This window comes from Thermobia domestica, chromosome 1, assembly GCF_964235325.1.
Source record: "Thermobia domestica chromosome 1, izTheDome1.hap1.1, whole genome shotgun sequence".
Taxonomy (NCBI): Eukaryota; Metazoa; Arthropoda; class Insecta; order Zygentoma; family Lepismatidae; genus Thermobia; species Thermobia domestica.
In genome coordinates this window covers 252,800,539-252,944,717 of record NC_137454.1, presented here as the reverse complement: position 1 = coordinate 252,944,717, position 144,179 = coordinate 252,800,539, and the positions used below count along the sequence as shown (strand labels likewise).

Sequence of the window (144,179 nt, the reverse complement as noted above, 5' to 3'; positions counted from 1 at the left end):
TAATATATTTTCCCAATGAAGGCTTATTTTGAAGAAAATGCATAAAATAGGCAACATTAGGCACTAAAGCAATTATTTAGGCAGTAACGGTCGAAATAGGCAAAATAGGCAAAATAAAATTGGCTTAAATCGAAACTATAACCCCCTATATAAACTTTTAAACGTTATTTTTGATCGTATCTTTAATATTAAAGAATAGGCATTTTGCCTAACATCCGGTCTCTAGTAATAACCATATTTATATCAGCAGCTAACATGCATTTTGGGGGGGGGGGTAAATTTTTATCAGATCATTTATGTAAATTATGAACAGAGTAGGGCCTAAAATAGAGCCCTTAGGGACACTTTTGGTAATTTTTGTTGGTTTCGAGAAGAAAGTGCGGGATCGATTTGATTCAACTTTTGTAATTTGAACAGTTTGGCATCTATTTGTTAGTAGGATGAAACCAATGGTTTGCTACCACGTATGCCATATTGAGACAGTTTATTTAGCATAATATTATGATCAATTTTGTCAAATGCCTTTGACAGATCGATGAACAAACCTATAACATAATTCTTATTATCGAGTGATTTTAGGACATCTGTAAGAAAATCAAATAAAGCGGTATCAATACTTTTATTCTTCTGAAATCCGTGCTGAAAAGTCGAGATAATATTATGAGTTATTAAAAATATGCTAAGACCTTTTGCCATGACTGAATCAAATATCTTTATAAATATCGATAACACTGAAATAGGTCGATAATTTGTCATGACATTTTTATCACGCTTTTTAAAAGTTGGGAGAACCTTAGCATTTTTAAGCAGTGTGGGAAATATACCGTTTTCTAACGAGAAATTTATTAGGTAACAAAGTTGATGTGTGATATGTTTCGCTCATTTTGCTTATAACCTTTTCTGCCTTTACGAATACTAAATTTGGGTCTTGTTCAGTAAAAACCATATTTATATCATCAGCTAACATGTATTTTGTGGGGTGTACATTTTTATCAGATCATTTATGTAAATTATGAACAGAGTAGGGTCTAAAATAGAGCCCTGAGGAACACTTCTGGTAATTTTTGTTGGTTTCTAGAAGAAAGTGCGGGATCGATTTGATTCAACTTTTGTAATTTGAACAGTTTGGCATCTATTTGTTAGTAGGATGAAAACCACTGGTTTGCTACCACGTATGCCATATTGAGACAGTTTATTTAGCATAATATTGTGATCAATTTTGTTAAATGCTTTTGACAGATCGATGAACAACCCTATAACATAATTCTTATTATCGAGTGATTTTAGGACATCTGTAAGAAAATCAAATAAAGCGGTATCAATACTTTTATTCTTCTGAAATCCGTGCTGAAAAGTCGAGATAATATTATGAGTTATTATATGCTAAGACCTTTTGCCATGACTGAATCAAATATCTTTGAAAATATCGATAACACTGAAATAGGTCGATAATTTGTCATGACATTTTCATCACCCTTTTTAAAAGTTGGGAGAACCTTAGCATTTTTAAGCAGTGTGGGAAATATACCGTTTTCTAACGAGAAATTTATGAGGTAACAAAGTTGATGTGTGATATGTTTCGCACATTTTTAATTACAATGGAAGGGACTTCATCCATACCTGAAGAACTGCTACTTGATAAGGATTTAATTATCATAATTAACTTATCTACAGAAGCTGTATATAAGAAAATAGACTTTGTGTTTATTTCTCCTTGGTTTGGGAGCTTTTGCATTATTTTTGAGTGATCAGTATTAGTCGTTTGTTCAGCTGAATTTACAAAATGATCGTAAAATATATCTGCAATTTGCTGTGGATCGTTTATAACTTTACTATTTACTTTAAGATATTCTACACTCTTAGGCCTGCTTGTGCCAAGAGTTTTATTGATTACTTGCCACACTGCTTTAGTCTTATTTCGAGCATTTAAAATCAAGCTATTGTTATGCATTAATTTTGCTGCTCTTATGACCTTCTTATAGGTTTTCCTATACAGTTGTATGTATTTCTTTAAGTCATCAGATTGAATTTACCAAATTTAAGCATCTTATTAAATCTTATCAAATTGGTACTGGATTTTCTAATGCCATGTAACTTAGGGGAAAAGCAACATTAAAATAATATAAAAATGTGTCCATAAAAGCTTTAAACTTTTCATCCATAGAGCTATATTTATACATCTCCTTCCATGTTTCTTGACTTATTAAATAATACATATATTGAATATTCGACTCTGAAAAGGGTCTCTTTAAGGCTGTATAGTTTTTATTTTTAACTAATTTATCTATCAATTGTAGTTGTACGTATATAGCGTCATGATCTGAAAAAACAGGATTGAAAACACGTGATACATTTATTGGTTAAATTTTCATAATTATGAACTGATCTAGGGCTGTTTTTGCAAATCGCGTAGATTCATTTATAACGGCATGCATATTAAATGCGTTCAGCAAACTTTCTAACTGACACTTATACTTCGAGTCAATTAACCAATCAATATTTACATCACCACAAATAATTACATTTAAAGGAAGCACAAAACTTGAGTACATATGTTCATACGCACTGAATGTGGTGCATTGCGTGAAGAACACTAGTTGCCATAATATTTAAGAGGTTAGGTAAATTCAGTGCATTGACTTTATTATTGAGTAATATATGTTAGATATTTTATTTTTAAAATCTTGCTAATTAGTATACTATAACCTTACTTTAAGACATTTGAGAATATTCAAATAATTTATTATAAACAAAAGGTAAATAGTTTAGTTTTTAGAGAAACCTTAAGTTTTATTATTTTTTATCCTTCGTTTTGTTAAGACAGTGTTGAAAAACATGCATCGTAAGCTATTTCCTTTCTGAGTGGCGCATTTTCCCTTGAATCGGCGGATGACGTTTAAAACATGGCGGTCATTGCTTTAAGCGCACTTGTAACAGCCTGAAATTCAATCGCTAATTTAGACTAGCCCTAATTAGAATCATCGCATGAGTGAAAGAAACATTTTCTGCAATCAACTACCTCTAAAGTATTTTATAGTGCAAAAAAGGTACCACCCATTATTTAAAAAAAAACTTAGCGTTATTTAACGAAGTATTTAGAGATCTAAACTTACAAGATAATTGCTACCTATTAACAAAAGGTGAATATCCATATGAGTGGTTATATGACTACAAAAAATATTACTGTACGAATTTACCACCACAATAATGTTTTATTTCAAAATTAAGTAGGAAGGTAGTGATAAGACATAGAGTTTCTTAAAAGAATGTGGATTCTTGTTTATTTATTTTTTTATTAATATTAATTATCTATGTTAGGAACCCTCTCTTGCGAACTTCATAATAATGAAATCATCATTATTGAAGATTATACCTAGTCCTTTGATATCAAACTGACATTATATACACATCATTGTTGCTATCTTTCAATATATTATATCAATATAAGTTGTTGCTGAAGTTTAACATCGATCCATCTCATCTCCGAGAAGTGGACCTACAGTTGAAAATGAAATTCGAACCACCGTACTGCGTTCAAATTTCAATTCTTTCCCATCTGGAATCGAACTACAATACTGGTGCTCATGTTAGCTACTAGACTAGCAAGTGCAAAAAAGGTTCCTATTTCTGTCTATAGTACTGATAAATTGATCCGTAATTGTATGATATTTTTTTATTTTATTAATTATCAGTTTTGTATGAAAACGCTAGCCCTATTCGTAACACTTAACTAAATTTGTCATGTAGTCCCTACATAATTTTATCCATCAAATGTTACATTAACCTCCACAATTCAAAATATTTTTACTGCACAGCATTGAATATTGCCATTTATAATTTTAATTTTAACCTTTACTTTTTCCTACGTTAGCTTTAAATATAATCAATACTTTTTCTCAGAACTTTCATTTTTAACTTTTTATCGTTAAATTTTCCGTTATTTTTTCCAACTAATACGGTGTAACAAATCTAATACGGTGACCTACATGTGTTGGTCGTAAATTAGGAAAATATCCAAGTAGTATTTTCAGTCGCCATGACGACTGGCACCTGGGATTTTTCGAGCCCTGGTTATAACCTAATATTCCGACATGAACATTAGGAATATTTTGTTAATGTACAAACGACGACATTTGATTCTATTCCATATAAACATTTATATATATATATATATATATATATATATATATATATATATATATATATATATATATATATATATATATATATATGTATATATATATATATACTCGTGGTACAGTAGTATTGCAGAACTAAAGAAAAGACTACTTATATCAGGCAGTAAACTGCAGATTAAGTCTCATAAAAAAAGTTAATTTTGTGCAAGTTGTGCTCTATTTATGATAGGGTATAAGGCAATTGTTTTCTGATGGTAAATAAGGTCTGTAATGAAAAGACAAGTTTAAATTTTAAGTGTACTGTAGCAAGACTCCCCTGAGTTTACTATGATTTAACAAGGATAACAAATTACCAATTTAATAACTCGCAAATAAAAGATTCCTCATTCAGGTAACCTGAAACAAGACTTCAGGACGAGATAGCCAGCAGCAGCGGACATATAGTGTCAGTGCAAGTAGTTGGAGGCAGTTGAAAGCACAATTCATCACGGACCTTTGTGCCATCTACTCTAGTAACCCACAGAGCCTACAATCATGTTCCATGGTTCCCCACTCCGTGACTGAATTCCAACTCTGGCTCTTTTTTCAGTACCAGAAATAATGAATCTTGTGATGTCCTGGTGACGAGGCGCGTCAGCTGGTTGTTTGACGGACACTGACTAACCATTGACCGTGGTGGCTGGCTCCCGGGAAGAGAAGCTGAACTGATACAGGAATGTGTAATTGATGGCTGTAATGATCTCCAAATACTCTGTGAAAATGATCGTAGTCTAGGGGAAAAGTTAGACTACAGGACACACACGATGTGCCTCATGGCTTTTTCCTCAGCTTGAGGGAAGTGCGACCCTGTAGAGGGACAGAACCTGAAGGTATACAGTCTGTTGCTTAATGACAAGACTCGCTTGAATTATTAACGAACTTGCATGCATGGTGCTCTTCTACGAACAAGAACTTACCTGCCAACCCTGACCACTCATAGTAGTGAAACACTACATGACTATCAGCACGGGCTTTAACCCGCTCTCAGTGCCTGGTAAAAAACTATTCTTATTACTGTCCTGTAGAGAACCTAATTCCGACCAATCTGAATTACTAGCAGTAGGAAATCTGGTTTTCTGTACTTCGTTATTCGGCCTTCAGGTGGGAATCGAAGTTTTTCCAGATGCTAGAATCTAGACAGAGGATTATTTTCTCAGCTTCCTAATTCTATCTATCCCTTCTAAACTTACTAATGTTAATGTTCAGAACCGTGGTAGATAGCCTTTCGCGATTTCTAAGAGCCAGGAACTAAAATATCACGACCCTACACGTTCCTAGTAGACTAACTTCGTGCATGTGGGACATGGAGAATAGATAGAGGTACGTGTTCAGGACCCTGTAGCCTACTGCGAAATTTACGGGACAGTACCCAAAAATGCTTTTCTGTTTCTGCAGATGGTACCACTCGTACAGTGTACGTATACAACATGGAAATGTTATGTATAACAATCAGCTACTTTTTCTGTTCTTTGGATATTCGATGTGCTTCCAAATACAAAATAGCCTTTATGTGTTGTATCCAGTCTACAGAGCAATTCATGATTTAAAAATAGGCATAAAACTTTTCGAGAATCGAAATAAGACGAAAATTTTTTCCCGATATTTCTCGTCTACTCACGAAAACGACACCAGAATTGTAATTTGTCTCGTCTAGTCTGAAATTTAAGACGTAAAATCTCCTCTCATTTTCGAGACGAGACGAGAAATATCTTGTCTCTTCAGCAACACTATTGGTGCTACTTCAACTACATCGGATTTTGGAGTAAATTCTTAAAATAATAGTGGTTAAATGAACTACTTGACATGGTGACTTGGAGTATGGAATAATTTTAGTAACATATCTTTGTTTTTTTTTTTTTTTTTTTGTGTGTGTGTGTGTGTGTGTGTGTGTGTGTGTGTGTGTGTGTGTGTGTGTGTACAGTTGCAAAAAACGTTTTCTTCCTAATTAAACGGAAATATCGTTATGAAGGATAATAAAGCTGATATAGATTACTTATAAGTGGTTACGACAACGAAATATAGTTGAAGAGGAACATCATAGAGTTTGTTACGATTTGGCAATCACGCTTCCTAAATGAAAGAAGAGCACCGTGAAATGACCAGCAAAGTAAGCAAACGTTTTGTCAAATGTTCTTTATTTACCTCTATTTTGAAGTCTTTATGGGTTGAAATATAACGAGAACAAGTGTAAGAACAACGAAAACAAATTGCAGCATTTCTGTTCTTATAAATGTTGACAGAAAATTTACTAAACTCACAAGACTAATTTCACGAATGCGAATGATTATAGAAAATATAATATGTGCACCGTTATTCTCTATAAATGTCAGGTAAAGCTAATGATCTTATATCAAAATAAAAATTAATACAAGCTCTCATTACTAGTTACATATTTATGATGCTCTTGCAAGGCAATGGGAATGCTAAAAGTTACAGTACCATCTTCCTGTCTGACACAGAATTTTAAAGCAACAAATAAAAGAATTGGCTTAATCTTGACGAATAATACGGTTATGAATATTAGTAACGCTTGGGCTTGCGTTCACCCAGGGGCGTCATTTAGAGGGGGCAGGGAGAGGCGATTGCCCTCCGTGAGTTTGAGATTTATATAGCTTTTATCAATAAAATAGTAGTAAATCAGTGAAAAACGCGAAATTTGACTTATATCAAGAGCTCTTGCCCCCCCGCCAAGCAAAATCTGAAATGACGCTCCTACATTCACCATGCGAGCTGGGGTGTAATAAACAGCACAGCATGTACGGTATATTGAAATAACAGCATCGCGCTGTTCCTATCTCCACGCTTATTCATCTAGTTCAGCGTTTCCCAACCCTTTTCAACTTGTAGCACACTACAAGTGTAACTTGAATTATCGCGACACACTCATGTAGATATTATTATTATTATTATTATTATTATTATTATTATTATTATTATTATTATTATTATTATTATTATTATTATTATTTATAAATATAAAATACCGGGGTATTTTTTTCTGTGTTTACTGATATCCTTTTCAGAGAGAAGAAAGCTCGATTACTGGTTTTCCCCCATGGTAAATCATTATGCGTATTTTTCATTCTAATTTAAAAATAGAAAACAATTACAATGAAATATAGGACTCCGGTTTTTAAAAATACACTTTCTTTTTCTAAAACTGTATCCAGTCTTTCACTAAGAAGGAAGATCACTAAATAACCAACGAACAAACAAATCTCTTGTACTTTTAAAACACAAATGTAGGTAATTTGTATGCATGTTTGCTTTGTCGAAGGGATCGAATGACATTTTAAAATTTCAAGTTACAAAATAGTCTGAAACAATAAAGAAGCAATAATTGTGATAACAATGATAAGAAATGTTTTTTAAACATTAAAAATATACAGAATAGTAACAGAGTATGAAACTTAAAATTGTAGATTCACAGTAGAGGTTCATAATAATGTGAAATACAAATATACATTTTCCCCAATGTCTTGCAATTTGATTGCAATAGAATTAATAATTTTGTTTAAATTTCCTCGCGACACACCAGCGGCCCATTCGCGGCACACCAGTGTGCCGCGTCGCACCGGTTGGGAATCGCTGATCTAGTTCTTTAACACTGTCGTTGTGTTATTCATCTTCACATTGCCCAATTCATCTCATCCTCTAGTTTAACTCTGTTCAACACCCCGACTGTGTGTCAAACCGGTAACAACGGGCCTGTATTAACCACAACACCCGATCCTTGTTGTGAAGAAACACACTAAAGTGGTGGTCATGCTAGGACCACTGGTTTGTGTTAAAATTGATTTGTAATAACACCTTTTTTTGCTGCGTAGGGTTGGCAAGTAACGAATACTGCATGATGATGCATAAGAACAATTCAGTTCTTCAGATATTATGTGATATACTTCCTTGTGACACAATGTAAAGAGCATGCGCGCCGACTACATGGGTGCTCTGGGGCTCCCGCACCCACAAAAATCATCTTGTAGGTGCGCCGCACCCGCAAGATTATTAGTTTGAACCTGCATTTGAACCAGTTCCTCTTGCGTTTAAGTCAGCCGTGTTACCAACTGAGCTAGGGAAGACCCATCTCACCCTTACTGGCATAATTTACTTTAACATAGCACAGCCCCTTTATGACAGTGTTCAGAAAAAATTTTAACTAAAAATAAATCATTCAAATATCGAGACTTCCCTGAAAACATATAGGCTAACACGTCCTGCCATTGATATGCACCCACATAAATTTTGGAAAGTCGGCGCCATTGGTAAAGAGTGTATGGCATTTCCTTCATTTATGTGCAAGTGAATCTTATAAACAACTTTCGATTGAATACGAACTTTAAGGAATATTTATTCCTCAGTAAGAGACAAGCTCACTCGTAAGAATTTCAGGATTTTTACAACATTGACCCTCTTTCCGGGACACTTGATGGAACGCAAACGTGCATATTCACATTGCTTTGCAAGGACGCTGTAAATATCTAAGTAACTAGCATTGAGAATTTGTATTAATTTTTATTTTGAACTTGAACAAAGTTTTGCCTGACATATTTGACATTTATATAGAGTAAGATGACTGTATATTTCCTGTAATCTTCCATGAAATTAGCTTTGTGAGTGTATGAATTTTCTGTCAAATTTACAGTAGCAGAAATACTGCTATGTGTTTTCGATGTTCTTACACTTGTTCTCGATGTATTTCAACCCAAAAAAGACACTTCTAAATGCAGCTAAACCAAGAACGTCTGACGTAGCATTTCATTATTTTACTGGATATTTCACAATGAATTTGTATAATTCAGGAAATATGGTTGTCAAATTGCAAACAACAAAGTCCATTATGTTCTTCTTCCTTTCTTTCTTCGACTTTTTACACCATACCCAGTTATAAATAGCTTATATCATATATTTATTATCCCTCTTACTTAGGAAGAAAATGTGTTTGTAAACGTAGTTGTTTGGAAATTGTACACAAAACAACACCAATGTGTTACTAAAATCACTCCATACTTCAAATAACTGTCAGGTAGTAGATTTAACCACTTCCATTTTAACAATATAATCCAAAATCCAATGGAGCTAAAATAGTGCCAGGCACGTGTCAAAGTTTGATTAACCATTAATTTTTACTGTGTCGTATTTCATGATTATAGTTGTCGCACATACCACATGTCCAAGCAATTAGTTTGGCTACTGGGAACAGCCAGCAATCCCCTGTCTAAAGTATAAAAACTATACGCCAGATCCGGGGCAAATCCTCTTACCAGCCTCCAAACCAATCACAAGCATATAGTCGAGATCGGATTCAGCATTTCTTGTTTCGGCAGCAGAGAAGCCAACTCTTAAAAACAAATTCTTTTTTTCCGGTAGCAACTAAGCTTATTTTTAGCTTCAGGAAATATATGGAAAAACGATTTTCCAACAGTAACAAAATTTTTATTACAAACCCAAAAATAATTAACAAAAACAACAAATTTAAACGAACTAACAAACCAAATATTGATCAACTTTTCCAATATGCAAATTTATAACGAATACGTTAATAGGTTTCAAATTTTTAAGCTTCAGAATCTCTAAACAACAAATCTTGAACATTTATTTCCCGTATCAGGAGAATCCAGTTTTTCTCTTAATAACGTACGAAATGGCGCAAGTTGCAACGACTTTTAACAATTGTATCATATAGTTCAAAGTTAATTCCTTCCGAATGAAATAATGCGAGTTGGTACGTAAAATCTCTTCCCACAGAATATATTGACAACCCGCTCAATTCGTGCCTGAATTTGGGGATGCAAAAGTTGAATTGAGCAGATCACCCTCCACTCACCATCTAGAATGAGTGGGCAAGTATCTATTTCATAAACGAGAGGTTTCAAATTAAGCACATAACTACTGGGGATTAAGTCGTAATGATAACACATCAATTCGATTATTAAAAACAACAACTGTATTTCTTATTAAAAGAATGTAGCTAGTGTAAGTGTTGTGAATTATGACGGATATTTAGAAACTTTGCCAGACGAGTAGTGCGTATCGAGCATTGAGCATTTGTACCCTGAATTGGAGAAACACATACCTTTACTGATGTCTTCAGTTGACGTTCTCTGTTGACCTCCGGGGTTGCTCCGTTGATTTCGGTATCGCCAGGTTGATACCTTTACGGACAGGCGTCGCTGGTCAGTAGACAAATTGCATTGGATATTGACCTCTCCAACCAATGCTCCAGACCAACTAACGTTGGCTGTTAGTCGTTATAAGATCGGTCTTCCGATGTTACGATTGAATTCTTACATTGAATCACCTTCGATCTTTGTCGCGATGATCTCAAAGTACTTCCACGAAAACGTAGAACTTCACTCTCTAAAAGCTTCAACTTCTCTCGAAGCCGTAGGACCTCTCTATCTCAAAGCCGTAGAACTTCTATCCCAAAGCCGTAGAACTTCTATCCCAAAGACCTCCTGTCCCTTGGTTTTGTTCGGATCTTGATTTCCGGAATTCTGCGGCGTCGTCTGCTGTCAGGCACGTGTGACCTCTTTTCATTCGGAAAACAAATTCTTTCCTCGTGTCAAGAACAAAAACTGCAACACTCGACACGCTCTGATTTCCCAATTCTAGGCAATTTCCACATATCCGTGAATGTGTTTGATGTTCACAAACATGTTACAACTGCGATTCATGATTCTTACAGAATGTTATAAATGTTATAGCTAACGCATTTCATAAATTTCCTTTCTGCATTCGCAGACTATCAATTATGCTTTTGTTTACTTTATCTGCTGACAACAAAATAATGCAATTCTACCAACTTGCATTAACCTCAATTTTAACAGATGTTTTCCTTCACCACATAATTTTTAATATTTCACAAAACCCAATATCAAAAATAAATAAAGTTGATCGTTAAAATAAAATTCTGATACATAAAATACGGGCTCTGCCACAATATTTAATAGTGCCATTTCCTAGTAAATCGTTTTAAGTCAAATAACATGCGCTCCATATAACTAAATTCTGTTACTATAATTTACAAGTCTAAAGGCTCCTTCCATTGGGATCCGAACCAAGAAGGGATTCGAACCAAGAAAAAGGAAGTGATTCTATGCTCCACAGGAAATGATGAGGGGGCGAAATTAATTTCAAATCTCCTACCACTCTCCAAAACAGGTTAAATATTTCGATATCCCATAAGTGCCCAGACAACACAAGAATACTACCTTGTTTCAATCAGAGCCATTCCACTTATCACCAAACTTCACAAATTACGATTCACTAATTAAATTAAATTTTAACACAGCACTATAAGAATTCTCAATCATTCAAATGCCCTTTTTCTGGTCTTCTTCAGCCTTCTCAAATTTTAATTCAAAACGTATCGCCGAAACATTGTAATTTTCCTACGTTACATTAAACCAAATACCAATTTCACAATTTAGATCCGAACCCAGTACACACAGGACTAGCTCGGGAGAGTAATGCTCCCGGAAGTAGAAACGAGAAACACAGTTCTGATTGGTTGGCGTTATCCACTTCTTGCCACGTTGCATTCAAATAGCAGACAACAAACGCTGGCTGTTGTCGGCCTCAGTGGCCTAGTGGGGTAGCGCTATATGCTAATAATAAAATCCTCTTTTGGCGCGAGTTCAAACCCCACCCGAGGAAAGATTTTTTTTACATTTTTATAACACTTATTAAATTAAAATAATATGAAAATAATACTTAAAAATGTAATTTATTTATTTTTATGCAGATAAGTAGTTGTAGTACTTATGCCCTTGTACTCCATGATATAGGGTCGTTTTGTTCCCCTTGTACTTCATGATATAAATTTTGTGACCAACTTAGAACAACTGGCTAGGATAGCGCGTAAAACAGCTGTCTAGAGTAGCGCGCGGAAAAACGAACTTCCGGGAGTATTACTCTCCCGAGCGGGTCGTGTACACACCTGATGCTGAATGACGTGGTTCGCCACACAGACTACAATACACAGTGCTCGTCATGCCATCTATTGCATAACGAGAGAACTTCTCATGTTTTTGTACAAAAAGTTAAATAGAAAGTAAAAATAGTAGAAGCAAAAAGCAAATAAAATAAACAGTGTCGTTAAAAATGAAACAATCAAAGTTGTCATTGTCGACGCTGAGATACCTCTATTCCTCCCGACTTGTAAGCACACAAAATTAATATAACTTTGAATACGAACATTTTTGAGCTTTATTTTGGTGAGACACAGCATTTACGAGTTCGATGTTTGGCAGAAGAGTCCGGTAATGTTGGTGAATGATTATGTAGTGATCCACGCCCTAAATGTGAAATGTTGATAAGGTAAAAGTTAGTTGAATTGATTTTGAGTTCCGTTCAGCAGCTGGGATATATGAGACGTGGACCTATTGATTAACGTGGAATCCGAACCAATGAGCTCCCACCGGAAATCGAACCCGGGTTTTCCACGCCAAAGGCGCGTACGCTAACCGCTTAGCCACGAAGGAGCTCAAGGTAAAAGTTAGGTATAAATACATGCTTATATTAGACACATGAGTAGCTTAATTGGGGAAGGAGACAGCGATACTTGAATTCAAAAGTTGCGCGCGCCCAATGTCTTTAGTAGAACCAGAACTTTGAGGGTTACATGCACAGGACCGACACGGCGTAGGATCGACACGGCATAGGATCGACACGGCGTAGGATCGACACGGCATAGGATCGACACGGCGTAGGATCGACACGGCATAGGATCGACACGGCACAGAACCGAAACGGCACAGGATCGACACGGCATAGGATCGACAGCAGAACTTTCATACGATCGAAATAATAAAAAATACATTATTTTATAATTACGCAATATTAAGTAACAATTATTTTCTCAAGGATATATAGGAGAGAACCGTCATACGATCGAAACGGCATAGGAACGAAACGGCGTAGGATCGACACGGCATAGGACCGAAACGGCACAGGGCCGACACGGCATAGGACCGAAACGGCACAGGATCGACACGGCACAGGACCGAAACGGCATAGGATCGACACGGCACAGGATCGACATTCTGTAGGGTGGTCAACACTTTCTGAAAATATCAATATCGCATATCCCTCACCTTGAATTTGTGGATATAAAAAATTGTAAGGATAAATAATTCTAAATGGTCTATTTTTAAAAAAATTAATTATATATATATACATATATATATATATATATATATATATATATATATATATATATATATATATATATATATATATATATATATATATATATATATATATATATATATATATATATACATATACATATATATATATATATATATATATATATATATATATATATATATATATATACATATACATATATATATATATATATATATATATATATATATATATATATATATATATATATATATATACAAATTGTATAAAAATATTGTGAGTAATATATCCATGCCGTAATAAATACACCTTTAATTTTGTGATATTAAAAAAAAATACGCTAAATAACTCCAATAGTTGATTCGAGGTTTTCAATACCGAATAAATAATATTATTTGTCTGATATTTTTATAATGCTGTAATTTTTTATGTATACTAAGTTGAAGTATGTACATGTAACTGCAATTTTAAAACTGTAGGCTTAGAATTTGCGTTTGGATTTTTTTTTTTTTAAGCGAAGCAATGCACCTATGTTAAGTTGCCTCCTTTCAAATTTCGAATTGAAATCGGAAGCCAATCGTTTGTTTTTCGTTTGTTATTGACTTTTTTGAAGAAAAATAGTAAAAATCGTATCTTTCTTAAAACATAAAGAGATGTTTACAAAATAAAGTTGGTATATGGCCAAATTTACCCTTGTTCCTCCACTTAAAATTTTGATTGAAAATCAAAATCAATTGTTTGATATGCGTATGCTACTAATTATTTTGAAAAAGAATAGTCTGTTTCGAAAAACATAAAGAGTCTTTTCAAGAGAAATGGGTGATGGAATTTCATATTGGCTCCACTTTAAAGTCTCGAATCAAAACCGAAGCCAAGCGTTTCTTATTGGTTGTTTTTAAGAGCAAATCGCTTGTTTCGAAAAAATAGAGAAAGAGATTTACAAAATAAATTTAGAATGTGATCAAATTCAATCTGATTTCGATTCAAGACCAAAATCAATCGTTTGATATGGATTAGTTGTTGCTTGTTTGGAAGAAAAGTAATTTGATTCGAAAAACATAAGAATATAATTAAGAAATAATGTTGATGAAGGTGATTTGTTTCGGGGCGGTTTGCTTATTTTGAAGAAAAAATCACTTGTTTCAAAACAACCAGTAAAATATATCTATTTCCAGGATACATTTGGTGGTCAACTTCATACTGTTTTTTCTGCTTTTAAATATCGATTCAATACTCAAGCTAATAACATGTTTTCCTTTCTTATTGATTGGTTTGAAGAGGAAATAGTTTGTTTTGAAAATTATTAAGTCATTTACAAAATAAGGTTGGGTGGGCCAACTTTTTGGTGGTATTTAAAATTTCGATTTAAAATCAAACTCAATCATTTATTTTTCGTTCGTTATTGATTGTTTTGAAGAAAAACTAAGAACCATTAAAGAAATTTTTATAGTAAAGGTGGTCACCTTCACAGGGTTCCTGCACTTCAAATTTCGTTCAAAGCATAAAACGGTTAAAATAATAAGAGAAAGACAATCAGTACTCTACGCAAATGTTTAGGGGGTTCAGGGGCTTTAGGAACACAAGTTTATATAATATCAAGTGTTTATATATATAAACGTGCTAATATGATAAACGTGCTTAATTTTGCATAATACCTTGCTCAAGGGGGGTTTCAAAGTCCTTAATCCCTTTACTTCAGTACGCCACTAAACATCAATTATAAGTCATTCGTTATCCAAATTGTACTTCTTGTACTGATTCAATCCTTAATTTTAAAGTTCAAAATTATATGAGCACTTATTATGCTATTGGAAAAGAGCACATATTTTATGACAGTGCAAGGTAGTTTCTTGTTTTAACAATTGAAAGAAAGGAAAACACCAATAAAAGTAATAATAATACCTGACACGAATTCCGATAGTAAATCATATTTCATTATCTTATTTGAAACTTTGAGAAAATTGAAGCTCTACACCGAATACAAATTGGATAATAAGCAATGCTTTATAATTGCTTGATAAATTTCAAATTGAGAACAAAGAGAGTGATACTGTTTAAAAGAAAGATTGGATAAAAACAAGAATTTTAGGAATGATCTAAAAAATGGATCAAAATATTATGATCTTGGCTAATATTAATTTTTGGATCAGTTACCATAAAATATTCGAACGGTCTCTAAATCGAGTTTTCTCCATATATGTAGTTCTCCAGGTATAAGGAGTACAAGAAAAATTTCGATTAATTAAATATTTTGGATTTTTTTTTATAACGGGCCACAAAATTTTTGGACGGTCCCTAAATCGACTTTTCATATTTTTTACGCAATAAGCATATCACACTGAGTTAAGTGATATCTTGGGTTGGGTTACACTATATGTAGTTCTCCATATATAAGACATACAATAAAATTATTGATTGAATGAAATATATTGGACTTTTTGGATCAGGGGCTACAAACGTTTGGACGGTCCCTAAATCAAGGTTTCGTATTACTTTCGGAATAAGCACATCATGCTGAGTTAAGTGATAGTTTTGGTTTGGCTGCACTATATGTAGTTCTTCAGATATAAGACGTACAAGATTTTTTTTTTTTTTTATTGAATGAAATACATTCGATTTTTTGGATCAAGGCCAACAGAATTTTTGAATGGCCCCTAAATCGAGCTTTCGTTTTATCCAGGCACTAAGCATATCATACTGAGTTCAGTCATAGTTTAGGTTTGGGTACACTATATGTTGTTCTCCAGATATAAAGCCTACAAGAAATTTATTGTCTGAAATATATTGGATCTTTTGATCCAATAATAGTCCTTCATCCTCCATTTATACATTAAGCAAGTAACAGTATAACGTGTACATTACGTGATACAATTTGTATTTTATGGTGTGATGTTTAATAATAAATTATTAACAGAATACCCGTTCTTCGCACGGGGAGAATAGTTTCATTTTGAGCATAAAGGGCAATGGAATCTGAGTATGGATTTAAACTGCATCGGGAGTGTTACTGTTCGTCTGAGTGACTCCAAATACTATTTCATCGACACTAATATCGGTATTATTTTTTATCATTATATATATAGTGTGTAACTTCATTAATGTAATGAACGTCTGGAGGTGATTCCTGGACTCGGAAGAAGAATTTAAATGAAACGAAGTCTTTAGCTTATCATAATTATAACTTCTATGCCAATGGTAACGGATGATCAATCAACGGCTTCCTGTTCAACTTAAGAGTGTGTAAAAATGAGAAAAAAATAACTTTGATCCAGAGCAGGTTTATAACGACTGTGCATAAGACAGTCAGGGGCAAAAGATCATGTACGATGAACTAGAGTATAAGGGATTCTTCACATAACAACAGTGATTCCCACAAATTATGTGAATATAATTTGAGCCAAAGTAAGCTAGATTAAAAGATTTCCTCCCCGTAATGCGTAAATTCGTGGAAGATAATAACTACGAGTACAGAAGGAATGAAACTCGACGATACTCAAGGTTTTGCGCGTGTTGCACAAGGAAAGAAAGAAATACAATTTCAAATTATCGATTTATTCTGTTTCGGAGAAGGTAGGATAACTGTGAAATACTCAGAGGTACCTTGTACAGTATTTGTGCAATGCAGTATGTGTACACGAGACAGCTATGAAGAATAACAGTTCACAGTCTGATATTGTCGACCGTTGACCGCATTGCAAAGATGACATCGGCGAAGCAAATTTTTCCGCGTGTGATCAAGCACATCTGAAATTTCGTAGATGATTGCCGCAGCTATATTACATCGAGCTACAAGTTCTTCGACTGTCGTGGCCGGAGTTTCATACGTATCCCCGAAATAAAAAATCAAGCAGCGTGAGGTAGAATGAACGAGGTTGTCATAACACAGGTTTTTCTCTCCCAATCTGGGAATGTTTCATTTAGGTAAGTCTGCATATTCCTGTCAAAATGTGCAGGTGTACTATCATACTGAAATCACATCTGCTGTCTTATGTTCAAGGGCACATGTTCTATCAATTTTGGGAGAAAATTACGTAAAAATAAAAGATACGTACTCCCACACAGGCAGACCGATAATAAATAAGATCCTACCATAAAATTATCCACCACACCACACCAAATTTCTGCTGCTGATCGTTCACTAGAGTTGCATGTGGGTTTTTACGCCATACACATGATAGTTTCAAGACGGTTTTGATCATTCGAAGTACGCTGTCTTCAAGTTCAGCTGTCCATATGGGGCTATTTCCTCCGATTTCACGTACGAGAAACCGAAGGGACCCCTCTCTCGAAGTCGAATATGGAGGCGTGGAAAAATACAAGGAAAGTTACTCTCTTTTGAGGGCGACGGTCACGATATAAACGCCTCACTTCTGGGCTATTGCCCTTTGCTACTCCATAAATGAGTTGCATATCTGCCAGCTCGTGGACAGGGTAATCTTCCATCGCGCAGGCGTGTACAGGTTAACACAATCAATTTTACTTAAACACCAACGTCTACACTTTTACACGACCTTAAATACCTGGACACAACCCTCTACCGTTGAACACAACATTTCCCATCCTGTTATACAGCAATTACACGTGTAACAGTAGAGTATCTGACTATGTATATCACTCACAAGTTGCGTAGATGCTTATTACAACTCAGCCATGCTAACTGAAGCCATTCCACAATAAAACTTCAAGACAGCCTTCTGTAAGCCACTCGCAATTGGCACACAAGGGACGATAGTTCCGTAGGTATTCCTCCGTGTAGGTATTCCATACAGCTCTAAGGTATGTACATTAGAATGTCGAAAAAAGACTATCCTTTTTTTAAAATGTACTTTCAACGAGCTTCCTTTGAGAAAATTTCTCCGGCAATGATAAAATCAAAATGTAAGTGGTCTACACTAGGATAGTATTTTGGTATATTCACAATAGCAATGAAGTTTTTCATAGCTCAGGGAAAAGTTGAGGTTTGCCAACTCGAAGGAAGAGGAAAACGCCATCAAAAGTATTCCTGGGAGAAGATTCATCTAACGGATAAATCAAGTATACTATTCCAGCGCACTTCTTGGTATCGTTATGCAACGTGTACAACATCCCTTATTTCTCCACTTTTGTTGCTTCTGTGCACAGAAGTACCAATTTCCACGGAATTACATATAGTATTTTATTACTTTTAGTTAAAAGTTCAAATGCCGAGTTTCACGCATCTAGCTTTAACAAATCCTTCCTTAATTTATTTACATATTTTCTGAGTAAGTAATGGGGAAATCGAACATAAAAAAATGTGCTCCCTTTGCTCTTTCCCTTTTATGTGTTCAATTTTCAATTTTCAATTTTCAGTTTTTTTTTTAATAGGAAAGCTTATATGCCAAGTTTTATTTTACTAGCTTTAGAAACTTGCGAGATACACTACCCTTTAAAAAAATCTTACCCCACCCTTTTTACGATACTTATTTCCAAAAATTCTTTCTTATGTACTGCTTTCATAAGAAAATTATATTTTATAACTAAAATTTATCGACTCTACTTGTAGTAGTACGCCCAAAAATCACTCATCTTTACTCTTTTATATAAGAGTACAGAAGATAAATACAGTCAAACAAATGGACTTCCATGAACAGTTTCCGATTTCTTATAACTAACTTATTCGTACATTTCCCACAAGCTGTGGTTTTAAATTTACGCTCTGTCAAGGTCCAGGTTTCAAAAAGGAAGTAACTGGAAATACAATAATATTATGTATAAATTTATTGTCTTATTGAAGCTTTCGTAATCTGAAAATAAACTTTTGATTTGCTTTTAATATATAAAAATCAAGCTCCCCTAGAAAAAATTGCAGGCTACACCCCTAAATGACTATGTAGTAATTTCTGCAAAAATGGCACAGGACCTAAAATTTAGGTCTAGTGCCTATATTTTTAGGACTTGTGCCGTTTAGAACTTATGAATGTCACCCAATGTATTGCATAGTAAATGTTCTTTGTTCAATTTTAAATCTACTGCGTTCTTTATGTATACCGTTGGTATTTAATGTTCACTCGTGAAATGTCTAGTGAGCTTTTGTCTTAATTAAGTAAACTTTGGTGGATTTTTGTCTTACTCTTAATAAAATTCGCTCCACACAGTATATATTGAAATTCTGAATGTTTTCTTGCTTTCAGAAGTCTGGTAAAATATGCTTTTTAAACATTTTTTCAATTTTTTATTTATTTATTTTTGTTTTAGGAATTTGTCTTGGGATTCTCGTATCTCCATTCGAAAGAAACGAATTTCTTAACTAATTATGTAATTAATTCTTAGAATGAAATAAGTTGTATTATGTAATTCACGTATAAGTGCAGAACAGATAGTGATAATAATAATCTTAGTAGTACAAATATAGCTGTTACTGTTGGAATTAGCTACGTTCGTGACATTATTGCCAACTAGTTGCTGCATCGTCGCAATTTCGTGGGGTGGTGGCGAATTTCAGAACTAAAGCAAGTGAATGAAAAAGGCACAAGACCTAAACGGCACAAGTCCTAAAAGGCAGAAGTCCTAAACGCCAGAAGTCCTAAAAATCATATCGCGGCACAAGTCCTAAACGGCAGAAATCCTAAAAATCATACCGTGCCACAAGTCCTAAACTGCAGAAGTACTAAAATTCAGGTCTAGTGCCTATATTTTTAGGAGTTCTGCCGTTTAGGACTTCTGGATGACACCCGACACATCATGCTACCTCAGTGATGGTTTGGTGGGGCGGCGGTAATTTCGTCACCGGAAACTTCGTCACCGGAAAGTTCGTCACGGTAATTTCGTCACCGGTAATTTTGTCACAAAAATATTACCATATAGGTAATTTCGTCACCGAAAATTTTGTCATGATAATTTCATCACCAGTGTCTTTTAGAACATAATACAAATACAATGAATGAATCGAAAAAGTTTTTGAAATTGCTTTCTTTAATCTTCAACTGAAGCAAATTGAAATATATAATAATAATAATAATAATAATAATAATAATAATAATAATAATAATAATAATAATAATAATAATAATAATAATAATAATAATAATAATAATATAGTGCCAGCTTCAGCAAATGTTAAAAGCAAAGGCAACATGGGGAACTATTGGGTTTATATATATCACTATTTACAAATATTTAGCTTCGCCAATATCAAAATTTCAGAAAAATTGAAAACAAATATGGGAAGATATGCCGATCCGTTCATTTTCCCGCAAACTAGACGAAAATTTGCATCATTCTTCTACCGTTCTCCGAGCCCAAACTCTTGGACCTTCATCCACGTTAACTGAGTCATGTGAAAAGAGTGATCTCTTTTAGGAGCTATTGAAAGAGGAATGTTATATTTCAACTCTGATTAAACATTGGCAAATTGTTATTGGATATATATGTGAAGAAAACAAATTTATATAAAGGAAGAAAAACATATACTGTAAATATTTCTAACAATTTCCATTAAATATAGCCTTATGTAGCTATTGAGAAGTGAAACATGAATGGTGGACGGAAGCTTTTCAATGGCTCCTTAAAAAAAAAAAAAAAAAAAGTAGGCTCTATATGTTATTTGAGGTGAGATTTCCTTTACTAGGTGTATGCCCTAATTTATTTATTTATTTATTTATTTATTTCTAGACACAACAGGCTATATAACCCAATTACAGTGTCCGTTACATATATTAAGCGACTATAACATATTCATACATTCATCTTATAATACATAGTTATAATGTGATTGCAATATCATTGATGTTTTTTCATTTACAATTATTTCTTATTACATTACAAAGAACTTCCTTGAATTGACTTAGGCTGTTACTATTGATATCCAAATCCATTGTGCATTTTATTAACCTATTGTAGGTTGTACTCAATCTCCATACTGGTGACCTCTTGTTTGCATTTGTGTGTAATCTGTCGCAGTGAAAGAAATTGAAGTTTTCAAGGCGAGTTACATTTGTAGGAGTGCGTATTTTAAATTCTTGCAGTAAATTGGTGCAGTCGATTTTATTATTAAATAACTTATATAGGAACAACATATCTTGCATTATTCGTCGCTGTTCTAGACTTAATGTATTAAAGTTTAAATTTAAAGATTGACTATTATATGTTTTCGGATATACTTGTGTCTCCCTATATGTCAAGTACCTTAGATATTTATTCTGAACTTTTTCTATATTATTTAAATTTGTTTTTGTGTAAGGGTTCCATATAGTGGCTGCGTATTCGAGTTTTGTACGTACGTAGTGTTCATATAGCTTTCGGATGGCGGTAATACTAGTAAATTCTTTACTGATCTTGATGATAAATCCGAGGTTTCTGTACGCCTGGTCAATCATGTGATTTATGTGATTATTAAATGTTAAATTTCTGTCATATACCACCCCTAAGTCCCTAACAGTATCCGAGGTTGGTAAAGTGATGTCATTCATTTTATACGAAAATTGCTGAGGGGTTTTGCGGTTTGTAAAGGACATTACATTGCATTTGTTAGTGTTCACGTTTATGATGTTCTCTTTGGACCATTCCATCAGTTCATTCAAGTCATTTTGAAGCATTTTACAGTCATTTAATGTTTCTATTGCCATGTATATTTTAACATCATCTGCAAATATCAGCGTGTGAGAATTTTGTATACTTCGCGGTAGATCATTGATAAATAGTAGAAACAACAATGGCCCTAAATTTGACCCCTGTGGCACCCCTGATAGTTGTACATACTCCTGAGACTTACACCCTTTGTACACGACGAATTGTTTTCTGTTTTCCAAGTAAGATTTAAATAGATCAATAAGTTCGCTGCTGAAGCTAAATTGTTTAAGCTTGCTGAGCAATCTATTATGACTTACGCTGTCGAACGCTTTCGCGAAATCTATGTATATTACATCTACTTGTCCCCCCAAGTCTAGTGTTTTACTTATAAAGGTAGATATTAGACTAAGATTTGTGACCGTTGACCTGCCTGTAAGAAAGCCATGTTGTGATTCTGATATAGATGGTCGCACGTGTGCTATTATCCGCTGGTATAAGACTGTTTCATAAATTTTAGCAAAGGTGCTTAAGATTGAGATGGGCCTATAGTTTTTAATTTCTCTCTTATTATTATTCGATTTCGGGATAGGTGAAACTCTCGTTGTTTTCCACTCATTAGGAAATTTTCCGGATTTAATTGACAGGTTAAATATGATTTTCAATGGTGTTAGGAAGTGATCTATACACCCCTTTACAATATAGCTTGGGATTCCATCGGGTCCTACTGCTATTTTGGATTTCATTTTTTTTTTATTATATTAGCAATTTCCTGCATTTCTATCGATGATATACGCAGTATATTTAGACCGTTATCTACCCACACTAACTGTTCTGTTGTATTGTCTTTACTTTTACTGTATACAGACTGAAAGTAGTCCGCAAACTCCTTAGCGATTTCGTCGTCGTTGTTTATTTCTTTACTATTATTAGACATGAATTCGGCATTTAAATGCCGTGTCTTACTTTTTACAAAATTCCATAATTCGGATGGGTTTTGTTCTAAGGATGCCTCGGACATTAGTACAAAATTATTATATGCATTCCGTACCTCATTTTTAATTTCCCTCCGTAATCTATTGAATTCTTGTTGATGGAAACTTTTACTCCCCTCCCTCTTTTTTAATTTCCTATGATGATATGTTTTTGATTTAATTTTCTTAATTATATCCAGAGTAAACCACGTTGGATAATTTTGCGAGGATTTTGTTTTCTTTGGAACACAGCGGTCAAATATGCTATATATAGTGTCGTAAAAGCATTTAACAGCTTCGTCTACATCATTGTATCCTGTAAGATAGTCCCAGTTTACCCGCCCAAGTTCAGTGTAAAGTTTTTTGAAGTCTGCCTTTCTAAAATTATATCCCGTTACATTACACTTAGATTTTGCTTGTTTTAGACGACTCAATTGTATTTCAACGTTCAGAGTAGGGTGATGTTCATCTTCTTTGACAAAGGGATGAGGTTCTTTGCTAACTTTTACGTGGTCTAAATTACTTAGAACTAGATCAAGAGTTTTACCGAATTTATTATGTACATTATTAAATGACTGTAAATTGTTAAATGACATGAAATTTTTAATGCATTGTAGTTTGGCCGGAATTTTGAGATAACTATTGTAGTCATTGAAATTTCCGTCCGGTAAATTGAAGTCACCAAGTATGAGAAGGGTACAACCTGATGGACATTTTGAATCAATTATGTCGAACACTTCCTCATATTTTTCAGTAGGTGACTCCGGTATAAAATATACTAACAGAATATATATAGTTACTTTTTCGCATAACAATTTAACCAACAGACATTCTACATATTCATTTGATAAGCAATCAATCATTACTACTTTATACTTTTTTAAGACCGCTAACAGTACTCCCCCTCCCTTGGTTTTCCCTGTTCTTTTGTTATCTCTATCTGTCCTATATACATAATAGCGATCGTCAAGAATCATTGAATCATAGTGTTCTTTTTGAAGCCAAGTTTCACAGATTGCAATTAGGTCGAAGTTGGACGATAACACATTACAAAGGAACGATGACATCTTTGTCCTTAAGCCTCTGCAATTTTGCATATAAATGTTTATGAGGGTACACTTCTCCTTTTGTTTGTTATTTCTAAGAACGTTGTCTTTATTTAACACAACAGAAGTTTCAGAAATAGACAAACTGGTTGATCCCCGCCCACATTTAGAAATTGCAGTTCTGAGGCTCCCCCTTTCGTCTGTGGTGCATTCTTTGCAGTTCATTGATTTCAATATTTCACTTGTTGGTAGCTTACCTGAAAAGCCAGCTTGACATCAGATGGTTCTTCCTCTGCCCCGAGGGTGACTGGAGCCAGCACCCCTTTGTCCTCTTGTCCGCTGCCCTGGTTCACTTGCCGGAAACTGCTGCAGTGTTGCTATATCACTTTCTTCTTGGTTGTTTGGTGTCCAAAAGGTAACACTTGAAGACGTTTCAGTTTTCATTGCTTGTAGATCACCTAAGGTATATCCTTTGTTATCAATGTACAGTTTGTCAAATTGTAACTTTACTCGTTTGCCACGGGATCTTTCTTCTTTCATGTACACTACGAGTTCTTTACGTATCATTCTAACGGCCGGTGAAAAGTCTTCGTGTATTATAACAGGACAACCCCGACATCGATATGCATTCTTTAGTACTTCCGACTTTCTTTTGTATGACGCGAACTTTACTATTATCGGTGCACTTGCTCCTTTTGATAATCTATGAGCCCTCTCGATTTCATAAGAATTAAGTTCAAGTTTTAACTGTTCTTTGCAAAAGGATTTCACAAGATGTTCTGTATCTTCCCAAGTTTCATTGTCCTTGCCTTGAATGTTCCTGAATACCAAATTGTTCCTGCGAGAATGGTTTTCTAACTTATCTATCGTGATTCTGTTTAATTCTACTTGTTCCTTCAACAGTTTATTTTCTTGTTTTAGTTCTTGAACTTCCTTAGAGACGTTGGCCAACTCTTTTCTGAAAGAGTGCATGTCGTCACAGAGCCCAGATATTTTCTTGTCCATGTCTTCTAGTTTCTTATATAAATCATCTAGGGATTTTGGGCCAGGGTTTAGTTCGACATTTCCGATAATTAGAAGCACTACCACCACTGTTCCCGCTAACAACGCGCAACTTAGTGTTTTTGCTTCACTTGTTTGTTTTTCTTTTAGATTGCAACACTTCACCACACACCTTGCATTGTATGTTCCTATTCTTTGTCGCCAGCACTCCACACTGACACCCATCCTTTCACGCAAGAATGATCACGGGAGCTCACACAACACACATCCACTCTGGACAACGACTCTCTCTTATGTCACTAATGCAGAGCAAGACACAACATTCATATGAAGAACTGTTTCGTGCGGTGGTGCATCAGTGCAGTGAACTTAGTGAATACCCGGACCCTGTAACTGTGGTTATGGATTTCGAGATAGCGGAAATACAGACTGTAAAAGCAAATTTCGGAAACTCAACTCGTGTACAGCATTGCTTTCTTTCACCTGACTCACTCAACGTGAAGAAAGGTCGAAGAGATTGGATTCACAGAACGGTACAAGAGCAATGAAAATTTTCGTCTATTATGCGAGAAAATGAATGGGTTGGCATTTCTTCCCGTAGAAGATGTGCATCAGGAATTCCAGAGGCTTCGGAGGAAGAGCTGGACCTTCTAGATTATTTTGATAGTACTTAATTCAACAAGTTGACGCAACGGTTTCAACTGCGCTACATCAGGATGCTGCGGGCCAGCCACCAGAAAGGAAAACTAGAAGAGTGTTTCAGATTTTGCAGAAACGGCTCCAGTCTTTGTGCATAACGTATAACACTGGAACTAAATGTTTGAACAAAAAAATTGCTTGTTGTTTCCTATCATGTTATGAATAGTAGAAAATCAACATGTAAAACAGTTATTGCATTATAACAAGTTATGTTTTTTTCTATTTTCTGTTCTGAAATTTTGAAAACAATATTTGTAAATAGTGATATATAAATCCATTAGTGGCCCATTTTGCCTGTGCTTTTAACATTTGCTGAAGCTGACATTATGTTCTTTATTATTGTTTGCTCTTGCGTCGAGTATCCGAAACTTCGATTTTCCAGAGTCGAACACCAACTGAATTGTTTTCCAAGTTTGATTAAGATAAGATTAGCTGTTTTGGTCGTTTACTTTGTCCCTGCTTAGTTCAACAAAGGTGAAAAATGACCAAAACACAGGAGCGTCATTTTAGACTTCGCTTGGGGGGGGGGGAAGAGCACCCCGACATAAGACTTTCATGTTTTGTACTGGTATATTAGTATACAAATGGTTAAAGTATATGTGTTCCTCAAACTCTTGGGGGTGGCAATTGCCCCCTCCTGCCCCCCCCCCTAAATGACGCCCCTGCCATGCCAAAATTTCGTACATTCAAATATTTTGGTAACAAAATTACAGGTGACGAAATTACTATGTCAAAATTTCCGGTGACGAAATAACCTACATGCTAATATTTTGGTGACGAAAATTCCGGTGACGAAATTACCGTGACGAAAATTCCGGTGGCGAAATTTCCGGTGACGAAATTACCTAAGTTCGGTTTGGTGGGGAGTGAGCTACTCAAGCACAACCCAGCTGTATTTTTGCGAACAAGGTGTTAAAACATCTGCCAAGGTATACCAGAACACAGTGCTAACACCTATAGTGTAACCACTATCTGCTACCATGTTCCCTGGAGAAAGGTGGACCTTCCAACAGGATTCCGCTCCAGGCCACACAGCGAAACCAACTTAGGACTGGCTGGCGCGGAACGTCCCTCACTTCATTTCTACCACTGATTGGCCTTCTAGCAGCCCGGATCTTAACCCGTTGGACTACAAACTTTGGGCAGTACTTCAGGCAAAGGTCTGCCATAAACGGCATCCATCTGTCGACAGTCAGAAACAATCTTGGCCCGAGCAGTGAACAATTTTCCCATGGACAGTTTTGGGTAAGTTACATGTAAAAATGTAACGCGTTACAAGTTACTTTACTTTTTCCTAAAATGTAACGCGTTACTTGCCCCCAAAAAGTAACTGTTACTTTACTTCGAAAGTAACGCGTTACTTTTAGGTCTGAAACTTAGAATATGTGAACAAATGTTATCACTTCAATTTTCCGTACTACTATTACTATCGCTTTTATTATTATTATTATTATTATTATTATTATTATTATTATTATTATTATTATTATTATTATTATTATTATTATTATTATTATTATTATTGCCCTTTCTGAATTGCTTTATGTAAATGCAAGGACACATTTTTACTTGACAGCTATAAGTTATGAATATTTTCATATAAGGTAACATTGGCTAAAATGCCATACTGCGTTACTCGTACGGATGGGCTAGGGTAACCAGACGTACTGATTTTCGCAGTACAGTACTGTTTTTCAAAGAGCTGTCCTGCGTGTTGCGAAGATGTCTAGGAAATCGAGAAATATCCTTCTTCTTTAAAATGTCCTGCGAAATGTCCAGAGTTAATTTATTTGCAATATCTTAATGTTTCATTCTTTATTCACAATATTTTGAATCAAACACACTCTTTTCCTGAATGATGAACCGCTGTGTTTTTTAACACTCCTCAGAAGACTAGGGATGGAGAACAATCAACAAACCATTTTTTACAATACATCGCTTTTACTGAGAAGGCCTTGTTGAGATATCGGTAAAGTAGGAAAGGTTTCTTATTGAACTTATGACAGTGATGCTAACCAAGTTAAATAGAAGTTCCTTTGTGCCGGTCTAAATTTTCTTTCATTTCTTAAAATAATACCACGCTTCGAAATTTATTATTATTATTATTATTATTATTTAGCCCAACACGAACTTTGACTGTACGTTCATAAAATAAACCAATTTGTTATTCATCAAAGCATTTGGAGTTGTGTTTAATTCCTTTAATAATTTTGTTCAGTGCTTCTTCTTAACAAAAATGTTCATTAACTTAAGGTTAACATTAATTGAAATAATGATATGCGTATTGCCGACGCAGTAAGATATCATATACAGTACTATTATACTTGTGTCCTACTTTTCGATTGTTAGAATGTGGTCATCCTACGATGGGCACGAGTGAGTACGAGCGAGTATTCTTTGAAACTCGATTCGACTAAAAACAGACATCTTTGAACGCGATTCGAAAAATTTCCTCCAACTCGACTCGAATTCGGGTCGAGTCGAACCAAATCTGGTTTGTAGTTTCGAGTATTCTCTTCAAGTATCTTGCATAGACAATATAGGTTATCAATGATACTAGTACTACTACTAGTACAACTTTTATTATTATTATTAATAATAATAAATAATAATTATAATTATAATTATAACAACACTGTGTTTAAACATGAAAGAAACGCGGTCTGTGTTTGAATACTAAAAAAACTAGTTGATTGCTAACCTCGGTAGTCGTGAATTCTAGGAGTCAAGGATATTGTTCACGAGCTTGTGAATTTGGGTTGAGGGTTTAGGTTGAGTATTCGGGCTCGAGCCAAACATTGTTAAAAATTATAGGGCACTGGCCAAATATCTTCAAAACTGTTCGGCCCGGGTTTACAATTGTAAACAACTTGAGCAGCTGGGCTCACAGCTCACTCACTATGGACCCGAACCGAGAAGTGAGCCGAGCCAACAGCTCACCGAACCGTGTCAGCAAGAGCCTTCGGCCCAGATGAGCCGAACCCAGCAGATGGTTCATCCAACCAAGCCAGCTCGAGCCGATGGTTCACCCCAAGCGAGCCGGCTCGAGCCATCGGCTCAGTTATTACTTCCCAACTGAGCTTCTTATTAAAAAAGTCTCTTGTGGTCTCGATATCGAGACGAGAAGACATGCGAGCATGTTTCCTCTAGTGAGCAACATTAAAAGTATTCCATATTACTACTTAGCTTACATTTCTCATGGCTTTCGCTTTCTAGTGAAATTAGGCCATGATTTCAAAACGAGTTAAAACGTAATAATAATAATAATAATAATAATAATAATAATAATAATAATAATAATAATAATAATAATAATAATAATAATAATAATAATATATAAGTATTCCATACATATAGAAATGCTTTTGACCAAGCACACAAGAAATTATATTTTGTCCATTTAGCACTATCATTCTTTTGTCACTCACAATTATTAATATTCATATAGTAAATATCTTATAATTCTTATATTTTAAAATCAATTGACAGGTCTCTGATTGCTTTTATGAGAAATAAATATTTGGTTTTATAGATACTACGCAGTGGGGATGATCGTGCGTCGTTTCGGTCCTATGCCGTTTCGGTCCTATGCCGTTTCGGTCCTGCGCCGTGTCGATCCTGTGCCGTGTCGATCCTGTGCCGTTTCGTTCCTATGCCATGTCGATCCTGTGCCGTTTCGGTCCTATGCCGTGTCGATCCTGTGCCGTTTCGGTCCTATGCCGTGTCGGCTCTATGCCGTTTCGATCGTACGTATTCTATGCATATAACTTGCACAGGCATAGAATCGACAGGAGTTTATGATTTTTAAGAGCAAAGATTAAACAGATAATAAAAATATTATTTTTTTAGGCACATGATTAAAAGTTAAATTATTTCAGAGCAGCGGCGTGAGAGCAAAACGGCACAGGATCGACACGGCATAGGATCGACACGGCATAGGACCGAAACGGCACAGGATCGACACGGCACAGGACCGAAACAGGTTTCTGAGCTGAATTGTCGGTCGTATGCCGTGTCGATCCTGTGCCGTGTCGATCCTGTGCCGCATCCCCGTACTCTATCTTTGTGAACTTTATGTTTTGTTATTTGCATTAAGCGTATCTGAAAGTAAATAGAGTTTTCTTCAATGAGACAAGTGCTAGTTCCAGGACATCTTAGAAGAAGCGGAAGCGGGAAAAAAAAGTCCCGCAACACCTCGAAAGATTGAAAAAGAAAAAAGCTTAGAGGAGAACTGTCCAAAGACGAAAAACGATTTTATAAAGAACGATTCAAAGCAGAGTAGTTGAATAATGAAAGGTTCAATGGCAGCCTTCAAGGGTGGTCTGCCTTGTCATAAACAGTGTCCCCGCAAAGTGTTTCGGTTCAATGACCACAGTTAAAGGTTGAGAAAGGCCAGCGTAAATGAAATGCATATATCGAACTTCAAGCGACTAGGGTTTTGTTGTCTATTGGTCCGGGAAGTGGGTCGAATTCTAAGAAAAGGTGGGTGGTACAAATGAAATTTTTGATCATTTCTGAGGGAAATTTTAACCTCCTAATATCAGTGGCTCACAATCGTTCCCACTGCTTAATGTTACTAGTTACTAGTTAATACTAGTTACTGTTAACAAAGCATTTGCAAGTCGACAAACTTTTGAAACTGTAAGTTTATTTTACTTGATTGCAGTAATTTAATTGTTAAAATAAAATGGAATGGATACGGCCTCTTTGGTTATAGGTCTGAGTTAAATTTAATGTATTTCAAAATTTGTTTGAATACAATTAATTTTCAGGCAGTTATGCGTATTAACTCGAAAGGGTAACTGCATTGAAATAGAAACTGTAATCGAAAGGTCATTAGGTTTATAAGTAACACATTTTTGTTTTCAGAACTCTCATTGTCAATCACAGCAGCGTATGCATATCAGTAGCGTAGCGTGATATTCCGAAAGGGGGATGCCAAAGTTAGTCATTTGTGCGATACAGTACTACTGCAAGCAGCAATACATAGCTATTCCGAATGGAAATATAGGGTTATACAAAATTTAGGAGGAAGCCCCCCTAATTGGAGGTCTAGTGGGGCATAGAGAAGCGAATGCGTGGATTACGTTAGAATTTAATAACCAATTGTCTCAGCTCCTTCTTGCCACTACCGTTGTGACGAGAAAACTAGGCCCCACTTTTGTATGAACATTGTTTCCAGTATCGTTTTCTTCATTTCTTTCTCGTGGGCGGCTTTTTTATCCACATACCACACGTCAATCTCGTTCTTTCAATATATATATATATATATATATATATATATATATCGCCCCTAGAAATTTGTCATCTTGGGTCCGGAACTCAGACGCCCGTTCGTGAATATGGACCTGAGTGTATATATCATTTGAAGATGTAAATACAGAGCACTTAAACCAACTCTGGGGGCCTGTTTCTGTATCCAGATTACAGAAGTCAAGGGCGCAAATCTGTCTTCAACGTTCGTGGGATGGGTAAGACTGTTCCCACAATCCTTTCCTTTTTTTAATGATGTTCAAAATATTTATGAAGTTGAAAAAAATGCTGTGGAGGATTAGGGGAGCAGAGTTGTCTATAACATCGGCAGGAGGGCACATTTTAAGGCTTATTGTGGGGGGAGGGGAGAAGAGACTCATATTACAGTAGATGAATCAGATTTCTGAGGTAAACCTGTTGTACTCGTATATTATATACCAAATAATGTAGATGAAATAGTGGTACATATCATTATTACAACTCAGTACCGTGAGCACATTCTGAAGTTTGAATATATGCATAATAATAATTGACATGTTTCTACTTACGCATCCACAATGATCCACATCAAAATTTTAGGACATTTGTTTTATAACAATACAAATAATGACTTCCCCAAAACTATGAAAGAAAATCAATCAGGCCTATATTTGGCGCAACAATACTCTTATTTCAGCAAAATTATGATTACCACAATAGCATTATAGGAATTGTTACAGGAATTAAACAAATAGTTGAAAATAGACTACTAATAATAAATATGAAGCTACTGGGCCTGGGAGGCCCCGGTTGCCCGGATAAGGGTTAAAGAATACGACTTTTTTAAAAGTGAAACAAGTCAAAGGACATCAGTTTCCTTTGTAGTAGTAGGATAGAAATCACCATCATCACAATATCAAATCGGATTATTGGGGGGAGGGGACAAGATTGTAGGGAACATGTTCCCCTTATGTCCCCGAGATTTGTGCCAGTGACTGAAGGGCCCTGGCACAATCTTTGCGAGTGACGGGGAGTGGTGGCTCTCGTGTCCTACCAGATCGGTGACCGTAATTCTACAGAATGCTTTAAATTTATGCCTGTGTCTGTGAGCTCCTTTACGATGAAGATTACAATTACGATGCATTTAGTTACGATTAAGGCATAACTATTTTAATACTATTATTTACATAACCGGCGTGTTTCAAAAATGCGTTGAACTAACCATTTCCGTTTTGTTCTATTTCCTTTATATTAGGGCTCGTACGTTCTGTTCAGAAACTATAGCTTAGTTCAAAATATATACAGTTGGAAATACTTGAATATGCCAGCGTATATCTAAAGCAAATGTAGGGTTAAAGGGATGAGGAGGAGTGAGAAGGGAAGTATTGCGCATGCGCATTCAACAGAAAGCAGACGAAAACCCCGATGCTTTCAATAGGCCTGGAAGCCCGAGGAAAATAGCGTACGACAGGAGGAAAGACAGAAAATGTGCATCTGAGCGACGCGCATGCGTAGGTTCCTCTTGTCAAAGTAAGTCGAGAGAGCGCGCCAGAAGATTGCTGTGGAAATAATTGTGATAATTACAAGCAAACAATTTATATATAATGAAATACGTACTTTTTCTTATTAACAGGGGATGCCGGGCATACCGGCGTTCCCTTACGCTACGCCGCTGATGCATATTCTCGTTGTATTATAACAGTGTAACTATCATTATCAATCCATTCCCTTGTATTAAATTTAGATTTAAAGATATTTTTAAACATTTGGTAATAGTCCTAATACAAAGTAGAGTTTCGGTTATTAGCAGTCGTTCTTTCAGACAAAGTGTTCCGGGGAACACACGTAGTATTCCGGAGGGGCACTGCTGGTACTATTTTATTTATTATTATATTTTAGACGTATTATTTTGGTCTCGTCCGGGGGGGGCACTCTCAGAGCTCCGGGGGGCAGTCCCCCAAAAAACATGTCTGGAAGAAAGAATGGTTATTAATTACTTGTGTTCAGGAATGCACCGACTGAGGAATCCAAGAATCTGGATACACTAGAATTTTTAATTTTTAAGAAAATTATCACAATTTCAGGGGGCAAATACACAAAATAATTTGCATGTTGTAGGCTACTCCGAAAAATCTTCCCGCCACTGCCTGTATTTACATTCTGTTACTCATTGCCTGATTTTGAGCATCTATGTTGGAAAGAGACATGAAAATACTGAATTGCTTATAGGCCTAAACGACCCTGAAAAGAATTTTTGCGGGGACCTGATTTTGAAATTCCGCCACTGGATAGAAGACACATTAAATATCGATTAAGGCACACGCTTTTGTCATTTGTTGTGTATTAAACAAGTTCAGTTAAAATTAATTAAAAATTATTTGAGATCAACTATATCTCAAGAACGATTAAATGGTCTACTTGTGGTGGCCATTGACAATGACATACTCAATGCAATTGATTACGGATGCAATAGTAAGAGATTTTACCAAATTGAGAGCCAGAATAGTATAACATGAACTTTTCAGTATCAAAGAAAACGGGAAATAAAGCTAATTACCATAATTGTATCACTAGAAAATACTATGTAAATGTGCTTTTTATGAAGTAGAAAAGCATACCTCTGTCAAAATTAAACCTGCGTTAATGTTACACTTGAAGCTCATTAGTGTTACTCTATTTCGACATTTATGTTTCAATTGAACTTGTCAAAATACATTTTAGGTATATATCTTACAAGCAAAGGGTACGATATCAGGACTCGAGTTGCGCACAGTGTTGCCAATTTAGCGACTTTGTCGCTAGAACTAACGACTTTCGGAAGTGTCTAACGACAAAAATTTTTATTTAGCGTCCAGCGACAAATCTAGTGACATTTAGGAATTCAAATATTTTGTTCTATATTTATATTAAAGATTCCAAAATTTTGCAATTTGTGATACTAATTACTTTTACACACTCGGTTGCACTACTGCTGTGAGCGACTTACATCGTTGGATTCATTGCTGCTATGAGGATTATGTCCTTCTTCACTGCGGTTCGGAAATCCTGGAATATCCCGTATTTAACTAGTTGCATGATAGCTGGTAACCTCTTGCATTGCACAGTGCATACAGTGACAGTGACGGAGAACGTTGTGCTTTTCTGGTTCAGTGTAGTGCGTGTGATTTATATATTAATTTAACTGTGGTTGTTCTTAATATAAATTATACAGAAATTTCGTGGGGTGAGTTGGGTGAAGTGTTTCAATACGAAAGCAACATTAATTCCCCAACCCCCGCCCCAGAAAAAAAGATAATCGTACACATCCCCTCTATAAGAAGGAATGGGAAAAAGTGATCCAAAATTTTAAGTATTTGCAAACTCTAGCAGTATTTGCAAGCTATATTTATAAATTTTGTATTCTTCAAACGCATAGTGCAGTGGTTTTGTCAAGATGGTCATTTTTTTAAAAGAAAAAATACTCGAGTCTTCCATTGCACATGGAAAATATTTAAATTATTTTAATTCCTTTGTAAAATTATATAGCGACTTTTTTTAGCGACTTGACAGGAGGCGTTTAGCGACTTCTAGCGACTTTAGAGTACTAAACTAGCGACATTTCACACTCGCGAGTTGGCAACAGTGGTTGCGCAATGAGTTATATATCCTTAAAGAGCATCAAATAGTTAGTTAATTACCAAGTTCTTAGCTTCAGTCCGCCAATAGGGAAAAAGGGATGGGACTTCAAATTGGGGCCTACGGCAAATACTAAAAAGAAAGTGTTTATTCCCTCTCAGCTATGTATTTGGGAAGGTAGATAGCGATTTAAATGATATATTCAAGCCATACAGTTGATGTGGAAAGTAGAAAGGATCGAATGATCCAAACAAAAGCAGTTTGTGCAGTATGTGCACATCTTACAATGGCCATCGACTCGGAGTGATAACATAATTCAGTGGAAAGGGAGTCAAAGCAGAACTGAATGGGTATCTGGAAGGCTTCCGGTTTGATATCCAGGTTTCCTGCTTTGTAAAAAGCAAATCGAACCACGTTGCGGAACAGGGAAGTGCAGAACTGATACAGCATGAACGATTGGAGATTCAAGAACTTGTCACGGTGCCAGGTGTTCGTGTCCTGCGAGTGTGTCAGTGACGAATTTGACAAAGTTCTCGTGAGGACCGTAAAAGTACACATCCAGGGGTTGCACTAGTCCTGTGCATCCAGCCAGGATCAGTTTCTTCGTGAATATGACATTCGCAGGAGCAAATTTGTCAGTAAACTCGTTGTCTTCGTTCGTTGTTTGTGCACATTGTACAAACTGCTTTTGTTTGGATCATTCTATCTTTTCTACTCTCCACATCCACTGTGTGGCTTGAATATGCCATTTGAATCGCTATCTCACTTTCCCAAATCCATAGGAAAGACGGGAGAAACGCTTTCATTCTTTCTTGTGTTCGCCATAGGCCCCAATGTTACCTTTGAAGTCCCATCCCTTTTTCCCTATTGGTGGACTGCAGCTAATAACTTGGTAATTAGTAGCTAACTATGTGATGCTCTTTAAGAATATATATATATATATATATATATATATATATATATATATATATATATATATATATATATATATCTTATTGCGCATTTCGAGTCCTGATATCGTATCCTTTGCTTGTTACTTGTATCTTGTCCTTATATAATAAAAATATGCTATTAATTATTAAAATTGGAACTTTTTTCAGTATTCATCAACAATCAATTACTTATAATTTCGCCATTTGTCGCTAATATTCACAGTGAGACTACAGATATTAAAGAAATTTGCAATTGTTACAATTATTTTTGAAGATTTTTTTTTTTTTTTTGCCAATTACAACTCCCTACTTTCTTATTATCATTTAGGTGGTGGCGCCTAAATATTGCTTGCTTACACTTAAGAAATGTCTATTATAGAACCAGCCCTGAAAATAGAAATTCTGAAGGCTTTCATCATAATTTGTTACAGCCAACAATGAACTCAGTTCAAACTAGCCAAATTAATGCTCAGGTCAATGAACAAAAATAGCTTGTAGAATACCTATCTTCAGGTTATGATAGTGATTGTGTACGAGGTGTGGCAATTAAATAACGAGACTGCCGACCTCTTGTCGCGCAGGATCGTTGGGGGGGGGGTAGCTAATGATGTGTTGTTGATCTTGAACCTTCATGAGCATCCACTATTTGTTTCATGATTCTGAAAGCTTTTCTTTTCTTTGCAGGCTTGCATAAAGAGGACAGTGTTCTGTAGTAGTGTCGGAATCATGGTGAACAGTAAAGTTGAGCAGCGCATTAACATTAAATTTCTGGTGAAATTAAACAAAACATCGAAGGAATGTTGTGCAATGTTAAAACAGGTCTATGGTTATAATGCTATGTTACGTGCGCGAGTTTACGAATGGCACAAACGATTTTCAGAAGGTAGGGAGGAGGTTGAAGATAATGAACGACCCGGACGCCCTTTGAGTTCAAGAACGGACGAAAATATTTTAAAAATTAGTGAACTTGTGCGGAAAGACATTCGGATGATCGCAGACATGACGACAGTAAGACAGAGACTGTAAGACAAATTTTGCATGACAATTTAAACATGACAAAAGTTTGTGCAATAATTGTTCCGAAAATCCTCTCTCAGGAACAAAAAGACATTCGAAAGACCATTTGCTGTGACATGATGGAACGACTCAAAGCAGAACCAGACTTGCTAACACGTGTCATTACATGTGATGAAACATGGATTTTAAAGTATGACCCCGAGACTAAGCGTCAATCCATGCACTGGAAGACTCCCACATCGCCAAGAATGAAAAAAGCACGAATGACCACGTCGAAAGTGAAGGCAATGCTCATCGTTTTTTTTTTTTTTTTTTTTCGATATCAGGGATACCATCATGATTGAATGGGTGCCTCAGGGTCAAACGGTGAATCAGACCTACTACAAAGAAGTCCTAATCAAGCTGAGGGAAAGAATAAGGAAGAAGAGACCGGATTTGTGGAAGAACGATGCATGGATCCTCCACCAAGACAATGCGCCTGCTCATAATGCCCTTTCTGTGAAGCAGTTTTTAGCAGCCAAGCGCATTCCTGTGCTTGATCATCCTCAGTATTTCCCAGATCTGGTTCCCTGTGACTTTTATCTATTCCCAAAAGTGAAAAGTGTATTGAAGGGAACACATTTTCAGTCTGTGGAAGAGGTGAAACTAAAAACGGCAGAATTGTTGAACAGGGTGACGTCTGATGATCTACAGCATTGATTTGAACAATGGAAGGAACGTATGCAGCTTTGTATAGATAGGGGAGAGGAGTATATTGAAGGGGATAACAGTCAATTGTAACTTTCTTTGCAATACATCACATTTATGGCACCAGTCTCGTTATTTAATTGCCACGCCTCGTATTCTTTAGGGCTACTTGAATTTTCTATTATGACATATTGAAGATAATGTATGCAGCATCGGCTGTATCGTATAAGGGACACGTGCATTTACTTGAGCGGTAGAAGTTGACGTAACTACTTAAAAAAATGAAGTATATGGAAAATATATTATTTAGGTTAAAATAAATATCTTTTGTTTGAATCAGATTCGTGTGAAAGTTAAATGTACTAATCTGACCAGTCTATTTGAATTTTATGTTTATTAATTACATTTACGTTGCATATTTTACGGCTTCAAGCAGTATTAAAAGCACACAGAGTTACGCGACGAGGAGAACACAGTGGTGCCAACCTGACACAATATGAAATCTCATGTCGAGAGGCAAAAAATCCCATTTTAGGTGTGAATTTCCCACGTTATACTCATTAAACGTATGCTATAATATTAAAAAAAAAATCTCTGTGTTAGTCACTTTTTACAATATTTAAATGAATAAGCCGTAAATTTCGATCTTCTCGAAAAATCCCATATATGCTGCTTATTATCTCTTTCTGAGAAAATAAGGTCAAAAAACTCCCACGATATGGGATTTTCCCCACAGGTTGGCATCACTGGGAAAACAAAATTATTAGACTCACTGTCAGCGATGCCAACCTGAAATATTGTAAAATTCCATCTCGAGAGGCAGAAATTCCCATGTTGTACTTGAATTTCCCACGCTATACTAACAACAAAATTTTCTAAACTTAGAAAACATGAATAGTGAAATCAGTGTATATATCAGTGGCGGCTGGTACTATATGTTGCATGGTTGTGCAACCGGATATTTTTTTAATACTAAAGATATTAGGTATTAAAAAATGTATTAAGTATTAGATATTATAGTTTTAGGTATTAAAGTAGTGTATCAGTAAAAAATAAACCTTTGCTCTTGGGCGCAAGACAGTATTGATGCATTTCTAAAAAAAAAAAAAAAAAAAAAAAAAAAAAATTAAAAAAACTGAAAGAAAGAGAGAGATTTACATTTCCAGTTGCAGCGAGAGTTGCCACTGGAAGCAGTAACGTTGAGCATATAGCGGCGAGCGCCTATCTTTTAACATGAGGTGCCTGTTTCCAGTTGCAGCTCGTTGCGCAACTGGTGTATCGTCAGCTTCTGTAATAGTTACGAATTCCTCCGCTTGGCAGCGCTTGGCTCAATTGATAGGGTAACATATAGACGCTTGGAAGAAATAAGTTATTCACGAAACAAACTCGCAGAGAACAAATACGCGTCTAGTGGTAGTATTGTTTCTTTCTTAATATCGGGGGAGTTTTGCCCTCTCGAAGTTGGGTGGTTGTGGTCCTAAGTATTCATTACGATTAAAACAGAGGAATTATCAAAATATAAAATAATTCTGTATTTTAATTTTGTGCTTGTATCGGTGCAGTTTTTAAGAATGTTTACTGCCTCAAGGACTGTCCCTATCTGTTCTCTTTCAAGCAAGATGTTTTCCTTTTTCTGAGGGGGGGGGGGATATTGTCATATTACCAGCCATGAAATCAAGAGATTCCAACATGAAACACCAGGAAGTATGTATAAATGTAGTCAACGGGACTTAATATTGTATTTATGATATTTCTTCCCACTCCACCCAGTTAAGTAATTTGTAATTAATTTCTCATCAATACTTTTTATGGCCATATACTAAAGAAGATGATGGGAATGAATGAAATGTTGGAATGAAGAAAGTGGGAGGAAACACACGTATACGGTGTTCGTCCAACACGAACCCCACTAGACGCGACCTGGGATCGAACCAGGGGCCGCAAGTAATTTACAATATAGGTAATAATTTGTGACACTGAAAGAATAATAATCTTACTATGCACAGAAGTATACATATTATTTTTGTGTTTAAGAGGTTGCTTGATTTTGTTTTCACAAAATTTCTCCAATTTAAAACATCGTTACAGTTAAGAACTGAAATAAAGAAGACACAATATTCAAATATACATATAATATGATGTACAGAATGAATGGTAAACCAAATAGAATCAAATGAACATTGATAATAGCAGAAATATCTAGTCATTGCAATCGCAGTTCGTTCTTTTTTTCTACTTTTAGATATATACCTACCATTCCCAATAGAGAAATTCCTATATTCAAGATATTTTCAGCATCAAGTTCAGTGATTTCGAATTCACGGTTAATTCCCATCGATTGAAAACTAACAAATCATTCCAAATATTAATATTTAGTAAATCATGTCTCGAAGGAGAAAAAGTTCTGCCACTGGTCTAATTCCTAGCTCTGTGTCTTTCATGCACATGATCCCGTGTTCGATTTCCGGCGAAAAGCATAAAAAATTAATCTCAAATCATTCACTTTCAATAATCATCTGTCTTCTTTAGCCTAATTTGTTGGAATGTTAAACTATTTTTTTTAATAATTATTTTCGAAGGAAAACATCTTAGATTTCATGCTTCTATATAGTAGAACAGCAGACAAAAGTACGTGGTTACTGAAAATGGACATTTTGTCCCTTATATTCATACAAAGAAATGTTAACAAAATGCGTATTGTCGGAGAGACGTATTTCTGTACCCTAAAGAAAATAAAGCGGAAAATATTTGCGGTAGCGATGCTTTTTATTCAGAAAAACTTGGCGAGCAGCATTTCAAATTTCAATGAAGTCATATAAAAATTTGAAGTTCGAAAAGAACGAAGAAAGACCTTTTATTTTAAAATAATGCATAGTTTATTTAATTAAATAATTTTTGTTTAACTACTTGCTTGAATATATGCAATTTCCTTGTTTTTTTTTTTTTTTCTTCTTTTGGGTTAGCGCCATCATTCATGGCTTACAGCACATACTATTTATTCGATTTATCTCTTGTTCAATAACACGAGTGTAGAAGTTTTGTACCTGGGTATATAAATAGTTTATGGACGTACATTTATAGTGGTTGTTTCGAATAAAGAAAATAGCTTATATATTAAATCGATATTAGAGAATACACTTCAATCAATAAATATACAAATATAGCTTAAAAAGACTTTCCTCTTCATATTTCCTGAATATTTTTTGGATAAGACACAAGAACGTTGGGGGAAGGAAACACTTGCGCGCATCTACATACCTTTGATATTGCAACCGGAGCTTCTACAGACTACGAACCGCTACTGGTATATATCAATCATTTTGGTCAATATATGAGTGAATTATTCAAAAAATCCCGATTGTCAATGCTAATCAAACAGTTTATGAACAAGTATTTTCCTTAATTGAGAGACAATTGAAAATGTCAATGAACATAAGTATAGCTCACAGATGACGAGAACCCTAGCAGAAGTAGTGTGACGTAGGTATGGGCTGGCCCACTTTTCGCACGGGGATTTCAAATGACACTACGGAATAGCAACATATAACTTTACCCGGAGTGGCAGACGACATCTGGGTACAAACCATACCTCAAAAACCGAAAATGGACTTGACCGTGTCGTTGACCTTTCCCCGCTAACCCTGTTTTAGGGTTCTTCTCGTCATCTGTGAGCTGTACATTTTGTTATGAGTTTATTATTTCCACCACGCTTTGTACTGAACGTAATAAAACTAGATAAACTTCATTGTTCAGTCATTTCGTATGGAACAATTTGGAAGTTGGACTTTTCTCGTTTTATTCTCTTCTGTTAATTCCGTTCTTTCTTTCATTTCTCTCTTTTTTAACACCAGAGTTAATGTTCCTTGGCTTTTTTTTTTTTAGATTCACAAGTCACTACATAAACGACTTTAACACTAACATACATTTTATAGTAACAACATTTGACAATTAGCATTAATTTCAAGTTTAATGAAGGCTCATTTGTCTACTTCTCGCTCATAGACAGTTTTGTCGGCGTCAATGGAATAGATGTGAAAAATCCCATAAATGCTGCCAAGTTATACAAAAATTCCCTTTATCCTATTTCGAGAAATCATTGTCAAAAAACCCCGCAATATGTTTTTTTCCACGGGTTGGCATCACTGATTAGACAGAGCCTTCACCACAGAAAAATTAAACTACCGCAAATTTTAGAGTTTCTCTGCATTATCTTTAAAACTAATAGAAATAATCGAAAAGCAAACGCACAGTCCACTAGGCAATATGATTTTGCATATTATACCTGTACCACAACTCATATCTGGTTTTGGTTATCCGCTATTTACGGAACCCGCAAAACTGCTAAACCTATCAACAGTTGCAAATAGAAAGCAGATAGATGAGTTGTGATAACGGTATCACGTACAAAATCATATTGTCTAGTGCACTACGTCTTTGCTTTTCGAATATTTTTATTTGTTTTAAAGATATTACAGAAAAACTCTAAAATCAGCGGTAGTTTAATTTCGCTGTGGTGAATACCGTTAAGTAAGTACGGTACATTTCCAATCCATTGTTGATTTAGTTTTCACTCAAGTTTAAAGAGCCAGTGATATTGGCGATAATTATGAAATTAGCGATTAAAGTAATATACTCTCAGTATTTATTAAATTAAAGTATTTAACCTTTAATTAAAAAATAGTTTGATTAATTTTAATTTTCATACAGTGTCATGATAATGTTGTCTTTACGAACTGCCGTCTGCTACGGAGCATCTTAGTTTTTGGTTGTTTGATGTTGAGAATCCGATCAAGTTCTAGCGGTAGGGCATTTAGTGTGTAGTTATCTGTTTAAGTATTTTATAGTTCTGTCTTTCCATGTTATATCTATTACAATGATGAAGTAGTCACTAATTAATATTTTTTGTGTGTGACAAACATAACTAATAGGCTGAAATATCCTCGTTTTCGCGCTACTGCGTGAATGTCTGAGTTTGAACTTATTTTATCTTTGAGATTTTTTTTAGATGTATATAACCAACTGTATGCCTTTATAAACGCCAAATAAAACAGTAAACAAGGGTCGTAGTCAGGTCCGCATCCACGGGAGGCTAGGGTGGGCCGACCCCCTAAAATTTTTACAGTAGGCTTGCAAATGAACAATAATATGATTGGGTCGGTCCCCCTACATTTTCGGTCGGCCACCGTTGAATGGCTCTGGTGCATGGGGTCCTTGGTTCGATCGCAGCTCGCGCTAAGAAGTGAGCTTTGTGGTGGACAAACACCGTGTGCGTGGGTTTTCTCGGGGTTCTCCCGTTTCCTCCCACTTTCTTCATTCTATTATTTCATTCATTTCTCATCATCACCTCCTCCTTTAGCCTAGCCGGCATATACGTAAGACGTAAAACTTAAAAAGATTGAAAACAATACATTTTTTTGTTTCCTGATGAATAGTTTATATATAGTTTCTTGCAACTTCTAACTTCACACACTGTCCTAACCCGTTTCAACAAATAGCATACTGAAAAAGCAAGTTGTTAATGCTTTCATATTCTGAAACTGAAAGAAGACTTTGTTTGCTTTTAGAACACGATAAGCCCGGTTCCCTGATAAAGTCATACCCCTTCTTTTAAAAGAATTTGTATGCTACACCGCTGGATGCTAGAAATTCCTATTATGAACAAAAGTATACGGTAATTTTACATAATTTTGTGCGATAATACATGTCAGAGGTTAGCAACATTGTTGTGCTTTCACTTTCAGTTTCAGTTAAGTGTAAACGGAAGCAAACATCAGATTTTTTATGTGTATTGTGTAAATGAAATCGTGTTTGAATAATGAAATAATGGTATTACTAATTTCTGAATGAGACGAATTTCCGTAAGATGATGAACTAAATGAATTGTTATGATAAGTGTAAATAAGTTTTCACAATGGGCGAAATATTTTCGAAAGCAGTCGAGACGACTGGAATCAGAGAACATGTGATAGCATGGACGCGGAAGAGAAGACGAAGTGATGATGAAGATTCGGATTCAGAAACAATGTCAGAGCTTGAAAAAGAACTTCACACTCCCAAAAAGTAAGAGAATTTTTGAAATCTTGTCATCTTTAAAATTTTTATTTTAAATCTTATTCTTCATGCATTGTTCTTCAGCATATTGCAAGACTCATTTTTAATTACGTATTTTCATAATTTTAATTTAGGTATTACTGCATAACAAACAGTTTTTGTACATTGCTAATGTGAGGGCCATAGACTTAAAATTGTGCGGTCAAAATTAAAATACTATTGAAAGAAATAAACATGTTAATTTTGTTTGTTTACAAAAAGTACCGGAACTAATTGCATAGATAATTTACAATAACAAGCGTTTCCACTAATTCTCTTCATTCCTTTAGAAAAGAAGAAGATTACGGTTTATGGCAAATGCGGTTCGATGTGCCGATTCATTGCCTTGTTTACAAGTGATTTGAATATGTGGACTGTCACGTAAACAAATCACAGTAATCAGAAGAGAACCGGAACAACGTGTATCAATAATGGTGTCTTAAGTAATGTACGTGTTGCCCCCAAATGAAAATCCTACCTAACCTAATATAACATTATTCTACTTGTATGTTCATTGCTCATTTGAACTATTAGAAATGAATGTACGAGTTTTCTGGAGGATTTACCTATCGTTAATATTTCATTTTCTGTTGTTTTAGGTTTTCCGATTACTGGGATTTGTTTACGTGGTTCTCGTACTCTAAATCACAATTGTAATCAGAATATTGAATCGTGAGCCATGAATTATAATTGGGCAAAAGTGCACTTGAAGCAGAACATTCATAGGAACCGATACTTAAGATAAACCAGCCTAATCTATTAAATAGTGATTCGTTCTTTCAATGGCACATCCTGTGACAAAAATAATTTGTTCTGCTCGAAGTATACTCACCCTATAATTGTTCGTAACCAAAGAAAATAATTGCTGAAACTTAAGAACACATTTTTAGACTTCAAGTTATCCTACCATAGTCATAAGTGTTAGAAATCTTGTGGGACCACTTGTTTGTTTTTCCATCTCTCGACAGGTATCAGCGAAAGCGGTGAGAGATATTGAGAAGCATATTTTTGGAAGCGATTCAGTGTCCCAAGAATAGGCTCCATCGTTTCTAGTTTCAAATTTAGTCCTCATAGAAAGAAAAGTGATAGGTAGCGACAAGGAGTTTTTTTTTTTTTTAATCGATCCAGCATCTCAAGAAAAGATACCAGGTAATAGTTAAGAACAGCTACTTCTCATCTCCCGTGCACGAGGATACATCTTACTGTTGCACTACCTAAACACCCTAAGTACAAGGGCAAGAACTCAGTCTATTACCTACTTTTTAACATCCTAGATAGTCAATGAATAATTCCTGAAAGTATGGCGTTTCTCGTCCTTCCCTAAATGGGAAGTACGGCTCCTTAACTATAACCGATCACCATAGAACGAAAACTAAAATATAGTGAATAATGGCGTTTTATATTGATTCATACCACATTAATAAGTTTTATCTCTCTATTAGAACTAGGGATGCACCAATATATCGTTATCAGTGATATCGGCCAGTTTTGGGAATATCGGTATCGGCAAATGAACACCGATATTTACCGATGTATTTTCCAAACTATTTTCAATTTGTTTAATATTAACAGTGATACTTATATTTCATCAATTTATTTTAGACTTAAAGTTTATCTAAATTATTATCACGATTTCTTTATGCATGTATACCTCTTCGATTTGCACTAATCGTACTTAGCTGATATTTTAGTTCCTCGATGCCAAAATAATGGTGAGGAAAGGCCAAAGGTCCTCAGTCAGGATCATAGGCGCCCGAAGAAACTTTTCTAGTGGGGTCCCACGCTGCCCTTCCCCTTCGGGCGCCCATGGTCAGAATACTGACCCGTAATTTGTATCCCAAACAAGTGGTCCATGAGCCAGACCCTAAAATCTGGTCAACGGTACCATTCGTGGGGACAAAATCCCCCAATACTTTTTGAACAGATACGTGGTCCAGTATGTCAAAACTGCTTGGTGAACTTTCGTCCCGCACAGCTTTATGTCAAATATGACGTCATCAATATGGCTGCCTACTGATATCACCATAGTAACTTTAAACGATTATAATTACACTATCGTTCAAGATAGAAAATTTATTCTTTTTTTTATTGTCGAGAACATACTCCAGGCCTACATTTTAACAGCAAAACTTTCCTAATCGTTGCAGCCGTTTTGAAATATAGTGCCTGAAAGTGGAGAAATGTCATGGTCACACTTCAATCGCAACCTTTAATGGCGAATAACTACGAAACAGCTATATTTATACAAAAACACTACGAAATAAACAAAATTACGCATTTCAAGAGCTTTCGAATGACACCTGAATCTTAACTGTATCTTTACAAATAATGGAAACAGTTCATTTTATGCACTGCTAGATGTATGTTTCTAAGAATTTAAATATCTGAAATAGTACATTGTCAATACATGGCTCTGACTTATTATACGATATGAATGAAACCTTGTGATATTTATTTCGACAGAAATGTGTAGTTATCATTTATTGCATTTCTAGATTTACAATTGCAATCTGCCGTAAAACATTAAAGGCAATTAAGCAAACGCGCATATACAGTAAAACTTACTAAAGCTAGTATGAATAGATTATGTAACCGTAAATTACGTAATTACTTATATACTGAAGGTAGAAAATATTATTTATGAGGCAGTATTGAACAGTATTTATACGAATAAACTCTGTATACTCTGTCACATCCACACAAACTCATACGTACAGCTTATATATAGGTCTGTTTACACTGACAAACTACATAAATGTTTCAAGTCATATGTTGTATTGTAAAGTATATATACTATTTTTTAAAGTATTTTTCTAAGCTTATGTATCTATTACTCTTACACACAGAATACTTTGTTTGATTATATACGCACATACCCAAAATACTTTTATAATGTGAAACAAATAACAGTATTGAAATCATCTCAAAGTATACGGGAAAACTTTCTGTACCTAATTTACTATGTCTCGTAAGTATTATATGAACTATACTGGTTTTACACCCTATTTTACACGTTCTTCTGTCGATACGTGTGCTACTATATGCAATTTTATCTACACTTTTTTTTAATTAATTAATTAATTTATTTATTTATTTAGTATAAAATCTAAGTGAACCCGTGTATACACTTTGACGAACCACTCTATCATGTTACATGTCTTCATCCCTGTCCTCATCTTTGTTCTCCTGAATGTAAGCTCTTGTGGTTCAGATTCCACGTTAATCAGTACAGGGTTGCCACAGACCTGGAAAGTCATGGAATTTGAAAGTGGTCAGGGAAAGTCATGGAAAATTGTATGAAGATGTATGTTTTAAATTATTTTGCTGTTTTAATACTTTTTCACAGACTAAGTGGGTATCTTAGTAATGGTAGTAGTACATAGATTTTGTTTGTGACAATAATAAGTCTTCTTGAAATTACAACATACGAACAACCCAGTGATGACAGAAGAAGTAATATGACTTGCTGTTTTGCTAAGGGTTAATGTTGTAATGCATATAAGGGTTAGGGGGTGTTCACGAAGAAGAGATAAAACTCTGACGAAGAGATCACTATGATATGGAAACCTTATTGCTATAATAAATATTTATTTTTATTTAATTTTAACTTTGACAGTTCTGAAAAAAAATATCTTTTTAATTATTTTGCTATTTTTTTTACAGAATATCTTTTTTCAGAATGATTTACTTAATGCTTTATTTGTTGTATTTTTGAGTAACATCACAATGGAATTAAAAAAAAAAAAAAAAAAATACATTCAGCAACCAGTGGCTGGAACCGTCATTTGTTGGATGGCTGAAGAGATCAGAGGACATACATCATGCCTATTGTAGCCTGTGCAAAAAGGACGTGTTCTTATCTAACATGGGAATAGCAGCAATCACATCCCATGCAAAGGGACCGGGTCACCAAAAGTGTTTCTTCTAAAGTCATCACAGCCGACCATAGGAACTTTTTCCAAATCCAAGACTGACTGCAACAGTGGTGAAAACAGTGCTGAACAAAGTGCAGTTCAAGATCCTTCGACATCTACCAGTGGCACAAACTCGCACAACGTTTTGTTAAGTGTTGCGCGTGCTGATATAACTTTTGCGGAAATCCGATGGACTTTGAAAGTAGTGGAAGATAAATTATCTCGTAACTCCTGTGAAAAGATTAGTGACGATTTCAGGTCCATGTTTCACGATAGTGCAATTGCCAGCAAGTTTATAAATCATGGCCTAGCTCCATACTTTGATACTGAACTGAAAGACAGATTGAGGTGCTATGAGGGCTTTGTGATTTGTTTCGACTAAGCCTTGAATAATGCTGTCCAAAAGACTCAGGTATTTCTAGTATTTCTAGGTATTTCGACACTAACAGGAACCTTGTGTATACACAGTACTTGAACAGCATATTTTTGAGTGGAATCACAGCAGGTAACATTCTGGAAGCCTATGCCCGTGGTATAGCAGATCTACCAAGAAGAAGTGTGCTGCAAGTATCCATGAACGGACCTAATGTGAACTTGAGTTTTTTGAAGAAACTGAAAGAGAACATGTTGGCAGAAGATCCACATGGAAAGCAGCTATTTGATATTGGCGTTTGTGGTTTACATGTCGTTCAAGGGTGTATTGGTACTGGAATGCGAGGAGTTGGTTGAGAGGTGAACTTATTTCGGGGAGATTTGTACTATTTTTTAATAACTCATCAGCAAGACGTGGGGAATATACAGCAGTTACAGGTAATTCAATGTTCCCTATGAAGTATTGCGCAACAAGATGGCTGGAAAATGAAAAATGCACTGAAAGGGCATTGCAAATATTTGAGGATGTAAAAAAGTGCATTCGTGAAACAAAACCATTAAGTTCTGAGCCATACGAAAGGATTACTCAGCACATGCGAGACCCCTTTCTGAAATGTAAATTGAGTTTCTTTAAGACCATCCCATGTGATTGCCAAGGCTTTTTGAGAAGATTCCAGACTTCGGATTCACTGTCTCCATATTTGTATGGAGAGCTTTTGCATCTGTTGAGGGCCCTCATGGCTCGAATTGTCAAACCAAGAGTAATGGAAGAAGCTACTACTGTCAAGCAGCTGTATGCTGTACACATGGATAAAGAGTCAGATGCCTTGCTTTTTGCCTCCAAAGTAGACATTGGATTCGAGTGTGAAAAGTTCTTAAGGTGGATCACTACCCGGAAGTCAGTATAAGCATTAGTTTATTGCCTTAACCAACGCGTAAAGAAATGGCACATATTATAAGTATTACACTATAAAATAGAGTTATGCGTCAGTTACAACATGAGATACTATTTTCTCTGCTTATGTATTCTGTTAGCTAAAAAAGTAAAATATAAGAGGAAAACTTGATCAGTTTTAACATGAGTACGCAAGATGGCGCTTGCTGTTAGATTTTAATGCTCCTGTACTCAGTTTTACGAAATTTTTACTTACAAGCATAAATTATTTTACAAGTAGTTGTCTCATTACGGAACATGAATATTATACTACCGTTTTTCGTGTTATGTTTTACATTTTATCCAAATATTATTTTGTGTTTACGGAAATAGTTTTAGCGGCTGAATATCATGCTTACGCAGGACGCCATAATGCTTCGTTGCCAAACTTACATGTATACTGTTGCAGTCACAGTAGTAGGGCAATTCCTTGTTAGCGTTTGAAGTCTAGAGGCGGAACCTGTGAACTGTGACAAAACTATGACAAACAATAAAAGTGGAAAATGGGGAAACGGAAGGAATCATACACAAAAAAGAAGAATCCAACTCAAAGTAAAAGATCGAAGAGCCAAGGGAAGCGAAGAGAAAGGGAGAATAATTCGAAGAAACAGCAAAGCGCTTTTCAATTTTTAACTGTTTGTTTCCACGTAAATATTATACACACGTGCAATACGAAGATAGTTTATTTTGACGATCATTTTGAACGTTAAATATGTAATATGTGTTCTTTCTTTTTCTTCTTTTCTTTTCTTTCTTTATTTTCTCTGAAACTCATATTGCTTAGGTAAAATATTATATCTTCTTGAAAATTATTTATATATGTTTTTGAGCTTTCATACATACTCGTTAGTCTCTGAACCCGTTCGTGGAAAATAGTAATTAATTCCACTTACTAGGGAAGGTCGTGGGGTGTTACTCTGACTTCATTTTGATACTATGCTCAGTCGACTCCTTTTTACATATGAAACAATAAGGCAACCGGAGAAATCTTCGATCGCAAGCTTGTTCGAATTATGGACGTTAAAATTCCAAAATTGAACAGATTTTGAAAAAAGTTTGAAGAAACCAATTTTTAAGATACACGCTTCATTTTTGGTACTGGGGTGTTTTCTTGGGTACTCGACGGAATGGTGAGGTCAAAACGTACGCATTGCAAGATAAGGGAACTTATTGGGGAAGGGATGAAGGGTAATGGCGTCTTACAACTTGCAAATTGCATCCTATTTGGCACACCGGATAAAGAGGCTAATAAAATTTATTTGAAACCAATTGTATTGTCATTCAAATGTCACTTTCTGTGTGGCATCTAAACATTAAACAATGACATGTGTCTCCGAAACGCTTTGCCGCGGGACTAACTTCAACGCGACACTCAACCCAGCCGGCCTCTTTGCATTGTGGAAAAAATGAAATATTTCAGTTTAACATCATATGATTATACCCTTTAGGCTAAGGAAGACGATGATTAAGGTAAGTGAATGATGATGGAAGAATTAATGGAATGAGAAGAAGAGAGGAAACAGGAGTAACCCGAGAAAACCCATGGACATGATGGTATGCATTGTGGAAGACGGTGTTTCAATATTTCATCGCTAGCCATTTTTTTAAAATTTTCAACGGATTTCAATGGCGATTGTTTGAAAATAGTGGCCAAACTTCAGACAATATTTAACGGTATCTCGCGAGAAATGTGACCAAAAAACAAACAATCGGCTGGAGGCGGTGTATTGAAACAGCGGTTTTCTCGAGAATAAAAGTCACCTAGTTCACAACTTTGAGCGCACATTTAAGCTAACCACTTTTTTCTTCTTCTTCAAATTTTTTGGTCTATTTTCTCGTTGAATATCTTAAAATATTTCCTGGAGTTTGACAAATATTTCCCCATAATCGACATTCCAATTGCTGAAAACTAAGCACATGACTAGCGATGATGTATTAGAACACCTTATTCTGCGATGCATAAGCATAGGCCGACAGGATTCGGAGTACCGCGACAGGGCAAGCCTGTCTGGCGCTGCTCGAGCTGTTTGGACTTAGCTACAGAAGGGGAAGAACCAGACCAAAAATGCGGGGGAGCGGTAGAAGTTAGGGGGCCGATCCAACCATATTATAGTTCATCACCATATTATTGTTCATTTGCAAGCTTATCGTGAAAATTTTAGGGGAGCAGTAAAAATTTAGGGGGAGCCCGGTCCCCTAGACCCCCAGGGATACGGGCCTGGAAAGAACAACAATATAGATCATCAAGTTTAATTATGAATATTACGTCGTTCTTCATTGAATTTTGCACGCCTGGCAAACCGTTCCCAAGACAAATGTGATTGTTCAATTTGAAGGTGGCCACACACGAAAGTGATATTTGAATAACAATATAGTCGAATAGGAGTATGAAATACATTTTATTAGCCTATTGGCCCCAGGGGTAAAAGTGAAGCGCGGACGCCGTACCCCTACCTCGAAAAAAAGTTAAGGCGTCCCCCAGTTCCGAAAAAAAAAAACTATAATGGGTATAGTTAGGCAGGGGAACGGCGTGGCGTCATGCCGCTATCTACCGTCCTCCCATCCTTTCAGATCCACTTTTACCACTGGTTGGCCCAGTATGTCAAATGGGAGGCAATTTGTATGGTGTAAGACGCCATTACCCTTCACATCATTCAAAATAATTGCCCTTACCTTGCAAAATACATACGTTTTGAACTTACTACTATGTTGGGTATCCAGGAGAACTCCCTGATATCAAAACTGAAGAGTCTATCTCAAGAAATGGTTCTTCAAACTTTCTGCAAAATCTGTTCAATTTTGAACTTTTAACGCTCATAATTCGAACACGCTTGCGATCGAGGATTTCTCCGGTTGCCTAACTGTTTCGTATGTAAAAAGGCGTCGACTGAGCATAATATCGAAACGAAGTCAGAGTAATATTCCGCTACCTTCTCTAGTTCGTACTTAAAAATTCATAAAACCGTAAAGCTTGAATTTTTTTTTCTATAATGAAAAGAAAGTATGTATATCTTCACTTGAGAAACGCAACCACTCATGTAGAAATCCTTTTTCTACTCCTGTGCTGCAGTGACTCTGTGGTAGAGCATTGACATCTTGTATACGGGGTCACTGGTTCGATTCCAGCTTAGCCAGGTGAGCTTTTTGGAGAACACACACCATGCGTGTGCATGGATTTTCTCAGAGTTTCTCTTTGTGCTCCTACGTTCTCATTCTACCATTTAATTCATTCTTATCATCACTGTCTCGTTTAACCTAAATGGCATAACCGAGAGACATGAATGTTTTTTTTTTTCTGTGACGTCCTATCATTGTGCTTCGAAGGAAAGATAGAAGGTGATGATGACAACGAATGAAATGGTTGAATGAAAGAAAGGGAGGGACCCGGAAGAAACTCCACTCATGGTTTGTTCACCACAAAGCTCACTTGGCGCGAGCTGGGATCCATCCAAAAACCTGACCCACCAGAAGTGAGTGATTTATGTCTAGCACGTATTGATCCAATCTTCTGACAAATGTTATCCGTGAATTCCGATTTGTAAGTGATACGTTTACCGCTTGCGGTTTCAACATAAGAATAAGGAGCGGAGATGGAACCCATACTTGGGACGCTGAATCTATATCAACAAATAATTTCTTGTTATCGCTTACCGTTTTGCTCTAATATAAATTGGAAGTGTGATAAGGAGCAATGCAGAATGACTGGATGAAGTAGCTACAATCATTGGCATAAGTCACTTTTCAATCTGTAATATTATCCACACTGTACTCAGATTTCGGAATGTGTGTGCTAGGATGATATCACGCCAGTTGATAGACGAACTGAAGCAGCGATGTGTTGATGTGTCACGAGATTTTACTGCCGTAAACGACAAGGTAGTGACTTTCAGAAGAGATTCGTTACTGGGTATGAAACATGGGTGCACTACTACATTCCGGAAGTAAGAAAGCGAGCATGCAATGGCAGTATCCATTATCGGACACAACCATCTACAGGAAAGTTAGTACTTTCTTCTGGGACCAAAAGGGTGACATTTTGGAGCGTTACAACATAGGGAACGCATAGTCAATAATATCTCGTATTCCGATCTCTAAATAGGTCCTAAACTTACTATACGAAGTAACACGGACTTCTGAAAACAAATTTCCTCTATAACATAACAATACTCGGCCCCATACTACTGCCTGTGCGTGCAATGGCTGCAATCATTGAAAATCTTCATTTCATCCTCCTTTCGTACCGAATCTCACCTCAGTGGTGAAAGGCACTAAAGATAAAGAAGTTGCAATCTGATGAAGAGGTGCAACGAATGGTGTATGACTGATTGCGTATCCAATCCACAAAAAAAAAAAAAAAAAAAAAAAAATAACTTTAGAGGCATTGGGACTCTTTGGAAGTAATGGGAAACTTATATTGAGCATAGAGTGGATTATGTAGAAAAATGAAATTCATTTGTTCCATGCTCTCTCAATATTTTCCTTTTTTTTTAAGTTTTAAAGGTTTTTTGACACCTCGTAACACTAGAAAATTGTTCTTTCCGTAAGTACCAGATATGGAAGTAGAGATACGATTTTAACAACCGGTTCCAAGAACCTGAGAAATTTTAATAACCGGTTCGGGCGAACTAGGTGAATGACACCATTGAGTAAAACAATAGACCCGTATGCTCTGTCAATGATCAGACTATGAGCGTACGTAGTGGAGGCAAGGGGACAATCGCTTTACCCTGCATTTTCGAAAGGTGTTTGGTTGTTTCAAAACGCTTTTACCCAGAAACACACATCAAGGAACATTATATTTGGTTACACCTACTAGAATATTTGATATAGACCTATTTAATATAGTCCACAAAGATATGCAATATGACTGAATAATATGATTACTGTTTTGCATCATGCGTTATGCGCATCAATGTATGTCGGGCTTTTGCCCCTTCCCCGGCCTTGGGAAAATCCTGCGGGTGTTTCTGGATAAAAGTGTTCTTATTCGGAACTGTTATTATCTTCAGGTGTGCATAGTATCAAGTATGAACCAGTACTAAAAGATAGCGTGAAATTGTTTTGAATATATGCCACTATAAACAAGAATCACAGAATTCACACTTGAGCTTATTATTGTTGAAGATCATGTGATATATATGAAGTACAGCAATCAATGTTCAAAAGCAAATACTTGCAAAACACATGGAGAAATAAAGTAGGTTAAATATACTAGTAGATTTTAATAAAATTAGCTATAAATAACTTGGTAGATAGATCACCTCTGGCGCACGAGATCGCTGGTTCGATCCCACTTTTCGCCAGGAAGACTTTCTGTAGGACCCATAGTGTGCGTGGATTTTCTCGGTATTTTCCCACTTCTTTCAGTCCACCATTTCGATAATCATCATCACTGCTCTTTTTAGATTCAGACTATAATAGTGGAATATTAAACTAGAAAATTTCAAATAGCGCCTTCGGCACCCTAACACCCGTGCTAATCACGTAGTTTTACTCGCTGCGAGAACTTATGCAGAGTCATTCTGACGCGTGATTACTAAAGAGTTCGACTAACATATGTTTTCTGCAGTAGTCAGGCCTTTAGTATGATGCTAATCATACGTCAAAACGACTCTGCATAAAGCCCTATCTCAGCTTCCTCATACCACCTGGATTGTGGAACAAATCTGTATGTAAGTAAGCAACCTAGTAAAAGTTGGTGATAGTTTTCATTTAACGTAGCCATGTTTGGTCCAGAAAACTCTGGAATTTTAGTCATAATGATTATCATCACGGTAGCCACTCCAAAATTGTAGGGGGACTCGGCTGAAGTTAGAGGGGGCTCGATCCAACAATATTATAGTGCATTTGCAAGCCCACGGTGAAAATTTTAGGGGGGCCCTGCCCGCCTAGATCCCCCTGGATAGGGCCTGATGATTATGCCATCTAAAGTAAAATTACACTAAGGCATTCAAGTTACAAAATATATGCACTAGGGAACACATCTTACAAAATACATCCACGGGAATACAACTGACAAAATACCACGCTTGAAGGAACTAAGTCTGTTTTGTTGAAAAGATCGGATTTGTTTAATGGTTTTGTATTTGGGTACTTATTATTGTATTTAGACATCTAGTTATAGATAAACTTATATCTTTGTAATTTGCAAAGAAAATTTTACCATGCAAGTAGTTTTCGTTACCCCTAAATGCAGTTTGAGTCGAATTTTGCCCAAACAACGCTGGAATGTTAGCCATGATATTTAAGCCCCTAAAGTAAAGCTGCTCCAAGAATTGCAACTTCACTTATAAAATAACATTTTTGAACCTACTAAGAATATGTTTTGTCCTATCTACCTAGGTAATGATTTTGTATTTGTACATGTATCCTTAATCTGCACCGTAGAGGCATCTAATTATAAATAAATGTGTAACGTTTAACTGCCGTTTTCTAAGAAACTATTACCATAGATATGATATGATTTCCCCCTAAATGCAAATTGAGTTGCTCTTTGACCAAACAACAAGGGGATTTTAGCCATGATATATTAAATCTCTAAAGTAAAGTTTTACACCAAGGATTACAACTAGGCTTATAAAACACCAATTTTGAGCGTACTGAGAGTCTGTTTTGTCCAAAAGATGAAATTTATGTAATGATTTTGTGTTAGTATAGGCATTCTTTATCTGCACCGTAAAGACATCTAGTTTGAGAGATAGACATAACGTTTCATAAGTTAAAAATCACTTTTGATCAAAGAATATAATTAATTCATACAGTATTGAGTAAAATGGAAATAAAAGCTCTCATTTCTCTTTGTTGTAACTCATGTATAAAATGCGGCCGTGTCTAAATACTTTTCTATCCGTAACTCATGTGGCAACATCGCATGTATCGCAAGGAGCTCTGCCATCTAGCGAGAAAGTTTTACCCTAAAGGTGACTAGCGATCCAGCTTAAAAGAAGTCAAAGGTGAAAAAGTTGTCAGTGTTTTTAAAGTTTCGGAATGAGTGTACGACATTTCTCATGAAAATGGTGGACAAGTTGAAAGAGAGATGCCCCCTTCAGTATCCTGAAGTGAGAGGAATGTCTTGTTTTGATCCAGCAATTATAATGAACGAACCTGAAGTAGGGAAATCTGGAGCAAATGTTCTCCTCAAGAGACTCTTCAGTTTAAACAGAATAAGTGGAAGTGTTGCAGAGAAGGCAAAGCATCAGTATTTTCAACTATGTTTTGAGGCAAACGGTTCTTTGAAGAACATGCTAATAAACCACAGCGATTAGATGATTTCTATGTACGTATGCTTCAGGATAAAAAGTATGCTGAACTGTGGCAAGTTGTAAAGCTAGTGTTAATTGTTTCGCATGGTAATGCATCTATGGAGTCTGGATTTTCGATCAACAAAGACTTCATGGTTGAGAATCAGAGTGAGTTCAGCATCATAGCACAGAGAACTGTTTATGAGGCCATTCAATTTCACGGTGGCAGAAAACATGTAACTATTACAAGTAAAATGTTGGGATCTGTTCGAGCAGCAAGACAGAGGTATGAAAGTTTTTTGGGAGAGGCACGAAAGCAGAAGACAGAGGAGAAGAAAGAGAAATGACAAACTTAGAAGTGCAAACAAACTACAGAAACTGCAAGAACAAAGAAAGGTCATTAGGATGAAAGCCCAGATAGAAGAGGAAGCTGTTGCAGAGAAAATCCGACGGTTGGAGAATGAAGGAAAAAAGTGAACCACTGTTATACATAACAAATCACTTGTTAACACAAATCATTTAGACTTCATAGTGAGCATTTAAAACATGAATTTTTCTTGCTCTCACACAAAACTTATTGTATCCAGAAAAGTGAATCATTATTATTCTTAAAACGCATGTTAAAATATATACTTAACGAATCATTTAGACTGCATAGTGATCGTTTTCTTTCTCTCACACAAAACATATTATATCCAAATGTTATATGCATATAAATATATATTTTAAAGTGTACAAAAGAAAGAAAATAAATAAGGTGTGCGTTGGGCGGCTATGAGGATGGTGGAAGACTTAAAAAAAAATGTATTATTTTAATTTTTCGTCTAACGGTCATGGAAAATAAGTACAAAACAGCTGGAAAGTCATGGAAAATGATTTTAAAAATTTTGTGGCAACCCTGCAGTAGGTCCCGTCTCATATAGTCTCATTGCTGAAAGGGGCGTTAAACTCAAAATCAAATCAAATCCTGAATGTAAAGATTATCTAACATGTTACTCTCTATTATCTAACATGTTACATGTTAGATAATCTACATGTAAAGATTATCTAACATGTTACTACATATCTGAAATTTACAGCAAGTGGGCATTTCAGGTTGTTGCTAATACACTGACAACTAGAAGACCTACACTCTTTGGTACATTTGCACGCCAGGAACTCCAAAATTGCATCTAGAGCTGGAGGACCTTTCATCCATTCAATTTGTAGCTGGTCATCTTCGAATAGCCATCCATGGCCATTTGGGCTGGGAATGTTGGGGTGGTTTTCGAGGCTTCTCTTCCAGAAAGCTGCCTCATAATTAGATCTTTTAGCTTGAAGGTACAGTGTAAACGCACATGGTGGCAACTGCCCAGATTCGATGTCATCTTTCTTTAACCTGAACAATTACTACCGGAGCTCGTTGACGTTGGTGATTGGTGAATTCGGTGCATAGATCCTACATGTAAATTCCTATAACTTCTGAAAGGGTTTTTTTTTTTTCTCTTCCAAGAGCTACCATTGCTTTTTGAAGTTCATCATCACTATTTATAAATTTAAGACCTCCAATCTTCCCACGGCCACTACAGCAAATGTACTAACTGAATCACAACCAGTGAATGAATGGAAACCAACAAAACTTCTGCATGCATCTTTTCCAGTGAGGAGGCGACCTGTTTCACATCAATGTACTTTTCTCTGTTTTTAGTGCCACACTTTATGAATACATTACCGATATGAAGAAAAGGCTGAGATCAAGAACACTGGGTCATCAGACACGATGATCACAGATGGATTATCGACACTTGCAGGTTTTGCATGCAGAAGCATTCAGGTGCCAGCTTCTTTCCGAAACGTCTGAAGATCTTCACAAGTCATACTTTCTTTACAAGTTAATCTTATGTATTCGTCTTTCAATGTAACAAAAAACTTTATCATCAAGTTTCTGGAAATATGTGGGAGATTTCAAGTTTTTAACAAGAAACTCAATGAGTGCTGTTTTACTTACAGAACAAGCAAGTAACTTTATTTATTTATTTATTTATTTTTTATTGGACATTATGTTTTTGTACAACAAACCAGAGATGGACCTTCTATTAATCCTCTCTGCATTATTTATGGATTTATCGTCGTATACATCGAATACAACGTCAACCCTGTCGCTGAATGATCCAACTAGCAAGGCTGCTGCAAATATGCTCTTTGATACCTATTTAAAAGTATTTTGCTGTCCGTTAATCCTGTGAACGATTCAGATCCACCAATTATACAGACTGACGGTTTCTGTATGTTTTCTGTAGCAGACACTTTTTTCCCAAGATATCTGCGAAGAGTGCCCTTGTTTGTTTTCTTCATGGTTCCATCCAGGGGTAAAAGTGAAGGGAAACGCGGGGGATGCCGTTACCCAATTCTAAAATTATCTATGGCGTCCCCCACTTACTAAAAAAATACAATGGGCAAAGATAGCCACGGGGGACGGCATGGCATCGTCAGGGTGTCTATCGGTCACTAATGTCACGAAATCAGAAAACGGTCACGAAAGTCACGAAATTTAGCCTTTGGGTCACGATTTTTTTTAACTGTACAAATGTAAGTACAGATTGGAAAATTTTGTTTTATATAACGTCAAAATTCACCACCAAAATGTCTATGGTCGGCTTTGGACGCTACCAAGTCGCTAGCAAAGTACGTTTCTATCGCATGGATGAAAATTCGGCCTAATTTGCACCCAAATTCGCTCTTGAGAATGTTAGGAAATTGTGTGATTTGGTAAAGAAAAGGTCACGAAAAAGTCACGAAATTTCATTTTGGAATTTTAGTAGACACCCTGCATCGTGCGTCCCCCTACTTTTACCCCCGGTTCCATCATAATTATCCAAAACCCATGGAAGTGGTCCTAATGGATGTTGTAGAATTAATCTCACGTCAAGTTTTCTCTTTCCAGCTGCTAAGATCGCATGGCGAAATTGCTAGATATCAGCTCTGAGAACAACTTTTTGGTAAAGAAAAGGTCACGAAAAAGTCACGAAATTTCAGTTTGGAATTTTAGTAGACACCCTGCATCGTGCGTCCCCCTACTTTTACCCCCGGTTCCATCATAATTATCCAAAACCCATGGAAGTGGTCCTAATGGATGTTGTAGAATTAATCTCACGCCAAGTTTTCTCTTTCCAGTTGCTAAGATCGCATGGCGAAATTGCTAGATATCAGCTCTGAGAACAGCTTTCTTATTCGAAATTCTAAACTTCTTGGATGTTTGCATATCACTGAAAGTCTTAATCCTTAATTGCTGGAGGTGGTCATGGAATTTGGTGGATACCTCATTGAGTTTCATACTGCCTTGTTTAAAATTGTTAAAAGATCCTCTTGTCTTTAGCATTTAGGAGATCTTTTCCAATTTCGGTAGTAGCAACTATGCCAGTCGATAATGACGAGTCTTCTGGACCATCAAAAGGTTCTCCAACTGTTCTCCATTGTATAAAGAAGTGATTGTACATTCTTTTCATCCCTCTATATCCTAGAAGATTCGAGAACAGCATGTGACAAACTGCCTCTTTTTATATCAGTCATCATTCCTAGATTCCTAAGGCATGCACACCTGTACTCTGCAGTTATGTAATACCAGGCCACTGTTCCTGTACGAGGACTATATCCTTTAGCTCCACTGGCGGTTTGAGTGCTTTTTTAACTTTTTCCTCTGTTGCCTGGTCAACTGGAATTCTCGCAAAAGGATTGCTTCTTCCAAACCCTTCAGAGAATCCTCCTCTGGTGAGGTAATCATACAACTGCGGGTAGTCAATTTGCAGCCTAGTCATTTCAAGGTAGTAAACCGATGGAAATCTAGAGTAATTTTGCCTATCATATATAAAACATCATGGAATCAACTCTTTGATCGTAGCGAGATAAAGAAACCAGTTTTCTTCTCTGGAAGCTCTAACTAGGCCAAGAGCAATCTACCTTATCAATATAGCTAATCTAAAATGAAAATAAATTACCATTTTCGTTCCGAAGGAATTACTGGTAGTCCTTGAAGAGATTCAGAATGCAAATACTGGATACATTCTCTAATACACGTTGTAACTTCTCGTGGCACACATCGTCATGAAGTAATTCAATCTGTGTGATAGCGTTGTTAAGGCCTTGGATGGCATTTTGGTTATTTATTTCCATCCATTTAAGAAAGCCTTTCCATGTCCATCTCATCAAAGCTTCGTAGAGCAACTTATGCAGTCTAACTCCCCTGTTATAATTTCTACCCTCCAGTATTGCATGTACCATATTAAAAGACTACTAGTACCGTGAGCTATACAACTTCTTGGTATCCTTTCAGTGAGGGTGAACCAAGTGATGTTTATTGTACTTGGATCCCCAATCTAGGGACGTATATTGTAAGAATGGTGTATTTTTTTTATTACTATGTGCTGTACGCCAGTATGAATATTGTAATGCAAATCTAGAACTGCAGTAAATGATCATATTGAAGGTCGTGTGTCTCTGCGGAAATCAATATCCCCATGTCGCATTCACATTGTATAATAAAAGTCAGATCCACATGTTGACAACGTAAAATTTCGGAGGACTCCCGCTTGGAGTAGTGGCTAAAACGTTTGCCCTAGGTACGCGTGGTCCTGGGCTCGATTCCCGGTGGGGGTTCATCTCAATGAAAAGAGTAGTTAGAATTCCATTGTAATCAGTAGGTCTATATAAATTTTCTAGCCACCATGACATAATCGTGGGAAGCTAAACTCAAGCCAAACAAAATCAAAGTAAAATTTCTAATATTTGAATTCTTAGAAATTTACACCTACTAGCGCATAAAATGAATAATTTCCGTTATTTGTAAAGATACAGTTATGATTCAGGTATCGTTCGAAAGCTCTTGAAATGTGCAATTTTGTTCATTTCATGATGTTTTTATGTAAATATAGCTGTTTCATAGTTATTCGCCATTAAAGGTTGCGATTGAAGTGTGACCATGACATTTCTCCACTTTCAGGCACTATATTTAAAAATGGCGGCAAAGATTAGGAAAGTTTTGCTGTTAAAATATAGGCCTGGAGTATATTATCGACAATAAAGGAAGAATTAAGTTTCTATCTTGAACGATAGTGTAATTATAATCGTTTAAACTTAATTAATAAATTGTAGTAAATAAATAAGTAATTAATTTGCTCAAATTTGGTACTTTAATAGTTTCATTGTGATGATGACAGATTATTAGTACAAACATCATTCTTTCTTGGTTTAGGAAGATTGAAATAACCAAATAACATCATTTATATCCGGGGGGGGGGGGGCTCAGTGGTAGAGCGTTCACCTCCGGTGCTTGGGGTCCCTGGTTTGATTTTAGCTCGCGCCGTTTGGACTTCGTGGTGGACAAACACCGTGCTCGTGGGTTTTCTCGGGGTTCTCCCGTTTCCTTCCGCTTTCTTCATTCCACCATTTCACTCATCTCTCATCATTAACATCTCCTTTACCGTAACCGGCATAACCGTGGGACGTAAAACAAAGATTTCATTTCATTTTTTCATTTCATCATTTATATTCACATATACATGACAATTCCCCTAAAATCTAAGTTAAGGCAGCGACTAGAGGAACGAACATCACTGCATTTGATTACGTATACTGTTGTTTTGGTTTGCTGTGAACTATTTTTTAAATAATTTGGAATTAGTTTGTAATAAAGAAAATAGTTTTAACATACTGTTAATAAAATTAAATAATAACGTTCCCAGCAAACCAAAACATGATATGTAATCAAATACAATTGAGTTCGTTCCTCTAGTCGCTGTCTTAACTTAGATTTTAGGGGAATTGTTATTCTGGCAACACTGTAATTTCTTCAGAGTCATATTTTCTGTTGTAGAATAACATTATCTACAATTGTGGTAAGTTGCATTTTATTATCTCCTTTCACTTATGAATAATCAGAAAGAAGAAAAATGGTAAATTTTGTATTATTTTTAGTAAGGCAGGCTCTTAATCCGATGATCTGTTGAAATAATCTTCAGATCATTGTTGGCGCAATACATTATCCTCACTTCGGTGATTAATTCTAGTTTCGTCCCTATCCACGAATTAATTCTCGATTGATGCATCTGAGCATAAAAGTGTTAATCAAAGTTATGTAAGTATAAGCTTACTGCGATATATTTTGGACGAATTCATTTTTCCATCAATAAACTCTTTACCAATATTCAAGTTCTTGTCACTCCGACGTGATATTATTATATATTTCCATAAACATAACATCGAAACAGAAGTTTGGTTGTAAATTTCTTGTTGTTTGTGTTAAGCGAAACACACAGCTCATGAGTCGGTAAATTAATCTCACAAGTTTATTCTTACGTATATTGTTTGTTTCCATTGCATCTTCAATGATTTTGTGATAATTTCGATTGTTAATGATTTTGTAACACATTATGTTTCAAAAACTTTCGAGGTTTCGATACACAAACAAGAATAAAACTTGAAGATCTCATGAATAAACATAGCCAATGTATCAAATAACTATGTATATATTTCACAGATTAATATAGAAATATCAATAAAAATCGCTTATATATATTGCTGTGTTTTCATCTAGACCAGTGGTTCAGCAGCATGTATACCGACTACGAAGAAAAACTGATAAGAAGTAATAACGTACTAACAGGAACCAATTATATTTATGCTCATATGCTTATTTCAATGTTCAAATGTTCAAACGAGGAAAGAATAGGTGCAGGTAGTAACGCACGGTGGGAACATATTAAACGTTGCTTACAGCAGGCTGCAAAAGAAGCAGTAGGTTACCGCGAACACAAAACTGCTAAGAAACCATGGGTTACAGAGCAGATGTTGCAGAAAATGAGGGAGAGGAAGATGTGGAAACAGGTTGATACAGAAAAGGGCAGAAAGATGTACAGAAAGTTAAATAATGAATTACGAAGAGAAACAGACAGAGAGAGGGAAGACTTTTACAAAAGAAAATGCTAGGACATAGAAGAATTAGAAAGAGTTGGGAAATATGAGAAAATGTACAAGGAGGTGAAATCTATGGAATTTCGGAGGAAACAAGGGGGTATTATGATGGCAGTAGAAAATAAGGATGGGAAGGTAGTCAGCGAGAGAAATGAGGTCATAGGAAGGTGGAAAGAATACGTTGAAGACTTATATGAGAGTAGGGATAGACCATGTAGCCTAAATGTTGAAGTAGAAAATGAAATAGGCGAGGATGATAAAAGGATTTAGTATTCTTAGGGATGAGTTTGAAAAGGCTATATCCGAGATTAGGAATGGAAAGGCAACCGGAATAGATAACATACCAATCGAATTCATTAAAAATATAGGAGACAAGGGAAAGAAAGAATTGTTCCGACTATGCAATGAAATATATGAAACAGGAGAATGGCCAAAAGACTTTCTGAAAACGATCATGATACCGATGGCTAAGAAATCGAACCCAAAGAGATGTGAGGATTATAGAACTATTAGTCTCATATCTCATGCAGCTAAAATTCTGCTCCGAATACTGAACAGAAAGTTATATGAAAGAACAAATAAAGAAGTTGAGGAGGAGCAGTTCGGGTTCAGAAGAGGCAAAGGCACAAGAGATGCAATTGGATTATTAAGGGTGATCGGTGAAAGATTTATAGAAAAAGGGAAAGAAAAGAAAATCAATAAAATGTTAGAAAAAATGAGAAAGGGCTTTAAAGAATATGGGATGAAAATAAATGTTAGAAAGACAAAAGCCATGGTGATTGGAACGAAGGGGTCTGTGTCAAATATAAAAGTAGGAGGGGAGAAAATAGAACAAGTGAATAGTTTTCGATATCTGGGTAGTATTCTTAGTAATAACATGAAGTGCGAACGTGAAATAAAAGCAAGGATAGGAATGGCGAAAGAAACCTTTAGTAGGAAGAAAAGTCTGTTTTGTGGGACCTTGAATAAAGAGTTGAGAAAATGACTCATAAAATGGTTCGTGTGGAGTGTTGTACTGTATGGGGCGGAAACGTGGACATTACGTAAAGGTGACGAAAATCGACTGGAAGCCTTCAAAATGTGGATGTGGAGAAGAATGGAAAGAATTAGTTGGGTCGAGCGGAAAACGAATGAGAGAGTGTTAAAAATGGTGGGTGAGAAAAGAACACTTTTTGATATTATTAGGAAGAGAAAGAGAAACTGGTTGGGACATTGCTTAAGAAGAAATTGTATCATGAGGGACGTCCTAGAGGGCATGGTGGCGGGAAAGAGAGGGAGGGGGCGAAGGAAACTAAAATTAATGGATGATATAAAAACAAAAATCATACGCGAAGACGAAGAAGTTAGCGGAGGACCGTGGAGCATGGAAGCTTCTCAGCTGCGGCAAGTGACCTGCCAATGAAGGCAGAATACCTATGATGATGATGATATGCTTATTAAAAACAAAAGCATTAACAAATTTTAAGGGATGCATATGATAACTGGAACGTAGATAGTTCTGTAACCCAGCTCTGTCAGAGGCAAAATAGTGTGATGGGAAACAGCTTGAGATATCTGATCTTCCATAATGGTTTATACGCCTACGTACTGCATCCGATTCAAGGCTCGGTCGTGATTCAGAGCCCACAGTAATAGTAATTTCAATCAAAACTTCAGTGTTGAATAAGGACACGAAACAGAAACTCAAAACTCAACTGGAAACTGATTAAAATCTGAGAAAATTACCACATATATTTTTGACAATGTACAATTAAAGTCAAATTTTGTGAGTTCGTATGTGCTTTGGAATTTTATACAGAGCTCAGAATTGAGAGCCTTGTTCTTCCGCCTCTTTTAAACTATTTACTCGTTGATGTACTATAACTTATTTATTTATTTATTAGAGTGTAAAATCAAGAAACATTTGAAATAATAGCTTGAGAGGGTAAATCTTATACTTTCAAATCATTTTAGGAGGAAAACTAACAGTACCTCACGCTACATATATAGGACGTTATTCCAAGAAGGAAAGAATTCGGATATCACTGTCGTAGCACTTGGTAAAGAATGGCGTCTACACAAGGTTTACCTTTGTCAGGTATGTAATAAATTACATTTCACTCTTTTGCAATTTAGGCATAGTCCAGATCAATCCAAGCAGGCAAAGAAATAATCCTGCTTTGATAGTCTGAAATGTTACTGAATTTAACAGATTCTTAAAATTGAGAAAAAAGTAAGAAACCATTTTTTTTGTTTTCTCTTTTTCTCCGTTCGAATTTCAACAAAATTTAAAATGCTCTTAACTCTGAACGGCAAGATATTTTGTTGCTTTTTGTATTATTTGAAAGATAATTAATTGTTCATTCAAATGATACCCGCTGTTACATTTTGGAATTATGTGGATGGTTCTAGGATATTGTAACAGGTTCTGTTCGTTTTGGAATAATGTGCCTGGTTCCACATTGTTCTAAAAGCTCTTTCATGATTTGAAAGGTTTCTAGTGAAAAAAATCCAGAAGAATAATAACATTTCACCAGTTCCAGCACCGTTTAATTTATAAATTGATTCCATCACATTAAGAGCATTGGTCCGAGAGTTATTTTTTACAAAACCATTACGAAAAATTCCAGAATTAAAGTGGCAAGTTCTCCTTTCCAGGATATGTAATACCCTTAAGGATATAACTCCTGCGAAATTCTCAGAATTTTTAGGTGTTTCTGAGAGAGAGAGAGAGAGAGAGAGAAACTGCAATCAAGGCATTAGCCACGCAAGTCAAAACATGAAAATTCTTTATAAAACCTGTTAAACTCAAAAGTGGAAGTTGTCCTTTGCAAGGAATATAGTATTTTATGGTACTGATCAACAGTATTTAAGAAAGTACTTTTGAAAAATATTTCTGTATATATATATATATATATATATATATATATATATATATATATATATATATATATATATATATAAAAGATTGCAGCAGGAAAACTTGGACACATATTTCCAAACGGAGGGATATCATTTGAATAAGTAAATTATTATTTCTCAAATAAAACAAAAAGCATCAAAATATCTTAACCGTTCCAGAAATTAAGTATATTTTGCTGAAAATCGGAAATGAGAAATAGTGTGCTGTATCTCGGGCAATCTTTAAAAAAAAAAAAAAAAAAAAATCAAGTTTCCTTTCTTTGCTCTGAATTTTAACATATGTTAAATTCACTAACATCTGAGACTATCAGGGCAATCATCTTGGCTGAATTCATATCGACTATGCTTTTAGCTTTTTATGGATATATAATATCAGTTAGATTTCTTGTAGGAGTTTATGTTACTATATGTGTTGTCTTCACTTACTGTAGTGAAAGAAAATGTATTTGATTTTTGCGTGACGAATAGTACAGTATATGCTATATAATGAAGGCAGGCTGCTTTCATAGGTACTAGTAAACTGTTTCTATTTCATACAAGTTCATTTTATATTGAGCCTATAAATAATTGTTTACTTGAAGACAGAAATTTAAGCTTTTTAAATCAAGTTATTTAGAGGATAAATGAAAACATTAACTCAGTTGGTAGTGTCTGTTCTAGTTTCTGAACGGTTTCGGTTACTTAACGTATGACCTTGTTCACCAGATAAAGTCACTCACAGAAAGATCGAATCACTTTATAAATACATTTTGCAGAGGGTTCAGAATTGGAGTGAGATCTGTTGATTGTTAATACGACGCAAATGAATGAACACAACGAAGCTAAAATACATAGTTCAGTGGCAAATACAACATGCTAAAGTTAATAGTCAAACAATTTATTTTAGTATATTCTAACGGTTACATTCTAAACAGTTTCTTGCATCACTAATTATAATTTTTTGCATAGAAGTTTAAAATGAAGTGTACATGTCATATGAAGGAAAGAATAAGCAAGGCCTAAGAGAAACTTATCATATTGTTAGTGTCTAGAAGAGTCTCACAGTGTTAGTTTATACAGAAGAGTTGTTAACTCGTCAATTCTTTCATAAAGAAATCACCGTAACTTTTTCTACGCAATCATTTTGAACCCTTGCACCAAAAGTGCAAAATGTGTTTATAGTGATTCGACCTTTATATGAGTGACTTAACCTGGAAAACAGAGTCATAGTTTAAGTGATCAAAACCATTTAGGAAGAATCTTACAAACGCAATCCTGGAATTTTTGTTTAGCTTTTCTAATAAGTACTATAATACCTATTTTGTGTGGATGTGGAAATCTTTGTACCAGAACATCCTAATTTACATGAAAGATTGTACTATAACAAAACGTTAGTAAGTAATTAATGAAAATGCTCCACTTCTTGTAGTAAGTAAGCTTTCGAGTAGAATTAAATTATTCAAAAAGTAGTAGGATTACAGAATTATCATCTCGATTCGTGTTTTAAAAATGGAGACGTATTGTTACGTGATACTGTGACATTATTACTAAAGTTTAGCTGAGAAGAAGCTTCCCCAACCAGTACGAGAGAGTCAGCGCCGGTACTCCATCGTTTGTTGGATGGATTGGTGCTGAAACGGGAAACTTTCGACGATGATGCTCTGACGCAAGCTCGAAACAGCCAACTACCGTTAACCCTGTTGCCAATATGACCTTTTCGAAGAAAGAAGACGAAAAACAAATGAGTACGTATATGTATTCAACTACCATGAACATACATAAACAAACCGGGTCAGAAAATAAGAAACGTAGAATCATATGTTACAACAGAAGCTCTGCTAATGCCGAGGTAATCATAAAACTAAACCGGCAACGGTGTTGAACAGAGAGGTGATTCGTTCTTCAGAAGAAGAGAATGAAGTCATTAGATTTGTTAAGGTGTGTTAGCAAATAAATCTCTGAAATCTATTGATTAGTAAAAAAAATCCAGGCAGAGATCAAACTTAACACAAACGGGTTCTGATATTGAGTATGGATCGATATGCACTAATTTTAATGCATATCGATCCGAAGTCTAGTAACATTACTACTGCATATCAACGCGTCCATAACTTTTAAGTAGGAAATAAATAAGTAAGAAGTATCATTTTACACTTAATTTGTTAATTGTTAAGTTTTTCCTCCTCATTTAAAATTTCTTGCTAGAAGGGAAAGTCCTGTGTAACATGAGGCCAATAGACAGTATCTAATTCGTCAACTTTTCCTTGTATATTAATGCCAGTTTTCCTGTCATGTTATGTTTTTGCTCATCTTTAAGAATTATTTTCACAAGTATTTGTATCTTTTTTTTTTTTTTTAAAGGAAATGTATATTCACATTATTCTGTTAGTGTGTTTTATATTATTATTTATAGAGCCCATATTTTGCAAGTATGTTCTCCGGAGCATGGAAGGAAGCACTTCAAGATACTGTACATATTGAAATTGCCGATCCAAATATCAATCTCGAAGGTAGGAATTATTTTATAATTATAAGTTTTTGCAGTGTAAATAATAATGATTCTTGAATGTCATTCTTGTCGAATATGCAATGAAAAAAATTAAATAAATATAAGAAAATCGACGCTAATCTTATGTCAGATTTCCTGCTTTATGAGTTGGCAATTTTTAAGTATAGGTATAGTGGGGATTATATAGTTGTGATTTCTGTTCTATTACTATACTTCATAGGAGCCGCGGTGGCTCAGTGGTAGAGCGTTCACCTCCGATGCTTGAGGTCCCTGGTTTGATCCCAGCTTGCGCCGTGTGGACTTTGTGGTGGACAAACACTGTGCTCGTGGGTTTTCTCGGGGCTCTCCCGTTTCCTCCCACTTTCTTCATTCCACCATTTCATTCATTTCTCATCATCACCGTCTACTTTAGCCTAACCGGCATAACCGTGGGATTTAAAACTCAAAGATTTCATTTCATTTATGCAAAGTATGTCGAAAAAGAAATCGAACTTTCAATTAAAAAAAAAAAGAAAAAAATGTTTCTTGATTTTCTGCTTGCCAGTACCGCGTAGTAGGATTTTTCCCAAGCATTTTAACGGTAGTTGCGTTATCATGCCATGTGTTATTGTGAAACTAGGAGCGTTACAGTGATGGTATGTTTCTTATTTGGCAATTTTGTGGTGGTACGAAAATAAAGATTTTGGAAAAGCATTGTGTATATGCATAAACTTTTGTTTCAAATTGTGCAAGACATTTACAGAGACTGAAAATGTTGCAGTAAGTGCACGGGGAAGAATTTATGATCGAATTTAGTGTTGCGAGTTGTTTCAGCGTTTCAAAGCAAGAACTACTGCCGAAGACGAGGCGAAATATGGACGCCCACCATCAAGTGATGACGTTCACATTGAGAAAGTCGTAATGTTCTACGAAAAAATCGTCGGTTGACTATCCTTGAAATAGCTGAGGAAATAGAAATCACTATATCATCCTGTCATGTGATTTTAGTTGAAAAACTGTAAAATGCATTGTGTTTCTACAAAATTCATCCCACTGTTGCTAACAAATGAACGAAGACAAAAGTTTTTGAAAAACTTAACAACAGCAGGTGACGAGACTTGACTGTGACGTTGAAACGAAGGTATACTCATCCCAAAGGGTGAGGAAACCTTCACCGAGACAAAAGAAGGAAAAAGTCAAAGTCGCTCAAACATTGAAGTGTTGCTTGTGGTGGTCATTATGAATACGTTCCAAGTGGTCAAACCTTCAATAAAGAATATTAGAAGTGATGAGGCGTTTGAAGGAGACTGTTGAAGAAGGGACCGAAAGCTTTCAAAATGTAACATGACAATGCTGCTAGCCATTCGTCACTTCTCAGTTTGGGAGTTTTTAGTAAAGAACAATGCGAGTGTTGTAACCCTAGCCACCTATTTTGAAGGAAGTAAATCTGAATAAATTCGAAAACAGTAAGTACCAATATGTTTAGAAAGTTCTGTTTCTTTCTGGAGAGACCTTGGACGGGGGCCGTTTTATAAGACCGTACCCCCTCACGAGATGACACTCCGATCGCAAGTTTCATTTTGTAGTTGAAGTTGACAAAACATAAATTAACTATGAGAATTCCGATTGCCTTTCGTTTGTTATATTGTTGTTGATAACATTCTAAACCTGATAAGCTTCGTTGTTGTAAACCGAAGTTGACGATATTCGATAAATTTCGATTGTCTTTCGTTGTTTATACTATTGTTGATGACATTCTAAAACGAATCAAATGACTCCTCCATTAACATTTTGTATCCATATAGATTAGAAATCAGCGGTAGTCACATTGTAGGAATTCCAATTTCTGGTATTCATTTACGTACGTTTTTACCTGTCTCCGAAAAAAGTTTGGCTGCGAATTCAGTGTCAACATTTCTATGGCAATGCGATTTTTTAATTTCGTCATATCAACACTCAGTAACTCTAGATCTTTATGTCAAATCATGAGATCTCGCAATAATTTTCTTATTAACATCGAACAACTATGAAGCCATTTGTCTAGGCGTGATGGATGAAATATCTGTAAAAAGGACTCGGTTAAGTAGCTACTACTTCACAGGTAGACAGTTTGCACTTCTTGAATGGTTAATTTAATCATTTTGTGTTTCGATTGTTTTCATTGTTGGAAGCTCTGTGCGTTATAAAAGCTTTATCCTGCTCACCTACCTCTACTAGCCATATTTCTACTCCTTTTCTTTTTAGGTTGTAAAAACAATATATGTAATGGATTACTAGAAAAGAATGAAAATTATTTAAAAACGTACAGCGCGAAAGCCAAGTATTGCGTACAGGAATACCTAGTTCTAATTAAATCAATGTAATTTGATTGATTTGTAATATCTACAAATTGCAACTAAAGAATTGTTTAAAAAAGGAAATTAGTTGTCAAATTCAAAATAATAAATTCTGCTTCATCGTATAGATGTTATTTTTATTCTGGCACTCACAATCCAATATCTCAGTGAGATCTGATAGTATACACTTAAATTTCAATGTTCTTTTAAAAATGTAAAATTAAATGCTATAGATATTTGAAATAAGTACATTAGTTATACAAGTAGATCGTGGGAGAAAAAAAGGAAAAGTAAAATACAATTGGTATACGCAAGTTCATAAATTTACAAAATAACTTATGAAATTAACGTTACGTAGTACGCTTGTTCGATTTCACATCCGTACAAATATCTTTAATGATTTCGTTCATTGCTGGGTTTAGTAAAGGAAGTATTATTTTTTCTCAGTTAACAAAAATAAAATTATGTTTATAAAAGATAATTTAAACATATATATATATATATATTTTTTTTTTTTTTTTGATATATATATATTTAAATATATTATTTTGTAGTAACACAGTATTTGACATTCCAAACTTTGAAGTGATAGGAATGTTTGTCGGAGTAGTTGAAACGGTCTGTGGAATTTACAATAATAAATGCACATAATGCTGCTATTTAGGTAACATTAGCTTGTGTCAAAAATATAATTTGTATACTTTGCAAACTCTTGCATAATGAGAACAAATAACATGTGTAATTTGCATTTTTAAGTGTAGCAAGCTGACAATAATTTTTTATGTTTTTAAGAATAAAAGAATAGTATTGTCCTTGTCATTTAACTACTAAATAGCGTGCAGTTTTACGAGCAGTGGTCTACTTCATAAAATTATTTTACATGACTTTTCTTGCATCAAATAGCACCATAATACGTTCTAAAGTGTTACTTTATTGGCACATATAGATTGATAATATGCATAGAAACTGATATGCTATAAGAAAAGGATTATTCATGAGAAAAGTACGCACCAATCTGTGTTAGATAGTCGCTACAAGCAAGAATTTATCTATTCTCATTCAGGCTAGGGCTAAGCTGGTGGGAGCGCGTACGTAAGAAGCAGGTTACACTGCATTCTAAGTAGAATTGCAGCCTGTTACCTGAGAAATATAAGCTGATTCAAAGAAAACTCAAGACAACTGTAACAGTTTCTTTTTAAAATGAATTTACAAGTTCTGTCAATAGAAGCCTCTAAATTTTATTACTAGTAGTTAACCTAAGGCAATTATTTTTAAGAACAGACCTCTTACATTTACATGCTGCTTAGTACAAATGTAGTTTTCATCCTCAAGATTGGAGTCACATGTGAAATCTATATTGCAAGAAATTCATTTTCAATTATAAATTGTCACAAGAAATTTATCAGACTGCATTTTAATAATACAGCAAAGGAACTTTTCTAAATATTACTTCTTTTACTCACATTACAGTATATTCTTTTGTACCTTTTGTTGGTGATCGTAATTCTGGTATCGATTCCCAGTAGGAGGCACAAAATTTTCGGCGTTGACCCAACATAATGAGACATCAGAGATTTACTGGAATTAGACCTAAGATTTATTGAGCTTCCCTCATGAAATTTAGAAATAACGGTGACGAGAATCGTATGCAGATTATATATTACACACCTCAAAATTGTCAAGCGGGATACTTGCTATAATATGTACTTTATGTGTCTGCGGCTCTGATTTTATCTGCACTTAGCGTTATAAGAATGGATATTTTTCACATGAGTTTTTTAGATGTACTGTGTTTAACACAGATGATTATAGAAATTATTTAATGGATGTAAAAACTCGACCTATTTCCGTAACATGAATAGTGCCTTAACAGACGTGTGGAAATAAGTGTAATGAATGTAATGTGTAATCATTCAGTTCTTTTATAAATGTTACAGTAATTTCTAACCCTCATTTTATCGCACCACTTCTACTTCCTAAGTTCCATTTTTCATATACCGTTAGAATCATCACCTTATGTCTGATATAATCTCTTAATGATCTTGTTAGCTACACTACATAAATGAGCTAGAATCTGGCAGAATATTACTATAAGACAAAACATCTCCAACGAAACACGAGTTGAAACAGTTGCAGCTACCAGTAAAAAGGGTCAATATAAAATTTAGAGGACACGTGAGTTTCGGATCATTATTTGGCATAATTCAGTGTATAAAATACTTGGAGGACCAGATCCACATGATTTTCCCTGACTGCGGGCGTACATAGAAATATCACAACCAAAATAGATGAATCATTATTGAAAATATTTTCTTCTTGATACTAGAATGTCGTAAACTCCCTAATTTTGTATACACAGATATTGTTACTCTCCAACCAGGGATGCCCACATGCGGGTTTTCGGACCTAAGATTGCGCCCAAGTTTTCGAGGGGTTAGTCCTGTGTTTGACTGAATAGGCGCCGTAAACACGGCGTTGATCCTTCGGAGGGCGAGGAAGTTTTTTCTTGGTTCACCGTATTTGAATTAAAACAATGTTACTGAACAAAATATTTCTGAGGATTGACATTTTTAGGTCTTCATTCACAAAATACTACCCTTATAATACTTAGCTTAATTTTGTTTATATATATACTTCAACTTCATCTAAAATATAATTCAAACTTATAATAATTATAGCACTAGTACAAGTATTTACAAACGCAGTTTACTATTACTACCGGTTTTATGCTCGATAATATCTTCAGGACGTGGAAAAACTTGAAATTCGGAAATTTTAAATGTGTTTTAGATGATGTAAAACAATTTAGTAACATGATACTCTCGATTTTGTATCAGTTTGCTATGTAACACTTAAAAAACAAAGAAACTTGTACCGATGCCAATAGATGGGATTAGCATAAACGTCTACTAGAGTAAATGGAAGCTGTACGAGTAGTAACAATCCATTCTACAATCGATTGGCCAACAAAGAACGTTGAAACAGTCGATTAATCAATCAAGTTATCGGAAACAGACCTAGATACCACCAAAATGATTAATTGCCATTACTCATTTAATTTCCATTTACTTTACGATACCTGTTTTGCTTGACGAATTCGTAGAGCAATGATAATGATTCAAATTTAAGAAAGAATTCATCTTACAAATGAAAGGGTTTGTAAGAAATGGAAAGATCACGGATACAGTCGAGTGCTCATTTGGTGTCCAACATGTAGAGGAAAATTTAACAGTAGCAGTATAACGTTACTTCGATGCGGCCAAGTTCCAAGATAAGTAGGTGGCCAACTTCCCGAGTAATAAGTAATATACATCTTATGGGAAAATTCACGTTTTACTAAAATGAGGCCAAGTTAGGTAGGCGGTTAACCTGCTTTTATTGCATCTGGTAACTGTAATACTTTTATTTTACAACTTGACTTAATTGGTCCTGTGACTACTGTCTCCTTTCCTTAAAATGTTTACCACTAAATAACGATGGCATAATATACAACAAAAGGCAAATTCTGACCAAAGCATATATTATGTAATAAATAATGGTTACAATTTCGGCAAAGTATCTTTGCCTTCATCACACACATTATAGAAGGCAAAGATACTTTGCCGAAACTGTAACGCTATTATTTATTAGATAATATAAGCTTTGGTCAGAATTTGCCTTTTATTGTATACAAGAAGTTCCAAAGTTAGGATGAGTGGTATTCTGACATAATATGTTTTAATTTCAGCGTTAACAATAGTGCTCGGAGCGTTATATCAGGATGAATTAGAAGTAGAGCCATCAAGTGTTGTCTCAGTTCTCGCCGCAGCTACGCTTTTTCAGATGGAATCACTAATTGAACAGAGCATTAGCATCATGTTGGAGACTGTTAATATTGAGGTAGGTATATAGTATAAAAGTCGTACATTCAGTATATTTGTCGTTCGGAATGTGCAAAGTGTATATAATTTTTTGCTGTGTTAAAATTAATAGTAGCACAGAAATTAGAATTCTGAAATGAACCGGTTAAATGTTGTCAAAATTATCATTATCTGCTTCCCACAGCTGTTACCTTATTGTGGTATCTATCTTTTCTGTTTATATCAAAGCGTTTCTCCTGTAGTTTTCTAGCCAACAGCCTAAAAGTCATGTTTTTTTTCCCCTTGTCATCTTCGACATTCTAATAAAATTATAGGACTATATTCGAAGCGAGCTGCATTTTGAGTTTCGCTGTGTGTAATTTTATCCATCCTCTCGTTTACTCATATTTTTTTCCTTTTTTTTTTTTTTCTTTCTTCTTACGACACTATTTTCGAAAATCTTTAGTTCTATTACCCCTGCAAGCTAATACCCAAGTTTCGCATTCATACAATATTGTTTGTTGCAATTATTTATGACACAACGTCTTTCACTTGCTGTCAGAAGCACGGTGAGTTGTTATGATCTAGTACAGAGGATTGAACTTAGGACTGCGATATGAAAGATAATCCGAATAACATAAAAGGCTTTCGGTTGAAGAACAATGTGTGAAAAGGGAATTTCGAGTACTATTCAAAAAAGTAAATCAAATATGCACAGAATATCATTACAGATTCATGCATTTCCGCTTAAAGATAGTACTTACTTGCTGTTGTTCCTGAAGTCTGCTGCTCCCATGGGCTGAAGAATATGTAGTTGACACCCTCACTTTAGTTTTGTATCGGACAAAATCAAGATTGCACTCACAGTTAAATTCTAATCTCTAACATGTTTATTGAAAGATCCTGCCGTCCAGCTTTGTTTCTCCATCTGATACTCATGGTCGGTTTTACGGTAGACTTATGTAAAGGATTATGAGAAGAGTCATGGTGGTCGTAAGGATTCCAATTCTGTTTCTAGTACTGAACTTATACAGAATGTGCGTAGCAATAACAGTGAGAAACACAGTACGAAGTGCCCTTTCTTAATCTTGTTTCGACAATTTATCCGTGTGGAACTTTGATGCCGTATCTCCCTTTCCTTAATTATACTTGTAAGTTAGCACTGCATCCAACTTGTTATTCAAAGTTTAAGAAATTTCCAATTTAGTTGTTTCCATAGTTAATGTACGTTTAGGTAATATATGTGCAGATCATTTCGCGTTCGCAAGATTGTTGTTCCCTTTTTTTGGGTTAACCGAACCGAAAATAGTCTCATTGTAGTAAGCTGTCACCCTTCATTTTCGAAATAAATTCGATTTGCGTTCTAGCTAGTTTCAATTTGTCAGAGAACTACTGTACCATATTTAAATATTTTTTTTTTAAATCAAAACTTAATACAACACACACACACACACACACTTATATACTAATAAAGGAAACTCCTAAATAATTCCAGGGCTCATAGCGAGTCACTTTTTTTTTTTTTAACTAAAAGTTACTTTTTTTTTAAGTTGGTCACCAGAAGTTACATTTTTGGGATTTGAAGTGACTTTTTCGTGTGATTTATGTTTAGCATTGACAGTTTTCTAAGAAAAATATAAAAATAAATGAAAAAAGGCAGAAACTTGTTACTCATTATTCTTCTGAAAGCTTCAGTACTTGCTGCCACATGTGAAACAGTCAGCTTTATTCTCACTTCAGCTTTTATTCTTTCTAAAGTGGCCAGTTGGTGGATGCTTAAGCTCTGAAGGTGGGGTTGAGAACCCTTCGGTGTCTATTCTTTCTTCTATCAGAATAGTCTTTTAGTTTTATCTCGTAATAGTTAACGCTCCTCTCAACATTGTGTGTGTGTGTGTGTATAATATATATATATATAGATATATATATATATATATATATATATATAATCATGTCCGTCTTGTGTTATGCTTCTTGTATGTTCTTCTTAAGAGTAGGTGATGAATTTGAATATTTCATGGCTTTGAGAACGCTCAATGCTAAGTTAAATATAATGTCTGGGATGAAGAAATTCGGAAATACGCCAGAACTGGTTTCACTTACTCAGAAGCTTCTTACATCTGCTAAGTCTGCTTATCGTAACTATAAAGCATACTTAGAAAACCTAACAAAGGAGAAAGGTCAAAAAGAAGAAGTAAAGAAGAAAAGATAAAATGAAACAACAAAGAGAGAGGTGATGGAGAAATTGACAAAGTAAAAAAGGGGCATGATGAGATTTTGATCACTTTTTCGTGTGCTTTTGGTCACTTTTCAACTATTTACAAGAGACCATACCACTATGAGCCCTGTAATTCAGTTGCGCTTCGAAAGAATTAAGACAGATCATGATATACAGGGTGGCTCAAAAGTAGGTATACACCCATGCATTGATCAAGTATAACATTCTAGTTTATGGATTTATTTGCTTCGACTGTTCCGGGCTTAAGTTATGAGTAAAAAGACGTTAAGAATAAATAATAAAGAAACTAGATCTATCTGATAATAAGAAATTATGTAAAATATAGTGAGCTGATCAGTATGGGACTGTATACCTACTTTTGGGCCACCCTATATAGCAAAGAGTGGATACCGAAAAATGAGATTTTAAAAATTTGACGTCTAACAAGAAAAATCATTTGCTTTTATCATTGTAATTTGGCGATAAATCATTATTTAGAAAACATTCAAACGTCTCAAATATTTCTATTTGAACATAAGCAGATCTATTAGTAGACGTCTAGAAACTTATTGAAGTTACGAAGGAATGTATGAAAGAAGTCGGGCATAGCTTCTATATTTGAAGGCACCACCTTTCCATTTGAATGGCAGGACTAAAGATAAACTCCAGAAAAATCTCGTGTCAGTTGGTCATTCGCAGAATATAAAGCCTGGACCTCCCGATTGTAAAACGAGAATGGCTGCCACCCCTGTACTTTAGTTTATGATTTCTTATTCCAAATACAGAAATTATTTTGCGAATTACATGTGGCTAGTCAATATAAAAGAATATATAAACATTTTATTCCTAAAACCTAATAGTTAATATCTAGTTCCGTAATTTGCTTATAATTGAAATACATTCTACTATGTATAAAGTGGGATTATTTCAACTTGTATTGGTCATGTTGTTTCTATACTATGTACCAAACAGTAATTGGACACCAATCTGATGAACAGTTAGTTCTGAGTGATGGTCTGTGAGTTAGTGTATTGTATTGTGACTACCTTTGTTGCTAATAATTTCTGTTCTAGTGGCGTAAAGGTAAGTTTTTAGAGAGAGCAAACCTATGAAAATTATATTGTGTTTTGTGAATTGTCTTCATTCAGGAAGATAAATAATTAAAAATAAATAAACTTTTTTTTTTTTTTTTTTTTTTTTTTTTTTTTTTTTTTTTCAAATTTACCAACCTGAAATGTTTGCTCATTATGCCAAACCCTAGAAAAGAGGATTGTGATATTCGATATACGTCTTTACAGTTTTCGTTCTTCTGAGTATGGTAACAAGTTTTTTCTCAACCTCTCAAAGCTTGTAACCTAAAGGAGAGAGAAAGAGATGAAAGAAAGTAGAAAAATTTAGAAAATTAATAAAATTTTGTCTGAAGGAGAGAGGAAGAGAAGAAAGAAAGTAGAAAAATTTAGAAAATTAATAAAATTTTGTAGTATTCTTGTTTTGATTAGATTCTTAAGGTCACGCCTATTTATTGATTGTGTATTATAAATTTTAACTTTCTCACATTGTTAACAAGTGCTTTAGGTCTTCTCTCAATTGGAGTGAGAAATCGTGTTATTGAGATATTTTACTTTTCATGTGAAGTTCTAAGTTCCGATTCTCGAATCTTAAAAAAAAAAAATCCTAAGTTTTTTCTAGTTAGTAAGCAGTATACCGATGTAATATAGATTTGTGGGGTAATTTTATTTTGCAAAAACACTTCTTGAATTTTAAATGCACTTGAATTATCTTTCAAACTCGAGAAATACTCTTTATTACTTTTTTGCATTACTTCTTAAATTTTGGAAACTGTATATATATTATTTTTTTTTTTTTTTTTTTTCCTTTTCAGACGGTGGTAAAATATTATGAAACAGCGTGTGAATATGGTGTTCCTTCTGTGAAGGAGGCCTCTTTAAAATGGCTACGTGTTAATCTTCTTAATGCGATGATAGAATCACCTGCAAAACTCAGAGAGATTAAGTAAGTTCATTTTGTACTAGAAGTTGTACAGTTTGTTAATTTAATGGAATATGTGATAGTTCGTATAAGTTAAACACGCTTATGATAAAGCAATACAGACAAATGTGGCCGCTCGGTTGAAAAGAAACTCGAAACCGTATCTTCAACTTAGTAGGTTTAGTAACCGTTCTTCGTTTTCAAGTCCCAATTACTATAGTGGCCAAATTTTTCATTGTTAGTCTATCTTTTTCTGTTCTTAGTGGTTCAGTAATTACTTGCTTGTAATAATACTCTTTTAAGATCTTGGGTTTTTGGGGTATTTTTTAGAATTTCAGTCAAGCAGCTACTGCATCGTCACTATTTATCCTAGGATCATGGTTCATGCTTCATTTTCTTCAGAATAGAGCAGGCTTTCAAGTGATACCACTTACATACCCATACCATATACCAGAAGAGGGAAAAATTGAGGCGAAAGGGGAAATTACCGGGATTTTTTGTCACACTTTTGGCCCCGTCTGGAACGGCCCTGTGTGAACATAGAGATCTGAAAAAATCTGATAAATACTACTCGGTGGACTGAATGTGTGTACTAAATTTCAAGCTTCTATCTTGAATAGTAAGGGTGGGAAAATATTTATCAATTAATTCCCACAATGCCCCAAAAATTACCGCAAAAGACCCTGATCTCAGGTGAAACAAATCGTGAGACACCCACATTCATCCTATGATAATGGTTCGCCCATCATTCTCTTCAGAGAACCGCCTTTCAAACGGTACCATTCACATGTCTCCCATCATGTATCTGAGGCGGGAAAGTTGCGAAGAAAGGGATTTCTGTTAAAATGTCTCTTTTTAAACTTTTTGCCCCTCTGAACTCCCCTGTTTTAACGCAGAGATCTGAAAAAATCTGATAAATACTACTCGCTGGAATGAATATTTGTGCAAAATTTCAATCTTCTAGGTGCCAAAGTAAGTCCGCCAAAAATATATATACCCACAATACCTCAGATTCCCCTATAAAAAGGGATCTTGGGTAAATATTTCCTGAAACATTCCTAATTACCCTAGGATCATGGCTCGTCCACCATTCTCTTCAGAATAGAACTGCCTTTCAGACGGTACCATGCACATGTCCATCATGTATCGGAGGCGTAAAAATAGTGAAAAAAAAAGTTTTTGTTAAAAAATATCCTTTTTACCTTTTTGCGCCTGTGCTAACTCAGAGATCTAAAAACAATCTGATAAATACTACTCGGCGGACTGAATGTTTGTACAAAATTTCAATCTTCTAGGTGCGAAAGTAAGCTCGCCAAAAAAAAAAAAAAATAATGAATATAGGCCTAATAAAAGAAAATATATTTTTTAAAGTCATGACGTCATCACCTCCTACGTCTCGACGCAGGAAGGCGTGAAACCGTACGTAACGTGTTCTACAATGCCTCTAGTCTTTAAAAAGAAAGAAAAAAATGGCCGAAAAAGCTCAAATAGAAGAGTTAGGACGCAAAGATCCATAATACACCGGTATGATACAAATTAAACCATAAGACCGTTAAAGGGTTAAAGATATTTAACTTTTTAATTAGCTTTTTTATTTTAGTCTATTTTAATGAAAATTCTTCTCTGTTGTCTGATCTAGGAACAAATATTGATATTTTTATGGTAGTGAACGGTATCGTTAAGCAGTCACATGGCGCAAGGATCTTTTTAGTCTTCGTTCTCATTGATTCGGTTTCTTATTCTTTCACCTTCTTGGTCTACCAGTGGACGTGTTACCGCACATACAATTTACATGCGAGCTTGTCCTCTTCTAAGCATCCCAATTTAAATTTTTAGTAACATTATGAGTAGCAGATATTTTAATGTGCTATTACATTTAATCATTATTTAACTATTTGTTGGTGTGTTTCTGTTTCAAATATTTTTTTTACCGTACCGTACCAAAATTATTTTCTTCTCTCTAGCAATGTGTTAGAAATGCAGTGTCTGTCTTTCATACCAGAACATCCACATAGTATCTGCCTTTTATGCTAGAACATCCTCCTCCTGTCATGGTTACTTAAACATCTCGCCATATTTGCTGATACAATCAATGCACTAACATGATACATCCAGACTTCTGTACGAGGTGGTATCAAAAAGTTTCGAAACTAGTTCTGCAACACGCCAACAGAGGACAGCGCAAAACTACACGCACAGGCAGCACCGATCTTCATAAGTCAGTGTGCCAAGAAACATCATCCTGTGTACTGCGGGAGCTGTGCAGCTGGTGCTATTCTAACCAGGAATATTATCACCATGCCTTACTCTGTTCTCAATTCTTACTGTCTTTATTTAGTCAAACAGTTTCATATTGGCACAAATGTTTCAGTGACTTTTATGTAGACTTGGGCCCCAGTAGGTGTAAAAATAATAATAACCGTTGAAGTTTCTATCGAACTGAACGCTTTTGTAGTTGATAAATACAGTATGCTGAGGATATCGGGTAAGTCATACTCGCTTTATCTTTCTATATGTTCTCTCATTACCTGAATTCTGCTTCATGCCTTCCTAAATCCATGCCGTTCTCCTAATCATTAATACTTCTCTTTTTATGTATTATAGTAACAATAACAAATGACCACGTGTTATTGTGGGCAATATTTTGTTCATCCTTCTGCACTTTTCAAATAGAATTTGTCGGAACTCGAAGTCTCCATCAAAATTCTAACATCTCGTATGAGCATTATAGTAAACTACCCACTCCCTTTGTCTTTCCTTCTAGGTAAAGTACCAAACAACGCTGAAACGATAAGTCCAAATACCAGATTTCTTATGTCTAACCTTGAGAGATTCCAAGATATGGACATACGCAGTTCCATGTCGACAATTGTGAAACTACCTGAGGGAAAGAGTAGGGAATCCTGGACAAGAAAACTAGGCTGTGGGACTCGCGATGAGGCAACATCATATCCCCTGATTTCACGTTGTCGGTTGAATGGCTTGAGCCTCTCCGAGCTGTGTGCCAGGAAGTTTAGTACTTCTTTTTCCTCCGATTATTATTATTATTATTATTATTATTATTATTACCACGACCACCACCATCAGGATCACCCGTAGATTTGACGGACCCCCAAACAAATTCAGCTTAATTTCATATTTAAGAAGTCACAAATTAAGAAAACTTTATCGGTGTTATCACTCTCATGAACAACCCTTCTATACTATTACTATTTGTATTGTACTATTATTATTATTATTTCTTTTTCAAGGTGTGATTTGATGGAAGGGTTAGTAAGAGATCCTGATCTCTTTGTTACACAGACTGAGTTTTCATTGTACGAAATGCTAAAGTTGTGGACATTTCTAACTCTTCATCCGACGTGGGATGGATCAAGTCAGGACGCCATGCATTCCTCTCATCGCTACTTCCAAGAAAGGAAAGGTAAGTAGAAATATTTGTAACAGTACTCAAGAAACAAGACATCATAAAATATTAGCTACGAGTGTAATGCCCTAACTAAGCACAAATGTAATATTAACTGAGAGTGCAGTGTTTTGATATCTTCTATATTTAGGTTTCCCAATGCATGTTACAAAATAAACTGGTGGCAACGCGTTTAAGAATACCCCTATACATTATCCTGTTTAAAAGAAATTCGCATCACAATGTATGTGTCCGTAGAAGACATATTTTTCTAGTAGGTTGAAGGTCATCGGATAACATGACGAGTGTAGTTGTGGTGGATCGAACTTCGTGTTTACAATACCTGAACTACGCTTATTGTTCAATTAAATGACTTCAAGCGTGGCCGTAATGTGGAGCTGCGAGAGGCCGGTGGTTATTTGACAAGATTGTTGCCTGAGGCATAATGCATCTGAAACATCGGTATACATGAAAGGCAGAAGGGTTGTAAAACAGATCACCCCATAGTGTCCACATGATGCATTGGGAAACGCTTAAACATAAAGATCGTCCGGATTGCCCAAATTGGCAAGACGCCATTCACCAGTGCAGATACTGACACTATGTGAACTCACGAATACAAAACGAGACGGAAGTAGACCTTTTCCACAATTAGCCCTGACATCTGCTTGTCGTCAATTAATGTCTTCAGTGGTGTCGGGAGAGATGTATGTAGGATTATTGTATTCAGCGGTGAGAGTCGTTTCTATCCGGATGCACTAACGGATGTGTGCATGTCCTTAGACGTACAGGTGAGCAGAAAATCCAGCGTATGTACACACTCACCATACAGTATCACGACATTCTATTATATGGGAAAATAAATACATATTCTGCTCACTTCTAGTCCTCATTTAGAGGAATATAACCGGTACGTCACTCATTTATGGCGTCGTCAATCCTGTCCTCCGACCTTATCTGGATAGTATGCAAAATCCTCGTCTTCCAACAGGATAACGCGCGTCCCCGTATCGTCAAGACAACCCAGTGTGCTCTGCTTCGTATACGCCTTTTACTCCGGCTTGCTTTGTGTTCGGGATTAATTCCTATGGAGCACGTGTGGGACATGGTGCCCGCCAGGTGGTCTTCGTCAACGACAATCATCTTCAAGATTTTTACGACTGGCTGACTGTTCAGAGTGATTACACCTGCGTTTAAGTGAGTCCTATATTTTTTAACAATCTATAGAACATTCCGGGCGCTATCACATACCTTCTTGTGTACAAATTTTGCACTGGATCTGTGATTTTACTGGGTATTCGTAAATGCTTTTCCACAAATATATCAAGGGCGAAAAACAGATATGCATCATTCATTCAGATACGATGCAAGATTGGTTGATTGATGGATTATTAAAGTTTAATGTCCCTTTTCAGAACAGAGGCTATGTGAATCGGGACCTACTGCTTCAGATGGGATCCGAAACACTACTCTGATTGTCATCCACGGTAAGTATTCCTATCGGAAATAGAATTCGGACCACGCTTATGTGTTAGCCATTTGTCCGCGAAGGAGCGGCACGAAGCACGGGTGCATATAATTCAATATAAATGTAGAATATACTTAGTGTGGTTTGTTCAGAATGATGGGAAGCATCGGTTTACACATAGAGTAGTTGGCTGTTGTGTTTCATCTTAATATGTTCTTTGCTGTTACTTATGTAAGATTTAATCTGAGTTATCATTCTTTCCATTGGAATGATATGTTCACTAGATTGTTGGCCATTGGCCTAAGTTATACGAGTCTCGAAATCCAGAATGTACTAATTCATCATAATCTCTCAGCCTCCGTCGAACGTGACAAGATGAAATACAGATTTTTCTTTTTATTTGGAATTCTACAAGGGTATATTCTTGTTTTGAAATCACAATTTATTCCTATTACGTGGGCAGCTGTAGTTAGCTGTGAATTGCGAACAATAATATATAATACTGATATTTTTTTCCGTATAAATTCTTAAGGTTTGCTCTAATTCTTGCATAGGGTTCTCACCGAGCTGGAAATCCAAGAAATCTAGAAAAATCAGGGAATTCAGCTAACTCGTAAAAAGTTACGGAAAAGTCAGGGACTTACAAGTGCGGATTTTTACGTCTCAGAGCCCATATCTCTTTTTGCCTTACCTGGCTATTTTTAGAGGATAATGTATAAAGTAAATTAGTTTGTTTCACAAAACTTCTCTACCTACACATATAGTACATACATGCATAGGAAATTAGGAACTCCCTGGCAGGAAAAACTATAGTTGTTTTTTACATCGTGGAAATTCGTAAATCATGACCTGTAAAACCTTGGAAATGTCAGGGAATTTGTGCTCGCCAAATAAGTGGAAAACCTGTTGCAGGTCATCTCTTGAAATGCATGAATAGAGATTATCATCGTATTTGGAAACAGTGTTGAGGATGTAAAATTGGCGTGTTGGATTTTTTTTTCTTTCTTCAAGTGCTGTACTTCAAAGGATTTCAAGTTGAAAAGACCATTTTAGCCATTTGCTATTATAACGATATATTTTATAGGTCTGTTGTGAAGATACCTGGAGAATAAAAGATTCGCTGAGTAGGTGTGGCGTAAACTTGTGCTGAGGGAAACGAATAGCAGAAATTCGATTTCGAGAGAGTATCAAAATTATTTAGCATACAGATGACACATTGGGTAACAGCAGGTCTCCGATTGCTCAAATACCTGACATAAATCTGATCATACTAAAAGTATAAATCGTTGGAAAATCTTAGGTAATTGTAGATTTGACTTGTTCATTACCTTGTTCCTGATCTTTGTTCCAATGTGAATTGTCGTATTTGAGCAGTCGAAAAAGCCCCGCTATAAAGAGGTAATGTGGACTATATTGTGGAAGCGAAATAAAGACTTCAAGACTTGATGAATCTCCCTCATATTGATTAACTTTGGCAAATCTTAAATTGTTTGAACTAGAAATCGTATCAACCCTGGGCTACGCCCCAAAAGTTTGAAGTGACGGTCAAACTTGCCTGTGCGACACGATCCAATGCTGCGTATAAATAGAATATCTATATTCTTCTATTGTTTTTCGTGTAATTAAGATGACGTCAGCACAGTTAAGGACATTTTAACATATTTGGTCTAGGAATTAATTCGTGCGGGTGGACAAGAGATGGCGCTACGAACGGAGCGTCCCACAGTTCCGTGTATCCACACATGTGTTGCAAACCCCTGTCATCGCGTATCGTTCGTAGTATAGGGCAGTGGATTAAAGCGTCAACAACACCAGTTTGTAGTTAAGTGAACATGGCGCAATTTGTGCCTGATAAAGTGTTTTTGCGGGGTGTCCTGCTGCATTACTTTAACATGCAGAAAAGTGCGACTGAAAGTCATCGTATTTTGGTGGAAGTGTATGGTGACCATGCTCTAGCTGAGCGAACGTGTCAGAAGTGGTTTGCACGGTTTAGAAGTGGTGATTTCGGCTTGGCAGACCAAGAGCGAGCTGGACAGCCAAAAAAATTTCAAGACGAAGAATTGACAGCATTGCTCGAGCAGGATTCGTGTCAAACGCAGGAACAACTTGCAGCAGCATTAGGCGTTGATCAAACAACAGTCTCCAAACGCTTGAAAGCCATGGGAATGATTCAAAAGATGTCACATTGGGTTCCACATGAATTGAAAGACAGAGACGTTGAAAGACGAAAAACCATTTGCGAATTGCTGCTTCAACGACAGAGCAGAAAGGGGTTTCTGCATCGAATTATTACGGGTGATGAGAAGTGGATCCATTACGAGAACCCTAAACGAAAAAAGGCCTGGGTGAAACCAGGTGAACCAGGTCCATACGAGATATTCACTGTGCAAAGGTTATGCTGTGCATATGGTGGGATATGAAAGGTGTGGTGTACTATGAGCTGCTGCAACCGGGTGAAACTATGAATGGAGAACGTTATCGACGACAATTAATGCGTTTGAAGCAAGCTCTGGCCAGAACACGACCAGAATGGGAGAACAGACATGATAAACTTATTGTTCAACATGATAACGCTCGCCCACATGTCGCAAAACCGGTCAAAACCTATTTAGAAAATGTCGGATGGGAAGTTTTACCCCACCCGCCGTATTCACCAGACGTTGCTCCTTCGGACTACTACTTGTTCGATTGCATGAACAACGATTTGATTGGACAGCGGTTTACTTCTTCAGAAGATATCGAAACATGGGTCTCTGACTGGATCGCTTCCAAGGATGAGGACTTCTTTCGCCACGGAATCCGTACATTGCCTGACAGATGGGCGAAAGTGGTGGCTAGCGATGGACAATATTTTTCTTAAGGTATTTATGTATTTTGTGTTTGTACTACAGCTTCAATGTGTGCGTACCAACCGCATGAATTAATTCCTAGACCAAATATATCCTGACCAAAGCCTTAGTTTAGACGTGTAACTAAAGTAGAGTTTCCATTAAATTAATATCTCTTCCATACCTAAGTACGTGTTTTTCAAATAAAAATTATGCATATAGTCTTGAGTTTTCATCGAGTAAAATTTGTCTGTAGGCATTTACCATGTGTAACTTTCCGAACTTAAAATTTCCTTCCAAAGAATTCAGGATTTCTGAAACCTGTAGTTTAGGTTTAAAATGGTTTGGCTGTCGGCAATTGAACATAATTGATATGCTGTTACTTTTTGGAATAATAAAAGCTATATGTATAATATTACGTTGTGCACTGAGGTGGATGAATAATATCGAACATCTATATTTGCTTCCTTCAGCTCTGTATTGGAATTGAATCAGATAAGGCCCGGTTACAATCGGCTAGTCAACATTAACATTAGTTGAGTATATAACATTTATGTGGCGTCTGAACGTACTGGGAAACGCTTTCTAATAGTAAGTAAATATCTTTAAGCTTACACACAAATTGTTGAATAATTTTAACCAGAGAAATTGCAAACTTATCTACATGTGATAAGTAAAATATCAGAATTATTAAAATTTTTAAGTTATTCACATTTATCCCTAACAATTCTTGGATTACATCCTTTAATTTCGGATAGAAAATAAGTTTTCTTTGGATACTAAGCGTTTTATTTGTATAACTTAATATATATAATTGTGACAGAAAATTCTAAACTTAGTAGCATATTTTCTTTGAAGTTGATAACAGTTTAAAATTGTCAATTTTCTCAAGGTGTTTCCTGGTGCTTGCCCTTTGTTCAACTTACCGTATAATGAAATTATAAACTAATCCAGTTTTTCTTACCAGCAACGATAATGCTAAAATTAATATTAGTGATCATGCGCGGATTGTCAGCGAGTCCAGTGTTACCATTGTTACAAAGAATTAGCTCTCGCTATTGTCTGTAGGAAGCACAATGGAGACAAATTTGCTCATCCTAAGAATCGTGACTGTCAAGCAAAAAGGTGGTTTTATTTGTATACAAACTATAAAAAAAATGCCTACACTTTATGTTTCACGGTAGTAATGAAAATATATTTGTGCAAGGTATAAAATAATGTGATAAATTGACTGGTAGTTGAGTTTCTTCTTTGATGGCAAACCATAATAAGGATTCATAACAGTAAGTCTTCGTTCTGTTCAAAGGCTATTTTTTTCTTAACATGAGACTCAATAGCAAGGACATCAGGATGACGTAAGCGAGGATTGGACTTGATGATAAATAAATAAAATGAAATTTAAAAAGATAAATAAAAGTTACAAAAGACATGAAATTTAAGAAAATAAATAAAAGTTACAAAAGACCTACAGATTTTTTCCTGCAATTGTTGCATAAGAGAAAGTTTCGAATGTATCTTAAAATGCACAAACAGGAAAAGGAAATGTTAGATAAGATTTTGTGATAACTGAGGTTAGAATTTTTAAGTCGCACCTTTCTCTTTTAGAGCAAGAAAGGCTTCTCATCTAATAGCTATTGTAATCTCCGGATGAGATTAGGGATAATTTTCCAGCACCTTTTCTCTCCTTTTTACTGCTGTATGTTAAAATCTTCAAGGAAGGTTCTCCAACTCTATTATGAATTGTCTTTAAGCAATCAGTTTTTTTGAAGACAAAATTTGCAAAAATGTAATACTGAATGTAAATTATGTAAATCGTGTTCACTCAATAAGACAAACCACCCAACTTTCAATAATTTCTCGAAAAATTCACACGAATGTTGCTACTGAGAAGAGTACTTCAAGAAAATACTGTGTTGGGTCACGAAACCGTACATGCAGAAAGTATCGGAGTGTGATTTGGGAGATATACTAAATGAAACCACATACACAGTTAGACAGATACGTTTGAGTACCTCGATATTTCTCCCCATAGGTGAGGGAATAAAGTCCATGCAAGATGTATGGATTGCAGGACTCATAGCGAGTTACTTTTTAAACTAAAAGTTACTTTTTTGGGAGGTAAAATGACTTTTTCGTGTGATTTATGTTTTGCATTGGCAGTTTTCTAAGAAAAATATAAAAATAAATGGAAAAAGCCAGAAACTTGTTACTCATTACTCTTCTAAAAGCTTTAGTACTTACAGCTTTATTCTCAGTCAGCTTTATTCTCAGAAACAGTCAGCTTTATTCTCACTTCAGCTTTTATTCTTTCTAAAGCACAGTGGATGGTTGGTGGATGCTTAAGCTCTGAAGGTGGGGTTGAGAACCCTTCTGTGTCTATTGTTTCTTCTATCTCATAATAGTTAAGTCTTTTAGTTTTCTCTCGTAATAGTTAACGCTCCGCTCAGGGTTGTGTGTGTGTGTGTTTCTGTGGTTCATCATGGTCGTGTTGTGTTATGCTTCTTGTATGTTCTTCTTAAGAGTAGGTGGTGAATTCGAATATTTCATGGCTTTGGGAACTCGCAATGCAAAGTTAAATATGATGTCTGGGATGAAGAAATTCGGTAATAGGCCAGAACTGGTTCCACTTACTCAGAAGCTTCCTACATGTACTAAGTGTGCTTACCGTAACTACAAAGCATACTTAGAAAACCTAAGAAAGGAAGAAGCTCAAAAAGAAATAAAGAAGAAAAGATGCAACAAAACAACAAAGAGAGGTGATGGAGAAATTGACAAAGGAAAAAAAGGAGCATGATGACATTTTGGTCACTTTTTCGTGTGCTTTTGGTCACTTTTCAACTATTTACAAGAGACCAGACCACTATGAGCCCTGGGATTGAAGTATAATGCAACGCAAAGGGAAAGGGTCGATGGTTATGAACAGGCACTCCGTATATAGTTTCTGTAGTTGAGCAACTAAATCCCATGCTCTTATAGTTGAGACAGTTAACATGTTTTATACATTCCTATTACAGAGTTTGAGAATCCATTAGTAAAGAATACGATATTGCGAATCATTTCACCTTTACTCCTTAAAAAAATTCTGTCCTCTTTATCGCTTTATTTTTATCACTGTTTCCTTCCATGCTTTGCTATGAAAACTGCCCTTAAAATCCTAACCTAGTGAAAGCGCTAAACTGTAATGAGAGTTCATAGTGTATGAAACTAAACGATTTAAAATTTCTTTTTTTATTGTTTTTTTAATTTTTTCTTCTGTCAAAGTCATTCATTTAGTTGATTACTACAGAATATTTCGTAATAACATTTAGTCCATGAAAATAGTAACAGTCCTGCTCTCTTACAGCTGAAGATCCACCATTCTTAGAGACGTCAGAAGGCGAGAAATTTGTTAAAACGTTTCGAGGTGTTCGTTTCCAGCATCTTCTTAATCACTATTTAGATGTGGAAATTGTTTATAGAGACAGAGTGCTTCCTCCAGAGTGGTTAGACCCTTATATAAAAATGCAATGGTATCAGATGCTAAGGGTTGATCAGTGTATTGACAAAGGGTAAGTTCTTCCATTTGTCGTTTTGATACAACTAGAATTAATATTTTACGTCTTTAACTGTCATAGTTGAATTCGTTGGGTATTGTAAACAGCAATAACTTAAAAATATATATCTGTTTGGCGAGTAAAAGGTGTTAAGTCCAAAGTATTCTAAACGTTTGAACTTAAAAACCTTTTTATAATACTTTCTGGGGAACAATTTATGAAGAGATCAAATGTCATTGTGGTAAAGAATTTAGTAGGTAAAATATATACAGGGTGGACTGTTTATCTTGATACGTCCTTGTAACTTTTAATAGACAAAAAAACGCTGAAATTTTGTACCATGCAAATATCAACAGGATAACATTGCTTAGCTTTGTCTATGATAACACAAGGTAAATAATGTTGCCAACCCAACATTAATTTGTGTTTTTACGTCAGGTCATTAACAGGTTGACTGCTATGAGCATCATATATGTTGCTCTCCTTATTTCTCTGTTGGGCCATGAGCATCATATATGGTGCTCGGCTCCCATTGATACATTTTTGGGAGAAAAAATATCGCAACAAAAATGTGATATAACTATCCATAATCGAGCCAAAGGTAATAAAAAAATTATGGCCTCCTGGGACCAGTACCCTCAAATCACCTTGGCAGTCAATTTGTTAAATATTTCAAATATCCATGTTAAACGAAAACCTACAATATCACATTTGTTATTCAGTGTTGTAAACTGAGGACGCAAATGAGACGGACGGGACAATGCGCATTCAGAGTACTTGAGTGTCTAATGTGATCCGTTTTAAAGGACTTCGTATGAACAAGAAAAGATACAAGGGATTGAAAATTTGACTTTTTTCAAAGTCTTTATTTCAAAAAACTGCTCACATAAGTATTTTATCCAATTGCTTATATGGTTTTCAGTAGATGTGATCATAGTGCCATCTACAGAATTTGATATCGTAAACCGTTCTGGAGATACGGTAAAAAACTGTTAAAGTTTACAACAATGCTTAAAATTATGTAATTCCAATAACACTGTAATTACACGTATCAAAAAGTATTATTGTAATGTTATAGGAGCAAAGTAAATCAAAAATGGTTTTAAATACTTTCCACAAATACACTATTTTAAGTAATATTTCCAATTTATATATATATATATATATATTTCCCGAATGGTTTGAGATGTCAAATAGGTGTAAACGAAATTATGATTTTTATGTCCATTGAAAACCATCTACGTAATTCGATGTGATACTTAACTAAACATATTCAAAATAAAGTCCTTTAAAAAGTCATATTTTCAATTCCTTGTAACTGTGTGTTTCTAATTATTCGCAGTATGTCATTCGACGGTAAGGTAAAACGTCGTAAGCCTCATTTCCAACTTTTTTCAGGAGAGCAAAAAAACAACCTCTAACTTCCGTTTACATCCTTGCAAAAAACAAGTATAAAAAGTTGTTTATTTGCCTTAATAATACACACAAGCTTACAGTATTTTTCTTATCTATAGCCTGACCTATAGTGAGCTGAATAAGATAAAAATCCACATTTTCAACTTTTTGAGGGTTACGACCTTTTATCTTAACACCGTCGATATGATGATCGTAGTATTCTACACTAAGATACTTTGAACGTATATTACCCCCTCCGTGGCATCTACGTTATTATTGTTGTGGAAGCCTCCAAAATCGGACTGTTATTCGAAGTTTGATACTGTAGCGTCGTTAGTCTGCAATATTGCATAACAAATGTGGTATTGTACGTGTTTCTTTTAGATTTGAAATATGTGTCATTTCAAAAACTACAACTTAAAGCCATGTTGACAACACTGTTAACCTTGCGGTATCACAAGCGGTTCTTCCCTGTCAATATTTGCATTGCACAAAATTTCAGCACTTTTGTCTATTAGTATAAAAGTTGTAAGAGCGTATCAAGATATATGATCCACTTTATATATATATATTATAGGGTGGAGTATTAAACTAATAGATAAAATTCGATGAAAATTTGTATCATGCAAATATCGACTAGGGAACTATTTGACATATTCCGTAGTACCACCCGATTAACTAACTAACTATGTGGCCTATGGAACCCGGAGGTTCAATGCCGCGTTCACAAAAACTCTCAGTTGACTTCTGTACCTCAGCCAACTAAATCCAGTTTGTACTTTGTTTTCCTATTTCTGCAAGATCCATCTTAATATTTTACTCCCATGTGCGCCTAGGTCTTTCTAATGGACGTTTTCTAATTGGATTTCCAGTTAAAACTTTGAATGTGTCTCTACTTTCTTTCATTCTGGCTACATGACCAGCTCACCTTGGCCTCCTAGATTTGATCACGCTAACAATGTTTGGTAAATAATATAAATTATGCACTTTCTTGTTATGAAGTTTCCGCCATTCTCCTTTCTCTTGGGTCTGAATGTTCATCATAGGATTTTATTCTCAAATACTGCGTTATTCCCTCAGAGTAAGCGACCATGTTTCGTAGCCATACAGCATAACAGGCACGATTATCGCTTTATATATTTTAAGCTTCAAATTCCTCGTCAGAATCCGCGACGACAAAAGATTTTTAATTGAATAATAACATGAATTCCCTCCTTTCAGTCGACATTTAGCTTCTTCGTTGATATGATTTTGGTCTGTTAATGTTGTCCTAGATATTTGAAAGTATATCCACTCTGTCGAAAATATCATTTGATATTTTAACGCATCCATAATTTGCATATTACGATTCCGGCGAATTTCCATGTGTTTTTCTTTGCATTTACTTCTAAACCCATGTCTCTGCGAGCGTTTAATAAGACCTCTGCATTTTTTCTATTGTTCTGTCATCCTCTATCAGATTTACATCATCAGCATACGCCATAAGCTGGTAAATACTAATCAGCTCTAGGCCCTGGTTGCTATTTTTGATTTTCCTTATAGCGTGCCCAAGAACAAAATTGAATAATAATGGCGACAACACAGATCTTGTTTCAGGTCATTCTTGACGTGGAAGTTCGTGCACAAGAATTTTCTACTCGGACTTTACTTTGGGATTCATTTAAACATACGTTAATTAATCTAAGTAGTTCTTTCGGTATCTCAAATTCTGTAAGAATGTTGTACAATGTTTCCCTCCTAACCGAGTCGTAGGTCTTCCTAAAATCAATAAATAATTGATGTGCCAGGGTATTGTATTCCCATTTCTTAACAAGCATTTGTCGAATGGTAAGTATCTGGTCAATAGTTGACCGATTTCACCTAAATTCGCACTGATAATTTCCAGTAATTTCATCTGGGTGTGGGATCAACCGTGCTAATACAATATTTGAGAGGATTTTATAGGATGCTGACAACAGAAATGCCTGGATAATTATTACAATTAGTTTTGTCGCTTTTTTGTGAATTGCAACAGTGATTGATTCTTTACACTCTTGTGGTATTCCTTCTTGTTTCAGATAAGAATGAGTTTGTGTATATTTTCCCACAATTATTCCCCTCCAGCTAAAATTAACCCAGCCGGAATTTCGTGTACAGCCGGAGATTTGTGTTTTGTAAATTTCTTTATAGCGATTTCTACTTCTATTCGGTTAGGTTCTGGAATATAAGGTTCTCCTGTATGCATTTCTCTTTCTCCACCAACATTAGTTTTTCGCCGCGTGTTAAGCAATTTTATATATCTATATATATATATATATATATATATAATATAAATCATTCCATTTATTCAAGATGCTGTCTGTATCATTGAGAATTGTTTCATCGGCTTCCTTTTGCATAAGTGCGGGATTGATGCCATTAATGCCCTTATACATGTCCAGAATGTTTTTATTTTTACTATTATCTTCAAGTTTATTAATTTTAACGTTCAAAAAAATTGCGTTTCTTCTAAAAGTTTTGGAAGTTTCCTACCTGGTGTCAACGAAATTTTTGTGTAATAATTTCGTTCAGGTTTTGTAGCCAACGCAGTTGTACCTGTTTTCTATTATCTGCTACTTTAGTGCATTCCTGGTCGAAACATGGTTTGTTTCTTTGTATTTTCGCGTGAACTAATTTTTCTTCTGCTGAAATTTTTAATGCTGTCCCTAATTTCAACCCAAGTATCCCCAACATTAGTACACTCCGAACCTAAACCCAGAATCTATTCGACACTTCAGTTTGGTATTCCCCTCTTACTTCTGGGGGGCGCGGTGGCTCAGTGGTAGAGCGTTCACCTCTGGTGCTTGGGGTCCCGGGTTCGATCCTAGACCCCGCCAAGTAAACTTTGTGGTGGACAAACACCATGTGCGTGGGTTTTCTCGGGGTTCTCCCGTTTCCTCCCACTTTCTTCATTCCACCATTTCATTCATTTCTCATAATCACCGTCTCCTTTAGCCTAACCGGCATAGCTGTGGGACGTAAAACTCAAAGATTTCATTTCATTTTTTTCTTTAATTAAACCTCTCCGTTTTCAGATGTTGAATATATCTTTTATTCAACAATAATTTAGCTTGTTATCACTATCAGCTATTGGTGAGTGGCACAATCAGCTTCTCTGAGCGAACTAACATCAATTATGCTAGACGGTCTTCTATCTGCTAAAACGTGATCAATGTGTTTTACCATCTAGTAAGGTGGGAATTTTGTACTCTTTGCGATAAGATTTTTCATGTTGCAAAGTTCACGGGTTTAACATCGTTGTCGTTACTTTTCTTGCGCAGACTTTCATTCGCTAATAATCGGTTAGAAATATCTTCTCATCCTACCTTCACATTGAAATTCTGTAATAGAATTTTTAATTTGTATCGCGTGAATTGGTCAAATATCCATTCTATTTCTTCGTAAAAACTCGCCAAGTGAGTTTTGTGGTGGACAAATATCGTGTGCATATGTGTTTCTCGGGGTTCTGTTTCCTCCCACTTTCTTCATTCCACCATTTCATCCATTTCTTATCATCACTGTCTCCTTTAGCCTAGCCGGCATAAACGTGGGACGAAAACTTAAAGATTTAATTTTTCTTCGTAAAAACTGTATTTTATATCGTCATCTTTATCTTCTGTTGGGGCATATACCGTCTGTCAGGAAAATAAATGTACATCTCTTTTTTGAGTCTGGCATTCCTGCGCTCTAACCATGGAGAATATGAGAATTAAATCAATCAAAAGTGTAGTGAAGGTTAAGGAGAAAATCTTAATCTGAATAAGACATTGAAGAGGGGCACAAGCTGTGAATACGAGTAGTGGAAGGTGTAAATAAAGGACGACACCGAAAGAGAAAGCCAGAAACAGATGGTAAACGGAGAAAATACAGTAGAAATTGTCGAAATGGGAACATAAAATACAAATGCGAACAAATATACCAATAATTAAGCGCTTACCATTCATCGATTTTGGTGTAGTGGTTAAGGCGCTAAATTACAAATCCAAAGGACATCAGTTCGAATCTACTTCAAAAAGTATACTTCTTTTTTTTATTTTTTTTAAAATAATGCATACAGCACATGAGATGTAAAAAAAGAGAAAAAAAAAAGAAAGAAAGAAAGAGCGTATTACCCGTTTAATATGTTATGTGAAAACGAGTTAAACGTTCCGGTGAAATTTACTAGAGAAGTGAAACAATGAAAACGAGGAAGCAGGTATATTTAATCAGGGGTATGAATCAGAGGGCGGTGATCAGAAAAACTGGAAATTGTCCCGAATTTCGCACATGTCTCTACGTTAGGCAAATTTCTTCAGAAATGCGCCTATTGCTGAGACCATCATGTCAGAAATACCGTAAAATTTCTATGCACTTTTGTCGATGATCATCACGCTCTGAACCACCCTCAGTTCGAAAGTTTCCCTCCCTTCCTCTCTCTCCCTATATATATATATATATATATATATATATATGCATAGAGAGAGAGATGCTTCCGGACTGACAGTGAATTGCTTCCCTTCAAATCAACGAGATGACAAATAGACGTTTACATAATAAGAATTCCTAATACAAACAGCTATAACACATCAAAGTGATAATTGCAAGCATTATCATCTAAGGTTCCGAAACCATGACGGTCAATGAAAAAACATGATCCGACGTCGGACTTCGAGAAATAATTTGGTAATGAGATGAAAACAGAACTTTATAAAAGAAATTCTTATGATGCACTAGACACAGCATGATTACCTGTTATGTCTCGTCTTGTGAGATTGTCTCATTTTAGCGAGGCGAGACAAAGCCTGCGTCTAATCTCGTGGCTATCCGTGTGTCATCTAGTGTTTCCGAAACGAGAAAGATTTTTATCTCGTTTCCTTTCGTCTAATTTTCTTTCATAGACCTCATAATAGAAGTAAAATTGGAGGCTATGCAGCTTCGAAATGTAACGAAGTACAAGTTAAAATTGAAAATAGGACAAAAGAGGGTTATGGAATGCTTTCGAGACATTTAAAATGAGACGAGTCGAGACAAGGACCTTTCTCGTCTCGGCCCGTATTCCGAGACAGACTCTTTGTCTCTTCTCGTCTCGGATTTGACAAAGCCTATCTTGTCTCGGCCGTCCTGAATTAAAAGCCTCTCCCAGAAATGAAGTGGGTCGTCGGCCAGGTGGGTCATGTGGGTCGATTTGTAAGTGGATCAGTGGGTCGTGGGTCAACAGACGTAATCCACTGTGACCCACCATGACCTACACACCCACTACGACCCACCGACACACTCTACTCAGTGCATTGTATATAGCATCCTCTGAACATGGTGAATTTGTCTACATTTTACTTTTAGAGTCTCCATTTTCCTTTTTCTCTCTTTCTACCTTTTTCCCATTTTTTTCTATTTACTTAACTGAGATATGTATATCTAACAAGGAAAAAGCAGGCTTTTGTAAATGAACTTCGGGGCCATCTTTCGCGAGGTAGTAGTGCACATTTTAAGTGTTAATATTACAAACTGGAAGAGAGCAATAGCTAGAAATAGCCTAGAAAATTTCGACTCGCCGTATATACTATGATACGACGCCTAGATTATCAAGTGACACTGTGGCCGATTGGGGAGCATCTATGACTCACATGCGGAGGGTCTCAGGTTCGATTCCCGCTCGAGTTACTTTTTTTCTTTTTTTTCTCTTTTACCAATAAAGTAGCCATTTGTAACTACAAGTAAAATATTAATTCACCATATGTTTATAATGCATAAAACAAGAAATTTTCAAATCAGTTGTAAAACTTTTCTATATTTCATGTTAACAAAATGTATCCCATTTCGTAAATATATTGATATCACTAGCTATATTACGGTTACCACAATCGTTACGTAAAAATGTTGTTGACGCTTCGTATCTATATCTGTGGACAGTGTGCGAATTGCAATAGGGATAATCCGGAAATCAACTTTGGCTATAGTATACATCCAGTATCCCCATAGGGAATTTCCCCTTCATTCTCCTTGGAGGTTATGATGGGTCACGGTGAGTGGTGGGTTGCAGTGGGTCATGTCCTATTGACCCACGACCCACTTCATTTCTGGTTAGAGGCTTCCAATTCAGGATGTCCGAGACAAGATAGTGCAAAAGTCACTTTATACCTCTTGCTTGTATATATTAAAAAACTTAATATTGTAGGTATATATATCTATATCTATCTATCTATCTATCTATCTATATCTATCTATCTATCTATCTATCTATCTATCTATCTATATATATATATATATATATATATATATATATATATATATATATATATATATAGATAGATAGATAGATAGATATTATTAGTATTATTATTATATGTTTAATTATGTTAAAATAAGATGGGATCCTAGGCCTGGATATCATTTAATTCATATATTCTGATTAGCATATAAGAATTTATTATTATTATTATTATTATTATTATTATTATTATTATTATTATTATTATTATTATTATTGTATATATTTGTATATTCCATGTATTTTTTTCTTTTCTTAGAGATTCTTAAAAATTATTAACAAAAATCTTTCTTTCCCTGTTGCTAGTTTTAGAAACCAGTTTATTTATGGATTTAGCCAGTCACCTTTGGAGAGGGGGGAAGACCGTTTTCTCTTGGAGTATCAGTGGATTGTTTGTAAGGGAGGTCAAAGCGTCCCTCTGGGTAGTTCCCTATAAATGCGAGGAGGAGCTGTCCTCCTCATCTTCATTTTTGGCTAGACTTTACGCTCGATGCCTAAAGATCATTTTTGTCACAGCTTATGCTGGCTTTTTTTCCCCCCTTAGTGATGGCATTATAGGCTATGTTAGGTTTCCTTAGTGTTTAGTACTTTTCGAGACACAGATGAGTGATTCTAAGACAGGAAGTTTCTCAGCTCTTTAAATGAGAGGCTGTATTCCTGTGTAGGATAGGTTTGGTAGAGTAGTCCCTGGTTAGAATTTTTTTCTTTCTTTTCTGAATTATAAGGAACTTTTGTTAGAAGTTATTATGTTATTATGTGTGGTTTTTAATCCTTTTCCTATTTTGGAAATTGGATTTTTCTTAAAGTTTCTCTGAGGCTTTGTAAGCTCTCAGTTAAGTCTGGTTTCTGCTTGAGGGCCAGTAGCAGGCTAATTTGGTATTTACGGATCCTATGGTTTTGGGTTCGACTCCTCTTTTGAAGGCAGGTGTCGTGATCGGCCTACGGATAGAGTTTATAAGTCTCACTCTTGAGCGAAAGAGATTATGGGCCTATATCGTTTTGTTAAACATCCTACAATTTAACCAGTTCCGTAGTGAGGGACATATTTATTTCCTATTTGAGGAAATATTGCCTTACCTCTAACCCTACCCAATCCGTGTAAATTGATTAGATAGAATCCTTATTTAGTAGTACTGCCTCTGACAGGCTGTACTACGAGTAGGCGTTAGGCCAGGTTTCTGAACGAGTACTGAAGGAACCTTTGAAAATTAAGGGCTCACTGAAAAGCGTGTAAGTGAATGCAAAGAAGATGAGTCCGCAGGCCCCAAGATTTAGAGTGACTGTAGTTAAATTAATTTTTCATTTAATGTTCTTTAAAGAGAGATCAGAGTAGGAGCTACATCTCGAATACGGACTATAGTTTGGAATATAGTTTTCTGAGAGCCAACTTGTAGACTCGATAACTCTTTTCGGATTAGAATGATTCAAAGTTAAGCTCAAACATTTTCTTTCATAAATAAAGCATAGAGAGGAAAGAATTTTACACTTTTATTGACAGGATATGTTCCCGGATGAAATTTCGTTGGATTAAATGTATATCCCTAGACACAGCCGGAAACTGATATCCTCTGGGTTAACAGGATATTAGAATGTGTATAATATCTTTATTATATACCTTTTAAAATATGCAAGAGATTAGGAGCATTTATTCTTAAGATTTCGAGTTAATTAATTGAGGTTGTTTGTAAGGCAGGTTGCCTAACATTACCATCTCCCGAGCAAGGTACGGTCAGTATTCATTATTACAAATTTATAAATTTAAGATTTAATTTTTTTCTTGCAATAGGCTTTGTTGAATCCGAGACGAGACAGGACCTTGTCTCGACTCGTCGCATTTTAAATGTCTCCAAAGCATTCCATAGCCCTCTATTGTCCGATTATCAATTCTAACTTGTAAATTTCGTTACATTTCGAAGCTGCATGGCCTCCAATTTTACTTCTATTATTATGAGGTTAACGAAAGAAAATTAGACGAGAGCAGACGAGATAACAAGAGGAGACGAGATTGTCTCGTTTCGGAAACACGAGATGATACAGAGATAGCCACGAGACGAGACACAGGCTTTGTCTCGCCTCACTAAGAGAGACATTTTCACATGACGAGACGAAACAGGTAGTCATGTTGGGCCTTATGCAGAGTCTTTTTGACGCGTGATTAGTGCCATACGAAAGAGTTCGACTATCATGTTTCCTGCAGCAGGCATGCCTGTAGTATGATGGTACTCATACTTCAAAACGACTCTGCATAAGGTGGGTTGTGTCTAGCACATCATAATCATTTCTTTTACAAAGTTCTGTTTTCATTTCATTGCCAAATTATTTCTCGAAGTCCGACGTCGGATCACTTTTTTTTTTTTTTTTTCATTGACCCCATTGTTTCATTCACTAACTTGTGTTCATAATTGTAATTTATTAAAAAGAAAATTCTGTCAGCTGCCAGTCTGTTTTTCATTCTACCACTTGTGAAGTGAAATTCACATATGATAGGTTATAATGTTGTTGTTAATGTTTGTTATATGTCTAGTTGTTTGAAACTAGTGTATATTTACACAATCGATTTTATGTGGGGTTAATTGCATTCATCAATTTTATTACTACTTAACTGTCTATGTATGGTATATTTATAAGTGTAGTGTTCTACGTTTACCTTCGTAGAACAAAGTTATCTGAAAGCTCTGGATTAAGTGTAATAGTGGATTGTATATAAGGTGGCCAGAAGGCAATGATTAAAAAGCCGGACTTTATAAATTTGTAAACCTTTTCCCCACATATGACAACTCAATTCATTGTTTTTAGGCATCTTTGGTTCAAGCAAGCTGGGAAAACTACATTTAGAAATAGCTGCATTCACATGTTAAAATTCAATGCTAATATAATGGTTTTCCTACCAAGTTTTGAAACTAAACTTTTCTTACTTTACAACTTAAAAAAGTGTAATTATTGAAATAATTTGCAAATTCTGAAATGTCTGAGACTGGAGCCATCAGAATAATGGAAAGTTAAACATTTATAACGAGAGCTGAAAAGCAGGACAAATGGGCATACGGCTCGAATACTAAGACGGACACGGGACAGGACCTCCAAAAGCCGGACTGCCCGGTCAAAAGCAGGGCATTTGGCCACCCTAATTGTATAATAGTCTAGGCGCGTAACTTTGATGGGGAAGTGGAAGTTAGAATTACAGCATGAAGTGTGTGAAAGAGGGATCTTTTCCTCTTTTTTATTTATTTATTTATTTATTTCCTTCTTTTGAAATGTCTGTAATGCGTTGCTTGTTCCGTCCACTGTATCGCTATCTGTGCCCGCTGTTTCCTTCAGGCGTGACTCAGCATGCCTCGGTGGCTAGTCTGTGCATAGCACAAGTCACGAGTATAATATGCATGATTCACGTGTAACGCAGTGTTGTAATAACTTTGTTTTGTCGTTAACGAATATAGTGCTTTTGCTGTCTTGAATATGAATAAAACTGATTGTGGAAAAAAATAACTGAATACGAATCTGCTAATAGTCTATTTATATAGTTTAATATTGTGGTCTCAATATGGTTACTCTTTCACAGAACACTTTTGGGGAGAGGGGGGTTGTGTAAATTACAATGTTTGGGCATTGGAGATAATAATGGTATGTTGTTCGGACCTCGGAACCGTAGGTGATAATGCTTGCAATTATCACTTTGATGTTTTATAGCTGTTTGTATTAGGCGTTCTTATTATGTAAGCATCTATTTATTATCTCGTTGATTTGAAGGGAAGCATCCCATTCTCAGTTTCGAGAGCATCTCTCTAGTCCCCCCCCCCCCTCTCTCTCTCTATATATATATATATATACATACATACATATATATATATATATATATATATATATATATATATATATATATACATACAGAGAAACTTTCGAACTGAGGGTGGTTCAGAGCGTGATGATTGACAAAAGTGCATAGAAATTTTACGGCATTTCTGACATGATGGTCTGTGCAATAGGCACATTTCTGAAGAAATTTGCTTATCGTAGAGACGTGCAAATTCGGGGAAAATTTCCAGTTTTTCCGATCACCGCCCTCTGATACAAACCCCTGATTAAATATACCTGCTTCCTCGTTTTCATTGTATCGGTTCTCTAATAAATTTCACCGGAATTTTTAACTCGTTTTCACTTAACATATTAAAGGGTAATACGCTCTTTTTTTTACCACCTCTCATGTGCTGTATGTATTATTTAAAAAAATAAAAAAATAAATATTCATTCGAAAATTTTGAACTGACGTCCCCTGAATTTGTAATCTAGCGCCTTAACCACTGCACCAAGATCGTTGCTTGGTAAGCGCTTAGTTATTGGTATATTTGTTCGCATTTGTATTTTACGTTCCTACTTCGACAATTTCTACTCTTTTTTTTTCTCCATTTAGCAGCCGTTCTGGCTTTCTCTTTCGGTGTCGTTCTTTATTTACACTATGCACTATTTGTATTCATAGCTCGTATTCATAGCTCTTCAGTTTATTCAGATTAGGCTTTTCTTCTTGCCCCTCAGTACAAATTTGATTGATTTAATTCTCATATTCTCCATGGGTGAAGCGCAGGAATGCCAGACTCATAAAACAGATGTTCATTTACTTTCGTGACAAACAGTACATTTGAAACAATAATATCACACCACCAACCCTTAAGAGTATTGAAAGAAAATCTATCATTAACAAATTCACCTGTTTAATTGTTGATGTTACTGGTTTGAGAACGAAAAACCTTGTTTCTAGTTGGTGATTTTTATTTCCTTTCTCGTTAAAGAACAAAATTTCCGGACTTCACTCCTCCCTTTCGTTTCCATGTAACTTCCTGAACTCTTGCGAGGCCCATTCTGTATTTCTCTAATTCAATCGTTACGGATTTTAACGCGCGTGCCCTATAATGACTTCTTATATTCCATGTTCCAAACCTCATGTCAATGTTACTTTGCTGAGGTTGTGCTCAGTTATCAGTCCTGGTCCGAGGCTTCTGTGAATGTTTCTGAACAAGCACCTTTTTCACAAGATGAGGTTGTTAGCCTCACGTCAAACCCCAAAGCTTTAGGACCACCCTTTGTCGTCTGACCGTGACTGCTTATTCAATGTATTCGCAGCTACCTTCTATATCTAAAGGCCTTCTCCTGAGGATGCGCCATGCGGTAGGGACAAGAACCTAACCCGCTTAATACGTGTTGCCAACCTAATATAAAGTTATATTTTTTGAATGGTACTACGTACACTCCTGCTTATGCTTACATCTCTTCTGAACGCGATAGCTATCAAAGTGTGGAAGAACATGAAGGCATTCTGAACGTTGTTGAATAGTCGCACGAGTAGCACACAGACTTCGTTGTTTCACGAACACGGATTTGGCGAACATTACACCTGGATGGAACAAAATTATATCCATTTCATACAAATCTTAAATGAAGCTTTAAATCAGTAAATTTTCAATTAAATAATATTTTCAAAGTGTGTTTAACCCTGGAATATTAGCCATGAGTAAATTTTATTCATTGACTCGTCTTTTTATTTCTCCTTATATTACGTTTTTTATAGCCATACTTTCCACAATGCTTTGCTTGCTTATTATAAAGTAATTTACTGTCAAAGAAGGTTTATTGCCAGTTCTTTTCGTTGAAAAATACAACGTTGCGAACGTAAGAAAATAAGATTTTACTCATGATTAGTATTCATAGAAAATGTTGGTAAAATATACCCATGGTAGTATTTGAAGGTTATTAGTATGTGGAAGTTTTATACATATTTAGTGTTACTCATGGTAGTTCTACTACGTAAAACTGGTGCATAGTTAACTTTCAATACATCAGGCTCGGATTAACCTAAGCTGAGTAGGCTGGAGCATTAAGCTGCATGCAGTTAAGGGTTCCCTCTCCCCCTCCTTATACAGTATGTTACAGTATATCAAAGAATCAAACAGAAAGTTACGTACAGGGTGAGGAATGGAGAGGATTTTTAGAAAGGATTTATTTCTTTGAATTGTATATTAGATTTGCTTACTTAGATACTAGTACTATAGTATTTAATATATTTTTACTGTAGTAGTTAATTAAGTTTTAATATGAGTAAACAATGTTTTACATATAGTATAACGTACATGTGTGTATCAAGCTGCGTGTGTGTGTTTTTGTTCGCTGCTGCGCTTGTGTTTCGGTCTCTTTTTCCTCATTGGGAGAATCCTGCTGGCACGTCTGTTGCCATAGATAATTGATTTATTATTGTTTCCCATGCCGAAGACCTAATGAATGAATATACATAATATGACAGTTAAGGACAGTATTTATGTCACGATATATGCATGTATTTGATGTGTGAATCAGTTTTATTCATGTTAGTATTCGTACTATATTCTCGCCAATACCGTAGTTAGCATGCAGACAAAATTAAATGTGGAGGGACTTAGATTCTTTTGTTGGTTATTATCTTGTTTTGTTCTTACTCACAGGCCAAAAGACATCAACACTGAAGAGTTCCTACAAACATGTCTTCGATGTGGGAGAAATATTTTGACTCCTGGTGAACACATGTGGCGGTGGACAGGTTTTAACTTTGGACTTGACCTTATCATGAGTCTCTCAGGGAGAGTGTTGAAAGTTAGGAGGAATCTTCGAAACGAACACGAGGTCTTAATCAGTCATCTCGTTAGGAGGTATATGATGTATAGGTGAGTCATAACGTAATTTCTGTCATTTAAAATAGTCAGTGAGGAACTTCTCCGACAAGTACTTCTCATTATTTGTGTGTGGAGCGTGTTCTACACTATTTTCAAAAGTCTTTGTAACGAAATTCCGCACACTGCAGTGAGACAAATTTATATAGGATTTTGGTGAGAAAATTTCAAGTTTAAATTTGTGTCAGCAAGAACTATTTACAGCATCAGTTAAAAACCTTACGACTCATTTTATTGACAAAGTGGTAAGAAGAAAATTTATCATATCATATCTTGGGACTCGCTATGTTTACATTTTTACATTTTTTTCTGTGCGTATAAACAGTTTTATACAAGGCTCATGTATTAAAAAAAAAAAAAGACAAAAATAGAAGAAGAAAATTTTTATTGTTGATTCTATACAAGTGCATACCGTGGCTATTTTCCTGTGTAGTCACTATGAAGTTTTAAGCATTTTTGGTAGAATGCCAAAGCTTTCGTAGACCGTTTGTGTTGAAATCTGCCGCCTGAGACTTCATTCAGCTAGTCGAGAACTGGTGTCTTGAGAACTTCACCGTCATTGAAAGTTGCGAACGAAGCTATCTTTTCAGGTGAAGAAAGAAAGGGGAAAAATTAATAAGTATAAAGTTAGGACGGTAGGAGAAGTGATTAAAAAGTTCCCATCGGGAATTTGAATTGTCAGCACTTGACATGTATCAGAATAATTCCAGACCGTAACACTCTCCTTTGCCGGTTTTCGATGGTCGACATATGCTGTGATTTCAGAGCATTATGTCCCCTTGCGTTGAGAAATCAAATCACAGACCTCACCTCTCACGTGGCTGGATTTTGTATGACGTAGTCATTTCAACTTACTGCTATTCGCAAGTACGCAACTCTACACTGATAATTATACCTCTGTTGCAGGCACAGAATACTAGAGCATGCTTCTCCGCTAGTGGACAACATCGTGTCCATGGCTTTTCTCATGGTACTCTCGTTTCTCCCCACATTCTCATTCCATCAATTCTTCCACCATCTTTCACTTGCTTTTATCATCCCTCTCCCTTAGACTAACGGGCATAATCATGGGATGTTAAACTGAAAGATTTCATTTCAATCCGTCTTGTAATTTCCATCGCTTTCTATCTGGCAGCTTATCACGTGACTTCATTTCGCATGCTTTTTACCGACTAAGCTTTGCAGTGGTTTTCTTTCCTGTTCGTTGAAACATTCCTACATAAGATACATCAGGTAGACTAAAAACATTCAACCTTTTTTGCTCGAGATGGCGTTAATGGGTATGAGTCGCAGCAGGTAAGGCCTAACGTCATTTGTCAGCTGATAGTTAAAGTTAGTAGGTGTGCGAAAAGTGTTGGAATTCTTAGAATCAGAGGTAAGGTATTGCACCGTGAAAATGAATGGACTATCCGCAAAACTGCCCCTCATTTTACAATTTTATTTCGAATAAGGCACAAATGTAGCGCAGGCCAGTTAAGAAGTATGTACTATTTATGGCCAAGATATGTTATTAAAAGCTACAGATGATTTAGTCGCTTTCGCTCTGGAAATTTCGATGTCCAAGATGCTCCTCACAGTGGGCGACCAGTCTCAGCTAAAGTGGAAGATATTCTGGCAAAAGTCCAGCAAGACCAATGTAAGATGTCTTAACATCGCCGATGACCTAAACATCACTAAATAGTGTTAAGCCATTTGGAAAAGACTGGAAAAAAAATATCTTTTTCAAAAACCTTTACTCAGTCTAATTTCTATTTGTGAATCTGTACTGAAATGTACCAAACTCGAGCCATTTCTGAAGCGGTCGATCACGAGTGATGAAAAGTGGACAATATACAAGAATAGTGTGCGAAAAAAATAATCGTGGTCGAAGCGAAGAGAAGCTCTTCAGTCTGTGGCAACCCCACACTCACGTCCAGGAAGGTTGTAATATGCGTTTGTTGAGATTGGAAGAGCATTGTGTATCACGAACTGCTCCCGTCTCGCCGGTCAGAACGATAACTCAAACCTGTACTGTCGACACTTAGCGCAAGTGCACGAAGCAATTCAAAAGAAGCGGTCGGAACTGGTCAATACAAAGGCTGTTCTATATCAGCTGACAATGTCAGACCGCATATATCTTTATCAACCAGTCAGAAATTGGGGGAACTTATCTGGGAGTTTTTAAATGATCTGCCGTATGACCCGGATGGAGTATTCTCTGACTATCATTTGGTCTCTGTCGAACACCCTGAATGGTGTTAAGTTAGTTTCAAAAGAGACCTGGGAAAACGACTTTTTTTTTTTAAATCAGAAACTACAGAAGTTCTATGACGACGGAATTATGGTGTTGTCGAAAAATATGGAAAAGTTTATCGAACAGAATGATGTATGGTGGTTTCATAATATTATTTTCATATCACAATAGATGTATTTTCAGTTTTTACCTCCATAAGCTCAATGATTTTTAGACAAGCTGATATGTTACATTTTATGTGCGTACTTTTGGATTTGTTTGTTTCGATTATAATCTGGAACAAAGAAATCCCGAAGTGGGAATGGAAAACAAATTGCCTCCCAGAAAATATTAAAAGTATTATCAGTCACACAACACTAATGAAACAAAAGTGATGTTGGGAATTAACATTTGTTACAAGCAAGCTTCCGCAAAACTATCTGATTCACTTTTATTGCTCAAGTCATTTATACACCTGATACTGCTCACAGCAGTATTTCGCTATCGGATTGGTCGTATTTAGTAGAAATAGTTCTTTTTTTTTTTTATAGGTCTTTCACTTTTTATTTAAAAATCTGAAAAAAATTTTTGTGGTAACTTTGTAGTTAATAATGTACTTTTAATCTTCCATATTCGGATTCCTTTGTTTTGACCATGAACTTAATATTACTCATTCAATGAACTTAATATTATTCATTCAAGTTAGTTCTGTAGAGTGTTAAATAAAATAGCAAAAAAGAAATGAGCGCAACTCGAGGAGAATAAGATCTCGTATTGACATGTATTATAAATTGAAATATTCACATGTCCGTAATATTTAACTGTCTATATTAAAGCATTCTCTGTTGAAAATCGCTAATTTTTAAGGTTGCAACAGAACAAAAAATATCAATTATGTTTTTTGTTTTTGTCTTAGGGTCACAGTTGCTTCTCTTGATTCACATCGTCAAGTTAAACATATGCAAAAATCAGAAATTCAAACAACTCCATTGCCGAAAAATCAAGAGGTAAGTGTGAAGCGTCTTGTCGTTTTCTTTGATATTTAGTATGCTCTTGGTATATTGTAATGCCTGTATTATTCAAGTGGTCGACTTTCCATACAGTTTTCGTATCATATTCCTAAACTTGAATACAACATGATAATTCGTTCTCCACAATACTGTCATATAAATTTTTAATATTCATTGCACAGTTATTTTCTATATGGGCCCCCAATGGAAATCGAAGCGGGAATGACGCGTGCTATTTCATCCGGGATCCCCCTGCCCGGTAAGTGTGAGTACGTTTCAGAATTTCCGTCCAGAATATCAAATAGTTGTTTTAATGGTCAATACTAACAATCTTCGAAATACCGTAGTTAATAAATAAATAACATGTCATGAATTGATTTTGTAAGTTGTCAATCATTTACCAAGTAATATGAAATGGTATATACCGTAAATACGCGCGTAATTTTCGCCCCGCATAATTTTCGCATCCCAATTTTGAAGGACATTTTCTGTATATTTTATTTTCCCCGCGTAATTTGCGCACGCGAGGATTTGACAGTGATTTGTAAGAAACCACACGACTTCTTAACCAATTTTTTAATGTTATTTTTCTACAAATTTAGTATTAGTTGTTTGTTGTTAATTCTTGCTACAAAGAAAATGTGTACCGGTATTTTCGTGTTATTTTGACTGGGGAAAAAATTAGATGATGTTCACTGATGTGGCTATTTTTTTTTCCTCGCATAATTTATGCACCCTTGTTTCAAAACAACTTTTTTCCTCTAAAAAAGTGCGAAAATTACGCGAGTCAATACGGTAACTATTTGTTAGCATTGTTAATGTTTTCTTAAAGGCCAGAATGAAGGTTACTCAAAAATGAGAAATATTTTCAAAGCACTGACCATCCCATCATAATTTTTCACAAATAATAGACTGTCAAGCTAAATGACTATTTTTGTTATATTAAAAGAAATGATGAGATTATGGAAGTTGCCTTCTCTTGGGAAGCAATAAGCCAAGAAGTACCAAAAACAGAACAAGCGATTTGAAAAGTTCACCTTTGTTAACTGTATTCTGTTTGAGAAACAGCATTATTAGCGAAGTGAAGAAAATGTAATTGTATTCTTAAAGAGCAAAACTTTTCCGTTAATAAACATAAATTAGACAGTTAAACAAACGATGATAATAAGTTGCTTTCAGTTAGATCACTAAGAGAGGCATATTTGGTGGACACTACCAGAATTAACATAATCCCATATTACTGTACAAAAGTTAGTAATCTGAAGCATATGAATTTAAACAATATTACACAGCTCTCATACTACGCGTATAGTAAATTTATACCACGTGTGTAAAATACGTGATACTGCAGTTCGTAAGAAGAATGGATCATTATCATCTTAAGTATTTTACTATTATTGGCAGGTTACTTGCCGCAACTGAGAAGCTTCCATGCGTCATGATCTTCAGCTAACCTGTTCGTCTTCACGTACGATTTTTCCGTTTTGAGCTTCCTTCGCCCTCTCCCTCTCTTTAATACCACTATACCGTCTAGTAGAGTACAAAATCTTGACTTGACGTACAGCGTATTACTTATGTAGCAAAAAGTTCTCATAATGCTAGGAAAATGCGGAAAATTGTTGATCTCTAACGGAAATCGAAACTGGAACCCCACACACTGAAGAAAAGGGTATTGTTAAGTTATTCAGGGTCCATTTTCTTTTCAAATTTTTTTAACGTTTATAGTAGGTCATAAACGAGACAATCTATTTACAAAAAAGCGAAAATCATAGTGTTTTAAAAATGATGATCAAGTTTATGAAAACTTCAATAATTTAATTCAACATTGTCTTCTGAAATGTTAGTTTCATTGCAGAGAGTCTCTGTTTTGGTGTTTTTCTACTTTTTTTAAATATCGAATGCGGGTTTTGAATACCTCCAAAAAATCAACACCTGATCTGATTAGGGATTTTTTTTTTTAATTCTACGGCCCCATATCAGTTAACGATTCAAGACTATTTGTTCTTGGATGTGATTTTTTATATGAAATATTTGGTCACGTTTGTCCAAAATAATTTCGATTTTTAAAAAAAAAAAAATAGTATACCTCGCTTAGAATTAAGCTTATTCTCAAAATAAGAACCATTTGATTATAATCTATACATTTTTGCCAAGTTTATTGATTCCGGTAGCTTAAAAAATCTGGAGTTCTAGACTGATGAACTCTTTACAGGAGTTTTGGGCTGATTCTTAGTTGTTGAAGATCTGTAGAAAAATGTCGAGGTGCTTGAAAAAGTGATAATACGTGGGAGAAATCTGGTGAGGTAGAGTTTCGTAACCCAATTCGTTCAATTTTTATGCAGTTATTTGTGAGACATGTGATCTCGCGTTGTCGTGAAGAAAAATTGATCCCTTACGATTGACCAATGCTGACCATAAATTTTGTAGCTTTTGGTGCAGTCTGGCAATACCCTGGCAGTACAGTATTTCTTTGATATGATGGTTTGCCAGAATTCAAGAAGGTTAGTGATTGATTCTATGTACCGATCATCAAAACAATAACCATTACCTTCGTTTGATGCACTTCAGTTTTTCGAAAGTGTTTTAGTGTCTCCAGCCACTGCGTACGACATCGTCAATTGCTTTATAGGATCCATTTTCCGTCGCATATCACAGTGCGATCAAAAAATGCATCCGTTCTGTTGCGAAGAAGAAGCGCACAGCAGACTTCGTATCGGATGGTTAACGAGAAGTTGTTCTACAATCTCGCGAGTTGTTTTGCGTAAATACACTTCAGCTATGACCTTCAATTCCTCATCCTCAATCGCACAAGGATGCCTATTCTTTGCCATAATTAAGACTCTCGTCCCTGGACGAAACTGTTGAAACCAGAGTTGAACTGTACGATCACTGATAATCCTCTGGCCAAATTCTGATTGATATTGCGTTATTACGTTCCAGTTTGAACTCATACAATAGTATTGATTGAATTTTCTTTCTCATTACTTAGGCATCCTAAAACAAAGAACAAACAGAACAAAAAACAATTACAATAATAAGTAGATTGAACTTTGCTCTTTAAAATGGTATATTACATGATCATTGTTAAATATCAGATATTTAAATCCCATCAAAGGTAAATTTACAAAACAGCAACCCAACTATGCTGTGTGTAAGTGTCGGAAGTATTATAGAACGGCTTTGTCCGTCCGTCTGTCGACTAATATCAGAGCAAAAATGGTAAAAGATACCGAGAAGCGGTCTTTTGCAGTCGGTTCAGTATCCCAAGAATAGGTATCATTTCCTACGTTAATTCTCTATTCAGAGTAGTGGTTCAAATATGTCATTTTCGGTTTCAACGTTTATCGCCATAAAACGAAAACGGTAAAAGATATCGAGGAGCTTTGAATTTTTGCTAACGGTTCAGCTTATAAAAAAACGTACTATGACCTTTTCGAACACACTATTAAAACCGAAAGGGGTTCAAATGTAATAGTACTTTAGGTTTCAATACTGATTTCCACGTAGCCAGAACGGTAAGAGATATCAAGATGCGGTTTTTTTTTTTTTTTTAATCAATCAATCAATCAATTGTCTGAAGAATAGGTTCCACTTTCTTCATTAACCCTCTATTGAAACCAGTAGTACTTCAATTTAGCCATTTCTGGTTTTGACACTTATCGCCATAAAACAAAAATGTAATAGATAGCGGTAAGTGGTTTTCGTGTCGACCCAGTGCCTAAAAATAGCATATCGTCACAACCCACAACACTCTACCAAACCTGGGAGTGGTTGAAATGTCCTACTACTTCCGGTTTCAATACTGATTTTCATACAGCAAAAACAGTGAGAGATATATAGATACAAGTGACACGCAAAAGTGGTAGTCATTTTGTGTTGTTGTTTCAGCACTTCATTTTTTGCTGTGTGCGTAAGAAAGATAAGTTAAGCGGTAGAAGATGCACTTCATAGGGCTCCCAGCAAACAATTATTTGCCACTTTTTGCAACTCTTTTTCGTGAATGCAACTATTTTTGTTATTTTGCAACTATTTGCAACTTTCTTCCAGTGTTGCATATATAAAATAAATAAAAAAGCCCAGTAAAACTGTAGAGCATGTTGAGGACACAAGTTGTTCATAAACAAACCTGCATTTGAATTTCCCTCCATTGTGTATATTCCGTCCTCACTGGTGGTCTGGAAAGGAGTGATTCTGCTATGTGGAAGAGCCTGCTTCCAACTTGTTCAATCTATGATTTTTTTAAAAGTGAATTGCTTTATTTGTTACTTTTTATAATATATTAATAGTTCCCAAGCTTTACAGAAAGCCCATTCATTTCATTTTTATTTTATTTTATTTTATTTTAGTAGGAACAGCCAGTAATGGATCCATGTTGTGTTTTCCTGCAGGCTAGTGTTTTTTGAGTGCAAAGATTGTAATTTGAGCGTTGCAGAATGTCCGAGTCGAGGTATCGCGTTTTCGATGATTGGTTTCAGCGAACTATCATCTTGGTTTATCAAAGAAGAGTGAAGTGGAAGTTTTCTGTCGCGTTTGTAGTGTAACAACAAACATTAGAAATAAGGGATTTCAAGCCGTGTCACAGCATGTGTCAACACCAAAACATGGTACTAATGCAAAGAAGAAACTGAGTGAGCTGCAGTTGAAAATCTGCCCGACTAGTATATGCTTAGAAAGTGGAAGTTCCGTGAGTACTGATTTAACTGATACTGCGAGTTCAGTAAGTCCAGTGTCTTTGCCATCTCCAAACCAGCCACCTTTCAGTGAAGCAATAACACCAATCAAGCCACAATTAAGCTCAGAGCGTCATGCAGCTACCAGAGCAGAAACTGTTTGGGCTTTACATATTGTTACTCAAAACTTACCTGCGGCATCGTGCGACAATATAGCTGATGTTATACTATCTATGCTTCCAGATCCAAACAGTTTTCCCAAAAACTTTTGTCTGAGCCATTCTAAACTGTCATATGTGTTGACTGATGCTTTAGGGCCATTTTTTCACAACAGCTTTGTGAAGATTTGAAGAACATTCCGTTGACACTTCTCTATGATGAAACGACAAATTTTCAAAATCGCAAAGAACTACAGTTTGCAATTCATTATTGGAGCTCTACTTTGCAACAGGTTATGGTACGCCATTTGTACTCATTTTTCATTGGACACGCAAAAGGTGAGCATATCCATAAATACATTTGTGAAGTGCTGGATTTATACAATTTGTCACCCAATAACCTTCTTATGTTGGGAAGTGATGGACCGAATGGTATTCAGAATCACATCTGAGTTTGTGCAAAATGTGCGTGGCTTTCCGTTACTTAATATTTGTAGTTGCAATATTTATACCGTTCATAATGGGTTCAGAAAAGGCTTGCATATATTTGGTGATGAGTTTATTATAGGTGAGGATTGTCCTGTAATCTTATCGTGATTTACAATGTTTTCCATGGATGGCCATCGCAGTGGTAAGGTTTTGAAAGAATTCAGGAAAAAACAGGAACACAAAGGCATCGTTTCATCAAGCATGTTCCTTCACGCTGATCGACAGTGTTGCTCTCTTTGGAACGTTTTACGAAACAGTTTCCAGCCATTGAATATTATTTTCTGCAGTTTATTCCGAGAAAGCAAAGCAGCCTGATGAACGCCTCAAACTACGTATCGATTTCCAAGATGCTGAAGAAAGAAGCCGTTATGAAAGCAGAAGTGGCCTTTGTGTGTGAAAGTGCATCTGTGTTCACACCATTCTTAACTATGTTCCAAAAAGAAGAACCTCTTGTACATATGCTATACAACGAGCTTCACACCGTTCTTCTGAAGATAGTTGGTAAGGTTTCCAAGCCAAAATCTCAAGAATACTTTGACACATTAGAGGAGGAAGTCTTTAGTGCTGAAAATCTTTTGCCATGGAAAGAAGTGAAGTTTGGTGAGAAACTTTCATCAGTAATCAGCACGCTTCCTAGTAAACAGTCAGCAGAGTTCGCTTCAAGTGTGCAGAAGCATTACAAGGCAGTTGGAAAATATGTGATCGAAAAATGCAAAATCTTCGAAAAGAACATCCTGAAACATTGTCGTTGTGTGCATCTGGAATATCGGAAGGTTGCCATTGATAGTGACATTACAGATATTGCTCGTTCATCTATCCCTTATAAAGTTCCAGTGGATGTTCTTTTGGATGAGTGGAAGCTGTTGAAATTAGAAACAGTACAGTATGAAGAGAATGAGAGAATCGACCATTTTTGGAATAAGATTTTATCACTGGAAAACGCCAGTGGCTCATCAAAGTATCCTACTGTCATGAACATAGGGAAGTCCGTCTTGAAAACTGTCCCATGGAAATTCTGATGTTCAACGTGGGAATTCTTTCTCAAGGAGAGTCCTGTCTGAAGAACGAAGCAGCATGTCAGAGGGAACGTTGAATGCAAGACTTGTTGTGTACGACGGAATGAAGAAGTATAGAAACAACCCAGCAGCATTCCTTATAAGTCAAGAACTCATCAGAATGACTCATTGCAGTTACCTAAATTACCAAGAAAGGGTGAGGAAACAAAAGGAAGAAGAGGAACTAAAGAGAAAGCAGGAACATGAGCGACTCGAAACAGAAATAATAATAATAATCATCATAATCATAATCAAGGAAGCAGCTAAGTCCAAAGCAGCAACAGCTGACTTGGAAAAGAAGTTAGCTAAATCAAAGGAAGTTGAGCTGTCCAAACTGAAAACATCTGACCAGCTTCTCTCGGAGGCTAACAAACGGTTTAAAACAGCGTTAGGGAAGAAAGACATGACAGAAGTACATTTAGCACAAGCGATGATTGAAGATGTGGAGAAAGTTAGAGAAGATGAAAGAAATCAACAAGCAGCCACAGAAAAAATACAGAAGATGATTACCAGTAAACAGTCAGCATATTTTAAGAAGACAAGTGAGAAACAGTAAAATCTGTGTGGGATTTGACAGGTGTACATATCATGGACAATATTTTACTGAGTTTAAAATACTGTTATCCCTATTTCATTGTTCTTGTCACTTTTTGTAAACACAGTTTGCAACTATTTTGCAACTTTTTATGAATACAATACAACTATCTTGCAACATTTTTTTTCAATGTTGCAACTACAAGCAACTATTTTAATGCAAACTATCACTGGGAGCCCTGACTTCAGGGTGTGTACACCCCTGATTAGACCCCATTTAATAACTGGTGGATAACACCCTGTCCGTGGTTTTTCTCGTGATTCTCTCACTTTACTCCATCATTGTGTTTAATTGCATTTATCTGTCTCCTTTAGCATCAAATCGTATACGAAGGACGTTAAATTATAACATTCATTTCATTTTATGACAAACATTAATTCGTAAATCAATTTATCCAAACGGGGCTACAGATACGTTCTTGGTACCCAATTGCGATCTATGGTGCAGATACCTTTCAGTGAGATGGCTGAATAGTTAGCATTTCACATTTGGTACGAAATACTTAAGTTCAATTTCCGTTGAGAGTATATATGTGGTTCAAATTTTACGTTAACTGCTAGATTTACAGTTTTATATACCCTCTATACTGAAGAAAAGAGGGAACTTAAGACATCAAACATATTTCTCTCACTCTGAATACCATGTTGGCTAAGTGAAGATCTCCCCATAACCATGGATATTCCAGAATTTGCTTATTTCACAAGTTTTGAAATGTAACTGAATAGCGCAAAGGACGAAATAGGTTTGAATTAAAAATTATGCTTTTAGTCCGAATTAACTAAAATATTTCACATAAGAATAATCACATCCGAAAACAATTTTTCTCAAATTGATTGAAAATGTACTGCTTTCTACATCTCTAAATAGGGTAGTCATGAAAAGTTTTTTTTAAGGTCCATAATCAGATCAGGTGTTAACAACTTTGAAGATATTCAAAAAGCGAATTCGAAAATCCTGACGCATTCTAATATGTATATGTGGAAGCTGAAGTCACGAGATATTGTAAAGGTGTTTTCTTTGCAGATAACTCTTCTGGAACTCGACGAACAATTAAATTTTCCACTTCTATTGTCTCTAGACCTAATGGTTGTTACGCCTCCAGCAGAACCGCTGTTTAAACGGAAAAGTGTTCAAGTTAATAGCACGGAAGATTCTACTTCCAATTAATCTGATGTAAATAATGTTTTTGTAAAAAAGAAAAAAAATCAAGCAAATACTACATGGCACATCTAATATTTTACAAGTGTCTTTGTGTCAATTAAATTTGAATGAATTTGGCATCTATGATTTCGTAAATGAATTATTGTTATAACTTCATCACTGTTGTGCATCTTTAATTTGACATTTGGTATATAGATTACTAATTGAAGTATGTATTTTTTTTTTTTATTTTAAATGAAATTTTTTAATCAATATTTGTTAAAGTTGTGTTTACATTTTCAGTAAACATTATGTTTCTATCTGTATTCATATCACGCTAATTATTCATGATGAAATTTCTGCATTTTAAAATAAATGAATTTGTTTATTCCTAGAATGAGAATTTTTTTTTTTTCAATTAATCAGATGTAAATACAGAATCAAGCAAATACTACATGATGCACCTAATATTTTGCAGACGGCTGTGTCTGTTAAAATTAAATGAATTTGGCTTGTATTGAATGATTGATCTAGTGGATGAATGATTGTTTTAACATCATCATTGTTGTGCGTCTTTAATTTTACGTTTGGTATGTAAATTACTAATTGAAGTATTCGTTTTTAATTTTAAATGAAATTTTCATTATATTTCTATCTGTATTCATATCACGCTGATTCTTGCTTATGAAATTTCTACTTTTTAAATAAATGAATGTATTGATATGTACAATGAGAATTTCGTTTTTCCAATTAATATGATGTAAATAAAAAAATCAATCAAGCATATATTACATGATGCATGTAATATTTACCAAGTGTCTTTGTGTCTGTTAAAATTAAATAAATTTGACTTCCGTGATTTGGTAAATGAATAATAATTGATTAACATTAGCATTATGCTGCGTCTTTATTTGTGTTCATTGTATATATTGTTATGAAACGTTTGATATAAAATAAAAAAAAATGAGTAGAAGTATTCATTTTTTAAGTGAAAGTTTTGTTCAATATGAGGGTCACTCCAGAAGTTTTGCAATACAAGAGAATATACGTCCTATGAACTAACCTTTTTACATGTGTTCAAAGTAATTCCCTGCGGCAGCAGTACACTTGTTTAATCTCTCTTGCCGCAATTCAAATGCCCGGCGCCACTCTTGTCTTGGAATGCTGTTGAAGAACTCCATGATCGACACTTCTGTCTTCTGTGTGAAAACGACGTCCCCGCTAGTGATTTTTAAGGTTAAAGAAGAGCTAGAAATTAAACAGCCAAATCAGGGGAATACGGAAGTGTTTTAAAATGATGAGCCTGGAAGATACTTCACTGTTTGCAGTGTGCGAGGAGGCATTGTCATGGTGGACGAGTAAACCTCGGATTTGCAAGTAACAAGAACTTGGGATAATCAGACTGGTTGTGTACCAGTTTGCTGTAACCGTTTTCTGTTCATGTAGCCTAATAATTGCGACGAGACCAGTGCTTCGGAAGAACAGCGTACATTATTACTTTCTTCATCGCTCACTGATTTTTTACAATAGTTGACGTTGGGTCATCTTCATGGGTTTATACAGATTTTCCTGATGAGGGGGGCAGTCATAAAATGGGATGTAGGTTTCATCACCCGTCACAATTTCAGAAAAGAGCTGGTGTCCATCTTGGTTTAACATATCCAGGATTTTACGAGCAATTCTGACCCTCTCTGCTTTCTGGAAATCAGACAATTGATGGGGTACCCACCGGGAAACTACCTTTTTTAGTTTGAGATGCTCGTGTAAAATTGTGTGCACTGACGAGGATCTAATGCTATGTGCTTCCTCTATCATCGCATAGGTATACCTTGGATCTTTAGAGACCATGTCTTGCACAGCAGCCACTAAATCTGGCATTGTTGAACACGGAGGTCTTCCTTCACGGGCTTCATCTTGCAAAGACCTCCAACCCCTTTGAAAGTCTTTGTACCATCTAAAGACTGTTGTGTATCACGGAGCGGTATCCCCAAACGCTGACCTCAATCTTTGGTGACAGTCTTTGTCGTTTAGGTCAACGCGAAAATCATAGTAAATCATGGCTTAAAATGCTTTGCGTGAGAGCTCCATTCCAACCACACTTTTGATCACAAATGTCACTTTTACACAAAATTCATAGATTGGACAATATAGTTCTGTATGTTTTCAATATTCCAGTTCTCTCATCTGTAACGAGAAAAAAAAAAAAAAAAAACCTTGCTTAATCTCGTATAGTACTTGCGTATTGCAAAATATATGGAGTGGCTCTTGTATTTGTTGAAGTTTTTTTTTTTTTTTTTGTTTTTTTTTTGTTTTTTTTTTTTTTTTTTTTTTGTTTTCAGTAGACATTGTGTTTCTGCGACTGTATTCATATCACGCTAATTCATGATGAAATTTCTGCTTTTTAGATAAATGAACTTATTATTTGCTACAATGAGAATTCCGTTTAGTTATGACAAATGGTAAAAATAAATAAATGAATTCATTTAAATAATCACATGTGATCGTTAATTTTCGTATGTGCATGTGTTGAGAATCCAGATGTATTCTATGAAGGAGATAGTTGTACAGAGACAGATAGAGAAAGAATTGTGTGCACAAAATCTTGGCGTGCCATTTTATTATAAACTTCCTTAAAATATTATATTTGTTTCATAATGATTTTCTGTTTATATGCAGTGGAGATGCTACTATGTAGTAGTCTCATTGTTTGCATAATAATGTTCGATCAAAACACAAATTCTTATGTATGCACTGCGATATATTTGTAACCTAATCCGTTATGAATTTTTGTAAAGGTTATATTTCCAAAACGTTTATTTCTATGTACTGATGATAACACGTACTTACAGAGTATTCATTGTAAAAATTACTTGCGAAGAGAAAAAGTATATTGTTTGCGTATATAATATAAACATTCTTCTTGAACTTGTGATAAAAGTGTTAATGAATTATTCGTTTCTTGTTTCAAAGGATCAAATTAAAGAGAAATACATTTTTTTTTTCAATAAATAAGGTAACAGAACCTCGTAGGTTATCTTCAATTTGTACTCTCTCCCATTATCTTAATGGATGGTCCAATGTGTTGCTCATAGTGGAAAAAATATGAAGTATTAAATATACGAAAGTGGTAATAGATCGGTCTGTAAAATATATGACAGGCACAACGTGTTGATAGTCACGTAGGATTTGACGGATGCGGTGTCGGATTCATCAACTCGTATAGTTTTGAGCTAGGTCTAAAGGACAAAAGTACAGAGTGGACTGTAAGTCCCGTAATGCATAAAGAGCAGCATAATATGTTCTATGTGTGCTTCTTCCGGCGAAACCTATTTTCGCAGGCAGAAATCAAAGTCTTGTGGACAGCATCATTCGTGAGTTTTGTCGGGCTTTTCCCATATTCTCATTCCATCAGTGGGTTTATAATCATTCACTTTCACTAATCCGTTTCCTTTAGATTACACAGTATATATATAGGTTACACAGTATAAAATAAACGAATAGATTTAAATAAACAATCAACGATAATTTAAATACAGAAAGGTCTATTCTTCCCCACTTCATAACAGCGAAACATTAGCCCACTGTTAGCAGTTTGCAGAAACCTTTCCAGCAATCCTCATGTACATATAATATAATATAATATAATATAATATAATATAATATAATATAATATAATATAATATAATATAGTATAGTATAATATAATATAATATGTACACGAGGATTGCTAGAAAGGTTTCTGCAAACTGCTAACAGTGGGCTAATGTTTCGCTGTTATGAAGTGGGGAAGAATAGACCTTTCTGTATTTAAATTATCGTTGATTGTTTATTTAAACCTATTCGTTTATTTTTAATAACAGTTTAAAGAAGTACCTGAGAAATCACTGTTCGGAATGTGTCAATAGCTGCTTCAGGCAACACAAATCGCTCACCATGCATTTTACTTTTTGATAAGTGGGAACAAAAGAAAGACATTTAAATTAGGTGAGTACGGCAATGAGTCATAAATTCAGCAGTTTCGTTGGACAAAAAATAAACGGTTTGGTGTGCTGAGTGGGAGCGGGTTTTGTAGTGAAGAACCATGCTACTATTTGGGTTTATTTTATGCAATTCATTGACGACCTCTGGCAAACAAATTGTTCATACCACTCAGCATTCTCCTTCCATCTCTTAAACCTATGGTTTCCACATGTCCGGTATAACCGAAGAAACAAGGAATCATTTGATTGGCAGCACTCTCACGCGAATAAAATTTCTTGGTTTCGGCTCACCTCCAAACCCAAACATTGAGTTTCTGTTTAGTTTCGGGTTCGTATGAATAGGTCCCAAGTTTCTTCTTCTGTTACAATATGATACGCCAAATTTGACTTATCTCAGTTGAATTTTTTGAGCATTTCTTTACTTCAATTGACACGAGTCTGGATTTGAGCTTCGGTCATGTGTGAGATCCAAGGGTTGAGAGTTTCTGTACGTTCAAGTGATCATGTAAAATCGTATGTGTTGCTTTCATGTCGATGGTGAAGGATACCCTAATCTCATGGCGTGTCGCATGCTGATCTCACTCAATTATTTCACGCACACCAACAACATTACTTGCAGCAACAAAGGTGAATGGACGATCTTCACGAAATTCATCATTGAGAAATGTGTAGTCATGCTGAAATCGGAAAACAAATTGTACACAAGTCCTTTTGAATGGTACTTAATTCCCAGAAGCCAATTGCAGTCGCTCTGTGCAATGTTTCGGTATTAAATTACATTTAAAATCATTTTAAAAATCACAACCCGAAAGCGTTCACAAGAATTTCCATTTCTCACATAAAGCAACTACTTGAAATCGATGTGAAAAATAAACGAATAGGCTTAAATAAACAATCAAAGATAATTTAAACATAGAAACATCTATTCTTCGAATTTTATAATAGCAAAACACTAGCGCCACTGTTAGTAGTAGTTCGCAGAAACTTTTGCAGCAGCTTTCGTATATATACCTAGGTTAGGGTGATCTTTAAATTTCGACTTCTGCGGAGTTTCTTTAAGTCTCAGGCCCTTAAAATGGTTCCATATTAGACCAAAGTAGCCCCCCCCCCCCCCCACACACACACACAAAAATAATAAAAACAAATAGCTGTATTGAATAATATTAAATAGTGCACCAAACGACCTTAACTTTGAAACGACTAGAAGTAACATCGTATCTTCGCTAGGGGTAATTGAGGTAGAGTACCAGCCTGTATAGTTTCTGTGTATTACCATCATGGGTTCATTTCCAAAGTATTTTAGTAGGAGGAGCTGTGTGCTTATTGTTTTGGAGTAGCATTTCACTACACAAACAAGATCTTATTTCCAACTTAACTCTAATCATTATGAAGGCAATTTAATAGTTACTACCTTCATAATATATGTTCATCAACTTACAATTGGCTTTCCAAACTTTAAAGCACCATTGCCTCATATTGTATACTGCAAATGCATTCAAAGCTTGAAGTTGCTTGAATACCATTTAATATTATTCAATTGAGCTAATTTTTCTCATGGGTTACTTTGGTCCGATATAGAACCATTTTAGGGGGAGGGGGAGAGAATGAGACTCAAAAGAAACTCGTAAGTCAAAAAATAAGGACTATCCTAATAAAGATCGAGCCCTACTGTCCGGGACTTAATATTTCCAAATCGCAAAATCCAAAAGCTTAAAGTTAGACAAACTCGGGGCCTACTCGATGGCATCTATGCGATCAGTTCAAGGTCTGTATAAACTCTCATAAAGTTAGTAACTCTGCACTGTCAAAGTTAATTGGGTATCATTTTGCAGGAACCACTGAAGCAAGGTCCATTAGTTTGGGGATAGTGGCAATTCCTTTTATGTTCGGCGCATTGACATAAGAAAGCAGCAATGGGTTTTGTAAGAACTGAATTGCGCACCTTATCAGACGTAGGTATGTAGACCTGGGCCCGTCGTCTTAAACTTCAGAAGTAATTTGGTGTGGAATATACATTGATATAGGATCTTGCCTGTTGAAACTCAGAAGCGACATCTTGGACAGAATACCCCTCACGCCCACATAAAATGATGGTTTCAACTCACTTTATTGTATCATCATCTAATGCAGCCTAAAATGAAAAGATAAGAATTGTGTGATTTTTGTAATATTGGTCAAGTTTTCGGCTATCCTATAATTGTCATCATTCACAACATCTCGCCAGTAAATACCTGGTCCATTTCTCTTTTCAACCCATTGGTCCATATTGAGAAAATATTCATTCTTTTTCTTCGAAATAAACGGATTTTGTTTCAAGTCTCTTTAATGTTCCTTCTTTGTATGTAAAGATGAATTTACATGTCACACGAAAATTTGTATATCACAGAATTGGAATTCCCAAAAATAAGGAACATTTAAATACGTATGGAGAAGGAGTCTGTGAATTGAACCACCAAAATTCCCGCTCTAAAGAAAAAGAAAGGAAAAAAAAAAAACTTTCCATGGAAATAGGGAGCTCAGAACCCAATGTGACGCAGGTATTTAATGAGCTTAACCATGGATATACAAATTTCGCTATTATAAAATGAATAACTGCTTTCCATGATGAGTGATACAGTCTAGTAGCAACTTGAGAGAGGTATCAGGTAATGTTCATTGTTATTTATTTTGTCAGTTAGGAAGTGATGTTACCTTATTTGCTAATGAAAATTTTAATGAATTTGTTTTCTCATATATATACATATTTCTTTGACTTAAGTATTTACTATTTCAACATTGTATTTTGTATCTATATTTGTAAAAAAAGTTTTGCAATTACAAAATATTTTTTATAATATAATTGTTGTTTTATTTTGCAATCTGTTGTCAAAATTCCATTACTAGATCTTTTGTTAATGAATATGATTCCTGTCACAAGTTTTACCGGAGTTCCCTCGTGGTTGTGTATGGCTTTGGCGCTGGAAACCCAGGTTCGATTTCCGGTGGAAGCTCATATGGTTCGGATCGTACGTTAAGCCGTAGGTTCACGTCTCATTAAGCCTTGCTGCTGAAAGGGACGCTAAACTCAAATCGAAATCAAATTACTTCTATCTTATTCTTACGGTGAAGTTAGCGCAGCTAGTATATGTGTTCTTAATATACTCTAACTTAGTAAAATATGTTAATCATTAGTAAATAGTGAATACACGTGAACAAGCACGTATCGAATTAAGCGTAGTGGTATTACTGAATTTCATTTCTTTACGGTAACCATTAAAAATTCAAAAAGTTTAAAAGTGCCTAACTTAGATGGGAATTAAACCCGGGTCTTCGTTTTGCTGAGCCACTACACTAACTGAGCTTGGTTAGTTTGAGTGAGGTCAAAGTGACATAGAGGTTGTATGAGTGATGAGCATATATGTCATTTCCCGACTTCAGAGAGCCCCTGTTGCAAGAAGAACAGTTGTGCGTATGCATAGCTTAGTTGGTAAAAGATGTACAATCCGCGGCAAAAAACCTACAACATGAGCATATAAGTTTATTGTGAAATGACGAAGTCTTTTGCTCCAAAATAAGTGTGCACGCGAGGAGGCCGAGGTTTATCTTGGCGTGATTCGTTCCACTTAGACGTTATGTTCATTCCCTGTGCTGTTAGGTGTAGTTTCACAATAAACTTATATCCTCATGTTGCAGGTTTTTTGCCGCGGATTGTACAAGAGTTCGACAGATTGGTGTGTAGGACAGTTGGCAAAAAAGTCTTATCTGATTTCCATTCCAAATTGCTCACACATTTGTCGATGCTTCTGGTGTCATTTTGTTCCCCAAAGCTATTTCATAATGAGTGGTATTAGGTTGTATGCTTGGCCTGGAAGCCAGTGAATTGTGCTCCATTAACCCCCTAACCATCGTTGTGGCAGATTACAGTGATATAGGAAACTCATGTCCGGAGCCAAGAGGAGATAGTTCAATGGTATTTTTTCAGAGGAATTATGGTTCTGTTCGACAAGGATTCAGGACATCGCGTTGTGTGAGAGAATGGGAAGCACGATTTCATCTGCAGCACAATCCGTAAATATAACACTTACTTAGGTTTGAAGTTGGGGGCGAACGTAGTGAAAATTGGCGGAATACTACCACTGTACACATTCGATGCAGGATCCGTTACTGGAGAGTGGTGTCTTACTGAGATACTAAAAGAATGTTTGACTTTTCCGTGGTGCTGATTTAGTTTACATAGATGATAACACGTACCCATACATACCTGCTCAAATTACATATACTGGAAAGAGGACACTAAATGCTGGGATTGGCTAGCATATTCCACAAATTTTAATTCTATCGAACATGCCTGGGATGCTCTTGGAAGGCGACTTGTACAGAGGAATCTATCACCGTGGATCGTCGAGACTGTGAAAACTGCCCAGAGAAGAATGGGACAACATACTACATATTTTCTTGAACACTCATCGACAGCATGACAAGTGGATGTGAAGGATACTGTGCTGTGTGAGATGGTCATATACCTTAGTAATTTGTCCAGAATTCTCTGTACTTACTGTACAACTTGCTGTTCATGCCTCCTCTCTCGTCTGCATTACTGTTTTGATTGTTTATCGCATCCTGATTCTTTGCATGCCGGAAGATCCCAGTCATTTTTTGACAATAAAGCAGGATGATGCAGTGTTTGTTTCCTAGCAATTGTCAAGCAGTGTACTAAAATCCATATGCATAGTCAGCGTCATACTAGTCCCTTAGGTTAAATCTACCTGCGTAATTTCTGAGTTTTCCTTTGGCTGTATTGCACAATCTTTCAAAATGATATCTCTTGATTTTTTGTGTCCAGGCAAACCTCGCGCGTGGCTAAAATTTTGTTGTGAACAGTTGAAAGTAACACTGATTACAATTTTTTTTTTTTTTTTTTTTTTTTTTTTTTGATAAAGCGAGTATATGACAAACTTGCTTGAATGTAGTGATTGATCATCGAAGTCTGAATGCTATGAGACATCTTTTTCTCGTACGCACTTTTGTTCATATTTATGACAAGGTAAACAGGCTGACCAGCCTATTGAACATCTGTGATGATTGGAGGGCAGCAAGTTAGATGTTAGCTAGAAATATACTGAGGCTGATATTTTTCCACCCGAATAATTTGCAGACAGCGACACCTGTCAAACCGAGGTTTACAGAGTACAAAACTGGATGCATACATGAATCAGACTCTCAACTGTTGTATAATAATTAGATGAAGGTGTAATGATGAAAGTGCCGCCAAAAATTGCTTTTAGGAAGGATCATCATAGCTCTTTCCCATGCAAGTTTTTTTTCTTTTCTTTTCCTTTTTTTTTCCATAGTAGAACAGTGTCAGACTCGGAACAGCGGTTGTGTGGTAAAACAGGCATTGCTAGTGTTATAGTTAAACTATACACAATATTCTCCTTCACAGCCCACATGAGCAAGGATATCACTTCCAAGAAGAGCGTCAGTGAAGACTTGTGTTAAAGAAGATACGGGACATGGTGACTTCTGAGAACCCTTGTCCATAGCGTGCTATGACCAAATGATTACACACACCAATTGATTCTTCAAACTGTATATGCTTTAACACCATATTGCGGAGCAAAAGAGCATGAGCAGAAGGTTGTACGAGCGTCCCCTAAACTGGTGGTTGCTGGAAATTTGTTGTGATAATGGACGAAGTAATCACCTGAGTGACCGGGAAAGTTACGACTACAGATATATTCATGAAAAAGATCGATGTAATTTCGTGCTTTATTGCAAAGAAAGTTTCATGGATACTGGGTTTTGGTGCAGGTGAAAGCTCAAGATTTGTAAGGTCGAAACCACTGCTGCTTTACCGTAAACATGATTGGGATGTTGGTGTTAGAAAAATAAGCGGACAAAGCGTTTTTCATAATTATATGATGCTTTTGTCTCATGCTAATTGTATGAATAAATATTGCAGATAACTCAATCTGTGTGTCTGACAATGCGTGTGTGCATTATGTTTATTAATGTGAATTAAGAAGCAGCATAAACTATACTAAAGATTTTAGAACTCTTAAAAACTGAAATGTAACAGTTGTAAAGAAGACAAAACACAACCGTCAGTATTAATGGTGAATAATCACAAAATAGTAAAAGTGGCTTTACCCTGCAGCCTAAATTTCCGGGTTAATCGTATAGACATACGAAGGCAGTCACGTGTGAAACCAACTCCAATTTTTTGTTTATAAAGTGTTACATATTGATTGATTGCATAAGTATTACATACATTTAAAAAAAATATATAAATATTAGATATTTATACAGGGCTTCCATAAAGTCTTCTGCCACCCCTAAAACTCGGAAACGGTGAAATATATGTCAAAACGGGAAAACACGTATTTCATCATTTCTAAAGTACCACGTATTGAGGGAAACAAAGTTGCCCCAGGGTCCAGCTCAAAATTCTCAAATGGTAAGGGGGGTCAAGTAGTATATCGTTTGAAAGCTATTTTCAAAAGAAAGGCGATGGAATAAGTTTCGACGCTCTACAGTAAATATGTACAAAACGGCGGCAGGTCAAAATGTTAATACAGTTTGCACTGAAAAATCTTTGGCCACCCCTAGAAATGTGAAATGGCTCAACAGCTATCAAAACTGAAAAACACGTATGTCATCATTTCAAAAGTAACACGTATTGAGGGAAACAAAGTTGCCCCAGGGGCCCTCGGAGGGTCCAAGACGGAATCCAACACAAAAGTTGCAAATGGCCGTTTGAAAACTATTGTTAAAAGGAGGAAGATGAAACAAGTCTTGTGGCTATACCAACCCTGTGTGAAATTGCGAGGGACTGAAAATGTTAAGACAATCTTTGTCTGTTAGTCCAGTCAATAAAGGGGGGTGTAGAGGACATGGTCGGGATCAGAATTTTTGACTTCAAAGCTGTGTTTGGAGTAGTTAGAAGGTAAACATACTAAAAAATACCCAAATCTACGAGAACAGTCAAAGACCCCACAAAATCAATGTGTGGGCAGGAATCTTGGGGAATCACATAGTTGTTCCTCTGTTCATTGATGAAACTCTTAGCGGCAATCTGTAGCTACAAATTTTAAGGGATACAATAGATCCCTTAATAACAGATTTGGTAGAAAATGCATTAGATGAAAACGGATTTTCTGAGTATGATGTAGGCGCTATTTGGTTCCAACAAGATGGATGTCCTGCACACTATTTTCAAGCAGTGTGAATATCTTAACACTACTTACCCCAAAGGTGGATAGGTCGTCGTGGTTCCATTGAATGGCCACCAAGATCATCTGATTTATCTCCCAATGACTTTTTTCTGTGGGGATACCTCAAATCCGTTGTATACAAAACAAAACCTATAAGTCTAGAAGACCTGAAGCGAAGAATAACAACAGCATGTAGGGATATTTCACCAGAAACGTTCACAAATGTTCGAGACGTTTCATAATCGTCTTTTCTACTGCCAAGGGATAAATGGGGCTCACTTCGAGCATTTTCTTGCATAAGGTATGTGTAACGCAAATTCTAGTAATACTAATAATATTAATACTACTTGTAATAGGAATATTAGTAATAGCGTCCGAAGTAGTAGTAGGCGCACTACTGCTTGAAATAGTATTGTCTCAATTAGTAATGCAGACATTGCATCTAGTTAATTAAACCTTTCGATAGATGTGACTGTTTACATATCTCTCAGTTCATCCAATCCTTGTTCTTTCAGACACGGTTTGCATAGCCATTCCGAACTTGTACCAATAACTTTCAAACAACCTGATTCTTTTCCTCTTCGCAAAGTTTAAGTTGGACCCCACTTGGGAAGCTGCAAGGATTTTGGGACAAATATTTGCACATCGAAAAGCTGTACTTTACAAATAAGAAAGAAAAAAAACTTTTAGCGTTTTGACACCTTATGTTTTACCGTGTCGGATCATTGGAAGTGACTATGGAGTTCTCGATGAAAGCCATGTTAACATTTTAATCCCACCGCCATTTCACACAGGGTTGGTATTGAAACACAAGACTTGTCCCATCTTCCTTCTTTTAACAATAGCTTTCGAACGATATACAACTTGACCCCCTTGCCATTTGAAAATTTTGAGTTGGACCCCGTCTAGGACCCTGCGGCAACTTTGTTTCCCTCAATACGCGTTACTTTTGAAATGATGACATACGTGTTTTTCAGTTTTGATAGCTGTTGATCCATTTCAGATTTCTACGGGTGGCCAAAGATTTTTCAATGCAAACTTTATTAACATTTTGACCTGTCGCCATTTTGTACATGTTTACTGTAGAGCGTCGAAACTTATTCCATCGTCTTTTTTTTTTTTTTTTTTTTTTTTTGAAAATAGCTTTCAAACGATATACTACTTGACCCCCTTACCATTTGAGAATTTTGAGCTGGACCCTCCGAGGGACCCTGGGACAACTTTGTTTCCCTCAATACGTGGTACTTTAGAAATGATTAAATACGTGTTTTCCCGTTTTGACATATTTCACCGTTTCCGAGTTTCAGGGGTGGCAAAAGACTTTATGGACACCCTGTATATTAACAGCAAGATAGTGGAAAATATTATGTCAGCAGTATTAATACAGAATGGTATGGACATACAATGTAATAAAGTCAACACTGCTAAGGTATACAAAGTAAAATTACAAGTCTAACAATAACGGATTAGACAATTCCATACGTAAGATCATGGGTGGCGATTAGGGGGGGCAGTTGCCCCCCACTTTTTGAAATGACCCATTAATATATATAGTTTCATTTGGAAATATTAAGTTTTTGTATCTATTAATGGTTCATAGAATAATAATTGTGCCATGAAATATTTGCCGTCCCGTGAGTACGTATTGGTTGTCTTCCGGTTCAGTTAAGAAAGCTACAGGAATTGCGTTTTAATTACCACGAAAAATGGCCCAAAAATTACCCTTGTGAACCTGGCCCCCCCACCTCTCGGTACAAACGATTTCCGCATATCAATAAAAAGTACTTCGTTTGTACCGGTTTGTACCGCAAATATTTTTGTTTGTACTGTACTGCAGTATGAGAAATTAAGAAAACAAAGTGGGGGGGCCAACTTCACGCAGCCCCCCCCACATTGTCCTAGGATCGATTTAATTGGCTCATTTGAAAGATTTTCGTTTGTACCGGATTGTACCGTACTTTGTTTCGTTTGTACCGTTCTGGATTATGAAAAATTAACGAAACAAAATGGGGGCCCAGATCAAACAGGCCAACAAATCACGACTTAATACACCGGGTACCCATGATTTTTGTATGTCATACGAAAGTACTTGGTTAGTACAGGATTGTACCACAAAGAGTTTTATTTTAGCCGTAATAGATTATGAAAAATTAAGAAAACAAAATTGGGGGGCTGTGTGAACCTGGCCCCCCCACCACGTAGTACAAACGATTTAGTTGGCTCATTTGAAAGATTTTCGTTTGTACCGGATTGTACCGTAGTTTGTTTCGTTTGTACCGTTCTGGATTATGAAAAATTAACGAAACAAAATGGGGGCCCAGATCAAACAGGCCCCCAAATCACGACTTAATATACCAGGTACCCATGATTTTTGTATGTCATATGAAAGTACTTGGTTAGTACAGGATATTACCACAAAGAGTTTTATTTTAGCCGTAATAGATTATGAAAAATTAAGAAAACAAAATTGGGGGGCTGTGTGAACCTGGCCCCCCCACCACATTGTACAAACGATTTAGTTGGCTCATTTGAAAGATTTTCGTTTGTACCGGATTGTACCGTAGTTTGTTTCGTTTGTACCGTCCTGGATTATGAAAAATTAACGAAACTAAATGGGGGCCCAGATCAAACAGGCCCCCAAATCACGACTTAATATACCAGGTGCCCATGATTTTTGTATGTCATATGAAAGTACTTGGATAGTACAGGATTGTACCACAAAGAGTTTTATTTTAGCCGTAATAGATTATGAAAAATTAAGAAAACAAAATTGGGGGGGCTGTGTGAACCTGGCCCCCCCACCACGTAGTACAAACGATTTAGTTGGCTCATTTCAAAGATTTTCGTTTGTACCGGATTGTACCGTAGTTTGTTTCGCTTGTACCGTTCTGGATTATGAAAAATTAACGAAACAAAATGGGGCCCAGATCAAACAGGCCCCTAAATCACGACTTAATACACCGGGTACCCATGATTTTTGTATGTCATATGAAAGTACTTGATTAGTACAGGATTGTACCACAAAGAGTTTTATTTTAGCCGTAATAGATTATGAAAAATTAACAAAACAAAATTGGGGCGCTGTGTGAACCTGGCCCCCCCACCACGTAGTACAAACGATTTAGTTGGCTCATTTGAAAGATTTTCGTTTGTACCGGATTGTACCGTACTTTGTTTCGTTTGTACCGTTCTGGATTATGAAAAATTAACGAAACAAAATGGGGGCCCAGCTCAAGCAGGCTCTCAAATCACGACTTAATACACCAGATACACATGACCTCTGTATGTCATATTAAAGCCCTTGGATAGTACCGGATTCTACGGCAAAGAGTTTTACTTTAACCGTAACAGGTTATGATAAATTAAGGAAACAAAATTGGGGGTCTGTGTTAACCTGGCCCACCACCATGTTGAACAAACGATTTAGTTGAATCATTTGAAAGATTTTCGTTTGTACCGGATTGTACCGTAGTTTGTTTCGTTTTTCCCGCCTTAGATTATGTTAAATTAACGAAACAAACTGGGGTCCCAATTCAAGCAAACATTCTAATCAAGTTTTAAAACACAGGATACATATGACTTTCGAGAAATTTGAATTTGTCATGGCAGGTCAACCTGGCCCGCACATGTTTGTTTTCTTTCAAATTCGAATCAAAACGTCACCAAAAATTTGTACCCAATATGTATCAATTTATTGCATCAAAGTTAGAATTTGCACCGCCATCAATTTCGAGGAATTTGAATTTTTAATGGCGCGTCAGGCTGGGCTGGAGAACTTATTTTCCTTTTCAATTCGAAGCAAAAAACTACCAAAACTTGTACCCAATATGCACCAATCTGTACCACAAAAATTGAAAATTGTACCCCGAATATTTTTTGAGAAAATTGAACTTTTGTTGGGAAGTCAATCTGGACAGCACAAGTCATTTTTCTTCTCAATTCCAACTAAACCGTTACCAAAATTTGTACCCAATATATACCAATTTGTAGCACCAAAATTATAATCTGTACTAGCACCAATTTCGACAAACATGAATTTTTATTGGCGGATCAAACTGGCCCGCACAACTCTTTTTCTTTCGAATTTGAATCGAAACGGCACCAAAAATTTGTAACCAATATGTACTATTTTTTTATTACGAAAATTACAATTTGATCCCCCATGAGTTTCGAGAAATATTAATTTTTGATGGTGAGTCAAACAGGCCCACTCAACAAATTTTTCTGTTCAATTCGAATGAAAATATCAAAAAAATTGTATGAATTTTTACTCCCACCAATTTCTACAAATTTAAATTTTTGATGTGTCACGCTGGCCTGCACAACTTGTTTTTCTTTCCGATTCCAAGCAAGGCGTTACCAAAAATTTGTACGCAATTTGTACCACAAAATTTAGATTTGTACTCCCACCAATTTCGAGAATTGTGAATTTTAGACGGCGGATCGAAGTTACCCTCATAACTTATTTTTCTTTACAATTCGAATCAAAACGGGACCAAAAATTTGTACCAGATCTGTACCAATTCATACCACTAAAATTAGAATTAGCACCCGCATCAATATCTAGGAGTTTGAATTTTTGATGGAGGATCATGCTGGCTTGGGCAACTTATTTTTCTTTCAAATTCGAATCAACACGGTATCAAAAAATTGTAGCCAATATTTACGAATTTGCAGTATCAAAATTAGAATTTATATCTCCACCAATTTCGAGAAATACGAATTTAGATATGCGGGTTAGACTGATCCGCACAACTTATTTTTCTTTAAAATTTGAATCAAAACTGTACCAAACACCTGTACCCTATATGTAACGATTTGTACCGTCAAAATTATAATCTGTACCCTCACTAATTTCGACAAAAATGAAATTTTCATATATAACGGGTGAAGCAGAGCCGAACAACTCTTTTCCCTTCCAATTCGAATCAAAATGGCACTAAATGTTGGTATCTAATATGTACCAATTTGTACGACGACAATTAGAGTTATACTCCAACTAATTTGGAGAAATTTGAATTTTTGTGGAGGAAAAATTTTTCCTCCACTGCTTTTTTTCATTCTAGTTCGAATCGAAACGGTACCAAAAATTTGTACCCTATATGTAGAAATTTGTATCAACAAAATTAGAATTTCTACCCCCACTAATTTCGAGAAATTAGAATTCTTGATGGTGGACCAAATATTTGTACCCAATATGTACCAATTTATACCACCAAAATTAGAATTTGTACCTCCACCAATATCGAGAAATTTGAATTTATGTTGGCGGTTCAAGCTGCCTGCATAACTTGCTTATCTTTCCAATTCGAATCAGTACAGTATCAAAAATTTGTACTCAATATGTACCAATTTGTACCACCAAAATTAAATTTGTATCCCCAGTTATTTCGAGAAATTTGAATTTTTGGTGGCAACGTCAAGCTGGTCCCCACAACTTATTTTCTTTTCAATTCGGATCGAAATGGTATCGAAAATATGTACCTAATATGTACCAATTTGTACCACAAAAATTAGAATTTGTGCAACTACCAATTTTGAGAAATTTGAATTCTCAATGCTCGATCCAACTTGACGTCGAAACCTGGCTCGGCCAACACATTTCTTTTATTAATTCGAATCAAAATGTTACCAAAAATTTGTGCCAAATAGATATTAGTTTGCGCCATTTATAAACACCGAATACAAAATTATTTTAATATTTTTCTACAGTGTACCAAATGTTAGAAAGAATAAAGGAAAGCATTATCACAAAACAACTTGGTTGGGGGAGAGAGAGTCAAACATCTACATATGTTGGGGACTCCAAAATATTTATGAGTGGGTGATTTTTTTCTCCAACCATTTGTGATCATGGATAATATTAATTTTATTATAGAACTCATTCAGAGGATCAGTTCTGTGAAATCGTCTCTATTCACTCATATCTCCGTTTCGAAAACAGAGTCTAAGTTCTAATTTTGCTTATACAAATTTTTACAAATTCAGTTACCATCAATAATACACTCCAGAGTTAAAATGTTTAATGGAAATAGTAACAAATTCATTTGCGAAGTAGTGATGTCGAATTTAAAAAAAATGCGTTTCTCTGGTTTACCTTGAGATCAAATAGATACACACATTTGAGTAAGCATTTCAGATTTATTGAATTGGTGCAGGTACAATGTAATATTTTTTTGTTACAAATTGTCTAAAAAATTTGGACAAATTCATATGAATTCTGAATAAGCCTTTGGCCTGGAAGAGTTGACTTGGTGATAAATTGGCCCTTCGTTGAATAACAATTTCTAATCTTTATTCGTACATGATTTTGCTCATGCAAATCATAAGCAAATTTCCGTTCCGTTTTTATTTATTGCGGGGAAATTTGTTTGCACGTTCTCGTTCGAATCGAATACTATTTTGATTGAATACAAAAAAAAAAAAGGATTGCCATGCCCAGGAAGATTGCAATGAAAATTTAAATTTCTAGAAATTGGTAAGGTTGGAAATTCTAAATTTGAGAGTACAAACTGGTACATACTTGCCACAAACTTTTGGTAACATTTTAATCCGAATTCATAAACCAAATGTGTTGCGCGAGCCAAGTTTCGACGTTAAGTTGGCTCCAGCATTGAAAATTCAAATTTCTCCAAATCGGTGAGGGTACAAATTCTAATTTTATAGGTAGAAATTGATACATATCGAGTACACATTATTGGTACCGTTTTCATTCGAATTGCGAAGAAAAATAAGTTATACGGGCCAGTTTCACCCGCCACCAGAAATTATAATTTCTCGAAATTAGTTGGGGTACAAATTCTAATTGCGGCGTTACAAATTGGTACATATTTTGTTCAAATTTTTGGTGAGGTTTTGATTCGAATTTGAAACAATAATAAGTTGGCCGGCCAGTTTGACCTGCAATTTAATTCATATTTCTTGAAATTGGTTGCTGTACAAATTCTAGATTTGGTGATACAAGTTGTTACATATTGGCTACAAGTTTTTGGTACAGTTTTGATTCGAATTAGGAAGCAAAAAGTTTTGTGCTCGCCAGTTCAAGCCCCTCGAAAGTTTCTCAAGTTCCTCGAAATTGATGGGGCTAGAAATTCTAAGTTTTGTTGAAAAAGTTGAACATATAGGGTACAAATTTTTGAAAAATTTTGATTAAAATTGGAAAGAAAAATAAGTTGTGTGAGCAAGTTTGACCTGCCAACAAAATTCTGTCTGACGTGACTTGCCACGCTCCACGAAATTTCTTGGGATATAAATTCTAATTTTGGTGTTACAAATTGGTACACATTGGGTACAGAATTCTGGTACCGTTTTGATTTGAATTGGGAAGAAAAAGTGTGCAAGCCTACTTGACTCGTCATTAAAAATTCAATTCTCGCGAAATTGGTGAGGGTGCAAATCATAGTTTTGCAGGTACAAATTGGTATATATTGTTTACAAAGTTTTAATACAGTTTTCATTCAAATTTTAAAAAAAATGTGTTGTGTAGGCCAGTTGTGGTCATGCTGATCCACTGATCCTCCATTACATCCCAATTTTGTCGAAATAAGTAGTGTGTACAAATTCTAATTTTCATGGTACAAGTGGGCGCATAATGGGTACCGTTATGATCCAAATTTTTCGATACCGTTATGATTCGAATTTCAAAGAAAAATAAGTTGTGCAATCCAGTTTGACCCGCCATCAAAACTAAAATTTCTCGAAATTGGTAGAAGTACAAGTTCTAATTTGGTGGTACAAATTGGTAAGTATGGGGTACCAATTTATGTCATTTTGATTCGAATTGGAAAGAAAAATAGTTGTGAGGCTCTGCTCCACCAGTTATCAAAAATCCAACCTTTTTCGAAATTGATGAGGGTACAAACTTTAATTTTGGCGTTACAAATTTGAACATATCGGGTAAAAATATTTGATATAGTTTTGATTTGAATTTTAATGAAAAATAAGTTGTGCGGGCCAGTTTAACCCACAAACCTAAATCTAAATCAAACTAAAACTCATTGTGTTACAACCCGCTACTAAAAAAGTACCTTCATATGACATACAAAACTCATGTGTACCCGGTGTATTAAGTCGTGATTTCAGGGCCTGTTTCATCTGAGCCTCCATTTTGTATCGTTAATTTTTCATAATCCAGGACGGTACAAACGAAACAAACTACGGTACAATCCGGTACAAACAAAAACTTTCAAATGAGCCAACTAAATCGTTTGTACTACGTGGTGGGGGGGGCCAGGTTCATACAGCCCCCCCAATTTTGTTTTCTTAATTTTTCATAATCTATTACGGCTAAAATAAAACTCTTTGTGGTACAATCCTGTACTAACCAAGTACTTTCATATGACATACAAAAATCATGGGTACCTGGTATATTAAGTCGTGATTTGGGGGCCTGTTTGATCTGGGCCCCCATTTTGTTTCGTTAATTTTTCATAATCCAGAACGGTACAAACGAAACAAACTACGGTACAATCTGGTACAAACGAAAATCTTTCAAATGAGCCAACTAAATCGTTTATACAACGTGGTGGGGGGGCCAGGTTCACACAGCCCCCCAATTTTGTTTTCTTAATTTTTCATAATCTATTACGGCTAAAATAAAACTCTTTGTGGTACAATCCTGTACTAACCAAGTACTTTCATATGACATACAAAAATCATGGGTACCTGGTATATTAAGTCGTGATTTGGGGGCCTGTTTGATCTGGGCCCCCATTTTGTTTCGTTAATTTTTCATAATCCAGAACGGTACAAACGAAACAAACTACGGTACAATCCGGTACAAACGAAAATCTTTCAAATGAGCCAACTAAATCGTTTGTACTACGTGGTGGGGGGGGCCAGGTTCACACAGCCCCCTAATTTTGTTTTCTTAATTTCTCATAATCTATTACGGCTAAAATAAAACTCTTTGTGGTAAAATCCTGTACTATCCAAGTACTTTCATATGACATACAAAAATCATGGGTACCCGGTGTATTAAGTCGTGATTTGGGGGCCTGTTTGATCTGGGCCCCCATTTTGTTTCGTTAATTTTTCATAATTCAGAACGGTACAAACGAAACAAACTACGGTACAATCCGGTACAAACGAAAATCTTTCAAATGAGCCAACTAAATCGTTTATACAACGTGGTGGGGGGGGCCAGGTTCACACAGCCCCCTAATTTTGTTTTCTTAATTTCTCATAATCTATTACGGCTAAAATAAAACTCTTTGTGGTACAATCCTGTACTATCCAAGTACTTTCATATGACATACAAAAATCATGGGTACCCGGTGTATTAAGTCGTGATTTGGGGGCCTGTTTGATCTGGGCCCCCATTTTGTTTCGTTAATTTTTCATAATTCAGAACGGTACAAACGAAACAAACTACGGTACAATCCGGTACAAACGAAAATCTTTCAAATGAGCCAACTAAATCGTTTATACAACGTGGTGGGGGGGCCAGGTTCACACAGCCCCCCCAATTTTGTTTTCTTAATTTTTCATAATTTATTACGGCTAAAATAAAACTCTTTGTGGTACAATCCGGTACTAACCAAGTACTTTCATATGACATACAAAAATCATGTGTACCAGGTGTATTAAGTCGTGATTTGGGGCCTGTTTGTTCTGGGCCCCCATTTTGTTTCGTTAATTTTTCATAATTCAGAACGGTACAAACGAAACAAACTACGGTACAATCCGGTACAAACGAAAATCTTTCAAATGAGCCAATTAAATCGATCCTAGGACAATGTGGGGGGGCTGCGTGAAGTTGGCCCCCCCCACTTTGTTTTCTTAATTTCTCATACTGCAGTACAGTACAAACAAAAATATTTGCGGTACAAACCGGTACAAACGAAGTACTTTTTATTGATATGCGGAAATCGTTTGTACCGAGAGGTGGGGGGGCCAGGTTCACAAGGGTCCAAAAATTAACCTATTGGAGCGCCATAATTCGAGTGTATTTTCATTCTTCTTACAAGGGCTCAATATGTTAGTCAGCCGCTTTGATACAAATTGAGACAACATTTCGTACAAAACAAGAAATCCTTCACAACTTATGAATCACAAGTTATTCTTTAATTGCACAAAAATCGAAAGTTTCTAAAATGTCTTTTCATCTTTCTAATACTAAGAAATATTTTGATTTGATTTTTTTTTTGAGTTTAACATCCCGTTCAGTAGTGAGGCTATATGTGACGAGGACCTACTGATTAACGTGGAATACGAACCACATGAGCTTCTGCCAGGAACCGAACCCGGGTTTCCCATGTAAAAGGCGCGGCAATGTTTGCAGTGTAATATACGAGTTTAGGGGTGTACATATACAATTTTGTATAGGGGAAGTCAGTTTAATATGAGCAGTCCGAAAATATGAGCAACACGAAGCTTAAACTCACACAGCACATCTATACCTTGCACAAGAGGAAAACAACGAAGTTCATAGCATTGTTTGGAGTTTCATGAATTTGCAGAGAGTAGCCCAAGTTCGTTCGCTTCAGTTTTTGTGAAATAAGAAACAAGTTTACAGGTACGGAGAATAAAAAAGTGTAGCTTTTTAGAGCTATAATTAAATCAGGGTAATGGATAATAAGCTAAAACTTGGTATCTATGCGTTATATATAATTTGTCACTGGATTTATAGTCAGATCTATCTAGGAACACAACGTCAGTCTTTTGTTTACTTCTTTTCTATAAAAAGAGTTGTCAACCACAACACATTAAAATATCATTAACAGTCAGTGAAATGTGAGCTTTTGAATTCAGTTTAATATGGGCACACATATTTCTTTTGAAAGAAATGAAAGAAATGGATGTGAGGAGTTTTTGCAGATGTTTACTAAAGTAGACATTCTGTAATAACATAATTTGTAATAACATGGATGATATAAATTCTACAGTCTTCAAGTTCATAATCAGCTTGGATACATTTCATCCATTTCCAGTCTATCGCCCCAGCCCTGTGTGGGATAGGTGTTGTCACAGTCTATGCGTGCGGAGAAGGTGAACAAGTAGACATCTATAAATAAATCTAAAGCTCGTAGACATCCACAAATAAATCTAAAGCTCAAGTGGATTATAATAATTTCATTAAAGAAAACGCCAGAAATGCTGCGCCAAGAAAGAGGACAGTCTCATCCACACAGTGTGAGGAAAATGAGTCTGTGATATTTGTGGGGGAAAAAAATTAGTAGAGACTCCAAAGGGTAAGAATTGATCAAGTGTGATATGTGCCAAGACTGGTATCATGTTCTTTGTGTGAACGTTCAGCGCCCTGAGTTTTTTGTTTGTGATTATTGTACCAGATTTAATGCCTACATATTTACGTCACACCAATAGACAGGACTCTTGAAATGAACTGTGTTTTACGTGTATGTACAACTATCTTTTGCTCGTTATTGTGATCATTTACGTTTTATTTCTTCTTTTGTACATGTTTTTGTATCTGCTTTGCATTTTATGTGAAAATATTAAAAAGGAAATACTACTTATATTTGCCCTACGAAGTGCTCATATTACCCCTGTACTACGGAAAATATGAGCACTGCGCACCTACCTTATTTATCTGTTTATTACTCACGAACAAAAGTATGTATAACCTCGTACTTTTCAGCGTTTGTAGACGAAAGATAAGGCCTTCTTTTAGTGAGACTGTTTTCTTTCTGTAATGCAACATTTTTGAGATATAATAGTATTTTCATTAACTATGCTCATATTCAACTGACTTCCCCTATACAATTAAATTTAGTGAATTTGTGAATTCAACACAATTCTATGTTTTAGGATTATTTTGTATAACTGGAGTGATTCTAACTTGTAAGTATTGTTGAGTTTTGATGTACGTATTCCAAGGAAGTGAAAACTGTACATACAACGAACATGCTTCGGGAAGCTGCAAAAATACTTCTTTAAATGTCGCAGCATATGCTTGTAGTATTTACTATCTTTCTAAGAGTAATAACATGCATTTAATAGCATGTGTGGAATTAAAAATATAAGTTGTTCATTAATCCCCGGTTTCAATGTAACTTTTGCAAAACAAGCCTCATTTTTCATTACTATTCGATTAATATTATTTTTTCTGTTTATTTGTTTTGCAAATTTGTTATTAAATAGGCCCCTAATCTGATCACACAATTTTCCAGACAGAATTTTAAATTTGTTCTTGATCAAGGAATCAAATCTCTTCTTACACCTTCCTTGTTTAAGAGTAAAAAGGGCTAGTATCTACTTGCGTTGCTCTTGCCAATTTACTTTTAAAAAATATGAAACACGATATACGGTATTTTAACTGGAAAAGAGAGTATCCTAATAGTTATACAACCTTCGTCAAACAAAATGTTAGAAGAAACCAGGAAAACTAACATTGATATACAAATATTGAGATCATGTCTTGCCCCCCCCCCCCCACTTTTAACGTCCAACCGCCGCCACTGCGTAAGATAAATAATGTTACTATAGACCGCACAAAAACTCTCCTATTTCTGAGCTCGAAAATTGAAGGGATTCTGTGCTTGCAGCCCTTAATGAATGTAATATTGTTCTTTCTGGTGATTTTAATTTATCAATAGATTGGTTTGACCCTAGGACGGGTGTAGGTAAATGTCCTAGCGATGACTGGTTTTTAGATATGTTTACCCAAGGATTAGGGGTCAGTCAATTTAACCTATTTCCTACTCGTCGCGAGAATATTCTTGATTGTGTGGTTTCCTCTCTTAATGAACTTGACATCACTCCAGGTAGAAATTTGTTTCCATCGGATCATGAATCTTTGGACATCGATATTCCATTATCTAGTTCGTCATCGTAAAATAACAGCTTCGAGCCTAAACAATTTATTTGGCTATGGAAGAAGACACCATGGGACACAGGGGCGCCTGAAGAAAATTTTCTAGAGGTGGTCCCATCTCCATGGTTTCTATATTACGACTGGTATTTTTGGTATTTAATATACGTGGTTTGCTATATTGTGTATACATTTTCGTGAGCCAGGGAGGGGCCCGGGCCCCACCCTGCCCTCCCCTTCGGGCGCCCATGGTGGACAGTATAAATCGCACCATTGAATTAATTCCTTGGTGTCCCGCGAAAACTGAAACGTCCTCGTCAGTTCCCTCCGTGGTTTGATGGAGAAGCTCGTTTTGTTCTTCGAAATAAACACCTCGCTTAGATGCCGTGTTAGCATTTTCCGAGTGAACAAACCTATAGGTCTTTTTCGAACATTAGGCGACATTCGAAATGGAGGTAGACTGCCCATTTCTTCTTCGCATGAAATATATGAAATATGTAGAAAATCTATCATGTCAATTTACTTCTGAATCAAATAGCTTTTGGACTCTCATAAATTCCCAGAGGCAACAACCCCGTATCCCGCAAGAAATATACTACAACTCAAATAGTTTCGATGGATAGCACAGATCTGTGGCTTTCAATGAGTACTTTTGCAATAGCTTTTCTAAGTTTGTTACTCCCCCTCTTTACCTAAGATCCAATCTGTGTGTTCTCACTCACTGACTATAATTAAAACTTCCCCTGATGAAGTCAAATAAACAACTTCTTCACTATCTTCTCGCCGTTCTTCTGGTCCAGACAATATCAGTACTATTTTTCTCTGTAACACAGCGCACTCACTTGCCTACCCTTTATCGTCGTTATTCAATAGATGTTTCTCGGAAGGTATCTTTCCCAATCTGTGGAAGACTGTCAATATCATACCTACCCTCAAATCTGGAGATAGAAAAGAGGTTTCATCTTATAGACCTATTTCTCTTCTCTCTTCTGTATCGATTCTTTGTGAGAAAATAGTTAAAAATAGAGTGTACAGCTTTGTCAAACCTTTTTTAAATAGTTCTCAGCATGGTTTCCTACCTGGACGCTCGTGTCTTACAAATTTGTCAGTGTTAGTCACTCATGCGGCGTAAACATTCATGGCTAACTCTCAATTAGATTTAGTTTATTTTGATATATCAAAAGCATTTGACACCACAAACACCAAGTTGCTTATTTACAAACTCTCCACAAACTTTCACTTTTGACATCAAAAATCAACGTGCACCGTACACCAAGATGTAGAAAGATAAGCTAAGATAAGCTAGTGGGCGCATATGAAGATTTACTCTTCATTTTCTAATGCTCACTAATCCTAAAATCCTGCTATTCTCTACAACACATCCTAGAAACCCTCATTTCCCTAACCTTCTTGTCACGATTTGGTACTTGAATTGGTCTTGAAATTAATCTTGTATCATTCATCCCCCTGATTTCAAAGACCAACAATCAATGTCATATCGAATCTGCTCTAAAATACTTTTTAGTTCAAGCCATTGCAAGCTCCTTGCTTTTAATAGCAATCATTTTAGTTTACATGGGACTGCAAAGTGCATATTACTTAATCTCCATCTCCCTCCTTCAAAATAGGAGCAGCTCCCCTTCACTTTTGAATGCCGGAAGTAATAGAACCTATGCTCTGAATAGACTGTGTTATTCTAATAACCTGGCAAAAAATAGCTCCTCTTGGTTTATTTTCTTATAACTTATCCCCGACAAATATAATCCACTTAACCTTAATCCTATCTTTAGTTGTAGGTTCAATTGGAGGACTGGATCAAACGTCCCTACGTAAAATTATAGCACTCTCATCAATTAATCACACTGGTTGAATATTAATAGCACTATTACTAGGTGATATAACATGATCCCTCTACTTTCTATTCTATGCACTACTTTCAACAATAACAGTCACCCTCTTTATAATAAACTAAATATTTCGTATTAATCAAACCTTTTCTAGGAAAATTAGTGTGCCAACAAAATTAGCCATCTTTACTAGCCTTTTATTCTTGGGCGGTCCACCTCCATTCCTAGACTTTTTACCTAAATGAATCATTATAATAAAAACTGCTGAACAAGTATAATTTATTATTCTCATCTTAATAGTAATAAAAGCACTAATTACCTCTTTTTACTATATACGAATTACTTACACCGCTTTTATTCTCAACCACTACGGTCAGACATGAATACCCTTATTAAGAAAAAAATCAAGAAACATCAATCTGATCAACTTTCATTATCATTTCGCTCAGAGAAATAATTATTCTACCCATAACAATCAACACTCTTTAAATAAGACTTTAAGTTAAAAAACTAATGGCTTTCAAAGCCGTAAATAAAAGTAGCCTTTTAGGTCTTAGTATATCTTATTAACTACTACTCCGGAATGCAGTCCGACATCATAATACCTATATATGGACTATAAGACTATAGTCCATATAGTAGGACTATAAGACCTACCATGAGGCTTATTACACCATAAATAGATTTACAATCTATCACCTAACATTTCTACCATCCTATTAATTGCAAGATCGATTATATTCTACAAACCATAAAGACATTGGTACACTCCGCATCAAAAAAATTGCGACAGCTAACGCCGTGCAGTTAGACCACCCAATATACACCTTCGTATCCCATAATGCTGTCAGGTAAAGATACCCCCCCCCCTCTCTCTCCTCCTTTCTTCTCTCCTATACTAAAATTAGCTAACAACATGACTGTAATTCTTATTTCAAACTACACATGTATTAGTTTCGATAAAATGAAATAACAAAACCGAGACGAAACAAGATTCATAAGTTGATGTAGGGAGAAACTGAAACACACACAATGAAAAATTGAAACCAATGGATGTCTATTACACAGAGATTCAGAAATGAGGCAGAGAGAGAGAGAGAGAGAGAGAGAGAGAAGAGGAGAGAAGAAAAAGAAAAGGAAGGACAGATAAAACTGTGGAATTCAAACGTAGTAAGAAAAGAACCTAACACTATAAATTTCCGTTTCCAGAAATCCAACCACAATATAGAAATAACGTTCGTTTTTATATATTTTTCAGAACTATTCGAATATATAGAAGATGCTTTAAACATTCATTATGTCACTTTCATAATGGATAGTATACTCAATTTCAAGTTGAACTGTACATCTACGAGACACATCTGGGATAATGTCAAAAGATTAACACACATGTTTTGTTTCCGCGTGGTTCGATTGCAACTGTTCCAAAATACATTCTAATAAACCCAGGAGATGGCATTGGTCACATCCTCCATTTTAGACTACTAATACAAACTGAACAAAACAGAAAAAAACGAAACGAAACGAAAAGAAGAGAGAAAGAAAGAAAATATCACAGATAAAACGTTACTTAATCCGTGATAAATACGTTATGTAATTTAGGTTGTTATGATAATTACCATTATATCACTTATCTGCTTTATATACCTCAGTAATATCGTGGTTATTGAGTACCTGAGTACCATATCCACAAAACCTGACGTGGGAAACAGAGGTTAAAGTTATTTTACGAGAACACATAGATGACACAGATGTTATCCTTAGCTATCTCGTTTATTATAAGATTTTTATTTACACAGATGTGGGTTTGACTATTACAAAGCTATTCTAAACCCGATAAACTTAACGGAATCAATCGTTGAGTCACCCACTCGAAAATGTGTTGTTTGCATTGTCTCAATGTTATTCAATTCTGACATCTATTGAAATTATTCGACAATAATGCAGTTATTAGATAAACTCTATTAGTACATTGCGAGTAGATCGACAATAAATAGCATTACATGATAAAAATCGTTTTAAATATTCTCTTAACATCTATCGCTTTGTCATTTATCTTAATCCTAGTATATCTTAACTTAAGGTTCCGAGGACAAGGAAAATCGCATTTGCCTGACCATACTCATGTGTCAAATTAAGAAAAACAATAAAATATACAACTTACATGTTCTGGATTCCCAATACAGTAGTCCGCCAAGTATTGTCCAAAACGAGACAAAGTTAACGAGACGAGACTCGATCCTCACTACGACCGAGAGAAGACAAGATCCCCTGGTCTAAAAACCAAGAGTTTTTATATTCGCCTCATCTGTTATTTTCACTCTCAAGCCCTTCCGGATCAGTCAATTCTAGACTATGAAATAATAGTTTCTATGACGTATGCGTGACTTTCACACTTTCACTGAAGAAAATTGTTTTTGCTTATATAAGTGTTTTCATTTCCTGGTGTCCTTCGTACATGTTTTTAGAAATACCATTTATATCTTATTTACACATTTTTGGTATCTCTACGGCGACACTGTTTTAATGATGAAATGTCTGATCTCTTAAATTAAAAAATTCGATCAAAGTTGATATTTTCGTGATATTCCCCCACTTAAAAAAATATACTGAGCAATCCTGTAATGGATGCCCAAATCGTGGAATTCGATCACAGTTCGATGGTCACCCTGTATAAGGTTTTTGGCGAGGCACTGGAAAAAACACTTGTACGTCGTGAAACTCGTGAATCACACTTCCTAGATGCAAACGTCACTTTCATGCCTAGAATATGTAGATCGGTGACATAGGGAGGAAAAATAACATTAACTAGCCAATGGTACCAAGAATGGCTAATGAGGCATGAGGTTGTAATATCGGTGTAAAATGTAACGTAACTATGTTGAGTACATTCGCGAATACACCTAAAGAACATGTCCAATAGGGACAAACATCCTACAATTAAGTGTTTTGAGGGAATCCAGAAAAGTAAAGTGTTAAGAGTTGTATATTAATGACATTTTAAGTAATGTTGAAAGGATTGTCTTACTCGTATGGCAGGCAATGGATCGTTGAAACCTGGTTACATTACAATCGTAATACACATATGAACAATAGAAAATATACACACACATATATATATATATATATACAGATATAACAAATGTAAAGCAATTAACCTAAGTACGCAT

At 35.7% G+C, this 144,179-nt stretch overlaps 1 protein-coding gene across 2 annotated transcripts; it reads left to right on the top strand.

Annotated features, from left to right (window-relative positions):
- Nucleotides 1–42,785: 42,785 nt before the first annotated feature.
- gcl (germ cell-less) lies at nt 42,786–122,036 on the top strand. 2 transcript variants are annotated; one of them, XM_081772109.1, is made up of 11 exons: nt 42,786–43,118; nt 64,508–64,631; nt 67,848–67,944; nt 73,986–74,137; nt 78,195–78,325; nt 81,553–81,725; nt 83,123–83,194; nt 89,347–89,551; nt 103,664–103,882; nt 107,017–107,107; nt 115,101–122,036. In XM_081772109.1, exons 1-11 carry the CDS (start codon nt 42,970–42,972, stop codon nt 115,242–115,244), a joined length of 1,557 nt encoding a protein of 518 aa, XP_081628235.1. In that variant the 5' UTR covers nt 42,786–42,969; the 3' UTR covers nt 115,245–122,036. The 2 variants fall into 2 exon arrangements, with proteins under 2 accessions (XP_081628235.1, XP_081628242.1); XM_081772116.1 differs by lacking the exon at nt 83,123–83,194.
- Nucleotides 122,037–144,179: the final 22,143 nt, after the last annotated feature.

Excerpts from the sequence above, each read along its gene's own strand:
- gcl (XM_081772109.1), top strand. The coding sequence starts at position 42,970 with ATGGGCGAAATATTTTCGAAAGCAGTCGAGACGACTGGAATCAGAGAA. Across the intron at positions 81,726-83,122 it reads CTACTTCCAAGAAAGGAAAG|AACAGAGGCTATGTGAATCG; the intron begins GTAAGTAGAAAT and ends GTCCCTTTTCAG. Across the intron at positions 103,883-107,016 it reads AGGAGGTATATGATGTATAG|GGTCACAGTTGCTTCTCTTG; the intron begins GTGAGTCATAAC and ends TTTTTGTCTTAG.